The 142,336-nt window shown below is 33.3% G+C and overlaps 15 protein-coding genes, 1 long non-coding RNA gene and 1 other non-coding gene across 27 annotated transcripts; 6 read left to right on the top strand and 11 right to left on the bottom strand.

Annotated features, from left to right (window-relative positions):
• Nucleotides 1-13,854: 13,854 nt before the first annotated feature.
• On the bottom strand, nt 13,855-17,115 carry LOC146941898 (nuclear transcription factor Y subunit C-1-like). 3 transcript variants are annotated; one of them, XM_085755757.1, is made up of 2 exons: nt 16,405-17,115; nt 13,855-14,706 (listed from the first exon to the last, which is right to left on the bottom strand). In XM_085755757.1, exons 1-2 carry the CDS (start codon nt 17,058-17,060, stop codon nt 14,697-14,699), a joined length of 666 nt encoding a protein of 221 aa, XP_085611883.1. In that variant the 5' UTR covers nt 17,061-17,115; the 3' UTR covers nt 13,855-14,696. The 3 variants fall into 3 exon arrangements, with proteins under 3 accessions (XP_085611883.1, XP_085611884.1, XP_085611885.1); XM_085755758.1 differs by having other exon boundaries at nt 13,855-14,136; XM_085755759.1 differs by having other exon boundaries at nt 13,855-14,133.
• Nucleotides 17,116-22,297: 5,182 nt separating this feature from the next.
• On the bottom strand, nt 22,298-26,346 carry LOC146941897 (uncharacterized). Of its 2 annotated transcripts, none has more exons than XM_085755756.1 (2): nt 26,201-26,346; nt 22,298-25,209 (listed from the first exon to the last, which is right to left on the bottom strand). In XM_085755756.1, the coding sequence occupies exon 2, from the start codon at nt 25,070-25,072 to the stop codon at nt 22,577-22,579; it is 2,496 nt and encodes an 831-aa protein (XP_085611882.1). In that variant the 5' UTR covers nt 25,073-25,209; nt 26,201-26,346; the 3' UTR covers nt 22,298-22,576. The 2 variants fall into 2 exon arrangements, with proteins under 2 accessions (XP_085611882.1, XP_085611881.1); XM_085755755.1 differs by having other exon boundaries at nt 22,298-25,189.
• A 7,250-nt stretch (nt 26,347-33,596) lies between these two features.
• Nucleotides 33,597-36,517, bottom strand: LOC146941896 (protein NUCLEAR FUSION DEFECTIVE 4-like). The gene is made up of 3 exons (XM_085755752.1): nt 36,041-36,517; nt 34,672-35,510; nt 33,597-34,341 (listed from the first exon to the last, which is right to left on the bottom strand). Exons 1-3 carry the CDS (start codon nt 36,374-36,376, stop codon nt 33,822-33,824), a joined length of 1,695 nt encoding a protein of 564 aa, XP_085611878.1. The 5' UTR covers nt 36,377-36,517; the 3' UTR covers nt 33,597-33,821.
• Nucleotides 36,518-40,072: 3,555 nt separating this feature from the next.
• LOC146941895 (thylakoid lumenal 17.9 kDa protein, chloroplast) lies at nt 40,073-42,105 on the bottom strand. The gene is made up of 4 exons (XM_085755750.1): nt 41,739-42,105; nt 41,537-41,651; nt 41,382-41,451; nt 40,073-40,469 (listed from the first exon to the last, which is right to left on the bottom strand). Exons 1-4 carry the CDS (start codon nt 41,978-41,980, stop codon nt 40,249-40,251), a joined length of 648 nt encoding a protein of 215 aa, XP_085611876.1. The 5' UTR covers nt 41,981-42,105; the 3' UTR covers nt 40,073-40,248.
• A 1,704-nt stretch (nt 42,106-43,809) lies between these two features.
• On the top strand, nt 43,810-43,891 carry TRNAS-UGA (transfer RNA serine (anticodon UGA)). Its single transcript has one exon. It is a non-coding gene; the product is annotated as a tRNA-Ser (tRNA).
• An 84-nt stretch (nt 43,892-43,975) lies between these two features.
• Nucleotides 43,976-46,366, top strand: LOC146941893 (mediator of RNA polymerase II transcription subunit). The gene is made up of 3 exons (XM_085755754.1): nt 43,976-44,371; nt 45,457-45,546; nt 45,858-46,366. The coding sequence occupies exons 1-3, from the start codon at nt 44,021-44,023 to the stop codon at nt 45,954-45,956; spliced, it is 540 nt and encodes a 179-aa protein (XP_085611880.1). The 5' UTR covers nt 43,976-44,020; the 3' UTR covers nt 45,957-46,366.
• Nucleotides 46,367-47,538: 1,172 nt separating this feature from the next.
• Nucleotides 47,539-50,492, bottom strand: NPC6 (non-specific phospholipase C6). The gene is made up of 4 exons (XM_085755753.1): nt 50,341-50,492; nt 49,052-50,244; nt 48,444-48,620; nt 47,539-48,264 (listed from the first exon to the last, which is right to left on the bottom strand). Exons 2-4 carry the CDS (start codon nt 50,130-50,132, stop codon nt 47,966-47,968), a joined length of 1,557 nt encoding a protein of 518 aa, XP_085611879.1. The 5' UTR covers nt 50,133-50,244; nt 50,341-50,492; the 3' UTR covers nt 47,539-47,965.
• A 7,718-nt stretch (nt 50,493-58,210) lies between these two features.
• On the bottom strand, nt 58,211-62,319 carry LOC146941891 (putative protein disulfide-isomerase A6). 6 transcript variants are annotated; one of them, XM_085755744.1, is made up of 8 exons: nt 61,577-61,884; nt 60,865-60,975; nt 60,609-60,695; nt 60,196-60,287; nt 59,959-60,098; nt 59,491-59,849; nt 59,036-59,349; nt 58,211-58,583 (listed from the first exon to the last, which is right to left on the bottom strand). In XM_085755744.1, exons 1-6 carry the CDS (start codon nt 61,673-61,675, stop codon nt 59,737-59,739), a joined length of 642 nt encoding a protein of 213 aa, XP_085611870.1. In that variant the 5' UTR covers nt 61,676-61,884; the 3' UTR covers nt 58,211-58,583; nt 59,036-59,349; nt 59,491-59,736. The 6 variants fall into 6 exon arrangements, with proteins under 6 accessions (XP_085611870.1, XP_085611869.1, XP_085611871.1 ...); XM_085755743.1 differs by lacking the exon at nt 58,211-58,583 and adding an exon at nt 61,895-62,319 and having other exon boundaries at nt 59,042-59,349; nt 61,577-61,774; XM_085755745.1 differs by lacking the exon at nt 58,211-58,583 and having other exon boundaries at nt 59,042-59,349; nt 59,491-59,535; nt 59,619-59,849.
• Nucleotides 62,320-62,423: 104 nt separating this feature from the next.
• Nucleotides 62,424-64,010, bottom strand: LOC146941890 (glycogen synthase kinase-3 homolog MsK-3-like). The gene is made up of 4 exons (XM_085755749.1): nt 63,746-64,010; nt 63,315-63,421; nt 62,985-63,080; nt 62,424-62,845 (listed from the first exon to the last, which is right to left on the bottom strand). The coding sequence occupies exons 3-4, from the start codon at nt 63,075-63,077 to the stop codon at nt 62,681-62,683; spliced, it is 258 nt and encodes an 85-aa protein (XP_085611875.1). The 5' UTR covers nt 63,078-63,080; nt 63,315-63,421; nt 63,746-64,010; the 3' UTR covers nt 62,424-62,680.
• A 2,204-nt stretch (nt 64,011-66,214) lies between these two features.
• Nucleotides 66,215-74,533, bottom strand: LOC146941889 (CBS / octicosapeptide/Phox/Bemp1 (PB1) domains-containing protein). 2 transcript variants are annotated; one of them, XM_085755741.1, is made up of 14 exons: nt 74,267-74,533; nt 73,213-73,381; nt 72,966-73,098; nt 72,708-72,878; nt 72,497-72,578; nt 72,269-72,382; nt 72,061-72,127; nt 70,801-70,906; nt 70,648-70,715; nt 69,536-69,630; nt 69,327-69,460; nt 67,199-67,284; nt 67,015-67,104; nt 66,215-66,747 (listed from the first exon to the last, which is right to left on the bottom strand). In XM_085755741.1, exons 1-14 carry the CDS (start codon nt 74,362-74,364, stop codon nt 66,574-66,576), a joined length of 1,587 nt encoding a protein of 528 aa, XP_085611867.1. In that variant the 5' UTR covers nt 74,365-74,533; the 3' UTR covers nt 66,215-66,573. The 2 variants fall into 2 exon arrangements, with proteins under 2 accessions (XP_085611867.1, XP_085611868.1); XM_085755742.1 differs by having other exon boundaries at nt 73,213-73,370.
• Nucleotides 74,534-80,340: 5,807 nt separating this feature from the next.
• LOC146941888 (F-box/LRR protein) lies at nt 80,341-89,200 on the bottom strand. The gene is made up of 10 exons (XM_085755737.1): nt 88,862-89,200; nt 88,673-88,780; nt 88,501-88,593; nt 88,283-88,417; nt 87,308-87,409; nt 87,168-87,207; nt 86,633-86,785; nt 85,737-85,912; nt 84,080-84,198; nt 80,341-81,080 (listed from the first exon to the last, which is right to left on the bottom strand). Exons 1-10 carry the CDS (start codon nt 89,099-89,101, stop codon nt 80,639-80,641), a joined length of 1,608 nt encoding a protein of 535 aa, XP_085611863.1. The 5' UTR covers nt 89,102-89,200; the 3' UTR covers nt 80,341-80,638.
• A 1,526-nt stretch (nt 89,201-90,726) lies between these two features.
• Nucleotides 90,727-96,384, bottom strand: LOC146941887 (squamosa promoter-binding-like protein 13A). Of its 2 annotated transcripts, none has more exons than XM_085755739.1 (4): nt 96,018-96,384; nt 95,256-95,765; nt 94,062-94,198; nt 90,727-91,478 (listed from the first exon to the last, which is right to left on the bottom strand). In XM_085755739.1, exons 2-4 carry the CDS (start codon nt 95,681-95,683, stop codon nt 90,913-90,915), a joined length of 1,131 nt encoding a protein of 376 aa, XP_085611865.1. In that variant the 5' UTR covers nt 95,684-95,765; nt 96,018-96,384; the 3' UTR covers nt 90,727-90,912. The 2 variants fall into 2 exon arrangements, with proteins under 2 accessions (XP_085611865.1, XP_085611866.1); XM_085755740.1 differs by having other exon boundaries at nt 96,053-96,384.
• Nucleotides 96,385-108,932: 12,548 nt separating this feature from the next.
• LOC146941886 (uncharacterized) lies at nt 108,933-111,397 on the top strand. Its single transcript, XR_015032501.1, has 4 exons — nt 108,933-109,148; nt 109,951-110,182; nt 110,543-110,613; nt 110,963-111,397. It is a non-coding gene; the product is annotated as an uncharacterized LOC146941886 (long non-coding RNA).
• Nucleotides 111,398-122,879: 11,482 nt separating this feature from the next.
• Nucleotides 122,880-125,022, top strand: LOC146941885 (heavy metal-associated isoprenylated plant protein 7-like). Its single transcript, XM_085755727.1, has 4 exons — nt 122,880-122,976; nt 123,103-123,504; nt 123,613-123,700; nt 124,355-125,022. Exons 1-4 carry the CDS (start codon nt 122,968-122,970, stop codon nt 124,807-124,809), a joined length of 954 nt encoding a protein of 317 aa, XP_085611853.1. The 5' UTR covers nt 122,880-122,967; the 3' UTR covers nt 124,810-125,022.
• A 2,101-nt stretch (nt 125,023-127,123) lies between these two features.
• LOC146941884 (heavy metal-associated isoprenylated plant protein 7-like) lies at nt 127,124-129,192 on the top strand. The gene is made up of 4 exons (XM_085755728.1): nt 127,124-127,261; nt 127,394-127,777; nt 127,900-127,984; nt 128,594-129,192. Exons 1-4 carry the CDS (start codon nt 127,253-127,255, stop codon nt 129,031-129,033), a joined length of 918 nt encoding a protein of 305 aa, XP_085611854.1. The 5' UTR covers nt 127,124-127,252; the 3' UTR covers nt 129,034-129,192.
• A 1,849-nt stretch (nt 129,193-131,041) lies between these two features.
• Nucleotides 131,042-134,062, bottom strand: LOC146941883 (palmitoyl-acyl carrier protein thioesterase, chloroplastic-like). Its single transcript, XM_085755726.1, has 6 exons — nt 133,586-134,062; nt 133,195-133,328; nt 132,990-133,103; nt 132,716-132,893; nt 131,658-131,726; nt 131,042-131,498 (listed from the first exon to the last, which is right to left on the bottom strand). The coding sequence occupies exons 1-6, from the start codon at nt 133,997-133,999 to the stop codon at nt 131,247-131,249; spliced, it is 1,161 nt and encodes a 386-aa protein (XP_085611852.1). The 5' UTR covers nt 134,000-134,062; the 3' UTR covers nt 131,042-131,246.
• Nucleotides 134,063-137,482: 3,420 nt separating this feature from the next.
• LOC146941882 (HVA22-like protein e) lies at nt 137,483-138,636 on the top strand. The gene is made up of 5 exons (XM_085755736.1): nt 137,483-137,720; nt 137,835-137,861; nt 137,981-138,103; nt 138,225-138,471; nt 138,599-138,636. Exons 1-5 carry the CDS (start codon nt 137,674-137,676, stop codon nt 138,617-138,619), a joined length of 465 nt encoding a protein of 154 aa, XP_085611862.1. The 5' UTR covers nt 137,483-137,673; the 3' UTR covers nt 138,620-138,636.
• The last annotated feature ends 3,700 nt before the right edge of the window (nt 138,637-142,336 follow it).

Genomic DNA, 142,336 nt, shown 5'->3' with positions numbered 1-142,336 from the left:
GGCAAAAGTTGCTACTGACAAGCTCAAAATTGGTAGTTCATCAGTACCTTCTATTGAAGAAGCCATTGAATACATGGATTCCAGGATGATCATGGATGTTGGCATTACTCTTGATCAACCTGCAATACCAAAGAAGAAAAGGAAGCAAGCAGTAAGGAGGACCAAGAACTTCCCTCATGTTTCTAAGAAGACTGAAGCTGCTACTATTGTGTCAGAAGCTATTGGAAAAGCTATGGAGATTGCTGCTGAGCTACAAGAGTCTGTAGTTTCAGAAGCCAAGCAACTGTTGCTGATGACCAGTGAGTCTGTTAAAGAGGATTCTGATCCTGAACCAGAGAAGGTAATTAATATATCATCAGATTCCGCATCCACACCATTATCAGATTCTGATGATTCTGATGATGATATACCCTTAGCCCAACTCTTTCAAAAAACAGTACAAAGCAAGTCAACATCAACCAAAACCAACAAAAAGCCCTCTCAGTCAACTACTTATGAGCCAGTTGGTCACATAATTAATGAAAAGTTGGCTGAAATGGCTGTGCAGAGAGAAAAAATCATTGAGACTATCTTTCGCCTTAACCCTCAACCCCTTAACATTCAACCTCTCAACATGATTCCTCCAGAAAATGTTGAATCTACTTCAGAAAAGGCCTCTGAAGCAACTCCAGAAGCAGCTGCTTCTGAAAATGTTGTTTCAGAAAACCCCCATCAACAAACACCTGAACCACATAAACCCACAACACCCCCACAATCACCAACAGCTACCATTGACCCCCAACTCAACACTCAAACATCAACTTCACCACAACAACCACCAACTGAAATTGAACACTCCCCACAACCAACTCCCATGGATGTTGACAACTCTCTAGTCAATGTTCAAGCCTCAACCTCCCCTTAAGCCTCTGACCAGCCTTCGTCTTCAAACACACAAACACACTTTACCATTCCAATTCCTAACCCTTTTCAAGATTTGGAAATCAGTGATTCTGATCTTGAAATCCTTGAACAACCACCCTCAAACATCCTGGAATCTGGATATATTAATTCTGAGCTTCTCTCAATCCTGAGTCAGATGCATAATCTTGTGGATCAACGAAGGACAATTGATCTCACAAGTGCATATGAAGACTCCTGGGCATCTCTTCAGAACCGGGCAACTGAGCTAATTGAAAGCATAAGGGCTAAGTGCATCAGAAGCAAGGAAGCTTCTGTCAGGAAGTTAATGGAGCATCTGAATCAGAGTCTCAGAGTAAGAAGTTCTACACTGCTCCTGGCAAACCAACCTTTCTTCTTAGAAACGGATTACTTGACCAGAGAAGCAAGGTTGTGTAAGCTTCTGAAGAAACAGATGGCACAGCAGCAGCAAGAAGCTAAGGAAAGGGAACAGGCTCTTCTCCAGAGGCAACAACAGCTTGAAGAACTGTTGCAGAAGAAGATTGAAGAAATGGAGGAGATGAAGAAACAACATCAAACCAACCCTTAGTTGCACACCCTTGTGTTTTTCTTTGTGTTTGTTGTTTGTTTTAAATTCCTAGTCCTTGCTTCTGAAACCATTCTGTTTTAATTCTCTTTGCTTCTGAATGCTTACTGCTTCTGACTGCTTACTGCTTCTGATAATTGGATATTCATGCTCATATATTTTGATCTGCTTTGTTTAATTAATTTCTTGTATACTCTCTTTTGTTTGAGTTTTTTTTCTCAAATCTTTTTGTATTTTATGCTTATTTGTTTATTTCATTTTTTTTGATAATGACAAAAGGGGGAGTATATGTGACAAGTATTTAAAGGCTCTGAGCCCCATTAATGGCATTTGAAATTTTTGAAAAACTTCTATCATTTTTTTTACCTTATTGGTATAAGCTATGAACGAACGAAGAAGTATCAAAATTCAAGTAAAATTAATTGAACCATTCTTCTTTTCTATAAGTTAATTCTTTCAATGATTCAATTTTTTTTAAAAAAAAAAAAAAAACTCTGATAATTTTATTGTGCGAAAAATGAATTTAATTAACCTGGATAGAACTTAGGGGGAGCTTACAAACCTCACCTTAAAGACTATCAGACTCAGGGGGAGTTTGAGCTTACAAACCTCAGATTCTGAGCTTACAAACCTCAGAACCCCAAAGTCAACTTGTTAATTAGATTAACAACAATTGATCAATTTTAAATATTTTTGTTTGTCATCATCAAAAAGGGGGAGATTGTTGGAACAAAATGTGTTTAACAATGAACCTTAAAGAGTTTTGATGATAACAAGGTATTAAAAATTGTAAATTGGACTAGCTAATATTTGTTCAAGTGTACAGGACCATAATTATAAAGTTACATCATCATTGGTTCTGAATGAGCAAATAAAGAGCAAAAGAAAATGAAGCTTAGATGATTCTGAAGGCAAAGCGCTCCTGAAGTCAAGCTGCTCCTGAAGAAATAGCGCTCCTGAAGTAAAGCTGCTCCTGAAGAATAGTGCTTCTGAAGACAAGAGGTCCAGAAGCCACATCATCAGAAGCTGCGTCATCAGAAGCTGCAGAAGTCATATCATCAGAAGCTGCATCATCAGAAGCTGCCTCATCAGAAGCTATTTCACCAGAAGCTGAATCTCAACTGGATTTGCAAAAGATTCAAGAATTGAAGAATTATCAATGCAAAAGCTGTCCATTGGATTCGAAAACACAAACAAAGGATTAGTGGAATTTTGCAACGGTCATTTCAAAGGTGTTTGAAGGCTTGTGCTTGCATTTTGGACGAAAGCGTTGACATTGTACTTTGTACGAATTGTACAACCACGTTCTCCACTACTCTGTTTTGTGTCCACGCTTCAAGACAAGAAAACAGCTCCAGAATACGGTCTCGCCTGCATATATGTTCCTTTGGATAAGGAATGGATTTCAAATTGGTTCTTCATAGGACAACAACCAAATCAGGCAAAAGATCATTGGTGAAAGATCAAGCTTCAATAACGACTCTTTGGTGTGCTGGCAATTTCACAACGTCTCTTTCACACCTCTATATAAAGGAGTGAAGACCTAGAGATTTGGTAATGCAAGAACGCTAAACGAAAGACTCACAAGATTTTCACAAGTACCAAACCTCTGCTGAAATTGTTCTGCATTCACTTAGAATTTCTGTGTCTCAAAGTCATATCTTAGAAATTCTTAAGTCCATTGAGTCTGTATCTGATTTGTATTGTGAGCACCTCTGATTGTATATCAAGTGTTCAACCTTAAACAATTTTCTGTGTAATTTTGTTTAGTTAGGAAGTCTCTTGCAGTTGTGCTTGAGCAGGAAGTCTCTTGATTGTGTTCTTGAGCAAAGGAAGTCTCTTGCTTGTGTGCTTGAGCATTGGAAGTCTCTTGCTTGTGTGCTTGAGCATTTGTAATCAGATATTACTCATAGTGAAATCTCCTTGGAAGTGCAAGGGGGACTGGACTACTTCCGGATTGTGGAAGGAACCAGTATAATTGCTTTGTGTCGTTCTTCTTCTCTCTCTCTGTTTTATTCCGCTGCATTTAGATTCTGATTATCACTTCAGAAGCTGTCTCACCTAGCTTCTGATCAGTGTGTTCAGTTTTTAAGAGAAACGAAGAATTTTTCAAAACACAATTCAACCCCCCTTCTTGTGTTTTTCTCACCTTCATGGTTGGTTTAGGATCTTGGAGTGTGCTCCTCTCAAGGTCTCAGGTTCGATTCCCTCTGGTACCAATTTTGGTGGGCAAATCCATACAGAGCTTTGCTCTGGCTTAGAACGGGGCCCTCGCAAGTGGACGGTGGGATTGGTCCCCTCAGATTAGTCGGTCCTTGGATTGGATACCGAGTTTTAAAAAAAAACGAAACACGTTTGTATTTTTTTTAGGCCAAATACCTCCCCGGGTCCTTTAAGTTTCATGTTTCTTTCAGATAGATCCTTTAAGTTTCTAAGGTTTCAGATATGTCCTTTAAGTTTCGAGTTTGTTTCGGATAGATCCTTTAAATTTCTAAGGTTTCAGATAGGTTCTTTAAGTTTCGAGTTTGTTTCAGATAGGTCCTTTCTATCAACCTCTGTTAAGCCAAAGTTGATCTGTCCGTTAAGCCAAACTCGAAACTTAAAGGACTCATCCTGAAACCTTATAAACTTAAAGGACCTATCCGAAACAAACTCGAAACTTAAAGGACCTATCTGAAACCTTAGAAACTTAAAGGACCTATCTGAAACAAACGTGAAACTTAAAGGACCCAGGGAGGTATTTGGCATTTTTTTTATGTATCAATCACAAATATTTGTCACTTGTTTTTTATTATAGATTTACCAATGACAAATATTTCTCCCATATTTTTTTATGTATTAATGACTAATATTTTAACAATGTTTTTTTATTTTATTTTTATCAACGAAAAATATGTGAGCATAATTTTTTATGTATCGATAATAAGTCTTTGTCCTATACTTCATTCCTAAAGTCGTTTTCTCTCTTATCTTTTTCCCAAACCCTAGCCTCACCCCCTTCTTCTTTTTTTCTATCAAAGAGCTAGGGTTGATTTAGGGTCAATTTTGACCCAAAATCACCCATTCGAATTGTTTTGCCTCCTTTTTTAATTGAACAAGTGATTCCACATATTTTCAGTATTCTTTCGTTTATTTTTGTAATTTTGTCGTCTCTGCATGATTTTGTTTGTTTTGATTTCTCGTCTTTGTGCGGGGTGTTTTTGACTTCTCGTCTTAGTGTGGTGTTTATTTGATTCAAGTCGAAAGATTAGCTTTGAGCAAGAGCAGATCAAATCAATGACTTTGGCGTCATCAATGTTGCAGATATGGAGACATGAGTATTCCGGAGACTTTAATATAGTCATATTTGTAGGCATGAGTACTTTGTCGTTATATGCTATTAACATGGATGTTGTGAGTTTGTTTGCAGATGCATCCTTTTTGTTTTTAGCGGCTTTGGATTTGTATTGTATCGATGTACTCTATCAATTTGAATGAATGAATATCGTTTATTTTTGTCAAAAATAAAATAAGTCTTTGTCCTATTTTTTTTAATATTTATAATGATAAAAACTCCACATAAATAAATTGTGCTAAGTACTTGTCTCGTACTTTATTTATGCACCAGTTACAAATATATGTCTCCTTTTTCTTAAAAGTATTATTGACAAATATTTGTTCAGTGTTTTCTTGATATTTATCAATGACAAATATTTTTTCCGTGATTGTTTTTGTAAAAAAACTTATTTGTCCCATGATTTTTTTTTTTGCATGAGTGATTAATAGTTGTCCCATTTTTTTTAAATATATTAATGGCAATATTTGTCTCATGTTTTTTATGTAACAATGACAAATATGTGTCCCTTTTTTTTATGTATCATTGATAAATATGTATCCCGTGATTTTTCTTAATTTATTAGTGACAAATATTTATCGTGTTTTTCTTTTTATAAATCAATGACAAATACTTGTATTGAGTTTTTTATACTCTTCACTGATAAATATTTGTTACGAATTTTATTTAAGTATCCTTGGTTTCTGCATATTTTTTATATTTATTGACGACAAATGTTTGTCGATTGTATATAATTGATTATTAAGCGAATCAACTTATCTTATAGTTAATTATGGATTCTATGGTATCCTAAATTATTTTTATTTTGAATAAGTGGAGTAAGAAATTGATGTTCAACATTTTCTATTATTTATTTTTGAATGAAATCGTTATAATTATTTCGTTAAGGGAGACTGAAGTTAAAGTGAATTGATGAAATAGAAATATTGTAATGCAACATTTAATTATTTGTTAATTTTAATACTATGAAATACCCCCCTCAAAAAAAAAAAAATGAAATGCAATTAATGTTGTATTATTTTTCCTTTTTCACTCAACTCTTTTGAATAACGTGACATTTTTTTCTTAAAAAAAATGATATAATTTTCATTTTATAATACGACCATTTTGTTGTTTCTACTTTTTTAATATTTTGTTTGTAAGACCATTTCAATTTTAGTTTTTTAATTTTCACAAAAAAAGGTTTGTATGCAAGAAGCAATGTAATCAACTGAGATTATGATTCTTCGACCAATGCAAAATATATCCTATAAATAAATAGATGTTAAATAATTTGAAAAAAAAATCTATTTTTGCAAATTTAATAAATTATAATTCTAAGTTTTTTTTAGAAAACATGTCATTTTATATAATTTGACTAACAATCAAAACTATTGAGTTAAATTTTCTTTTTATCATAAATGGTGTCATTAAAAAAAGTTTGTCATAAATGGTGATTTGATTATGATTGTTAGTCAACCTTGCATTGCCATTTACCACATGTAATTTTTTCTTTGTATTTGATTTTGATATGCCATGTGGATTATTTCATTTTGTTTATTCTCAAATGTATGTATAGAGGATGAATTTATAGTATGATAGGTCAGATACGGTCATAAAAAAACTAACAAAAGAGAGGAAAAAAATGAGAGAGAAGAAAGAAATATAAGTACCTACTAAAATAAATTTTGAAGAAATGTGACCTAGTAGAAAGATGAAGGAAGAAGATGAGGAAGATGTAAAAACATATAAGCAATAAACCATGAGAATAAATAGAAATATCATGTTGTAATGAAAGACTTCCTTAAAAAAAGACGTAATGAAAGAATTTTTAATCCTAAAACCTTACTAAAAATTCTCACAAAGTCAACCATTCGTTTCAAAATACATGTCCAAGTCAACCACTTCACGTATGCCAATGCACAATTTTGACCGTTAATATCTTTAATCATCTAAAGTAAAAAATTATAAAAATTTTATATTTTGAAAATATTTGTCGAGATAAATCAAACAACATCTTACATGCTAATATTTGTATTTATACATTAATTAAAAAAGTATGGTCAAAGCAAGTCAAGTGAATAGTAAACATTGCAAAAATTGGACGTGTATTTTGAAACGGAGGGAGTAATAATTTATCGAAATTACTTTTTTTTTTAATGCGATTGATTGAATACCGAAAGAGATATCAATTTTGTTATATAGATTTTTTTTGATGCGATGATTGAATACCGAAAGAGATATCAATTTTGTTATACACTATGATCAAATAACTTTAATGGGGTTTAACTAATGTTTTTTTAATTAATGATTGAGTTAAGTATACTTCTGGTCTCTATAAATATTTCAACCTTTTCGTTTTAGTGTCCCTAAAGTTTTTTATTGACTTTTAATCCCTTAAAAAATTTCATAAAGTCTCTGCTTTTAAGTCAAGTCATGTGTACCTTTCAAAATTTTGATTATTTTTTGCATAAATGTTTAGAATACTATAAGTATCTATAATAAAATATAATTTTTTAACAAAACATGAAATAAATATGATTTTTTTGAAGAAGAATTAAATGCGATTTTTTAAGCGCAAAAAAACATAAAAATTCATATTTAATTAATGTTTTGTTAAAAATTCTATTTTTTTGGAGAAATTTTTGTAATATTCTAAACATGGCTATGAAAAAAAAATCAAAATCTTAAATGATACACATAAATTGATTTAAAAACAATAACAAAAGATTGTGATGAAAAACTTTTGAAAAACTCAAAGTAAAAAAAAGTTTTAGGCGAATAAAAACGAAAAATTAAAATATTTATAGAGAAACCAAAAACATATTTAAAATTTAATGATTTAAATTCTTCTCACAGTGATGCCCATGCTATTATTTTTTGTTAAGTAAAAAAAAAAAACTTTATCGAATACCACGTGAATAATTGTTCATGAAAGCTACTGCCACAGAATGGTACCACTCTTAATTTAAAAGACTTTTCCCTAAAAAAGAAAATAAAAAATTAAAAGACTTTAACCCCGGCTGTTATCATGACAAGTTTATTTTTGACAAAAAAATAACTTGTCAATTAGCCTGGTAGGTAGGGGCATCTGGTTTGGTCAAATAAATTTTTTAAGTTGAATTTTGAGAATAAAATGAACTTCCAAATTAATCTATACTCCATTGCGGTGCAATAAGGTCAACCCAATCATCATGAATTTTATAAAGCTGAAACTTTAGTTCCATTGTTTGTTCTAATTATTTAATGCTCCAACCTGCAAGTTTAGATCTCCGTTCTCTAAATACAAATAAATTAGATCTCTGAATTTTCTAGGTAAATTACTAATACACATGTAAGTCCCATCCCAATGTGATCGGCTACATGTATCTATTATCAAGTGAACAAAATGAATGAAATGAATGAAATGAAGTATGAATTCTCATTGATTATTGAAGTATTACACTAGTATATATACAAGTTCTAATGAGTCCTTTGTAACAAACTTCAACTAACAAATGAAGAAGCAAGTACAAAGACTAAACTGCCCTCTAACAATTACTTAGGCTGCAAGCTATCTACTTTCTCTTGCTTATTTTCCTCTATGTTTAATATCCCCCCACAAGTTGGAGGTTGGTAAATGTCTAGCAACCCCAACTTGGATAAAAGTAGATGAAATGGTTGAGGAAGCAGGGATTTGGTGAAAAAATCTGCAACTTGATCTTTTGAAGAAATAGGCAGCAGTTTGAACAAACCAGCTTGTAACTTTTCTCTGACTATATGACAATCAATCTCAAGATGTTTGGTGCGTTCATGGAAAACAGGATTGGCAGCAATGTAGATAGCACTCTGGTTGTCACAATAGAGCACAGGTGGTTTGATGCATTGGACTTCTAAATCTCTGAGAAGGTAGGTAAGCCACTGCAATTCACATGAAGCAGATGCAAGGGCTCTATATTCAGCCTCTGAAGAGGACCTGGAAACAGTGAGTTGCTTCTTGGTTCTCCATGAAACAAGAGAGTGACCAAGAAAGAAGCATTGGCCAGATATGGATCTCCTAGTGTCCTTGCATCCAGCCCAGTCAGCATCAGTGTACCCTTTGATTTGAAGGGATGAATTTCTGGGAAAGAATAAGCATTTACCAGGACAACCTTTCAAGTATCTCAACACTCTCATAGCAGCATTGTGATGAGTTTGAGTAGGGTTACTAAGAAATTGACTTAGTTGCTGAGTAATGTAAGTGATATCTGGTCTGGTTGTATTAAGATACAACAATCTACCAATCAACCTTCTATAAGCAGGGATGTCTGGAAAAGGAGGTGCAGTGTCATTGTGTAACTTGAGAGAAGGATCAGAAGGAGTAGACAATGGTTTAGCACCAAGGAAGCCTGAATCCTCTAATAGATCAAGACAATACTTTCTCTGACATAAAGAGATGCCAGAAGTAGAATGAGCAACCTCAAGTCCCAAAAAATACTTCAGTTGGCCAATATCTTTGATTTTGAAAGCATCATGAAGAACATTCTTAATCAAAGTAAACTCAGAGAGAGTGTTGCCAGCTAAAATAACATCATCAACATACACCAATAATACAGTGAAGGAGGAATTGGTGCTTTAGATGAACATAGATGCATCGGCAGCTGCTTGCTTATAACCATTGGATAGAAGAATAGTGGTTAACTTCTCATACCACTTTCTACTAGCCTGTTTGAGATCATACAAAGACTTGGTGAGTTTGCAAACTTTATTGGATTTAGAATGAGGAACACCAGGGGGTATTGTCATGCAAACATCTTCATGTAACTCTCCATGCAGGAAAGCATTATTTACATCAAGTTGATGTAAATGCCAATGATTGATGGAGGACAAAGCAATGATGAATCTGACTGTGGTGAGTTTAGCTACAGGTGAGTATGTATCAAAATAATCTAACCCCTCAATCTGATTGTATCCTTTGGCAACCAATCTAGCTTTGTATCTCTCTATGGATCCATCAGCATTGTGCTTGATTTTGAAAATCCGTCTGCACCCTATAGGTTTAACTCCTGGAGGAAGATCAACTATCTGCCAAGTACCAGTCTGTTCAAGAGCAGTAATTTCATTTTGCATGGCTTGCTTCCAACAATCATGTTTGATGGCCTCAGTGTAGGTTTTAGGTTCAGTGTGAGTGGATATAGACAAAGAAAACAAGGAATGAGAGTTAGATAAATTTGCATATGAATGATAATCAGAAATAAGATATTTGCTAGTTAAGTGATGTGACTGATTATGAGATGCAGAATGACAAACAAAATCATGTAAATATGCAGGTCAATGTCTAGTTCTAGTGGAGGTTCTAATAGGTGGAGGGTTAGGAGGAGTGATAATAGGTAAAGAAGAAGAAACAGGTTCATCAGCAGAAGATGTTGGAGTTGGGGAAGATGTGAAATATTGCCAATTAGAAGAAAATTGAGTGGGAGGTGAAATGTAAGGTAAAATGGACTCATGAAATGTAACATTTCTAGAAATGAAGATTTCTTTCGTGTTTAAATCATAAAGAACAAACCCTTTAAAGCCTGACTTGTATCCCAAGAAAACAGATTTTCTAGCTCTAGATTGCAACTTGGTTCTGTGAGCTTGAAGTGTGAAAGCATAACAGAGACAGCCAAAGACTTTGAAGGAATTAACATCAGGTAAGGTGTTGTAAAGGACATGATAAGGGGACTGGTTTTTGAGGACAAGAGTTGGAATTCTATTAATAAGAAACACAACATGTAAAACAGCATAAGACCAAAAGAAATTAGGAAGTTTGGATTGGAAGAGGAGAGCTCTAGCAACATTTAGAATATGTTGATGCTTCCTCTCAACTCTACCATTTTTTTGAGGAGTTTCAACACAAGACCTTTGATGAATGATGCCATGAGATGCATAAAAGGCAGACAAAAGAAATTCAGGTCCATTGTCTGACATGATGATTTTAGGGGTAACATGAAATTGATTTTTAATGAGTTGAACAAAGTTTTGAATATGTGAAGGTACTTCAGACTTGGTTTTGAGTAATATAACCCATAAAAATCTACCATGGTCATCAACAATAGTGATAAAATACCTATGACCATGTATGGAAACTTTAGCAATGGGACCCCAAATGTCTAAGTGAAGTAATTCAAAATTGGATGAAGCAATTGAAGTACTTAAAGTATAGGGTAGTTTCTTTTGTTTAGCAAAGTGACAAATGTCACAAGTCGATTTATTATCAATATGAATATTGGGATACAAATGATGCATCTGAGACATTCTTTGATTGGACAAATGTCCCAATCTAAAGTGTCACAGTGCTGAAGAAGGTACATGAATATTGAAAGTACAAGAAACTGAATTACAAGACTGCAATGAACTTTTATTTGAATGGAACTTAGAGATACTATCAGAAGTAGAATCAGAGAGTGAAGTGGAAGGCATTCTCAGTCTGTAAAGCCCATCACATAGTTCACCCAAACCAATCATCCTCTGTGATTTCACATCCTGTATGGTACATACATCATGCACAAAATGTATAGCATAAGTCATAAGTTGAAGGAGTCTAGAAACAGAAATCAAATTGACCTTGAAATGAGGAGAATATAAGACATTGGTGATATGAAAAGAAGAGGAAAAATAGACAGTACTAGCATAATGCACTAAAACAGATTGACCATTGGGTAAAGTGACATGTAGAGGTTTTATTTTATAAAAAGAATGAAGCAATGAGATAGATGAACAAATATGTTCATTTGCACCTGAATCTATAAGCCAGTAAGGTGAATTGACATGCAAAGAACAAGAGAAGACAATGTTTATACCTGCAGAAGCATTAGCAGAAGATGAAGCAGGTGTAGAAATGACATGGTTGGTGTTAGCTGAAGTGGTATTGGATGGGGGAGGGGTGAGGGATGATTGTTGGAGCAAATTAACAAGATGAAGATATTGATCTTGAGTCAAACCAGTTTGAGAGATAGTTGAAGAACCTACAGTAGCACCTTGTGATTCAGGAACAGCCTCTGAATTCACAGCATGAGTAGAAGGATTTCCCTTGTTAGCATTAGGGAAACCATGCTTTTGATAACAGAAATCAACAGTGTGATTTGTCTTATGGCAAAAGGAGCAATATTTGGAGTTATTCTTTGGAGGATATGAACCAGAAGCAGGTTTGCCACGTCCAAAAGGTTTTCTTGCTTCAGAAGCATTCACCAAAATGCTAGAATCTTCAATAGAAGGAGAAGTAATAATAGTGGAATTATTACTTTCTTCCTGAACAACAAGAGAGTAGACTTTGTTGATAGAAGGAAGAGGCTCCATGAGCAAAACCTGAGTTTTTACAACTCCAAAATTATCATTCAAACCAGTTAAAAACTGAATGACTTGATCCTCCAAACGAAAGTTGCGAGCAGATCTCATAGAATCACAACGACATGGATGAGGACAGGTACACATAGGCATGGGACGATGTGAATTGAGTTCTTCCCAAAGAGACTTTAACTCAGTGAAGTATTCAAGCACATACTTGGTACCTTGTTTCAAGTTGTTGATAGCAGTGCGTAAAGAAGCAATTCTGATTCTATCAACCTTAGAGAAACGTTCTTGAAGCTCAATCCACACATCAATGGCATATTCATGGAATACGATAGTCTGAGCAATTGGTGCAGAAACAGAGTTCAAAATCCAAGAGTGGATCAAGTAGTTACAGCGATCCCAAGCACTACGGTTCAAATCATCAATAGGAGGAATTGGAATAGATCCATCAATGAAGGAAAGCTTGTTCTTCGCGCCTAAAGCACGCTTCATAGAACGATGCCAAACGAGGTAGTTAGAACCATCAAGAAGAGGTGTAACTAACACAGAGCTAGGACTTTCACTAGGATGCACATAGTATGGAGAATTCGTATATGGTTGATGAGCAGCTGGTGCTTGACGAGGAGGCATGATGAAGAAGAAGCAAGAAATGCGAATTAGAGAAAACAGAGTACGATCGTAAGAAAACGAAGAAGAACGATCAAAGAGAAAAACGAAAAACGAAGAATCTCAAAGTGAAATTGAGACAAAATCGAGAAGAAACGAAGAAGAATCAAGAAGATTCTGTAAAGGAATCAACGAAAACGAAGAAGATGAAAAGCTTGAGCTTGAGCATCAATGGCGGAAGCTTGTAACTGAATCGTAACAAACTCCTCTCAAGAAGAGAGAGTAAATCTGATACCATATTATCAAGTGAACAAAATGAATGAAATGAAGTATGAATTCTCATTGATTATTGAAGTATTACACTAGTATATATACAAGTTCTAATGAGTCATTTGTAACTAACTTCAACTAACAAATGAAGAAGCAAGTACAAAGACTAAACTGCCCTCTAACAATTACTTAGGCTGCAAGCTATCTACTTTCTCTTGCTTATTTTCCTCTATGTTTAATAGTATCCATTATCATTTACCGGGTAATTTTTATTTTGAGCGAAAGGAAATTTAGATCAAAGAACAAATGAATATTACACAGTTCATAGTGTCAATTCCTCAGCAAATGGTCTGGACTAGAATGGCATCTTGATAATTTAGACAAAAAAAATAAAAATAAATCACTTGCAGTAACAAAAACCGTTTTAACTTTGTGAGTTGAATCTTTAATAGTCCCAAAGGTCTTTTACAAGATGATTAGTCTCCAACTTCTTCCAATCACAAGATATTAGTAATAAAAGAAAGTAGTTTCTATTTGCAAGAATAGAACCTCTCATGTGATTTTTACATGACAGCATAAAGTGTAATATTTCATCATTTAAACTCACTTCATCTAAATTTCATGAGTGATTATCTTTCTTTTCGAACAAGTAAAGATCATACTTTACCCTCTCATGAAAAAAATACACATGGGGGAATTTATTCCCCTCATTTGCAAGTTGAGATTCTAGTAGTCTGAGGCCGTTTTAAAAATCAAAGTTCATTGTTCTGCAAGCAAATATAATGAGAGGAATGGAGAGGCTAGAACTCGATTTGTCTCCAAATGTCTTTTACAAGATATTCCAAAAATGTAATTTAGAAAATCACCTCCGTTAAGTCTCATTGGAAACTTCTGAAGAAATACAAACTAAAGTCTATTAGCAGATGATGATCAAATATGTTTCACATATTGCACAGAAGGACCATTGTTTGGTTTTAAATTTTGTACATACGTAGTTAAATCATGTTGTTGATCATCAAGTTAAAAGGTTCTTGATGGCAACCCATACAAATTTAGTTAACAAAATCATTTCTAAATTGCAAGCCCTAAAAAAATTCCAAGCAACACTGCAGAAGTCCAGCATCTTTTTAAGTCTTGACAGTCCATCAGCAGCAGCGCGGTCACTCAGCTGCTGAGCAAAAAGGAAACCATATGAGGCATTGAAACCATTTTGAGACATATAAACAGAAAAACAAGACAAACAAGCCAACTGGAAGAAAAAAATCAGAATGGAATAACAACATAAGCAGGCAGTTTCACTTATTAGAAATATAAATTAATCACCTGTGTGCCTTGAAGCACAGATGTACATGAGTTAACTGTTGACTTAAGTTCTAACTCTCATGCAGTGCAACAGATCGTAGTTTGAAAAAGTTACGTTTAAATTTCACAAAGAACATAACACTAGTGTTGCATTAGATGAACGTTATTAAAGGAATGCAACTAAAGACACATTAATATAGAAACTTGACATCAATTGAGCCACATTTACAAGATTATGCAGGTAAAACTGTTAATTGATATGTTTGATATAATGTTCTGGAAACAAATCCATCAATTAAATTAAGCCCTAGGAAATTTGAATAAGATAATTGATTGCTGGAGGAGCTCTAAATCCTAACAGTTTCCCAGGCTAAAGCATATTTAATGGAAGCAGAAAATGCTACTAGGTCAGAATGCAGTCAATAACCACTACCACCACCTACAATAACAATAAAAGAAAGCACATCATAAGCACCATCAACAATAGTTTTGAAAATCTAATAATCAAGTACATATATCTAAAATGTACACAAAAGAATTGAGACCACATTATGCGAGAGTGCAAGTCGAGAGAAGCTAATATTGACCATCTAATCTTACATAAATGGTTAATAAGTAAAATCAATCTTGACCATTTAAACTGTCATTGTTCACCACCCCCTCCCAGATAAAAACACATCACAGTTGCAAGTATGATCTGATCTAATCAATGAATTGGGTCAGGTTGGGGTTAACTATTACAATATATAATTGTCCTAACCTAACAACAACAACCAAGCCTTATTCCCCTAAGTGGGATCGGTTACATGGATCAAACGACACCATAGTCTTTTGAGCGTTTAAAGTTACACCAGTAGTTTGTGCATGAGAAAGACATTTCCAGAACCTTCCCTATATGAACCCCCGACTAAGTCAATAATAATCCATAACAAGGCCATCAAAGTTTTTGTCATAAATCAACAATATGTGATATATTATGACGCTAAATCGCTACTTAAAATATCATCATTTATGTCAAATTGACGTTACAATTTGCAGATTCTTGAAGAAACTTTCCCTTTAAAAGAACATAGCATCTACATGATTCATTTCCAAATCAGCCACACCTATAAATAATTAATAAAAACAAAACAATGTGGCTTTTGAAAACCATAATTTTATTGCAAAGCAAATCTAATAAAACATATTGGTAAATTCCGGCCATTCCTCTCACAGCAAAAGCATAATAACCTCAGTGCAAATATAAATCTCGCGCCTTTAATGTTTTTTATCTTAAATTACCGAAATCTAAGAAAAGCAGAACCAACTAGCACCCAGTGAAATGGAAAATGCAACTACAGCATTTAACATCTACGATCCGTTTTTGACAAGGTAATACTATAGAATCGCAATGAGACAAAGAGATACATTGGACTAAAACAGAAGGAAAATAAAGTCATTAGCAGAGATATACACTAAAATTGAGTGCATGTAACTAAAATCCAATAAATGACATGTAACATAATCAAATCTTAGAATAAGCTCTATACATTTCTGCATACAGTTACAGTATCTTGTATGCTTATGTTCCAACCAACCAATGAAATATCTATCTAGATAAATTGAATATCCCTTTATACTTGCATAATACTTATTCATACCAAAATGCATTTTAACACTCCCTCAAAATCATCTATAAATTAACTCCAACCAGTGAAACCCTGACACTCCCCAAGCCTCACCAACACAAAATAGACCTCCTAAATACATATGCAACACTGTCACTTTGGTTCAATGTATGGAATGACACCAACAAATGTAGCTACATTTAATCACTTTCATTTTCTCATATTATTGCTGGTACCAACATGTCAGTGGTATAGATGTCATGTGGTATCAGTGTCATTTCTAATGTCTGTGTCTATATCAGCGTTTTATAGCAACGGCACTTCAGATTGAAGGCCTACGTCTAACACATGTTGGTATCCAACTGACACAAACACTTTTAATTACATACAATAACTTCTATTTTCTAAAATTATTATCGTGCCTACGTGTCATTGATGTTGTCCGATGTTCGTGATTCATATTCCAAGACAAAAATTCACCCCCAAAGATCTCTTTGTAAGCACATTAAGAAAATCGAACAAAATGATACCTCTGGCCATCGCCATTGTGCTGACCACTGCCAACACCACCACCAGCATAAGAACCATCATCCGCTCCCGTCTGCCAAACAGACTGCCAAGCCTGAGAAGGCGGCTGAACATAAACACCGGTAGCCGGATCAACAGCGGGACGACCAATCATCATTCCAGCAGGTTGTCCCATAGGAGGATAATAATAAGGAACACCACTAGCAGCAGCACCAACAATAGCAGCAGCAGCAGCACCTTCATCTTTAATCTCGTCTCTCGGAACAATATCAACCAAAAAATCAAAAATATCAGTCCTAGTAATAGCAGCAGCAATATCATTTTTCTGAAGAGTTCGTCGTTTATTCTCTTCAGCATGAAGCCAAGAACGAATGGTGAGTTCAAGAATGAAAAGCTCACAAGCTTTGGCAAAGAGAATTGGTGCTTCTGCAGAAATCATTCGAACGTCTTCATCAGCTTTCATGATTTTCTTAATGCGTGCTAATGGAAGTTGATGGTTTTTGAAGTCGTTGACGTGTTCAATTTCTTGACGTTGGTAGGACCAGAACATTTGAAGCTGTTGTTGTTGTTGTTGGAGAAGATGTTGGAATGGTGGTGGTGTAACTGCCGTGGGTGAAGGTGTTGGATATTGTTGTTGCTGGTTGTTGTTGTTCTCCATGAATGATGAATGATGATGATGTTTTGAGGAGTAACAATTGGTGGCTGTTGATTTTGATGGAATTGTGAATTCAATGGAAGGAAATCATTTTTGGATGATTGGATAAGGTAGGGCCTACGGCAGCCTGGGACTTCTTTTCTTTCCCCCTTCTAAATTTTTGTTTGCCCAATTGTAAAGTCTAACTAATTTCTCGAGCTGGATAAAACTAAAACTGTACTCTATGATAAAATTTAGAGTATTACTTTTCCCACCCTATTGCCTTCTCGCGCGCCCTGCAAAAATTCCAAAAATACCCCTGGTCCGGATTACATTTTCCGAACAAGATTGTTAGTTTTTCCGGAACATAAATTCCGGACAAATACGGTATTCATATTTTGTGTCTTTCTTTGATGTCAAGGGTCTCTGTTGACCGTTATATGAACCCCACACAAGCTGCAATGCAATTGCAGGGTTCATAGGAACGGTCAACAATGACCATGACACCACAAACACTCCTAAAAGCTACCTAAAAAACTTAAATTTTTTGAAGAAATGTAAGAAAGGATGTGAAGAAGAATGAAGGAAAATGTTGAAGATCCAAGCCTTTTTATAGCCTAAAACAAGTACTAGGTGATTTGTAAGTAAAAGAAAACGTATTTTTCATTCAAAACCGTCCAAAAAACGCTTTAAAACTCAACTAACCGGCCAAACCTTTTGGTGAAACGTCACTGGCCAAGTTGTTACTGAGTGCTTCCGGATTATATAATCCGAAATGTATGCAGTATTTCCGGATTATATAGTCCGAATGGCACCAGAATAACATAAATAATGAATCTTTTGGAAAGGTGGTTCGAAGAGGAGCTTTTGAACTCGATCTTGCCGGCCTGCCAACTGACATGTTACGATCGGCAGGCCGACATGATCGAGTTCATAAGAACCTCTTCTTATGAACAATGCAATCAAATCATAATTTTCATAACAATAAATACCAAACTTTTTTTTGTAAATCTAGAAGGACTATCTATATATTTTTGACAGCATGCTCAGGATCTTCATAATGCCGTCAAATAGAGAGCTAACTCATCCATTCGCGACAGCATTAGAAAGATCCTGAGCTTGATGACAAAAATTTGCATGGTTTGCTTTGGTGTGTTTGTGTGTTTTGCTGGTATTGAAGATCAAAACCGGAGAGGGTGTATTTATAGAGGTCCTTGGATGTTTTGGACCACATAAAATCTTAGTGCAATGTGGTCTATACAAAAGAATCCTATGCTGAAGAGTTCCGGATTACGTTATCCGAAATGCACTGACGCCCTATGTATTTCCGGATTGTGTAATCCGAAAAGAATATATTGGGTTATTTTATCGATTAAATGAAATTAAAACAATAAAAACATAACTAACACGCAATAAAAGACGCAATTAAAACATAAAGCAACGACTTAATTCAACAACACATAACTAACACGCAATTAAAATAACATAAAACACATGGTTAATTAAAATATAACACATTATCACGGATCATCTAAACTAACTTCTTCCTCCTCTGGTCCCTCCAGCAGAGCCCTGATCTCTTTGTAATTCCTGGGCCGGTGCAAACTTTTCAGGATTTGTTCAGCAGATCTAACCAACGAAGCGTCCAACTCAATTAGGGATGTCAGTGGGGATTTTTGAGAGCGGATCCCCGCGGGGATTCCCCATTCGGTGCCCCATTTTCGGGGAATTTTCCCCCGTGGAGGCGGGGACGGGGAGAAATATTCCCTCGTAGACATTTCGGGGCGGGGATCGGGGAAGCTTCCCCCGCCCCGCGGATTCCCCGACCCCCGTGAAAATACTGTAATGTCCTTGTGTTTTTAAAAAGCTATGATATTTTTCAGTGGGTTTTTGGACTTTTCACACATGTTTTAATAAAATAAAAAATAAAAAAATGTAAAAGAACACTATCAGACCCACTAAAGTAACATTGAGACCCACTAAAGTAAAAAACACACCTCCCAATGACTGACACCATCATATTAGTTATTACTTTTGTTAGCATTTTTGAAAAACACTATGAGATAGTAACATTGAGACCCACAATGCATAACGTGAAAGGCTAAAAAGTTGTAGGATAAGAATAATAAATTAATAAAAACCAATAAATATTAGCATTATTAAAAAAACTAAATATTATTGTACTAGTTTCTTCTCTTCTCATACTCAAAAAGAAATATACTTTCTCCATTTTAGTCACAACAAGTAACGTATCCATCCTCTCAAAAAAATAACGTATCCATGTCTCTTCTCAATCTCATCTCTCATCTCATGGGTTCCAAACCCAGCTGCGCCTCCCAATCTCCAATCTTTTGACCTTTACTGATCCAGATTCAGTTTCCTCTTCTTTGTTTTCCACAAGCGAGATCTAGATCCAGTTTCTTTTCTTCTATGTTTTACGGTTTATAATTCTGGGTTATGCTGCAGATCCAGTTTCGTTTCTTCTTCTATGTTTCTTCATCTATACATACTTTGATTTCTTCTTCTATGCATACTTCATTAGATTCTGAAGTGAAAAAGCAGCTTCTGAAGTGAAAAAGCTGTTGCAGTTTTATTGTGTATAAAACAGATTTAATTCGGGGAAAAAAAATAACGGGGATCCGCGGGGATCCATGGGGACGGGGATAGTTGAAAATATTCCCCCGTAGCGGGGATCGGGGACGGGGACGGGGACGGGGAACAAATACACCGGCGGGGCGGGGATCGGGGAAGTGTCCCCCCGCCCCCGATCCGCCCCATTGACATCCCTAAACTCAATCGGTCCTCTAGCGCTGTGCTGACCAAAGACAGAGAACATGGTTCTCACGTCGTCATCGTTTGTGAGCTTCATCCGACTGAAGCGTAGAGATCCGGCTGAGTCGGACAATGGACATCGATATTCAACACCGACCACCCTCCTCGTGTCTCTACGGTTGAGTTGACAGTTGATTTGATCCAGCTCATCCTTCAGCCCGGATAGGGTGACATCGCCGCGAATCCTAAACAGATGGGGTGGTGTTCCACCGTTGTAGTAGACTGCCGCTAGCTTGGTGTTCGGATCAAAGCCAGGGAATTCCATTTTTTTTTCTGGTGTAGTTTACTTGTAATGAAAACAGGGACCCCTATTTATAGAGGTATTTGGCCGTTGTGGACCACAAAAATTGTAGGTACAATGCAGGCCACACAGAAGAATCCAATGCTGAAGCAATCTGGATTATACAATCCGAACCAACCCTCACCATACACAACGTCCCAAGTTTCACTTTGGGACACCCCATTATCGTCTTTTTCCGGAATACGTTATCCGGAATTCATGTGTTATCCGGATTATATCTTTCGGACTGCACCAGAAGCTTTAGGCCGGTGGTCTGCACCACAAGGAAAACGTTTTTCAAACGTTTTGGGCGGTGGTCAAGTGTAAAAACACGTTTTTTGATCGGCATTGATGGCCTCCCACACGTTTTTTAACCCCCCTCCCCTATAAATATGGTTCATTTTCTCAAAAATTTTCACACCTTCTTCTTTCTTCTCTTCTCCTCTTCTACAACGATGTGTTTCCATCGTTGGCCTTTCATAGAAAGAGGCCTCTTTGGAAAAGCATCAGGGGTCATATGATCGGTCAATAGGGTGGGGGTCAGTTTGAATCTGAGGTTGGTTTGCCTGGGTGTCATGTTGACCATCATGGTCTCTTGTTCCCTAGAGGCCCCTGTGCCCCCTCTGTCTCCCCACCAACAGATTTTCTTCTTCACCGCCATCTTCTTTCCTCCCACCCTCTTTCCTCTTCATCAGTGGCTGGAGTTAGAGCTGGAGCCACTGGTATAGCTTATGTAATAGGATAGGATTAGAAATAGATTTAGGATATTATGTAATAAGCTTAAAAAGCTTGAAAGCTTGAAAATTATTGTAATGTATTGTTCATATATTAATAAAATGATTTTTTTTATGTTTTTGTCTTTTTATTTATGTTTTTTAGTTTATTTGCATTTTCTTTTACGAATTGTAGACCTTACAATTGCAAAAGTTCTAATAAAACACTGTTCCGGAGTATACAATCCGGATATATCTGCAAATAAATCCGGAAAACATAATCCGGACAAGGGGTAAAATTGGAAAAAAAATAGGGCGCGCGAGGATAGGCATAGGGTGGGAAAAGTAATACTCAAAAATTTATCTCAAGAGATTTAACACTATTGCGTTTTGAGAGTGACATATGTCTTGCATGATGCATAATGATGATTTCTACTATTAGATCAATAAATATCACTATTAAATTAAATGAAATATGATGAGATTTAATGATTCAATGATGAAAAATAAGCTCGTGTATGGTGCAATACTAATTTGTTTGTGAGTATTAGACAAAATCTATATATATAAAACTAAAATACACCAATAGCACTTGGATGAGAGGTTAAAGTCTCTTTCAGCTTAATTAGAGGTACCCAGTTTTAATTCAGCCTTAGAAATGAACAATATTGATTCTCTTAAGAAAGTTTTTTCGCATATTCTAACGAGCCTATTATGGTCCGACCCTAATTGGATGGATTAGTATTCACATTTACGTGCAGGGGATACCTGATTTACATGAGAAAAATATAATACTCAAATGAATGGTTTTCTTATGTACTTTTAAGAGAGTTAAGTTTGGCATGTTTGGATTGACACTGAATGAACAAAATTACAGGTTCATATGATTAACCAAAGTCACCATCAAATATACAAACTAGATCCTCTGCAACTAATTTATGGTTACCCTACAGTTTTGCTTGCTTACTTAAATTATCAAAGAACTCCTTCAATAAGAGTTTATCTAAAAGATTTTGAAAATATTAAAAAAAAGATAACTCAATTACAAATTTTTAAGTTATAGAGAGTTGCTTGAAAAAAAAAAATTGAACCAAAGTAACTAAGAATAACTTTAAAATAAATAAATCACAACTTTAAATCATTATCTTATTTCTCAAGGTATGTCCATTTTTATTCTGTACCCCTTTCTTTACTATGATGAAAATAGCCCACGTAAAAACAACTTGATAGTGGACTAGGAGTCCTGAGAGGGTTACCCAAGAACCTTCAGTTTTCATAGAATATACTTTACCTCAAACGAGTTTTTGTTTTGAAAAGAACACAACTGAATTTATTATTAGTAGTATATGTAATATTAAAAGTTAAGTCATGTCCTCCTGAATAATCAGAGAAACAAAAAAATTGAGCTAGAGCAGGCATATAGAAGGATATTCATATGCATAAAATAATGCTGAATTTTATTGACTTGAAGAAGCTAGTAACTAGAGTACATTGGCAATTTCAAAAAGCCCTGCAAATGTAACCACTAAAACCAAAATTGTAGGACCGCCAACATACAGCAAAAACATCAAAAGCTGCTCGAACTTGGTTCGAATTGGTGATTATAAATAAGCTATGATTTTGTAGACTATTTGAATTAACTAGGCTAACTCTACGGCTATATGGAACACAAAATCTCTTCAATCCAATTCAGTTATTCACAATCACCAGCTACTTCACTGCTCCCTTTTTTCCTTCAAGCGTTGCCGCTTATATACGACCAAATTTCCAGGCCATGCCTTCCCTTCCTGTGCTCCAGCCACCTTCTTTCTCTGAACATCTTCAGCAGAATCTTCTTGTGTTGGAGCATCAGTGATCACCTGAAGAAGTTCCATAGGTGTTGAAGCAGGATCCAGCTCCAAGCAACCTTTAGGAGCATTGTCACCTTCTTGTCCAGTAAGCAAGTATGAAGGTACCTGGTGTGAAAAACGAAACATCTCTGCTCTTGGAATGTTCCTGATTTTTCTTGGATCAGCATTCTTGCGGAATACTGTCTTGAAACCTGCAACCTTGACAAGTGGAGCAACATTCACACCATGTTCTTCACTGTAGTCTTCAAGCACTTCCACCATGTCGTATTGATGTATGATATCATCGTTAGTAGTTACATCCCAATCGAGGGACCAGTTCCGAAATAGAGCCCAAACATCCCCTTTCTTTGGATATATATGGATAAGTCCTCTTGAGCCTTTTGTCCACTTGACCCTGTGAGAGAAAGAATTGAGAGTGTTACTTGTATCACGCTTGCCTAATCGGAGATCCCCGGTGGTCTTTAGAAAGCCGTTACTGACCCACTCTATCGGTGCCAATTCATCATTGGTTTTAGAGCTAAGCCAGCTTATCTTCATCTGGAAAGGATCCTTTGAGATCACAGAGTGGATAAAGACATAGTAGCGCGGCATGCCATCGTCATCATCGTAAACTGCCCACACCTGGTTTTCACCAAAAGAATCCTCAATTCGATCCCCATCAAAATCATGGAAATCTGGGTCTGGAACATTCATGGAGACGGAAGCCTCTGAATCAGCAGAGATAGATTTGTTCTTGTTCTCAGACTTGACAATTTCTTTTAAACCAGGCTTCACACCATTAACAGCCTTTTCTTTTTCCTTCACTCTAGCTTCTGCAACAGTGTTCTTTGATATTGAAGATGGATACCGTTCATCAAGCCTTTTACGGATCTCCTTCCACTCATCAAGCTTCCTACGGCTCTCTTTCCACTCATCAAGCTTCTTACGAATCAACTTCTGAGCCTTTTCTGCCAAGATATTCTTCATTTGCTGCTGAGACATATAACTAATACCATTCCGTCTGGAATTTCCGGCAGCACTAACCTTTCCTGCATCAAAACTAATCTTCAGAGACCCAAACCCATTGGTGGAGTTCATTCCTTTTTTTGATGCCATTTCAGTTTCCACGTCTCTTCTAGCACCATCAACTTTATGTTCACCAGTGCACCTTTTTTTCCCAGAAGACTGAAAACCTGAACCAGCAACAGTTCTCTCAACAGCATGAGTTTTCCCAAAATGTATCTCCTCCCTCATGACAGGTGCCGAGTCTTCATGCTTTCTTTTCAAATTCGCAGATGGCCTCATAAAAAGACCAGGAACTCCACCAGCAGTAGAAACCGATGTTGGTTCACTGGAAAGGCCACCAGGCATAGAAAAAGCACCTGACCCGAGGGATGAGTTGACAGCAGACATTGGTGTCCTACTTGGAACATGACAATTTCTATCCAATCCGGTTGAGTTGAAGCTTTGTTGCTTCATTTGAGAAGGTCTTGAAGTGGATGAAGCATTTTTGCGTACAGATGGGGCTGGTATCTCGGAAGCATAAAATGGTTTCTTGCAGCGGCCACAAACAAGATTGCAGTTTCTGTAAGTAGCAAGGTATTCATACTTTGTGCTGCACAAACTGCACACAGTCCAAAAAGTATCTGATTTAGGAGGGGCTCTTGGAGAAGAATTGGTATGAGCAGCACTCATATGATCTCTGTTCTTCTGGATAGCAGCATTAAACAGGCCATTATGACTAGCAGGTGCAGGAGGTCTTGGAGTGGGACTGGTGTGAGCAGCACTCATACGATCTCTGTCGTTCCGGTTAACAGCATTAAACAAACCGTTCTGAGCACCAGGTACAGAAGGTCTCTCACCAAGGTTAACAGTATTAAACAAACTATTCTGACTAGCGGGTATAGGATTAGGAGGTATCCCGACAGGAATCCCTCTAATTGCCAAGCGGTACTTTTGGTCATAGGTGGCTCTCTTATCTTTATCGGATAATATAGTCCAAGCCTCTGCGACAAGACTAAATGCACCATCCGCACCCACTGATTTGTTTTTATCAGGGTGCAGTTTAAAAGCCATCCTCTTATAACATTTCCGAATCGTTTCATCATCGTCCAAAGGTTGTGCACCAAGGATCTTGTACCAATCCACTTCTGCGCCAACTCTTTCTTCAGCAGCGAGATACACATCAATGGTTTCCAGCAACTGGCGGAGGTCATCATTATTGGGATCCAAGTTTCGAGCCCTCCTTGCAAGTAGTCTTGCAACACCAAAGTCCTTCTGTAAAATCATCTTCTCTGCCATCTCTTTAACATTTAAGGCATTATCTTTTTTAAATCCCATGTGTGGATGGTTTGTTTTCTCTGGATCGCTGCTAATTACCATTTCCTTCCTTAGAAGCAATGAAGCATAACACCGAACAATATCAATGAGTGAGGACTTGTGAATACTCACCCCAAGAATCTGACAACTCTGTGTGCGCAATGAAGATGCTTCCCTTAACTACAAAAGCCAAAGAAACCCTATAAACAATAAAAAATGGAAAAACTACGTTGACAACAAAGGAAACAAAAAACAAAATTAAAACCGTATAACAAAGTCTTAACAAAAAAAGAGAAACAATGGTTAACAGCTAACGGAATTATGTGTGGTGCTTATTCCAATCCATTAATTCTCAATGTTTTGCTTAAATAATCAAGTAAATACGAATTCAATGCACACATTCAAACACCGAATTTCCAAAATAAACCATAAGGATATCACGAAGTTAGTTTTCGATTTCAACACAATCTCACATTCTCAATGCCTTACCACCATCCCCACCGCAATCCACGGAACAATCAAACCCTTGCTGATTATAATTGCAAAATAAAACAGGAACCATGACATAATCTCAAAACATACACCATCAAACATCAGTTTCAATCACTTACTTCAAAATTAGCGCAACAAAACAAACATGCTTCAATGATGATTCTCCTTATAAATTACAACTAAATTCTTGCTCGCGCAACTCTTTAATCAAACAAATTTTACAAACATCCATAAGGAACAACACATTAGATACAAAAAATAAACAAAAATTCAATCTGTAAGACTTGAAAAAACACAAATTATCGTTCATGCAGCCCTTGAAATTAATAAACCTTAAACAACAATCACAAAGAACAATAAAAAACACAATAACCAAAAACCAATTTTTTAAAAGATTTTAACCATATTTTTAAGGTTTCGGATTGTACACAGTAATGTGGTTGCAAAACAACGCCGCTTCGTTTAGGTTGACGCAAACCACGTTGGTGTTCGGTTACAACACAAAAAAAAAACAAAAACAAAAATCATCAAAAACAAAATAAAACAAAAACCCCTTCATTTTTTTTTCATATTTTCAAACAGAATCAATCAATAAACTAATACAACTACAGATTATAAGAACTGAAAATAAAAATATAAACGAACATTGATTGAAATAAAAAAGTATAGAAAATGATGAAAATAAGATAAAGGACGCACCTTTAACACAGAGGAATGAAGAAAAATGAGAGAAATTGAAGAGATTGAAGATTTTTGTGTGTTTGTGAATGAAGAATGATTCAGAAACAGGTTTGAGAATTTGGGCTCCGATCAGAGAGTTTCAAAGCTTACTCTGTGCGGTGCATGTTTATGCCAATATGTTGAGAGGTTTTTATACTGTTTTTCATTCACTTTCTTTATGTTTTTTTTTTTTTTTTATAATTAAAATGGCTATATTTTTTCATTTATTTCATTTGACCTAATTATAATATTTAACGTGTTAATGTAAAAATATATATCTACTATTTTACTAGATGTATAAAAAAAATTAGATTCAATGAATTAAATTGGCTTCTAGTAAAAACCTTTAATGTGTTCTTATCAACAAAAAAAATCTTTAAAAAGGTGTGTAATTATTATTAAAATTTAATATTATTTTACAATATTATACAGTTATTACTTGACCACGAATTTGTTTTTTTGTAAGGATTTCTTGACCATATTAAATACGAATTTTATTAAAGTTTTATATACGTTAATGGAATATGTTAAAACCAAAAGATTTTCTATTACTATGTACGCATAACTCACTATATCTATCAATAAGCCTTGTTTTTAAAACGATGGGTTGCATTGCTTCATTGGGTTGCATCACTTCAATGAAGTTAATAAAGCAATTTAGTAAAAGCAATTGTTCTGTGGGATATTTTTGTGTTATATTTTTCTCTTTTTGTGAAAAGGTGCTATAGAGAACGTATCAGAAAAGAGAGATTCAAAGAGAATGGAAAGTAATTAAAAAGAGAAGCAAAAAATTATTGTGAGACAATAGTTTACCGTATAAGAAATATAAAAAATGGAAAAATGAAATCGGGATTTTATCTTTAAATTTAAATAATAACATGATTATTTTCTTTTTAAATAATGGAGTAATTATGGTAAAAATTATATATCCTTTTGACTAAATAGTAAAATTTTATATGGAAGGCAAGTTTCATTAGAATCGACTTTTTTTTTGGTGGCCGAGATTCGAACCCCGGACCTTTCATATATTATGCATTGTCCTTACTAATTGAGTTAAGCTCACGGGAACCATTAGAATCACATTTAAAGATATTCACTCCATTTTAAAATGAATGTTGTTTAAGGTTTTTACACACATATTAAGAAATACAAAGATTAAAAGAAAGAGAAAAAAAATAATACTTTGGAAGTAGTGTGCATAATATTAATTGGATGGTACAATCGAAAAGAAAAAGTTATTCTTGCATTGGAAAATGAAAATGACATTCATTTTAAAACAATTTTTTTTTTGTTAAAGTGACATTTATTTTGAAACAGTGGAGTATGATAATTTGTCCGAGAGGTGAGCTTAGTGATAAGAGTTTGCAACTCAAAGGACATTGTTGGATAGCATTATAAAATGATAACTAGTGTCATCGTTGTTAATAGCTAATGAAAAGACGAGCACATTTGTGTCAGTTTATATGTCATTTTAATTGCAATACGTTGTATTTGTATTATATAGTGTCAGTTTATCCGTCATTTTTTATAGTGTCCAATATATTTTTTTAAAGAAGTCAATCTCACCCACCAAATTTGGCATTGAGAGAGTTGAAAATTGAGACCTTCAGATGAGCACATTTCAAAGTCCAAAACCAACACCATTGGGGCAACCCAAGAGGGTTTATAGTGTCCAATATCGTTCCTATGTTATGAATTATTCATATTTTAATGAAATTTAACTAATTTTTAATTGATATTTTAAATAATTTTATAAAAATGATAAAATAGTTTAAATTAAGGGTAAAAATGAAAGAAAAAAACAAAGCAAAAATGGTGTATCTCCTTTATATATTGTTATTGTGTTATTGAAAGAATAAAATAGAATATATTATGTATGGTGTATCTCCTTTATATATTGTTATTGTGTTATTGAAAGAATAAAATAGAATATATTATGTTCTAGTGATATTAGCTCAGATGGTAAGAACATTGCATAATATATGATATATGCAGGGTTAAGTGTAACACCCATACTGCTTTCAGGATTGCCGACTGACCCTACAAACCAACACGAGTCTTTTCAGCGTGTTTTGTCCTCACTTGCACGCTTACCGGGAAACTTCCCGGTAGGTCACCCATCCGAAAATTGCTCCAAGTCTTGTCCTCACTCGCACGCTTACCGGGAAACTTCCCGATAGGTTACCAATCCCAAAATTGCTCCAAGTTAAGCACGCTTAACTGTGGAGTTCTTATGGAATGAGCTACCGAAAAGAAGATGCATCTTGTTGATATAGGTAGTACCCAACAATTCTTATAAGCCTTCCTTCAACCATGTAGTCCCATACCTGCACGACTTCAGGATCCCTCTCATTTCGATGTGATTCAATTTTGCCTAGAAGCATGCAAGGAGTCGGACCACTCCCCGCCCTCATCAGCCTCGGGCGTTACATGCCCTCCAAGCGGAGGCGTCACATGCCCACTAACTTCTGCTTGGTTCGTCCTCGAACCACATCGTACTGGGAGAGGTCTGCTCTGATACCATTTGTAACATCCTAGACTGCTTTCTGGATTGTCGACTGACCCCACAAACCAACATGAGTCTTTTCAGCGTGCTTTGTCCTCACTCGCATGCTTACTGGGAAGCTTATGACTATATTTTGACATATTCTATATTATTGCTATTCTTTAATACTTATGGAAGCTTATGACTATTTTCTCTTATATCCTCGGTAATAATAAAATATAAGTCTTGTGTAATTCCGCTGCGTGTAATCTAATCTTTTCTCAAATGTGTGTAAGTATAATTGTAGCATTTGAGTTTTAAGTGAGTTACTAAAATTGTGAATATAGTCTCGTATCCTATTTTATAATAATAGAGACTCGTCTCACTCATATGATGATAAACCTTTTATATAATCATCATACTATGTCATATTAGGGTTACTATATTTATTAAATTCTTTGAAATTTTAATTGTGAAAAGGAGATCTTGTGTTATAAAATTCTTAAATAAAAATTTACATTCTATTTAATTCTAAATGCAGAATATGTGGTTAACTACGAAACCCAATTCTTGATAATATCTGCCATTGATAAAATATGTATTTATGGGGTTTCATATTATCCTTGAGTTACCACTTGTGTTAATAATTCTGCTATACTCATGTGCAAAATATGTGGTTGAGTTCATGAAAGTCTATTATTTAAAATTATATAACCACTTAGGTTGATAATCTTGCACTCAAGTATCCCACTGTTGAATTGAATAATACATTATTAAAATATTTTTATATATCAGTGATCACTAATGAGAATCTCACTTACTCTTTTTTTATATATATGTGGGATCAGTGGGAGTGTGTACACAACATTATATACTATGAGCTCAAATAAGATAAATGTGTACACAATATTATACACATACAATTTAAAATTCTCATCATTGCCATATACTCTTGTTCACACTATAAAATATGGCATAGCTTAAGAGACTTTAAACTTTAGTCTCATTCTATTATATTGAGATATATATTAAAATTCTTTTTATCTCAATAAGCATCATAATTGGATGTTTAAGTCAATTTTGTTGGAATATGCACAATAACCTCTTAGCATGCAAATATATATTGTGCTTCTCTTTTACCAACATTCCACATTTTATGAGGTAACAAAATAATAAGTACAATGTATAATATCAATACTCCTATCGAGTATGATATTGTGTTCTTGAAGTACTTATAAACTGAGATAATCATAAATGTTCATTCATTATAGACATTCTAGTGGCCACATTAATCCACATTTTATTTTCTTTAAACTGAGTGTCTATGTTGATCCATTTTGGAGATTCTTGAATTTCCTATTCCTTATGGATTTTCATAGTCACATTTTTTTGCTAAAACTTGGATTAATTGAATGTCGTAGAACATTTATTGCTTTTGATTGAATGTAATTACACTCTCTTAATAGGATATCTCTATAAGTAAATTACTATTCTTCTACCTACGTGGATATATGACTTTTATAATTGAAAACTCATTGGCAGAACCACTAACCGCAGACTTAACTCATGATGATTTGATTAAGTCTATGATATTTTAGGTTAGTGGAAGTTAGTTATAGCATTTTTTTTTTTAAAATGCTTGGGCCATTCTTTAATGACACATTCTTTTAATTCAAAGTGTCACTATAAATACATCATTTGTTAGAAAAGTAAGTCTTTGACCTGTATGATTTGTTTTTCCTATCGGATTCAATTTATGTAGTATTAAAGTTTACTTCTCTTTCGAATTAGTGCTTTGACCATACATATATTTTAAAATTTAAATTTTATATTCTTTTAGTAATTGAGTATTGTCATCCAAGTGGGAGATTGTTGGATTAATTATTTAATTAATCAATTATGGATTGACAATAATCAATTATTATAAGTTAATGTTATAATATAAATTATGGTCTATTGTGTTAAGCACTAATTAGTTGATGAATATATGTGATTGAGCTATTCTTTCTAAATGGATCGTGATGGGTTGGACCATTTAGCTAAGCCCAATGAGAGGTCCCTGCCCTCAGCCGTTTAGCTATTTAAACGTCATCCCATCAGACGGTTAAACATTCTGAACATTCTGGTGCTAAACGGAATGAGGGTAGTCATCCCTCTCATCCTTCTGACAACCATGAATCCTAAATCTTAAAGGTACACAATCTGTTATTCCTTCTTTCTTGTCTTGATATGCTATATTTTGTATCTAATGATGCATGGCTAAATACTAAAACTTTTATCAATAAGATCCAATAAGAAATGGTCATCATTGTAACTAACACAGAAATGATCAATATTGTAATCAATAAAATTAACAAAAGATTTCAAAGGAATATCGTTATCAACCTTCTACGTTATTATTTTCTTTAGTTTATACTTAGGCAAAAAAATAAAGTTTATAATGTTATTTCTAGAGAATGATTATAATGTTCGTTATTAGAACACTGTTATTTTATACGACAAGTATGTGCAAAAAACTTGAAGAAGAGCTCTAACAAAAATAAGAAGAAAAAAAGTTATATTGTGGTTTTATTTGTAAATATATAATCCAATATGCTAATGTGATATAGACTGAATTGGAGGAAAAAGAGAGTACTACTATTGAGGTCATTCTCAAATCAAGAGAGAGTACTACTATTGAGGTCATTCTCAAATCAAGCCCTCTTATACTAAAAAAAAAAAAAATTAATTAAAGAAGCAAAAAATGGTGATCCTAAAAAAATTAAAATTAATTGAAGTAGCAAAAAGGAGATCCTAAAAAAAATTCAATTAACTCAAGAAGCAAATAAAAAAGGAGATCCTAAAAAAAACTCAATTAACTAAAGAAGCAAAAAAACTCAATTAACTAAAGAAGCAAAATAGAGATTTGTTCTGGGTGTTGAACCATTGACCTGAGACATGCCAAAACACACGTGAACCACTACGCTATATCTACAAAGCTTAAAACAACGACGCATTTTTAGAATATATTCGATTTCTTCGTTCAGTATATTTAAAAAAAAAAAAAAAAATTGGGCCCCAAAATTTTGGAGGCCCAGCTCAGTAGAGCTGTTTGCACTCCCTCATGGCCGGCCCTGATGACCAACACCATGAAATATCTCTTGGTCAAATTTCTTGATGAAACGGTTGTTGACACGTAGATGAGGGTGTCTGAAATCAACAAAAATCATTACTTCGTCACATCATCACACACAAAATTTGTTCCAGAAACTCAAACAAACCAAGAGACAACCACGACTAATCCTCCCCACAGATGCCTTATGCTACAGAAGGATCTAGACTTAATTAAACATTTTTTTTCGTTAATGAGAACGAGGATTTAGAGGCTCCTTTTACTCTCTACTTGACGAAAAATCAGAAGAATAAATTGCATCAGAATACTCGAATCATTGATTATAACATTCGCTCTAAAGGTGAACTCAAAGGTGGTTGATCAACATCGTTTTCCCTTTAGAGTTGTTTCTTATTTTTGTTCATGCTTTTGCGCTTGTTTTTTTTTTTGTTGCCTTTTTTGAGGGTTCTCCTTTTTGTACATATTTTATGAGTAGAAATGATATTTATACAATCATTTTATGATAACTTTTGAACAACTTTCTCTCACACTCACAATATGCGAGAAGTTATCATGCACAGGAGTAAAATGATAAATTTATTTGGGTCTCATCAAATTTATACATGACGTACATTATTTGGTGAGATCTGTATGAATTTTAACCAATAAAAAGTATGTTGAGAAGTATGTGTCCGAGAGTGTGTTCATAGCACATCTCACAACACACACACATACACTAAGTTTAATAGCAACTTTGGTCCCTCAATTTTCACCATTATGCGGATTTGATCTCCTATGTTAAAATCTAATTTTTTTGGCCCCTCCATCATATTTTTGAACTAAAAGTTGATGATGTAATATGGTTTAAATGATGTGGTATATGATTCGATGATGAGAAAAGACCAACATCGATGAATTTGTAAGAAAGATCTCTTAAAAACTTTATTTAAAACATGTCATATCACCATATTTTAGACTAAATAGTTAATAATGGGACCAATTATACAAAATGATGAAAATAAGGAAACAAAATCTGCAATCAAGCCTTCCTTAAAAAAAAAAAAAAAAAAACTGCAATCAAACCTATATATACTAATACATTATTTTAGGAATTATATACTAATACATGATAACTATTACTACGAGAGTTTCACAAATATAATTCATGCTTAAATTGGTGGCTTCCTTTTTATATATAGAGGCACCAATACAAAAAATGAAGGAATCTAAATAATGCAAAATCACATAAGATTAAGATCAACCGCACACATGATTTTTTATAAAAAAAAATAAAAACCACAAGTATTTTAGACTTCCCATCTTCACAATTTTTTTTATGACATTAGATATATGTATTGTCCTCTCACTCAGAGGCAGAGTTGGAAGTTCAATTACTAAGCAATGTTTGCATGAAATTAGTTGCTAGGAAATGTATGATACCCGGGTCTGATTTGTGGTAGAACGTGTTGCTACTAGCTTGGCTCATGAAAAAGATGGAAATTGGGGAGAAAAAAAATGATAGATTGAAAATATTGATTCTTTTTGTAGCGAACATAAAAAACAACCTGAAAAAAGGTTTATCTCTACCACTACATTGCCTCTTTCAACCGCCGTTCATTTCGCTTCAACTATTACTTATATGATGTTCAACCTCAACTTTTTTTTATCCAATATGAAACTCCTATTCACATTCAGACAAGTCCTGATCATTATAATAAGTCAAACTAAGTATGAAATGTTTCTATACTTATCTATTAACAAATTATTCAATCCATAAAATAACATGTTAAACACATAAGTCCCAAAAAAATCCATCATGATCTTATATTAACATAATCAGCTGTATATTGAAAGAATATCAACAAGGTTTGATTGTTTTTACAAGGTTGTGTGACTATGTGCTAATTCTTTTTAAAAAATCTTTATAAATTTAAATTTTATAATAAAACACTTGCTAACTTGACATGAAAAATTCAAATAATACTCAAACCTTGCAAATTTAATTTTCCTCTGCTCCCCTAAACTCAAGATAGAGACTTCCCATTACCATAAAGTTGGGAATAAAACCTCTTAGTCCTTTGAACAATGATCAAACTCAAACCAGCTGCAACCAAGCAAACTACTGCTAAAATTCCACAAGTCAAGGAATAACAAATGTTTCCTTCGCAAAGAAGCAACTCGTTATTATTTCCGGTACCATAATAAGGCATTGCCAATTTCGCGGAGGCTCCATAAATTTGTATTCTGTGCATTGCTTGCTGTTCTGCATAATAGTCGTATATCGTGCTCGCCAATCCAGATACAAGCAGAGATCCAACTGGGCTAGCAATTGTAAGAAAATTGTACAAAGTCCCAAAGTTCTTTAACCCAAATACTTCTGAAGTTGCTGCTAATGCAATTGACCAATGGGATCCATATCCAAAACCCATGGTTATTGCTATCACATAAACTTGTCCAACCAAACCTATGGTATAGTAGGAGAGTCCCAAGGACATCACTGCTTGAATCATTGCCAACGCCACAAGTCTCGGGTATCCAAATTTTCTGTTCAAAAAATCCGGCAAAGTTGGAGCGGAACATTTCATAGCATTGTAGAATCAAAAGGGTAAAGCCTCAAACTCAAATTGTTACAAAGAAAAATTAGATAGCCTTATTTTGTACTTGAGAAATGAAAATATTTAGTTATAAAAAAACTTAAATGTCGGTCAAATTAGTCGTTTGCATGAATAATTTGATCAATATTTGAAGATTTTGAAGGTCAAATTGATATTTTCATTTTTCAGCTATTAAATAGATCAGAGTATCAGAGATCTTTTTTTTGGTCTCAAAATAGAATAAAGAAGGGAAGAAAAAGAAAGATTACACAGATCGAACCTCACTATAACTTCAGAGAAGTAGCCGCCACCAACACGGCCTAGGAAATTGGATATGCTGATAACCGATACATAAATGTTAACATTGTTGTCGCCCAAAGATTGACAAATCTGACCCATGTTGTTTATCATTGTCAATCCTGATCCACAACCTAAGACGATAGAAACAAACATGATCCAAAAATCAGCATTTACCATTGCTTGTGTTAAGGTAAAATCCTCTCCTCTATGTGGAGCATTTTTTTGCGGCTTCTCATCTTCAAAAGTAACATGTTTGGAAATGACATTATCACTAATCTCATTGTGCATAGGTGTAGTTGCTGCAACAATGGATGGTTGAAGAAGTTGTTCCTCATCAGCACTTTTTGGTTTAGAGAAGAAAACCAATATAATAGGAACTATAATTGGAAGCAAGATGAAAACAATCAAAATAACTGCAAATAAAGTGATAATGTTTTGATCCAAATCAAACATATTCTCTAGCAACAAAACTCCCATTAAATAGGCAGCTAAGAGAAGACAAATGCTATAGATAAACATGAATCCTGATTCATCAGAGGGTCTAGATTGATTAAAAGTATGAACAGGTCTTATGATGAACATGAAAGTTAAAGAAACCATTGCTGGACCAACTGCTATGATGAAAATCAAAGAGGCTTGATCAGGGAGATTAATCATAGCTATTATTTGAGTCCAAATTGCGCCGCTTAAGCCAACGAATCCTTTCAATATCCCTACCACGGGGCCTCGGTTTTCTGGGAAACTTTGCACACAGGAAACCAATGCTGCTGTGTTGTAGTATGTTGATCCATTTTGTCCCACCAAGATGAAAAAACATAGCTGCAAATTATCAATCTCTGGTTAACAATTTTAGTTCATATGTCTTTATTCTGCCGTGTAATATAAATTGTTATATATGAAATGAAAATAATACATGGTGGATCAAATTGACTTTTTTATGTATGTAGAGATTCTGAATTAAAACATATAAGCACAATTTTTTCTTATATACTAGTAAGTACTGTATTGCATAAAATGTGTTGAGAACTGCATCATAAGTATCAAAACATTCCTTAAAAAAAAGTATAAAACCATAATTTGGTCCCCAAAAAAAAGTATCAAAACATAATTTTGTATTTTTTTTATCAATCAATAGTAAGTAACTAATCTAGTTATGGTGAGGAAAAAGGAGAAAGAAATCTAAAACCACACTTGATTCAATATGAAAGCAATAGTCAATCTAATTCATATGAAAAACTGAATCCAAACAACAACATCTAGTAGAAAAATTGATTCAATTGATGTAGTTAATTAGATTATTAACTAGAGCTATAGAAATAGAAATAAAACACACACAGACACATACATACCGTCCATAAAGGCAAAGAAGGAAGCCTGTGTGTTACAACAAGCCAAACAAGACCATAACCAACAACATTCTGAAGGACACCAACAAGTATAACTGCCCAAACAGGCCAAGCTTTGCTGATAAACCCAGCTAGAAGTCCAACGTTGTCACCCAAATCCTTAGCCACACTTAAGAAAGCTACTTGCTTCTGATTGTAACCCATGCTGCTCTTTATGACTGGTGATATGCTTCCAAACATGTAAGCTGTTCCTGCAAATGACATATCCCACATTGCACACACAAACACCACCCATCTGTGTCCCACAAATTTCTTCAACTTTTCTTGCAATGAAACCATGTTGCTTATCAATAAGCTACCTAGCTAGGCTGCTTATCTTATCAACCTCTCTTCCCACTTCACTGTGATGATATTATAAAAGCAAAGTCAATTATAGCTATTGTATTCATGAGTACATTTACATGTTGGTCATTTAATAAACGACATCTTAGTTTTTTTTGAAGGAAAATGACATCTTAGTTGTGTGTGTAAATATATATATATATATATATATATATATATATATATATATATATATATGAATAATAAATTCACTTGTCTTGATATTTTATTTGACAACTTATCTTGATATTTTATATGACATGTATTCAAAATTATATCTAAAATTATTACATATTTTTGAGAGAGAAAAACTATTATGTTATTATTCATAAACACATCATGACCACTTAAATAACGTTGAGCATTAATATTTTTGTGTTGATGATAATAAAAATGGAAGTGGACATCCTTGTATTGTATTCTCCAAATTTTTATCACAAATTTGCAAAAGGCAAATAAATATCTTCGATTTAAGAGCAATTCCTCAGAATAATACTTTTTTTTTTTTTTTCTGTCTGAAAGGAACAATTCCTCAAAATACTTTAAAACACTGAATATTTGTTGGTTAAATGTCGTGATCAGAGATGCTTCTATTATTTTGGAAAAGATCTTCCGTAATATCATTCCAACTTTCCAGCATGGGATAAATATATAGCCTTTTAGATTGACTTTGATCAATTATGTGTTGGAGAAAAAAAAATGTAGGAAATAATCGAATTAGTAACATGCTTGGACTGAGTTAGGATCTCTCCATTTATCAAAATAAATATAGAAAATCATTTAGGTATATATATATATATATATATATATATGGGGCTGTTGACTTGCACCCACCTAAAAACACTAAGGTGCAAGTTAACAAGCTGCACCTACTAGTTATTTACCAAAACACCCATGTTTTTCTATTATAAACAAATATTATTTATGCTATTTACAAATGTCATTTTAATTAAAATAAAGTTTAATAGAGACAAAATGGTGTTTTAGTAAAGTACAAGTAGGCACAGCTTGTTAACTTGCACTTAGTGTTTTTAGGTGGGTGCAAGTTAACAGCCCCCTTACATACATACATACATACATACATATGTATATATATATGTATACATATATATATATACATATGTATGTATGTATGTATGTATGTAAAATAGAATCTTGGTCTTCAGTTGGCTTATAGTCGAGATTTCAGAGCTGTTGAACTTTGCATAGACTAAATCCATCATATTATGAGTATTCAGAAGAATCAATTGCGTACACAGGTTGAAGATTGGTGTAGAAAATTAATCATATTCTAGAATTTGATTGAAAAATTAAGGTGTGTCATTCACACCACGAAGCCAATATGAGTTCACAAGGTCCCACATAACATGGGGTGCTCCGTGGGCAATGATGTCGTCATTTAGAAAATTGCTTTTTTTTGACAATGAATACTTCCTTTTTGACACAAGTAAATGACGTTTTTACCCCCAACGGTAGTTAACTACCACTGAATTCATCCTCCTAACAATTTTCTCATTTTTTTCATTCCATTTTTTTTTTCTTCATTTTTCTCCAAATCTAAACTCTTTCAATTCAATATCCACAACAAAAACTTTATGCATACAAAATCAAAATACAAAGAAACCACAATTGGATGTGTTTTCAATTGAATCAGAAATAACATAGACCATATTCTTTTCCACAAATTCTTTTCCAATTGGATGTATATTGATTTTTTTTGGGCCAAATCTTGTACTGTTGGAGGAGAGAAGAGAAGGAATTGAATCATATGGGATTTCAATGGGTCCATCTCCTCCTTCTGTTGTGATTGTTGTGGTGATATCAGCAAGCCATGCTAGTGATGATGAAGTTGAAGGAGGAATGGCTGAAATTGAAGAAGAAGAAGAAGAAGAAGAAGAAATGGATTTTAATAATTGTTAAAATAATTGATGAATTGTGTAACTCTATCCTTAAGCATATGAAATCATGGGCTGAGTTTAAAAGCTCAGCTTAGCTTCTCCCTTTAATCAGAGAAGCAATATGTAGCACCATTGGTTGAACTTCAACTTCATTTTCTTTATTCTTGTATGTAAAATACAAGTATTAGAAGCAATATCAGAGTGATGTACAACAATATTGATTTTCTTCCAACTTTGACTAATTATCTAAACAACCTCTAACTTCAACCTGTAATTACAACACGTATTGATTCGGGAAGATCCTGATGGGGTGTGTTTTTGATAAATAACAGTATTATAATGGGTTATCTGAATGTTTTTTTTTTCCCTTCTGGGTAGCAGTTCTTTTGCAGATAAAAGCAGTAGCAAAGTGCTTTAAAAAAATCAATTTTTTCTCCACGGTAGTTTTTTTTTTGAAGAGGCTTTTCTCCACGGGAGTTAACTACCACTGGAGTTTTTTTTTTTTTTTTGCTGTGTTGGTAAACAACGGTAGTTAACTACCGTTGGGGGTAATATGGTCATTTACTTGTATTAATATGAAGTTTTTGATGTCAGAAAAGCAATTTTCGGTCATTTATGATCAGATCAGTCATTTGTTTCTTTCTCATCTTAGGGAGTCATGACTCCTAGTTTAATTTCCTTGTAGTTGTGCTTATTTATTTTTATATTTTTTCAAAACAAAATAAGCTTTGGGAGTGATGTCTTGTTGTTGTGCTTATAGGCTCTCTTGCACCGGGGAGAATCGAACCTGAGACATTGGGACATGCACATTCTAAGGTCCCAAACCAACACCACCAGACCAACCTAAGTGGAAAATGAGAAAAATATTAAACTTTAAATTTTATCAGTTGTGAGAGAGAAGGGAATGAAATTATTTAAATTTTCTTTAGTTGATTTTTGCAAAGGAAGGGGGAGAAGAGCAAACTTTTCTCCATTCATCATTCTAGCTACTTGTACCAACCTTGAATATTGATCATTATCTACCCTCCTGTTATCTTTTTTTGGGGTGAAATGCAGGGGCTAGGACCACAAAAACAGATTTAAAATATGTGAGGGAACAAGTTGAAGTACCATTTTGTGATGATCCCTATACACAACTGTTGCTCCAACACTCCCACTTCAACCTCAAGCCTCTACCAATACAGTATGATGCTGCAGTAGGGACTACTGGATTTGGAGAGAGAACAGCTAAAGGAATGTGGTCAGATCCACACTTTTCATTGTGCAACAAGAAAACTAAAGAATATGAGGCAGTGATGAAAGAGAAGTGGAAGAACAGCTATTCAATCTTTACTTTGTTTTTTGATGCTGTGATCTTGATAATTGTTTTCCAAGATGAACAACGGATAAGGCACATAACTGACAACCTACTGCTAGTCCTTGTAAAGTATGTTTTGGTGAGATGATTTTTGAAGCATGATTCATAATGTTCATGAAATAATACTTGAACAATAATTCTCAATCAACCTTAACATTTTCCTAAATAAACTTGGTGATAAGGTGAATTAAGGTTATAGCATACAAGTCACAACAGACAGATTAATTTTTCATCTTATTCTAAAAAAAGTAGCCTTTATAACTTCAAGTCAAAACAGGAAAGAGCAATGAGAAATGCTAAACAATGAATTAGTAGGTTGAAATAAAAAATAGCTCGGACTAAGACAATCATCGCACGGTTAGGCTAAGTGAAATGCGGCAAAAGCTAACACAAACATCCTTAGAAACTGCTATCAAACAAAATATTTATAAAATTGTTTATAATAACAAGCATTAAGCTTAGCCGCAAAACAACAAAGGCCATGAAATTGTATATAATAAGGAAGAATGTAATAATAAAGGCATTCAGCTATACACAAACCAAAGAATTAAAGCAACATAAAATAGAAACATTAACTACTCCATGGAATCAAAACTGGGAGCATACCAGCCCAATTGGTCATTAATTTGCTTGAGTCTTGCCTCTTGACCCTTTGAATCTCCAAATGCAGTAGTGAAAGGGTATATATAAGTCACTTTTGCTGCCATACACCTAAAGGCAACCACATCACCTTTCACCAGAAACTCAAGTATGTCTCTATCAAATTTTCCATCAACTTCAGCTTGCAGATACTGTCCTGTATATTCATTTTAGCATAAGTCAAGTTATGCCTAGTAGCTTGTAAAACCAATGGGTTAATTTACTGAACCATACATTGAATCGGAAAGACCTCTAGGTCATGGTTCCACAACTTTAAATAGCTCAAATCAAGACGAAACCGCAACGGGACCGTTCAAATAACCTAACAGTAGACAGTGCTGATTCACGATTCAAGCAGTTGAACTGTCTAGTTTGGTTCAGTTTTTAAAACATTGTGTAAAACAATTAACCGTTCCTTATTGTCTCGGGCCTGACCTAGATAAAATCATTTATAATCTAATACATAAAATTTATTACAACTTTCCTTGTTCATCACTACAATCTAAGAATAAACCATCAATTTAGTTCTTAAAGTATCACACTCTCTCTTCAATTTAGTCCCTAAAACGTATAAAAATTATAAGTATTGAAGTTGAATTAGAATTAGAATCCCACATTGACAATGTTCCTAAGCTGTGCAATGTTATATGTGTTTGTGCACCTTCATCTTACGAGCTAACTTTTGAGAGTGAGATTCAAGCACATTTGACATAGCTTCAAATCTAAATTTTGTAGGGCATGTGGAAATCGGACCTAGGCCCGTGTTAGGCGTAAGCATAGGCATTGTATATAAGTGCTTGGACTCCCTCATTTTATGAGCTAGCTTTTGGAGTCCATTTAACAATAGTCCCTAAAATATATAAAATTCGTCGTCTTAGTCTTAGTCCCTCAATTTATGGGTTTATTCTACTATCTAATATAAATGCAGGACTTCTTTTTCATATACTCAATGTTGTTTAATTATCATGTTATACATTTCTATTTTTCATTGCTAATTGGCTACAATTTCTAGCAAATAACAACAACACCAATGGTAAATTGATCAAAAACAGAACTGTGTTAGAATTACCATCTGGGGTATCTTCCACAGGCTGAAACTTCACATTTTTCTGAGTCTCTAGAATTGCTTCACGCAGTCTCTGAAAAAGAAAATTATGAACAATCACAACATGAGATAATAAAAATACAGGATGCTTTTTGAATCCTCATGAATGGTTTAGAAACCTGAATAGCATTATCCACTGAATTTTCAGGAACCGTCCAAGGAAAATCAAAAGATGATGACTTTGGATTTGTTGATATGCAACCAGGATTTATTGATGGGCAAGGTCTAATTTTTCTGCAAGAGAAAGGTTACAAATAATACATTATTATTTAGTTGATAATAAAACCATGGTATTATATAGAATCCATTAAGCATACATACCCATTTTCTAATCCAAGTTGCAAGTTTTTTGACTGAGAAAAAGGAGTGGTACTAAGAGAGGTTGGAGGGGGTTGAGAATTGAGGGAAGGGATTGCATGAGAAGGTAGTGGAGATGTTAATGTTACAGCAATGGCTAGAGAGAAGAGATTAGGTAGGAACTTTGGTTTATCAGAATTGAGTTTGGGAATGGTGTTAGTGTGAGTTTGAGGAAGAGGATGGAGAAGACGAAGTATCAAACTCATGATTTTTATGGAGTCTCCTATCCACTCACTGCATCATGTTTGTTTTTGCTCCATTCTTTTTCAGCCATAGGTGACGGTTGTTCTGTTGAAATGTTGATCCTTTCTGAAAGGCTGTTATTGTCCACCACATAACAAAAGAAAAATATAATTTATAAGGGGGGGCTTAAAAAAAATTCTTTCTATTTTTTCACCACTAGTTAACTTCATAAGGGTTAAACAAGGTCTAGGATTTGTCAAACAAAAACTCTAGATTAAAATGATGTAGCTCTAAAAGAGATCTTATTAAAAATGGTTAACTAAGTTCTTCGACGAAAATTAAAGACGATGGTGCCAATAGTATAATTACAAAAGTAAGAGTTCTGAATTTTATCATTTTTGAGTTTGATTAAAATAAGATGTAGTTGATGGTATTCATAAATTTCAAAACAAACACTTATAAGAGCATTGCTATATACGACGAGTGATATCTTGTGAAGGTATCACAATAATATACAAACCAATCATAATATATTGTTTTGCATAAAACACAATGCTTGGGTGCAATACAAGTGAGTAAATACATGCACTACTCCTCTCATGTAAATTTTGCTTGAATTTTGTCGCGATAAATAGCATTTTTGTGTTTTTAAATATCATTTAAGACTGTATATTTGTCCTTCAATCCAAAGAGAAAGGTAAGCGGAGTATAATTAATTGTGTACCATTCCTACTATTTGAGGAGGTATGTATAATGGAAGGGATGAATCTTTGAGGAGTCGGATCATTCAGTATCAAGGTTGTAACATTAGTTGCAATCCCTTCCATCCTTGCTTCTTGTCTTTGTCTCCGTATTAAAAGTCGTTACTTGTTGGTTGTTGCAGACTTGGTGTAGAGACGATGATCCTCTAACTAGGTCAAACATCTAATGGATTGGACTTAGGCTCGATCCATAACAAATTATGGCAATCATATTACATCCCCGATTGTCATGCTTTGAATCATATTCCACCTTGCATCATCCTATGTTGCCTCGCTTTAAATCATATCCCACCTTGTTTCATCCCCCGTTGCCTCGCTTTGAATCATACTCCACCTCGTACTGTTGAAACTGTTATAAATTTGGACAATCGTATATTTCTTATTATCTTGTCTTATTACTTTAAACCATTATATTTCTTATTATCTTGTCTTATTACTTTAAACCATTTTGCCCTTACAAGTCTTATATTTGGGGGATTGTGGATCGTCATAAAAATATTCCTATTTTGACTCGTGCTTGGTTCATGCTCTTTGTAGTCGACCCGTACTCATATGATAATCCTCATACTTGGCCACACTACTACTATCGTGACAACTCTCTTACTTACTGAGTCAAACCACTTTGATCCTTTGACCTGATATTAAATGCGCATTGGTGTGGGTTTTTAGAAGATCCCTAAACAATAAGAGAGGGGGGTTAGGGTGACAACTCCTATAGATAAAATCCAACTACTCATAATTGGAATCTACATCCTTCACTATCCCTTCAAACTTGGGGCACCACAATTTTACTTCATGAACAAAATGAAACGTCACAACTCTCTTCTCATAAAAAAAGAGTGTGGAATCTCTTTTCTTATACAATATTTTTCTCTGAAAAGATTTAGAAAAGTAGTTCAAGTTGATCTCACCACAAATCATTTGTGTTAATTGAGATTCTACATAATTTTATGAGGATAAATTTATGGTGATATCACAATATATATGTATCATAGCTTATAATTTTATATAATTTTTCGATTGTATTATTCATTTTAATAATAATCATAGTTATAAATATGTATCTATATTTAATCGCAATAGACAAAACGGTCGATATGTCCGAGTGGTTAAGGAGACAGACTTGAAATCTGTTGGGCTTCGCCCGCGCAGGTTCGAACCCTGCTGTCGACGATTTTTTTTTTCATCTTATTTTTAGTTTTTTTCCGCCATGATTTTTTTTTCTATTCATTATAACGATCAAAGTTAGGGTTTGTATTGTAATTCCTCAAATTCATAAGATAAATAAATTTTGGAATTGGAATGGAAGAACAATCCATAAACGGCACAATGACAACTAAAACGACACAAGATTTAGCCATTGAAGGTCACAAATACTTAGAAGAAACCATACAACACGCTTTCAAGATACTCTCTTCCATGAACGACGAGCTCTGCAATCCCGTTTGGTGGTCCACTTCTCCTTCCTCTGCTACTTCTCCCAATGCTCCTTCTTCAAACGGTGACGCCAATTCCGAGAATTCCGGCCAACACGCTGACGGCGCTGCCCCTAGTGGTGGTGCTGGTGGCGCTCTTGATGAAGCTCGTTTGAGGTATAAGAATGCTGTTGCTGGACTTCGCAGTGTTCTTGCTGCTATTCCTAATTCTCAGAAGGTACAATTTCGATTCCCTACTTTTCTAATTCGAGTTTTATTGTGTGTTCTTTTTTTACTAGATCTGGATTTTTTGAATCATTGAACTTTAGGTTAGTGGAAATTCAACGAGGTTAGGGATGGAATGAACTTGCAAAACTAAGGTTACGAACATTTTTTGTAATTATTGATAAAAATTGGAAATTCGTAAATCACACAGGTCCTTTTGACTAGGCCATGCTTTGGCATATTCTTTGCCATTGATGCTGTGAGTCAGTTTCATAAGTTCATAACTCTCCTACTGGTGATATCTGGGATGCAATTATCTGAATTTTGTGATATGTTTTAAGGTCTTTCCCAGGAAGGATTTAGTAATAGTATATCACAGGAAATACTTCAATTTCAGAGTTCATAGATGTAAATTGTAATCATAGAAATGAAGTACCCCTACATGATGGTATTTTTTTCTACATATCCACAAGGGCATTAAATTCAGTAACAGTGTGACATGATGAAAAATTTGAAAACTCCTATTTATAGAACCTTATAATGTTGCAGCACCGATTGGAGCATTGAGTGGCCTAACGAATGAAGTTTTCTTTTTGATATATTACTTGACTATGTTTTATTACTTAAACTGCTTAAATTCATTAAGTAACTAGCTATAGTTTCGTTCTCCGAATTTTTAGCTAATGTAATGTGAATTGTGAATTTCAATTCCTGTAGATATCTTTCTGGCTTGGTAAGAGACAAAAAAAATCTCCTTACACCAAGGTTTGGTTTGTTGTCTTTTCAAAATGGGGTTGAAAATCTTTACAGTGACTAAATGAAAAACTTCACGAGACTGATAATTTACTAAATAAATTCCGAACTCACTATGTTTATATTATTGTAGCTCTATTATACTGCTAGGAAAAAGATGCTGCATTAAAAGAAAAATCTATTCAGAAATCAGTGTCTTCCTTACATAGACTTAAGACTCCATATTCTGTTAAATGATTGGGGTTATTGACTCACAAACATGCATCTTATTGCGAGCTGTGTGACCATCATATTAGCTAGCAAAGCTTTTGTTTTCCTGATAAACTAACTTGGTTTGTATTATAGGCAAACACATTTGACAGCGGTTCAGCTGATAGTCCAATGGATGAAGCTGAAATTGAGAAGTTGGAAGAGCAAGCATCTTCTTTAAGAAAGGTTTGTTATATTAACCTCTGTCTCTATCCTTGATCACACTCTTTACAAACCCGAAACACCGAAGTTATTATTTTAGTCTCAAGTTTTAATTCATCGGAAAATACTTTTTCATCAAACTATGTCAGCTGCAGTTAACAGAATCTAATGACATTCTTATGATGCGTTTTATATTTTTAGTTTATTACTGAAAGCCTGAAACAATTTCAATTGGGAAAAGCTTGTGGATTCTGGACTGAAGTTATTGAGTGCATGTTTCTTTTTTTATTAATTATATTGTTGTTAAGCATTGGAATTTCCATCCATAAATGTAGGAACTTGGCAACAAGAACTTGCACCTGAAGATACTCATAGATCAACTGCGAGAACTTATCACTGATATATCAACATGGCAAAGTCCTTTTTCGACCTGAAGTTGGTAGTGCCTGCATTTGTAGGGTGATATAAAAAACGACAGTGTGATCCAGATTACATTAAATGGTAATGATGCTTCTTTATATTTTACCAATTGAAGTTGAATCAGTTGTCTTGGTACGTTCTCATCCCGAAACTACAATTTCAGAGTCGTGGAATGGTAAGAGATTGTCTGAAGTTTGAACATGTTTGTCATAGGGCTTGTATTTTGTAGAATATTTGACAAATTTTGCAAACTAGCAACTTGCCAATCTTTGCTGATAATTTGATGTATTTGATGTAATATTTTATTTGATAGTTGCCAGAAATTGCACCTAAATAGTTTTCTCTTGAGTTAGAGAAAGGTGTCTGTCTTTTGTACAAGGATGAAACTTTCAATGATTTTATTCACCAGTAGCAATTTGTGCAATTCATAGCTTGTTCCTTAGATGGGTATACCGCCTTTTATATTTCAAGTCTGTTCATTTGGTTATGAGGATTATCTGGAAAAGGAAAGGGAAGGTGGTAAAGTAGTTTTATGTGAAAAACATCTTCGTCTTCTGTGTTTTGGAGTGAAAGATTGAACGGCAAGAAAACAGAGCAGTATCTTGTCTAAGATTTTCTTTTTAAAAGTTTATTACTTTACCAATTGAATGGATAAAAAATATCACACTCTGAATGTGTCATGTGCGAGTGGACCCTCAAGTCTACATCCCCTTTCGATTTACAAAAGAAAAATGGTGTCCAGTAGTGACCAGCTTACCAGCTATATAAAGAAAATTGTATCTCTATTTCAAATCATTTTCTTTACATTTCCATTTTTTATTCCACTAGAAAATGTTGCGACAATGTTCTGTGATGTCTGCCGAATATGTGCGACCTTCACTTTTTTTGTGAAACCACTAGATTTGACTGTGCTGCAAATACTGTGTTCTTACAATATCCCCTCTATTTAGGAAATTTGTATTGTAAACACATTGTTTTGTATGACTTCAGAACTTTTAAGCATTTCCCTCATTTTGTGCAAAGTATATTGACTATCCTTTGAGAAAAGGTTGATTTTGGGCAGGTTAGGTTGTATAACTTGAGATTTTGTATCCGATAAGTATATCATGGTGTCACCTGATTCTGTAATTTTCTTTACGTACTGCAGATACTTACTTAAGATCTTGACAAAACAAGCTAAAATCTTCATATGATAAAATAAAGAAATTTATGAAATATACTCATGTATTTTTTAATCTTGTTTCGTCTTTCACTCCTTTTATTTTGAGTCCATCTCCGGGCTACCATTGTATCTTTGTGTTAACATTGTTTTGTCTGCTCTTTGTACATGTTTTGTGGTTCACGCAGATTTTATTTCACCCAGACTAAGTAAATTTTTTGCATTACATTATTATTATAGTTGAAGATGAATATCATTTGTCTATCCTTCCAGAACTGCTGACTTATTTCATAAAAAAAGGCAATCCGGTGCATTAAAGTTTTTGCATACGCAGGATTCGAGAAGGTGTCCCACCATTTTGGTGTATTTTAAGTAGTCTTACCTTGTTTTTTTTATACAAAATGTTGTTTCCAGGTTCATAGAAAAAAATAAAATGATTTACAAAAAAATGTTGTTTCAATATAATGTCATGCAGCTAGCTCATGGAATTCAAGAAATTCACATGATAATACAAGCAATTCAAAACAAAACTTTGTGCAAAACGGTTGAAGTTTTCCACTTCGAAATAACTCACCAACCAAACCGTAACTCTCTAAGTTGATTTTATTCCATCTTCTCAAGTTTTCTCAAACATAGAGAATTTGAGAGACTTTTTATGCTTGCATTGCATTACTAACTGACAGCATACTAGCAGAACACACAATGACAAACACACACACATACAGAGACTTCGCCTCCTTTTGCATTTCAACTTTTCACAGTCCTAACAAAATCTAACCTAATACTAAGGAAAAGACTCGTAACTATAATAACTAGATACAAGTTTCCCACACAACTCACTTTTTTTTTTTTTGTAGTTTATGTTTAATTGTGAATAGAAGTTCTAGTAGTGAGAGAGGATCTCATGTCTACAATCGCAGACTCATCCGCCCCTAACTTGATAGCTTCTTTGCTAGCTCTTATGAATCTTGAAACAGCTCCCTTCACGTAATCATGGGCTTCCTTCACACTCATCTTCTTGCTCATTTCATCTGGGAAACTGCTCAAGAAGTGATCTCCATTGAGAACAGCTGCCAACTGAACTACCTCACTCTGAAACTCGGAGAGGCCACCATGTTCTTTTGCTTCAGTGGTCCTTAGAGGCGTCACATCCGGCAAAGTCACTGGAATACACACATTAAACTGTCTTAATATTTCTTCACATAATAAGGTCAATACAAAAGAAGTTGCATAGTCAATGATTATAACTGATAAGTCTATTCACCCCACTTGTAATACATCATCATTTCAGTTTATCATGTTTGATTTGTGTTTTAGTATATGATTATCGAGAAATTCATACCTGGACAATCCGTTCTCGGTGAACTTAATTCCCCAACAATATCCTCAAATGTCCCAGCCCATGCATCTCTGTGAGTCAAAAAGTTAGAGGAAAGGTTGAACATCTTCTTTATGGTGGCAGGAATTGAAGAGTGCTCAAACTCGGAATTCGCAGCTGGTCCTTTGGGGCTTCTTACCACTGAAAAAACAGTATCAGGTAAGCAAATAGTGGACATGCTGAACCAATCAATATCATGTTGAAGCTTAAGAAGAATCTAATCTATGCACTAGAAGATTTTAGGTAACATTACTCATATCAACGTCAAGTATCTTTGCTTAATTTGATTCGAAAACAAAAGATCTTAACCCTTACTATACTCAAATCACAAATGAAAAGACAAGATTCCTCAACCACAAAAAATATAATTCACCTAACTAAATGTAACTCATGGTCAAGGTCAAGGCTATATGGCAATGTAAAGGCATTGGAATAGTGAATACCAGTAAGGACAATGGTCCCAAAAAACATAATATAACATCCAATAGAGTATTAAAAAAAATGGAAAATGGCTTTGACCAAAGAGGGGAAGCTGGAAAATGATAAATAAACTAAGATGGTTTTGAGCTTACCAATCCCTTTCTTGATCCAAGGAGAGACCATAATAGTAGGCACCCGAACACCTAACCTATCAAACTTAAAGAAATAAGGAGCAGGTCCTGTGTTCCCATCTGGACTAGGAATGTTAACAAAAGGAGTCTTCACATGATCAAAAAATCCACCATGCTCATCATATGTAATGACCAAAAGAGTTTCATTCCACTGTGGACTTGCTCTTAGACTCTCATAAACCTCCTTAACCAACATTTGTCCATTTGCAACATCATGAGATGGGTGATCATCATTCGCCGGCAAACCCGTCAAGTCAAAGTACCTAGGCTCAATCACTGTCAAAGGTGGAAGCTTCCCGTTTCTAGCATCTTTCTTGAACCTCAAATCATACTGATGAAATTTAGAGATGTACTTCAATTTCCTTAGATTTCTATAGAAAAGTGTTGTCGGTATGTTTTGATAATAAATTCCAAAGTCCAAGCCATTATGATGCATAGATTCAAAGATTGTTTTTTGAGGATACCCTATAGCTAACTGTCTCTTGACATGACTTGTTGAACCATGAGAAGTTGCAGAATACACAAAAAGCCTATTGGGTTGTGTTGGACCAGGAATTGAAGAAAACCACCTATCAAAAACCGCAAATTCCTTAACCAAAGCAGCATAGACAGGAACAGATTGTGGTTTAAACCCTTTCATTACAGTCTCAGAAAGATTCTGAGACACAGACAATGCTTGTTCCACAAATCCATTCATTGAAGGAATGGAACCATTACCAAATACCTGTTGCAAAACATCCTCAAATGAATGACCAGGATCCGGATCCACAAACTCTGCATCATCACTGAAACAAATTGTGTCTTTTCTTGGACTTTCAGTAGAAACAGGGTTGCATTCATCTCCATTGACACCATCTATTAAAGGGTTGATAGCTTTCTTCATCCAACCAAGCATGTGATCAAAGGAACGGTTTTCCATGACCAAAACAACAATGTTCTTAATAGGTTGCTGTTTTTGTGCATAGGTTGTTGGGTGAAGGAACACACTTGAAACAGTGAGAAGAAGCATGAAAATGAAGGATCTGATTTTGATAGCTCCCATTCTTTTCCTCAAAGATGGATTCTTTTTGCAAATGGGTGTCTAATTCTGGTTGCTGATGTGAATTCACAAGGCCTTATCTATTGAATTCACAAGGCATTAACTATATTTAACACTGAAAATAGAAGAAATGAAAGTATGTATGTTATTGTTATAAAGTAGTGAATGTAAATGTGAAATGAAGTTTTTGTGAGCAAGATTTTTCACTTACCTTGTTGGAAGTTAGATATTTTATAGATATAGATAGATAATATAGCAGAAAGAAGAGGGAAAGAGAAGGTTCTGGTTTTTTTGGTGTTTTGTTTTGTGCTTTACCTCATTTACACTCACTCTATTTTCTCCATTAGTTGAGTTTGAGCACATAGAAAAGAGAAAAGGTAACAGCGCAATTAAAGGAATGTGATTAGAGTGTGTCGTTTTGTGAGTGAGTGTGTGAAAGAAGTTCTTACGTGCTTCTTTTTCCTCCACCACTGTTGTAGTAGTGGGATCACTCATTCATTATTCATAACATGTCCACTTCCCACTTTTTGAGCCTCTTTATTATTATTGCATGTTGGAGGCTTTATTATATTTTGTTACCTATAATACTTAAGCATCATCATTAAGCGATTAAGACACCTAAGTCAACTTGTCAAAAGAAAAAAGACACCTAAGTAGTATGTATACCTCCGTCCCAATTTAATTGACACAATTTTGTTTTTCACACATATTAAGAAAAATGTATAAATAAAGGGGAAAGTGGAATATATTGTATTGAGAATGATAAAAGTAGTATTATTTAGTGTTATATTGTATTGGGAATGATGAAAGTTGTATTGAAAATTGAAATGTGTCAGTTATTTTGGGACACTTTTTTTTAGAAAATGGGTCAGTTATTCCGGGACGGAAGGAGTAAAAAATAACAACCATGCACACAGATTATAACCGAAGGTTTGATATCATTCTCTCTCAATCACACCAAAATGATTGTATTAGGTTATTTTACTATAAATGAATGAAAGAAAATAATAATTTTATTAAATTAATAATTTTATTAAATTAACTTGATTAATTACTAGTTGAGTTTCATTATCATATTTTTTGATGAGTATGGTAATATGGCATATTCACATTTGAGAGAGAAATTGCAGCGATTCAATTCAAGTGTGAGTGATTATTATTTTTTTATAAATAAAGAATTTTATAAATAAAAAACATTTGCTGCGTAGTGTGTGTTTGTGTTGATTCAAGTGTGAGTGGTTATTCTTTATATTGACTATGAATGAATTGAATAAATGATATATAAGATATGTGACTCATCTATTTAATGTCTTAAGATTTTATGCGGATGCGTGGTGTTTGAATCTCTTGATAGTCATGATTGTTGGCAATGCTAATATTTTGCTCTTGGTGCTGTCTCGGTCCTCTCATCACATGGTATCAGAGCAACTTGGCGGAGGAAATGAGTAGATTCATCAATGTAAGAAATTAAGTATAGTTGTATTATAGACTCACGCTTGAGAGAAAAATTATCGGGGTTCAACAAGAGTGGTTAGTCAAACATCAGTTATAAATGAGATAATTGAATAATATAAAGAGATTACTCATATTAATAACTTAAGGTATTGAATTAAACTATGGTGTCAATGTCTCTGACCACTTGGTTACTGTTGTACATCCGACTCTTCACTTTTTGTGTCAAATAGTCTATAGCGGCAAAAATCGCACAGATTAAATACCGAAAAGAAATGTTTTTTCAGTTTGAATTTATGCTTCAATACATCAAGGGAAATGCTAACCAGTGCCCCCGGGGCACTGATTAAGGATATGAAAAAGGAAATTATATAGTATTTAATGCATTGAAATTGTGTAATTAATTTATAATAAAATCAAAAACAGTTTCCTTTTATGGTAATAATTCCTTTTATGGTATGCTTAACCAGTGCCCGCGGCACCGGTTAACAGGACCCATATATCAATTATCGCCGCAACTTTTTATAACTGCACTCACATGACCAAAGTCCCCTAATTTAAAATATTGAATTATTTTTTATTTCATGGTCATCCATGTGACGGAGAATAATTTTGTCACATACCAAAACTACCCTACTTTTTCAGAGTTGACTGGTATGTCACAAGTTGGACTTGCGACCTACCTATGTCACAGTTCCAACTTGCGACATACCCCCCATGTCACAAGAGGCAATGTCGACATATGGGTCTCTCAAATTTTGAAATTTTTTGTCCTTATTGTATGTCACAAGTCCCACTTGTGACATATTTATTTATTTACTTTTTCGTTTTTTCTATTAATTTAATAGAATTTGTTTTAAAAAATTTAAAAAAAATAATTGAAATAAATATTTATGATTATTTTTTAAGGAAAATATTTATTATTTATTAATATGACACATTTAAAAGTACAATACATTTTTGACCAAAAAAAAATACAATACATTTAATTATTTCTTCTTCGGGCATTAGGTGGTCGTTGTCCCGTTCCACACCATGGTTGTAACACCCCGTTTTTCCAACATAGAAATTTCATAAATAAATCAGAGTTTTTCAACATAAAACGTAATGTCACATTCTTTTCTTAAAAATCATAAATGGAATAAATAATAATTTATCCTTCAAAAATCATTCAACATAAGTATTTCTAAACTTTGCAGCGGAATTAGTTCAATATCATAAAAATAGTCTTTGGCACCAAGGCCTCATCACTATAGTCTCATAAATAGTCTAAACATCATGATTTGTTCAATCCGACAACTTCATTATAATTCTCATAAAAACAATACGTAAGGAATAGAAAGTAAAGACATAATCCCCATCCCGTTACGTATCAGAGCACCTAAGACGACACGGCGAAGATTACTCACAACAACAGCTAGTCCTGGTTACCTGCGTGTTACCAACGTAAGGGCAACATTCAAACAGGAGGGGGTGAGATTTCTCAAATAATAATATAAATCATATAAAGTACATTCAACAACTTAAACATCCTATAATTCATTAATCATATCTAGCAACTTCAACTTCCTTAACTAGTATCATTATTCTTCCTACATTAGTCATATACTTCATATTATATCATCATATAAATATCATCACATATCTACAAATATTAGTCATAAGCATTATCATATATCCTTTTAATCATAGCATCTTAATCATAGACATAAACATCATCATATAACATCAAGTACTAAACATAACCATCTCATAACATTATATATCAACCATAAACATAATCACAAACAATCCATCTTAAATATAATCACGAGGAATCATCATACATCATCATTAGTAAACGTATAACATCTTATCATAATTCACATATCAGCATATCATAAATCACATAGCATCTTATCATAACAACTTCATATTCAACCATCATAAACAAATCATAATCAACATCATCATTAATCCTAAACAACATCATCGTCAAACATCATCATCATAATCAAACATCATCATCAAACATAAACAACATTCTTAATCAAACTCATCATTCACTTCATATTCAATCTTAAACAACTTCATAGTCGACTCGACACTTGACTTGACAATGCGATTCAACTTGACAATGCAACTCTTAACAACTTAAATCATCGTAAACTTCTTGATATGCAAATGCATGTGGTACCATTCAGGGCATCAAGCCCCCAACATATATGAGCGTAAATAGGCTCTTCAACAAGTGAGCGGGCCTCAAGCCCCCAACGTAGTTTGAGCATTAAGCTGTCTGGCCTCAAGCCCCCAACGTAGTTTGAGCATTAAGCTGCTGGGCCTCAAGCCCCCATCTTTAATGAGTATGCTAGTAAATACCAACATATAATATAACAAAATATCACTCAACAAAATATATTAACTAAATTATAAAAAGACATCTAATCTCAATAAATCATATATCCCTCATATAAATCATATAAATACATAAATATATTCTAAAACTAAGTAAAATAATTAAATAAAAAGGAGGGTGTTACAATGGTGCGCCAGCATTTCTTGCTGCATTATGTCGCGTTGGAGCAGGAGGAATAATTTGATGCCGAGATCTTTGACGATGAATTGGTTGATCGTCAGTTTCGTCGTTGTGCACTTGACTACTTTGACCAAGCGTCAACGAAACATCGTCTTCCCTGCTAGGCCATGTTGTATTGAGAAATTGATTATCTTCAATGTAATTCAATGATAAACGGCCCAATGACGATTGACCAAACTCGGCGTCATTTGCAGGAGAAATTGAAAAATTAAATTCGGCACCCGGTGTGAATTGGGGATATAGGTCAGTTGGTGTTGGTGGGTAGTTGTAGTGTGGGTTGCTGTACATTTGGTTGTTGTAGTTTTGGTTGTTGGCTTGAGGGTTATTTGTGTAGGATGTTCCAGGTTGGTTTAGATCATTGTAAAGATGAAAATTGTGGTTTCAAGCTGAGGGCCTCGTTGAGGAAAAAAATGAAAGATGGGAGATCGGAAAAATGAAGGATCCTCACACATGTGTCTCTACTGATTTGACACAAGATCATCGCAAACTTAGCGCTAACGTCATTTGTGAAAGTGTTAAATCACTTCTACTACCACAATGAAATTGCAAGAGCAGATCGACAGGCATTAGCTTGGGTCGACAACATTCCCGTCGAAAAGTGGACTCAATCACATGATGATGGTCGACGATGGGGCCACATGACGAGCAACCTAGTAGAGTCGCAAAATAATGTGTATAAAGGTATTCGCGGACTCCCGATCACAGCTATTGTGAAAGCCTCCTACTACAGGTTGGGGGCCTTGTTTGCCAAAAGAGGACACGAGGCATCGACAAGGGTAAATTCCGGGGAACCATTCTCAAAAAACATCATGAATTTTCTGAAGGAAGAGGTCATCAAATCCAACAGTCACAGTGTCACTCAGTTCGACCGAGATAGGTATACCTTCTTCGTCCGTGAAACTATCGACAATAGAGAAGGATTGTCGATGGGAGAATACAAGGTCGACCTGCGAAGTAAATGGTGCGACTGTGGAAAATTCAGGGCGTTACACCTACCATGCTCACATGTCATTGCCGCATGTTCTAGTTTTAGCTACGACTATTAAACATTTGTTGATCATAAATTTACGAATGAATGTGTATACTCTGTATACAATATCCATTTCGATGTGGTTCACCACCAACAGTATTGGCCAACTTATGTAGGCTCAAAGGTGGTTCCCGATTCAGCGATGCGTAGAGCTAAGAAAGGTCGTCCCGCAATTACTCACATTAGGACCGAGATGGACGTTGTGGAAAATGAGGGGAGAAAATGCGGCATTTGTAGGATGACCGGTCATTCCCGAAAAAATTACATTAATACTGAACATCAGTAGCAATCTATGCATATTTTTTAATTGCATTTGGTTTGTATTTTATTAAATTAAATATTAAATATTTATTCTTCGTTTAAATGTATTGTACCTTTAAATGTGTCATCTTAAATCATAAATATTTATTTCAATTATTTTTTTTAAAATTTTTAAAACAAATTCTATTAAATTAATAGAAAAAACAAAAAAGTAAATAAATAAATATGTCACAAGTGGGACTTGTGACATACAATAAGGACAAAAAATTTCAAAATTTGAGAGACCCATATGTCGCCATTGCCTCTTGTGACATAGGGGGGTATGTCGCAAGTTGGAACTGTGACATAGGTAGGTCGCAAGTCCAACTTGTGACATACCAGTCAACTCTGAAAAAGTAGGGCAGTTTTGGTATTTTTGTTTCAACTAGGGCATTTTTTGATTTTTTTGGTTTCAACTAGGGCATAAAAAAAAAAAAATTCGGCTGAGCCTTGGTTGAGTTGTGTTCACAAGACCAAATGACAAACTTTGATGGATTAGAATCCTGGATGAATTAGGAGGAATTTAAAAGATCAGTTTGATGTATTTTAACGTTAAAAACTCTAATATTCTATGTCCTACTTGACTTTTGGAGCTTTATAAAACTCAATTTTATATCTAAAATAGTAGAGTGGAATAAATCAAGTATACATATGCTGAAAAAATGGCCAAAAATTGGTTCACTGTAACATAAAATAATAAAAGTTGTGCAAATAAAATACAATATATCTAACTATCTAAGTCTCTCAAAAACAAAATAATCTTCTCGTGAGTAAGGAAGACAAATTCTGCTTACCTGGAAATGCAGAATCAATCTGAAACTTGTTTCCTATCCAATGATGGATATATCACAAGTTTATGAAAAATCATTCTATCTTAATAAAAAAATGTTATCAAATTATAAATGAAATTGAGGTTTTTTTTTATTATAAAATACAATATATCTAACTATCTAAGTCTCTCAAAAACAAAATAATCTTCTCGTGAGTAAGGAAGACAAATTCTGCTTACCTGGAAATGCAGAATCAATCTGAAACTTGTTTCCTATCCAATGATGGATATATCACAAGTTTATGAAAAATCATTCTATCTTAATAAAAAAATGTTATCAAATTATAAATGAAATTGAGGTTTTTTTTTATTATAACTAGTTACAAACCCGTGCTTCGCACGGGGTTCAGTAACGTATTTGACAAAATATTATATTGAAAGGATAGATTGCGAAATGACAGATAATTATAAATCATAATACAATATTTAGAGTACTCTTGTATTACGGATTACAAAATTAAATCTTCAAAATGGTTTGACCACGAGTAACAAATGAAAACATATTTAGTTAGCGGTAGAAACACTTTTCTAGTAATAATTGATATCTATCTATAAACCAATGAAAACCTTATTACCAAAGCTACCTGATTTATATCATTTTGACTTTCAGCTTCAATGTATATAAATCATTTCACATGATCTACAGCAAAGGCAGATATTAACTGCAATTTAGTATCCAATTCTTTCAGGTGAACAAACTTCTGCATCAGACAGATAGCTAAAAGCCTCTCTACCTGATCTATATCATTTTGTGTTTTAGCTTCAACGTATATAAATCTTTTCACATGATCTACAGGAAAGGCTAGGGATGTCAATGGATACCCATAGGTACGGATAATATGATACCCGTCCCCGCCCGGTTGGATAAATATGATACCCGTGCCCACCCCATATCCTCGTGGGTGCCCACTATACGGGTACCCGTGGGCATTGAGGTATCCATGGGTATCCATGGATACCCATGGAGTTTTGAATTTATTTATTTTTTGGTACAAATTATAACTTTTTTTAATTACCAAAAAACTTCAACTTTTAAACATCATACATAATCCATTCAAAATTTCATAAATCATACATAATCCATAGAAAATTCATGATTCTTATATAATCTATATGTTTTATGATGTGATGAAGTGGAAACGGTGAACTTAATAAAATGAATTAAAAAAATTTAAAATAAAAATAGGTTATTATTGAGGATTTTTAGGTGGGCGGTAAAATTTTCTTCAATAAGGTAACAACTTTAAGTAATAAGATATGATATATAAAGATATTTTAGTAATTTACTTAATTTATTGGGTATGGGTACCCGTGGGTATGGATACAATCAAATCTGTGTCTGTGTACATATAATAACGGGTAGTCAAATACCCGTTTATTATACCTGTGGATACCCGTTTAGCTACCCGCTCCATGCCCGTGACGGATTTTACCCACGGGTACCCGTGGGTATGGGTATTTTTGCCACCCAGAGCAAAGGCAGATATTAACTGCAATTTAGTGCCACGTATATAAATCCTTTCACATGATCTAACCTTATTATCCATATGGTCAATCCTAACTTGTTTGACGGATTATTCTTACTTCGAATTTTCAGGCTGGTGATACTTTGATACAGTTATATAACAATTTCATCAGACTTTGAGACCAAAATCAACCTTCCCAAGCTTGCACACTTTGCTGTGATGGTTTCTCGGCTGTATTATGCGAAAGAAGCTGCCATTAGAGATCAGTGCATAGAAGAGCCTATCATATACATTAAGATGCAAATTGTCTTATTCAAGCTTAAGCAAGATGTTCAAATTACGGAACATTGCTATTCTTTGTAAATTTGAGAACAAAAGTCACATAATCCGAATATTTGTGATGCATGGTCTAAGGCATAACATAAAAGATAACATAACAACCATTGCCATTACATACATAGTGTACTGCAGCAGAAATATAGATGCTGCCATGTAGTGTACAACCAATTTAAGGTTGATTACAAAAAAAGGGTTGTATTACTAAATCCAAACCTTATTTAAAACATATTGTCATTGAAATATTATACATAATATACTTGCCAGCATACAACTTCCAAATCGAATAGCAGCTTGTCATCCTCTTGTAGGTGATTGTCCCTAACAAACTGGAACCAACCTCCTCCCAAGGATTTTTCGGCCTTGTTACGCTCAGCGGTAATGAGGCGGCAATCGTATTCTTGACCGGTAAGCACATCAAGCAACCACATTGTCTTTCTTGTAGTTGTATTTTTCAAAGAAGTAGCTGCATTTTTCACATTCTATCAAATTAATGGAAAGAGCATAACATGAGTGAAAATGCAAACTTCATATTCTTAAAAAAAAAAAAAAGGTCAAAAAAATCGAAGGGAAATTTTTTTTTAAACGCATGGTTATTTGATTTTTTTTCTTTCAAAAATGATATAATGATATAAAAGATGGAAAAAAACCAAGAATAAAAGAAAATTGTCAAAGAATGGATGATAATTACTATAGCCACTTTTGAACATCTAAATTTATTTGAATCTTGAAATAAAGGGGAATGGAGAGAAGTTTCTTTGTAACACTATTTATGATTCTCACGCAATTTTTTTTTTTTTTATGGTTCAAGCGAACATTATAGTTCTAGTATCCTCTAATAAATACTGTTACAAACTAAGATATATGATGACCAAGGTTTTTCTATATGTCCCTGCAGTCAACATCATTTTTTTTTACCTTAAATAACGGTCCAAATTGTGTACTTTGCATTTTTAAAACTTCAATAGTCTTGAATTTGTACATAGTATTGTTGCTAAAAAGGTACAAATTCAATGGAACCTAATCTCGTGCTTCCAGTAAGGTATTAGTCATAGTATTGTTGTTAAATGTGTCCTTCTCACTCTATACTCATGAAACTCTCTCTTCTGAAAAGAAACCAGGCTTCTTTGGTTGTGCAAGTGCAATACTTTCATCGTAATTAGTTTAATCTTCATTGGTTCCAATTGAGGATCATTTGTCGATCCCAATTTAAGAAGCTGCAGCCATAAATCCTGTGTGACAAGAAAAACATAATATTAAAAGAGAGGAACAAATAAAATGGAAAAAAAAGAAGATACATTTTTGCAATTGAGCTCGCAAACACAAACACACACAGAGGGAACATATTTAATTTAAAACATCAAAGAAGCTACCTGCAGCTTAACCTTAGTGTCCAGCACCATAAGCTCTCTTTCAGCCTAAAATCACAAAGTTAATAATGTTAGGAGCCATTTGCATCAATTGATGCACAAGTAGCACTATCCCGGGGATGTTAACTTACAGCTCTCTCGAGTGGGCTAAGATTGTCTGCTAAAGGATCCTTGCTGGTCAACACAGGTAAGATAGAGATAGAAAGTACAAATAAATTCCAATGTGATAGGACAGAAAAGATGGGGATATCAGTCAAGCCTTGCAGCAGAACCCTTATGCGTATTAACTTCCTCTTCAAGTCGCGAAAAGACAACCTTCTTCTCATCGTCGTCAACATTCACAAACTCCTTCACCAAGCCATCTAGAGACCTAAAGCATGAATAATTAGTTCACTCAGCTATCAAGTATATTATTCTAGTCTCTTTTGATGCTAAACATATATTTTAAACTAACTTTAGAAGTAAGTTGACCATGTTCATCACAGTTGGTGCCACATCTCGCATTAATTAAAACTACAAAATCGTCCAAATCGCGACCACCAACATAATCTTCACCGGTTTTATTGTTCTTTGGGGAAAACTTAAATGTGGGATAGGAATGAACATCATATCTGTATTAGCAAATAAACCAGATTAGGCACATGCATTTGTTAAATATGATTTCAACCTAGTTTAATAAAACAAATGAAAATATGTTACGGCACTCACTTCTCGGCCAAATCCTTGTACTCGTCAGCATCAACATTAGATATAACTACTTCTTCCTCCAGCCTAAAGGCTGCAGCAACCTTTTCATAAGTCTGAAGAAATTTGTAAAAACAGTATCATGATCAACCTTGATATATTCATAATCAGGGGAAACTCATCAAACTATGATAAAAGTAGTCTTAGACATGAGAACATCCTTACATAAGCAAGGTCCTTGCAATGACCACACCTAAAGATAATAGCAGTGAATTTGTTAAGACAAAAGTGTAAAGAAATCATCCCTTTTTACTCCAAACACAGAGCTATTATTAGAAATTGTTTTAGAGAAAACCAAAGCAAATTTTTTATTAAAAATAAACACCAAACTAAAATTAAAATCAAAGTTACGCAAACAGAACAAAGTATATGCTGACCTTTTTCTGAGGTCTTTTCGATGGTTCATCCTCACACTCCTCACTCTCATCAGAGTCGGAACTATCCTTGTCAACATTCATCTTATCCTGTCAATTACGGAAAGTTTTATATATAAATAGTTTTACACATATAAATATATAAACTGAATATATATATATATATATATATATATATATATATATATATATAATTGAAACCGGAATATAAATAGTTCCCAACATATCAACATATCATTCATCTTGCACCAACACTCACAAATTTTACAGTCTTTGTGATAATATAATTCCCAACATATAAATATATCCACAAGAATCTTCCATCACATTCTCCTGTCTGTTCAGTGCTGAATTTGACCCCAAATGATCTCTAAGAATCATCCACGTAACAAAACACTCAGAAATCTTCAAAAATAAAATCCTACATTAAGAAATAAAGCTAGACTACTTGCATACAAAACAATGATCCAAATTGACATAAAACAATGAAGAAACTCACATTTTCATTTTTGCGGAAAGTAACCTCCTTCGCAAAGGTACTCTAATTATAATCTCACATAATTCCAATTTTAATGCATGTTTGAATTGACATCGAGTTTAGTAAAATCACTGTGACACTATCATTTCACTGAAGCTCCAAATTGTGTCAAAATCAGTGTCACGTATGATTTTATCAAACTCAGCACTAAATCAGATCTGCATGATTTTACAATCTTAACAAAAACTCGTGTTTTAGATACTTATGTTTTAAATAAACTGGTTTGGAAATCTCTTGCCAACTTAGCATCTTCAATTTTCTTATTTGCCTGCTTAAAGAAAGCACAACAAATTCAAGTTTAGCTAGCAATCTTAATTTTCAATATGAAAAGGAAACAATCCAAATATAATGTAAAGATTGCCACCATAAAAAATAAAAGATTGGTTTGCAACAATGGCAAGATCTTAAGCCAAAATGTGTCTATGTTCTTCACCTGGCAGTATAGTGGCTGAACCTGACCAACAACTGTTGATGTCATAAGTCCCATTTGGTTCAAGAGCATTGTTGAGATGAATCCAATTAAGGAGATCATAGGATACAGAATGAACCCATACAATTATATCACCAAATGTTTCTGCAAGTGGATTATGTTGGTAGAAAAGGTGGTATACACCTTTGTAGTACATAGGGGCTGCAAGAGTTCAATTATAAATCAACACCAGTAATTTGAATATGAATAACATAATATATATACAAACAAAGAATGCTTTATTTCTTGAATAAGCCATTTGGTTCCTGCATTTCTACTAACCCCGAAGGATATTGATTCTAACATTGTACTTTTGAGAAAAGAGTATGCTTGGCATATAGGAAGAGCACTTTCCCAGCATGATTTGGAAGATTGGAATCTTTTGTATCATAGTTCTGTTAATGGTCTTAGTTTCAATACATTCTTGGACAACATTTCAAATCATGAAGGCCCAACTGTGCTAGTTATTAAGGATACAAATGGTTATATATGGAGGATATGCTTCTCAACAATGGGAGCGGCATGTTGAATTTTATGGAGACATGAAATGTTACATTTTTCAATTAAAATCAAAGGCATCTATATTTAGGCCAACTGGAGAAAACACTAATCTACAATGGTGTGCAGTAGGGAGATTGAAATTAAAGAGGACAGTAATAAAAGCAAATGCAACCTAGCTGAAAAACCATAGTCCAACACATGGGTGAAGAAATGAGGAGTAGAAAAACTAAAACTTGAAGGAGGAACTCTCAAATATGTGATTGGTGAAATCTTACACACCAAGATTAAGAAGAGGTAAGCCAACCTGCACACACAACAAATGTTCAAATATAATTAAATGTCAATAAATTTTCAAAATAGGTGAAAATGCTGAGAAATTTCATGGCACAAAAGGCAAAATCCAAAGTTTATTCAAAAATGCACATGTAGCAAACAAAATATGATTGAAGCGTTGGTTCATGACACAAAACACAATCACAAAATTCACAATCATTTACTTGAAAGACCAAAATCGAACCGTCACAGTTACATTCTCTTTAGTTTTATGAGAATCCAATGGCACAACCTCTAGATAGAACTGTTATGGCTTCCTACGCATTGACGAAGATGTGTTTTGTTCCAAAGGACTGCACTTCCCTTAGTTTGTTTCCACCCTTCTTCAATAGTTTTGTACCTCTTATCTTGAAGAACCTTCTTTATAGCCACAGTTTCTCCAGTCTCCAAACACTTTGCCTGTCACAGCAAAAGCAGAAAAACAAATCAAAATCAAAGCAGATCAAACCTACTCAAAATCAAAGATGCCAAACATATAAGTTTATAGATTATATAGCTGTCCAATAATTATCAGAAATGATAAATCAAACACACACACCTGCTTTGGCTGGCCATTTTTACCACCAATGGTTGTGACAATTATATGTCCGGTTTCGGTACCATTTCCATCTACAATGCTAGCGGCTTTCATTTCCTACATATAGATTTAGATCAGCAATTTTGACATAAATAGACTGCAAATTTATTCAACCAAAATGCTTATTCAAGATCAAGAACAAAAATTGCAGAAAAAGTATTTTTAAGGAGAAGTTAGGTCAAACACAATATCAATCAATTTCATGATTAAATCCATGATTTACTAAAAAGGAAAGTAATGAGATGCACATTATATAAAGATTAAGTTTCATTGATTAGAAAAGAAACCTACTTTAGATATGGCAGAGTCATGATCTTAAGAAAAGAAGGATTCAAAGGGAGAACAACACCACAGATGTTTACAATGAAAAACTCAGGCCCACCCTGTGCTGCATATTTCTGCAAGTTAACAAAATTCATCAAATTGATTTTTCTTCATTGTAAACCTAACACTAAATGAAGGTTTCTTCATCCACTACCAACTTAATTGACAGCTTATTGCTTCTAAAGACTTCAATTTTAACCCAAACACTAAAACATCAATTCAAACATACCCCACAACAACTTAATTACCAATTGAATGAATAACAAAAAAAAAAAAACTTCACTATTCTTATTACTCAATTTCATAAAACCCTAAAATTCCCTTTCCCCCAAATGAAAACCTAACTCTAAATTCATCAAATTTCTACATGCATGAGGGAAAGGAAAAGGGAGACACACCTTAAAATTGGAAATTGAAGTTGAAGATGATGATAATGATGTGAGGTGAGATTTGTGGTAGTGGATGAATGAACTCTCTCAAGCTTGCCTTCTTCCCCAATTGCCTTCTTCTCCAATTTTCCTTCTTCCTCTTGGTTACCCGTTTCCTCTTCTTCTCCTCTCCCTCGACCTCCCTTCTTTTCCTTCTTCTCCTCTCCCTCTCTGTCCCGTCCGTTCTGTTTTGCTTTTTTTTTTCTTTCTTTTCTTCATCAACAAAAACAACACATATATATAGCCAGGGTAGCTTCAATTAATTAATTTACCATAATACCCTCAATAAGGGTAAAATGGTAAATTCACCGGACATGTATTTTCTTATTTAGTTTAGTAGATAAGAATGTGGGGACAATTGTACCAAAAAAAAAAAAAAAGAATGTGGGGACAATGACACTATGGCTCTGTTTGGTAAACCCAAAAAAAGAGCTTTTAGCTTTTAGCTTATAAGCTCATTTGACAAAAAAAGCTCTGTTTGATAACACTTTAGCTCTATTTGGTACAACGAGCTTATAGCTTATTTCAGGAGCTTATAAGCTATTTTTCGGAAGCTACTTCAAGTAGCTTTTGAGCTTATAGCTTTTAGCTTCTCATTTTTTCTTCCATATTTACCCTTATTATTCAAAGCAAAAGTTATCAGCTAATTTTACCATATACTTCAACTAGCTTATCAGCTAAAAACTATCAGCTAACTTATTAGCTAAAAGCTATCAGCTAGCTTATCAGCTATCAGCTAATTTTACCAAACCTATGTAATTGCAACGTAGAAATTAGAGCAACTTTAATGCTATGTTCTACAATGTTCTTAGAGTGCAAAAACATGTTCTTAGTTTTTACTCCATTGGAGGAGAGTGACATGGCAAGCCAAGTTGGAGAACAGTTCCATAGGAAGAACATGTTCTAGCAGGTTTGCGTCAGGAAAAGTAGAGGGAGAGAGAAAATAAAAGGAAAAATGTGTGATATAAGAAAATAAATAGAAATATGTGGGGTCTATTGTGGGACCCTAAAAAGTAATATAAGAACACAAATATGGTTCTTGCATTGGAGTAAAAATGAGTGATAGTTCTTAAATCTTATGTGTCATCTATGGACCCACAAAAAGTGATTGAAGAACAAAATTTTGGTTCTAGCATTGGAGATGCTCTTAGCATCCTCGTCCACGCCTGCATATGAGGGTAGAATGGTCAGTGGAAGATATTTGTATTATGATTAGATTCCATGGACCCATTTTGATATTGCCACCAGACTAGTCGGTTAGTGATTGAATATACACAAAAACGGTACATGTGAAATGAGACGAGTAATTTCAATCAATGTTTTGCCAATTGAGATTTCGTCATCATTTGGATTTCCTTGTCTACACTTGAGGCATGCACAATACATTATAATTTATAATATACTAATCCATATTGTGATTAGGACGTTAATTTGGAAGTCCGTGACCGTGAGACTAGAAAACAACCAAAGGAAAATGTTATTTTTCACTTAAATACTGAGAATACTTACACTGTGTGATCGAAGATAGTAAGTAAAGTGGTGTGACACGCTTCACCTTTTACCTTTGAATTTTGCCCAAGTGTCCAACCCCTTCCTTGAAAAAAAAATAAAATAAGAGAGATTTTTAATGAGTGAGGAAGGAGGGGCTATGACCTGGCAAAGAGATTCTTAGTGTGTGTTTGGTTCAGCTTTGAATATAATTGATTCTGACAGAATTGATTCTGATAGAATTGATTCTGACAGAATTAATTCTGAGAGAATTGATTTATGTTTGGATACAATTATGTAGAATTGATTAAACAAACTGATTTATGTTTGGATACAATTATGTAGAATTGCTTTTGAATGTATAATTACTAAAATAGACATAGCTAAAGGAGAATTGATAAAGAAGGAGAATTGATAAAGGGCAATAAAGGAAAATAATAGGTTGTAATAATAAAATATAATATTTACCGTTTATAATTGATTCTAGAAAAGCTAGAAGCTAGGATTTGTAGCTTCATGGAGAATTGCTTTTGAAGGATAAAAACAATTCTGAAAAGCCAAACCAAACACGTTGTTTTTGGCTAGAATTGCTTTTGGCAATGTAGAGAATTGCTTTTGGCTGGGCAGAAGCTCAACCAAACAGGCCCTTAATCACATGATCAGATGGGCCATACTTTATTTTACGATGGAGGAACATTTATCACTCAAAATCACTTGTTTTGGGGACAAACAGATAAAAAAAAAAAGAATACACTTACTGTAACTACATGATCCAGTAACTGAACTAACCGATATTAATTTGCGCCTGTTACTACCAAAGGGGGTCCAACTTCTAAGAAAGAAAGCATTTCAAAATTTATGACAACACAAAATCACGTCACTGAATGCTCTACTCAGCATTATTTTGATAATTTACAAACAAAACCAACATATAAAAAATATTAGAATCAGTAAATCCAATCATAATCAATTGGTTTTATAAACTCAATGTCAGAAAAAATGGACATAAACTTCCGTTAATGTCGTTTATTCTTGTACACAACACAGCCTCGGCAAATAAGTGATGAGGCTACAAAACCTAAAATTACAAGTATACAAGCAGCAAGGGAAGACATATCCCAATTTTCATAAAGTACAATGACCAACATGAAGAAAAAAAAATGCTTTAACATTCATCTCCTATAGAAAAGAATGTAGTTGTACAAAATTCCAGAATATGAATATGTCAGGTGCAGTCTGCACCATACAAAGTTCCAGTATGCTTTAGATTGGCCTTTATATATCAACGGAAAGCTAGTTTCTTCCTTCGATCAAACTCGCTTCAAGTATGTTAAAAGGCCTAAGCCAGCAACAAGGGCAGCTCCGGCAGCAACACCACTATATGCTGAGGCCCATGCATCTGAATACGCATGCTCTAAACTTCCCGAACGTGAACCTTTCCTGTGACCACGTGTTCCCTCATAGTCTAAATACAATTTCAATCCCTACAAAATCATCAACCCAAATTCAAAAAAAACACCGTTAGTCCAAATTGCAGAGACCATTTTGAACAAAAAAAAGTTAGAAATAAACAAAAAAACTCAATATATTACAAACACTATAAACATATCTAATCCTGAATAATAATATAAAAACCGTCATCCTTATCTGCACTAAATCAATAATTCACACATAACTACAGATTTTAAACTTTTTCCGGGTGCAAAATATCACATTTAGGACTCAAGAACCAGCAAAAAAATCTATTATACCTTCAAACCAACAGTCCTTGCATGGTCCACAGCTGCGGCAAGATCACTGTCTGAAGCCAATACAACTTTATCATGGTCTTCATCTTCATACTAAACAAAAAACTCGTCAGCTTATGAAAAGTAGGGGATGGGGTTACATATCAATTAAACCTAAAGAACATAAATATTATGCTTTGGAAAGTACCAGAATTTGAGGCAGATTGTTAGGGTCAATATCAGTACCAAGTCTTTGAAGGATAGAACTTATAACCTCCGTCATGCTCCGGGTATCTAAACTCGTATGCAACATCACAAAACATTCAAATTTTAGTTTCCTACAAACAAATTTTACTTGAAATAGGCTGTCCTATCCAATCGTAAATTACTCATAGAGATAATAAAACCCCTTATATTTATACTTATTTTTTATGGGAATAAATAAACAAAAAGGAAAAGAAAAACAAGAAACCCATCTTAATAAGAAAACCAGCAATGAAGAAAACTTGTAGAAACAATTATATGGACCTTGTCTAAGAAAAAACAATACATCCATTACTCATTCAAAACTAAAACCCAAGCAAACACCGGTTCTTTCCCACTTCCCACTAGGTAGTAGGATTTGCCACATAGATAAAATATCCAAATCTTCCCATAATGATGCATTATAAATTGTCTAGTGATGACCAACAAACAACTTAAATCTATAAGACTAAATCCTGCTTTAATGGTATAGCATAATTTTTGTTCCCCAAACTCAACTACTAAACTTACACTACATCTGACATACTTTCTTGACAAGGAATCTGTTTGGATAAACTGCTTAATTAAACACTAATAGTGTAAGCGTTTATCATACAAGTGTTTAAGAATAAACTATTTCTATAAGAAAAGATAAAATGAAGTTAAATTGTTTTCATATAAGCTATAAGTTGTTTTCATAAGTCATACTGGAGAGCTTATGGAAATAAGCTGAAAACAACTTATGAAAATGTCATAACAGCTCTCCTGAAGTCTCATAAACGCTATGTCAGTAGATAAGTTCAAATAAGTCAATCCAAACAGACCCTTGTACATTCATTGATCATATCTACACATGACCAAACCACCTATGGTGGGATTTTGGGTGTGTTTGGTAAAAATAAGTTATAAGCTAGCTGATAACTGAAAAGTTAGCTTATAGTTATAGCTGATAGTTGAAAAGTTAGCTTATCAAAATTAAAGTGTTTGGCAAAATTGATTGTTAAAATAGCTGATAAATATAAAATGACATGTTTGTTTATTTTAAAAAAATAATAATTTATAAACAATTTTTACTTCATATATTTATTTTTAAATAATTTAATTATTACCCCTGAAAAAGATTTCTTTTAATTTATTTCAAATTATTTTCATCTCCAAAATGATAAATGTACTTTATGAATTTAATTCAGATTTTTTTTATTTAACATGAATCATTTAACTTTGTAATTATATAATTTATTTGTCCTCGTGAACTTAGCTCAGTTGGTTGGGACAATGCATAAAATATGCAAGGTCCGGGGTTCAAACCCCGGCCACTACCAAAAAAAAAATTATATAATTTATTTAAAATTAAATATTTAATGAATTGCAACAAGAAGAAAATAGAATAGTTTATATATACAAGTATAGATTGATTGTTTGTAACAAAAAAAAGGTATATACTGATTGTTCGTAGCCTTGGTTTTGAATGCAGTATGAATGAATGTGAAAAGTAAAGCAAATCTTGCTCAAAATATTAATATTAAATGGAGAATAAAACGATGTTTTTTTCTTTTGTGATGCTGGAGAAGTTATATGAAGTTTGTTTTGGGAATGAGTGGGTTTTAATTTGAGTGGGTCGTTACAAGGTTAAAATTAGAACAAAATATAAAAAGTCTTAAGCTATAAGCTCAAAAGCTACTTGAAATAGCATCTCAAGAAAAGCTATAAGCTAATGAAAAAAGCTTGTTACCAAACACTTCTAATTTTTTTAAACAAGCTTATAAGCTAATCCAATAAGCTATAAGCTAGCTTATTTGCGTTACCAAACATAGCCTTTATCACCTTTTCCACCTTAGGTGTAACTACAACTTTCTGTTTAATGCATTCGTTCCTAATCCCATAGTGTCTTGTACTTTTATAATCAGACAAGTTTGCTCGTTACTTGTTAGTATGGCACTACCTATCAATGTAAATGATAACATGCCATAATATTAATTGATACTTGTTAGAAGCATATACTCAAACCCTTATATGCTTTTGCCGTGCACGCAGATAGATTAAAAAAAAAAAAAAACGAAGACCCAACAGATGATATGCAATAGTTTGCTTACCACATGTGAATCTATGCATTCTGCCCTTTTTATCTTGTACTTTGAAGGAAAATGTATTGGGCATGCTTGCAGAAATATAAGGAAGGGATCTCCCTGTTTCTCCTCCATCAGAACCTATTTTGAAGGAGCTCTCACTGGAATATAATAAATAATGTGTAAGTACATTAAAAAGTTGGAAAGGTTATCCAAGCAACTTCAATGTATATAACCTTCGTGTTTCATCGTCATCATCATTTGGAGGCAAGGCCATGGCAGAATCCCAAAACCTTTGCATCAAGGTGGTGGAAGCTTCGTTGTTTCCGACCTAGATAGTGGGAAAAAATGATAACACCATTAAAAATATTAACGAAAAATATTCACATAAATCTTTTACTAAAAAATGAACCATGGAATCGTAGTATTTGCCATTTGACAATTCTCAGCACTATGCTCTAACCTCAGTTAATAAAAGATCAGTTACAGAATGACATACTTTTAGGAAAAATAGTCAAATATTTTTAATGTTGGTCTTTGATTGTGAAGCACAAATGTTTTATCATTCAGACATAATGAAAAGAAGCTTGCGATTTGTGAGTTTGTCCATCAATTTTGATGCTACATTTGACAGGCCTGGCGTAGGTTTATTTTATTGGTTGAGTACAGAATATTTGAACTTTATTTCTGTTTTTTGCTATATTACTATGGTAGAATGTTGAATTTATTTTTTATTTCTCAAGGAGGCATGGTAGCCTAGTACACACAAAGGGGATGGGGAAATGAGTGCACTGCGGTTTGAACCCGTGCACTGCCAATTGCAATGTCCCGCAGCCTCAACCAACCGAGCGCACTCAAAGGAACAGACTGTTGAATATTTACTATGCACGTTGTGATTGGTGTTTTGACCATCATTATTTTATATCCTGTAAAATAGTTTCCAAGTCAATTCTACCAAGATTTCATGAGTTTGTGTAAACTCTGAGTTTGAGAACCTTGACAGGACACCAATACCATTTTCTGAACTGATGAATTTATCTCCCTTACAGAAGTATGTTAATCCCTTGAAAGTCTAACTTTCATGTCATGACATACATATTTGAAAACTTGTGATATATGTGCATTCAATTGTATCTAATATGTGTTCCATAAAATAAAAGAGATTGCGGGGGGTTGTACATTGCTAGCTGTAGAGGGGAAAACAGACCTACATTCCTTAACCTCGGAAGCAACTTAGGCCAAGACAGAACCATAATTGCAGGTATAATTAATAAAAATAAAGCAGCCGCAGTACAGACAATAATTGAACAAGTTTTCTATTCTCTATCTAAGATACATAACAACCCACCTGACTAACAGTAGCCACAGCAGCATGAGTCACATGTATCACGTCGACCACAGCCACTACCATGCCATCTGTTTCCAACCACCAACACCCAAATCAGAAAAGATATTGATGCACAAGCAAACATGTTCCCCATCCTATATATATTTACTTTACCTCTATCAACCACCGGAAGATGTAAAAATTTTCCATCATGCATAGTATGAAGTGCATCGACAATTGGTGTATCAATTATTACACATTCTGGATTTGGAGTCATGACCTGCATATTTTGTTGCATATATATCAAGTTGGGGATTAAAAAAGGAATGAACACCCAAAATGGCCACTTTTCCTTCTAAATTTCTAATACACGGTATTCCTTATATTCCTTTTCAAGCATCGTCTATACTAACGACATATGGACTGCAAATAAAATCAACGCTCTTGCTTATTTATTTTTAATATCCTTTCCTAATATATCCTTTTATCTCTTTAATTTTTTCTCTCTACAAAATTATCACTTTGATAAATTAGGTGAATATATGATTTAACCAACAAAATAGTAATTGACGGTATCTTGGACTTTTACAACTACTGATAAATATGAACAAAGTATTATTCTAAAACATCAACTCAAAGGAACAAAGTGGGTATGGAATCGGTTTCCCATATTTTTGTTACTTGTCCTTTCTTTAGTAGAGTGTGGTATAGTGTGTTTAGATGGGGGGTGTTCTTAACCTTTTTCTAGGTTCAGGGAGAGGTAAGTCTAGGCGCTGTTTTTTGTTGGTTTGGCATGCGGTTGTGTGGACTATCTGGAGATACCGGAGTGATTTCATTTTCTCTGGTAAAGTTATATTAGAGCCCCACCTAGTGGATTTGATTAAATTCACCTCATGCAAGTGTTTTTTTTGGCTGGCGACCTGGACAGCCTTACTCCTTTTATGAGTAGGATATGGCACCTCTTCTTTGCTGGCACCATTAAAGACTTGTGGGCTGGATAATACAGGATATCTGCGCCCGTCTGACTACGGTCAGCCTGCTTTGTTCTTTCCTTTCTCGGCTGGTTTGGTTCTTTTGGGTCGGAGATCCTGTGGGAGTATTTTTCTTTTGGAGATTATGGAGCTATGGGGGGGTTTAGGATGTTTTTCCTCCTTTTCTCTTTATGTTTTATGCTGTTTCTTTTCGTCCTGGATTTGAGTACTCCTTGTACTACTATTCTGTGACTCGTGTATCTTGACTTTGACCTTTTGGTCTGCTTTGCGTTAATAATATAAATTATTTTGCCATTGTAAAACAAAAAGGAACAGAGGGTAAAAAACACATGCTCCTAATTCCTGAACATTACTAGATCTAGATTTTACAAAATTTAAGAATGGAAAAGGTGGACAAGGGTAAATATTTTCTTCTAAATGCAATACAAATGAAATAAAGTACCTTCTCAACAGGAGTTGATGCTGGTGGAAGATTCTGTGCAACTACCCGCATCAAGATATCCCTTGAACTGAAATTTGTATGCAGATTATAATTGATCAAAATTAATGTTTGCATACACACATAATGATAGTTGTGGGGATGGCAAGAAAAACTTTTCAGAAAAAGAGGACTGCTGAGCTGCAGGAAATTTCAGTTGCCACAAACTTACGTAACGATGCCTCGAGGTTTGCCATCAACAGTAACAACGGCACAACCTGCATGAAGTTCAACCATCTTCTTTGTTGTTTTCAAAACTGAGTCTGTTGGTGCAACTGTTACCATCCTAAAAAGTGCCATTTTCTGTTAAAGGAAATTGGTTGACAACCAAACATACAGCGCAGAAATATTACATTTGATGAAAAAATTTCTTGAATTCAAATAAGAAGGTATTACCTACTTTGAATTCTCATGAATGATTGTGGACAGTGATGGTTTGAATATCTTTTCCCGAAGGGCCTCAACAAATGATGAATTAGAGTCTGCACAAAGACCAAATTATCATGAAATAAAACTCGGCTGTTAGAAACTGCGGGATATACAAAAGTGCTATTTTTTAGGGATGCCGACATTACAAATCGAAGAGCTAAGCATGAAAATACTCTGCATACCAGAATTAGAAGATCCCCAGTGTTTTTCAACTCCTTCAACAGCTGCTGCAATTGCTTTTCCTTTCTCTGCGGCCCTTTCCATACGTGCAGTGGCATCGTGCAAACACTTTGCTATGTCGAGTAAAGCCAAAACTTCTCCATTCTCCACGACAGGTAGATGCCTAAATTTTCCTGTCGACGTACATCAGCCATGTATTAAAAGGGCAAGACACAGCATAAATTTGAAAAGCTGAGTACATATCTGTATAAACTACCAACCTTGCACCATCTTTTGGAGGGCTTCCACAGCAAGAGTTTCAGAAAGGACAAATACCGGATTTCTTGTCATAACCTTGGAAACAGGTGTGTCTTCAGGATTTATCTCTTCGGCAACAACTTTTGTTGCTATATCCTGTAAACCAAAAATTAAGATAGGGATAAAAGCATGAGAAAATTCAAGACATGTAGGTGAAGTCTTGTTTTCTTTCTTGTTAATTGGTTAGAAAAAGACATCTTAGTCACACACCTTGTCTGTGAGGATTCCACAAAGCAACCCGTTAGAATCGGTTAGTAATAGAGCATCCACCCTCCGGGCAGCCATCCGACGACAAGCTTCATATACAGTTGTTGTTTCGGGTACTGTCAGAGCCTTTGAAAGACGCAATGACTTCACTGTCCGCTCTCCTGTTAAACCCCTGTCCAATTCCATGTAAATTCAAGATCCTATACCGTAATTTAAATTGATAAAACCCTCACTCGCTTATCTTCTCTTCTTCGATGCTAAAGCAAGAGCTATCATAGCTATGCGTAAAAATTTAATTATTGAACTGAATGCAACTAACAAGTAACAACGCATGAAAAACATTTAAGCTCCTCTAGTCCTTTGTGAATCAAGAATACAGTTTCTTATATAGATGTATGTGGTTTGATCAAATAACTCCACAACTGATAACTGTTTAAAAGAAAAAGAGGAAGAAGAGAAATTATTGCATAGACATAGTCCATATTCACTTTATTCCACATATGCACAAAGTAAATATGGACCAGATTGGTAAAATAATTTCTTGAAGTAAATATCAAGGCAAACCAGCAGAAGAACTGCAGAAACAAAGAAACACTCCTTAAGAGTGCACTTTGTCTACATACTTTCTGATTGGTTAGACTCCTAGAAAATCTTATCATGTCTCAATCTTATTAAGATGATGGAAGAAGAGTCGAAATTGACCCCCAAACCAATACACCATTAAAGTCAGAGTTCTTCATAAATACTACTGTAAGTGTAAACCAACCAATTAAGCTGAAATTTAGAAAGCCACGTTTGTTTGACATTGACACTTTGAAAATACTGAATTCTACAATTATGGCACCAAACAACCGAATGATGTATGTTCCCCCAAACAATCGAAATAATGATTACAAAATAACTTATTTAAACTTAGAGCAGTTAAAACATAGGACAAATAAAATCCACAATAATTAATCATACAAGATATTTCATTGAAAAAGTTAGGAATCAATCAATATAAGCATTTGATTAAACAGGAGAATCCACAAAAAACAAACAACAGAAGCATACATACATAGGGCGTGCTAAGGAAATTGATTTACGAGGTCCTCCTCTTCCGACGGCAGACTCAGAGGCTCTTCTAGGAGACGAAACACTCCTTCGACTCGCCATCTTCAATTCTACTCTACTCGAACAAGCTAGCTACCTACGACTTTTCAAATTCAATTTGATCGGAAAATTGGATTCCGGTCACCGACGACCGGCGAAGGGGAAAGAGGATAAACGGAGAGAGAAGGAAGAAGGGAAGGAACCCTAGACAGAAAGGTAGCGTGGTGTGCGTGGTCAAGAAATGAAGAAGAAGAAGAAGATGAGAATTTCAACGCTATTGGAAATAGTCCAATAGAAGCCGTGCACGTCAGCAATTCCTTTTTTGTTGGAAATGGAATTTTTCGGATGTTACTATCAATTTGTCAAATGGGTGACCTCCATTCCAAGCTTGAAAAATTCGCTTTTTCCTCCTTTACAATTGTATGATTAACTCTAAACTGTAAAATATGCATCGACAGTGTAAATATTTTTTACACTATCAATCAAGCAAAAATAACTGTCGATTTTTAAAGGCTAAAATATGGTATTGGTCCCTGCAAAATAGGTCAGTTTTGGTTTTAGTCCCTGCAATTTTTTTTATAGTTTTTGGTCCCTGCAAAAATAGGTCAGTTTTGGTTTTAGTCCCTGCAAAAAAAAATTTATAGTTTTTGGTCCCTGCAAAAATAGGCCAGTTTTGGTTTTAGTCCCTGCAAAAAAATTTTTTATAGTTTTTGGTCCTTGCAAAATTTTTGTTTTTGGAAATAGTCCCTGACCCCAATTATGTGATGATTTGTACTTTTGTGCATATGTGGCATATGTGCTTACTTAATAAAAAGAATATTATTTTTTATAATTTATATAGCAATAATTATTTTTTAATTAAAAAATAATAATAAAACAGATACAATAATTATTTTTTAATTTATAAAAGTGACAAATCATCACATAACTGGGGTCAGGGGCTATTTCCAAAAACAAAAATTTTTGCAGGGGCAAAAAACTATAAAAAAAATTGCAGGGACTAAAACCAAAACTGACCTATTTTTGCAGGGACCAAAAACTATAAAAAAAAAATTTGCAGGGACTAAAACCAAAACTGGCCTATTTTGCAGGGACCAATACCATGTTTTAGCCATTTTCAAAAATACTTGACAATACTTATTTCTGCTTTAAAAGTCATATAGATGGTGTGTGTTATTTGGTTAACGATCTAACAAGTTCTATATTGGTGATGTATCAGAATTATTCTTTGATGTGAAATCGTTAAAATACTCTTTATTTTGACGGGATATAAATCATTGAAATGATGTTTTTAATTATGAAGGAACACTGAACAAACTTTAATCCTTGCGAAGATTAACATCATCATCTACCTTCTTAAAAAAGACAGTGAGCGTCTAAAATAATTTTTTTTTGAAGGAGTGAGTGTCTAAAATATTAATTTTTAGAGGAATGAACGAGGGCTTGAAGAAACAAATGAGCGACTAAATCTTCATTGAGTATCATATCTTCAAGTACTCTTTTTGGTCTTATTTATAAGAAACATTTAACTTTTTTAAATCATTGCATAAATGATATATTTGGTCTATATTTAGACAAAATACATTAATTACACAATGAATCTAAAAAGTCAAATTTTTCTTATAAACAGAACCGGAGAAAATGTTAAAATAAATGTTTGCTTACTAAAAGGACACACAAAAAAGTCTCGCATCGAAAAACACAAATAGTATGATGGGTTTATAAAGTTGAGGATATGCACTCATGTATGACCTCATGGATGGTTATTTATGACTATTTGCAAAAGTTGTAATTAACAATCTAACGGTTAAAATTGGTGCCTTTAATTAATTTCTCATAAACTCTATGAATGATTCATTAAAATCACATTCTTTTTCTACCCAAATGAATGAATTTTGGCTTGGAAAGTGGTGATTTTTCGTCTACATGTTGAATCTCGAGAGAAAATATCACTTTAAAATAAGTTTTATCAAGAGACAAACAAATAGTGTTGTCCATTTGTAAGTAAGGGCGTCATTATCTTATTCTAATTCTCGCATTCATGATTATATTTTGTCTTATATTGAGTTTGTTATTATTAATTAAACGAGTTAAGTTTGTTTCAGTCAAAACAAAAATTCTATAATGTGAAATCGCTTAAGACACACACTCTCGACACCCTACATGTCAACTCTCCTCGATTCTTAATAATTTACAATATAATTTATTTTTAAGAGAAAACCAGCCCTTTAAATTGTGGTATACCATAGACTATTTATTTTTCGTAATAAAAATTAGAATATTCCCTTCATCTCAAAATAAGTGATCTATTTGATTGTTTTACGGATGTTAATGTGCATATTTGATCTTTAATTAAGTATTAGCAAAAATTATAAAATTTGATTTTTGAAAATATTTATCAAGACAGATCCGACATCTTATGTTATTATTTGTCTTTATATAATAGGGTTAAATATGTTTTTGGTTCCTATAAAATTGGAAAGTTCTAAGTTTAATCTTTATTTAATTTTAGTAGCATTTTTACTCCTTACAAAAAATATTTACATGTATTTTTTTTTGAAGGAATTTACATGTAATTTTAGTTCCTACTAAAACAAAGTTTGTTTAATTAACTCTTAAATTTTTGAATAGTTTTTTTTGGACAAGTTTAGAACATTATTAAAGGTTCATTTACTAGTCCTCGTGAGCTTAGCTCAGTTGGTATGAACAATGCATAAGATATGCAAGGACCGGGGTTCGAACCTCGGCCACCACAAAAAAAAAGGTTCATTTACTAAAATTCAGAATTTTTTAACATGAAATTAATTAAATATGAATTTTTTTAAACAAAAAATGTTTAAGTTATTTTAACATGAAATTAATTAAATATGAATTTTTTTAAACAAAAAATGTTTAAGTTAAAAGTAACAAAAATTTGGATGTAGAAATCAAATTTTGAGATAATTTTTTATGGATGAACTTTTAGTAATGTTCTTAACACATCTGCAACAAAATTGTTCAAAAACTTTAGAGTTTAAGCATACTTAAACAAATTTGAATTTACTAGGAACTAAAACTGAGTGCAGAAGTTTTTTATAGAAACTAAAAAAACTATTAAAATTAAGCAAGGACTAAACTTAAAAAACCCTAATTTTATGGGAATCAACAACATATTTAATCCTATATAATATTACAAAGATGTAGTCAAAGTATATTATCTGAATAGTGCACATACTCAAACTAAATCAATATTCAACCCTAGAAACAATTATTGATCGAAATCTATTTACATTTTAGTCAAACTTTAAATTATCAAATAGTTTAAGACTATTTTACACTAATTTAAAGAGATCATTTTTTTTTATCTCTGCGAGTTTAACTTAGTTGGTAAGGATATTGCATACTATATGCAGGATTTGGGGTTCGAACCCTGGACACTCCACTTTTTCACATTTAATTAAAAATGTGTGAGCTCTAGCCATCAAACTACTTGATAAAAAAAAAGGCTTAATTACTCTTTTGGTCCCTTAACTTATTTTTTGGTTTCGTTTTGGTCCCTTAACTATTAAAAGTTTCATTTTGGTCCCTTAACTTACATTTTGGTTTCGTTTTGGTCCCTTAACTATTAAAAGTTTCATTTTTGTCCCTTAACTTATTTTTGGTTTCGTTTTGGTCCTTTAACTCTTCCTCCTTCAAGCACTTTGGTCCTGTATTTTAGGATGAATGTATTAGAGTCAAGGGACCAAAACGAAACCAAAAAATAAGTTAAAGGACCAAAACTTAACCAAAAAATAAGTTAAGGGACCAAAACGAAACTTTTAATAGTTAAAGGACCAAAAGAAAACCAAACAATAAGTTAAGGGACCGAAACGAAACTTTTAATAGTTAAGAGACCAAAACGAAACCAAAAAATAAATTAAGGGACCAAAAGAGTAATTAAGCCAAAAAAAAATCTTTTTTTTTATTGGACATTGTTGTGAAAATTCAAGACAGTGTTTGGGGTTTATGTAAGTTCGGGATAAGAAATTTATTTAAAAATTGCTTTTCTCACCATCAGTTTTACTACAAAACATCAAAAAAATACGAAAATACCTCCAACGATAGTAACTGGTTAATGTTGTTTCGGAGCAAATCTTATGGTGAGAAGAGCAAATTTCAATTTATTTTTGAAGTAGGTTGTGTTGTATATTTGGATGGTAGTCAGGGGCGGATCTAGTGTTAGGTGCCACACCAGATTGCAGGCCATTTTTTTTTTGGCTTAATTACTCTTTTGGTACCTTAACTTATTTTTTGGTTTCGTTTTGATCCCTTAAGTTATTAACGTTACAATTTGGTCCCTTAACTTACTTTTTGGTTTCGTTTTGGTCCCTTAACTATTAAAAGTTTCGTTTTGGTCCCTTAACTTAGTTTTTTGTTTCGATTTGGTCCCTTAACTTATTTTTTGGTTTCGTTTTGGTCCCTTAACTCTAATACATTCATCCTAACGTAAAGGACCAAAGTGGTTGACGGAGGAAGAGTTAAGGGACCAAAACGAAACCAAAAAATAAGTTAAGGGACCAAAACGAAACCAAAAAATAAGTTAAGGGACCAAAACGAAACTTTTAATAGTTAAGGGACCAAAACGAAACCAAAAAGTAACTTAAGGGACCAAATTGTAACGTTAATAATTTATGGGACCAAAATGTAACCAACAAATAACTTAAGGGACCAAATCATTAATTAAGCCTTTTTTTTTAATATAGTAGATCAAAAAGATAATATATATCACATAATTGGATAATGTTTCACAAATCAATGCGTAGTCCAGTTGTAGATAGTCCTTTATTAGTCCAGTGGTAGACAGTCCTTTATCTATAGTTATGTCCACCGTTCAACTCCCATTGCCATCGTTTTTAACTTTTTTTTAAGAAGAAAATCATCAAAATTGTGGTGGAGGATAAGATTCAAACCAACCGTTAGGGTAAAGATAACGCATATGTGTACAAAACACCCACGAATATAAAGATGCATCACTTTAATCTCACACTACCATTAGGGGGCGGATCTAGACATGATGGTTTGGTGTGGCAAAATTATAAAAGAAATTTTTTAGTGTACATTTGATTTATAATACGATATATATCTTAGTAATGCGAAAATTAAACAGAAAAGCACTACATCGAAGTGGCTAAGACAAGTTTGTTATATCTTAAAGAAATTTTTCCCCCTAGTAGACAATACTAGTTGAACCTTACGGAACAAATATTATTCCTTTCCATTTAATCCTTACAAACAAAACCCTGTAGATCCTGTACGTAGGCCATCTCCTCTATTTTTTTTTTTTGTTTTGAGAAAAATGTAATTAACTACACCCTATATATTAAACAGCAACTATTGAAGACAAAGAAAGGGGGAAAAGGGCAACAAATCGAAATGCTTTTAAGTAACTCATACAAAACGTGATTTTACTTTCCTTTGAGCTAACCATTAAAAACATAGTTCACACTAATTAGAACTTTGTATATAACTTTTAAAAGACAACAACTGCTCCCCTACAGTTTGGTGTTTAAAGTATATCAAAAGCAATTTTTTATCACGCAACCGCAGTTCATCTACCGAGTTAACTGTCGTTGGGTTTATTTAGGTAATTTCCATGTGCGTTTTAGCAATATTTTTGAAATGGGAAAAGCAATGCACCGATAACGGATGCTATAATGTGATATTATTTGGCTACCCAGTTCTTGTTCTGAGTGATGTATTTGGCTTCTCTGTTATAAGCTAGTAATGCATTTAAATGGTTTATCTCTAAGTGATAGCTTTCATTGTGAATTTAGTTGTTTAATTCAAACTGGTGATGAAATCAAATTGAGATTGGTTTTTTGAGCAGTCTACGGTGTAATTTTTTGTAGAGGCATCTTTGAATAAAAGGGTAGTTATTGTGGTCAGTAACCGTGAGAACCGTTTTATCATTCATGTTGGACCGTGTGGAGCAATTATGAATCCCACACTACTTCCAACAATGAAACCCACACGGAAAATTGAGGTACAATACAGTAAGTTAGTTTAGTACTGAAGTCGAAGTTTATCTAAAACACTCATAAGCAAATACAGCAACAAAGTTGCGGAAACAAGTACTTGATTACATCCCCGCTGAGCTTTTCACTTGTAGAACTTATGCTTCAGAAGATGTGAAGTCGGTTACATAATGAAAATGTTATAATTAACATACACAAAACTACTTATAGGACGGTATGAAGTACATGCCCATGTGATACAATCACGACAAGATAGTCTAGTCCATGTGCATGGCAAATGGAAAAAAAGACATCCTCCTCAAACTAGCAGTGTACATTTTGAAGAAAAAAATTATAAGCAGCATCTAATGATCCACAGAGGGAGGATCATATGACATCAGTAAATAGACACTGCTATAAACATGCAAAAAGCAACTAATGGGCTTTGCATCTGGACATAGACCAATCATAGTGGTACAAGGACGCACCATTTCTCCACCACAAAACATTCCAGCCAATGGCACTCCTGGAAAATTCTCCAAGAAAGGGGAGCTATCAGCATTAAGACGCCCAAAAAATGATTCGCCGCGGCCATAACAAGCAAAAACAATACCACCGAAAACATTGATAGCATTGTCTCCATCACTCTCCGAACTCCTGGAATTTCTCCCCAACTTAAAATTTTTAAGGGAACCACGGACCTCAGTTAATGAAGCTGATGCAACATTAGGATCTGAATGGTAGAACTGAAAAATATCTCCTGTTTTGATGCCCATTCCATCAACATATAGATACTCTTCATCACCTCTGTCCAAAACATGAAAACTTATAGTTACAATAGGGATTAATAGACCAAGAAAGGATAGGTAAACAGGGGTCATTTAAGAGAAGTATAAAAAAAATCACACAGCTCTGAGCCTAAAGGCACCAATGGCAACAATTTGAAGAGATGCCCTGGTCAACTTTATATGTGTTTGTAAAGCCCAATGATAGCAAGTAGAGTATTAAAATTATGGAAAGTGGAAGGGAAAAAATGGATTATTAAATGGGACATATCAAAGCAGCAGCGATAAAAAATAAATCTTCAAATGGTTATCACAATTTATCTTTCAAACTAGTACTAAATACATTGCAAATGTCAATTTAATTTTAATGTTTTAGTTAATAAAAGTTTCATTTTGGTCCTTTAATTTCATCTCCGTTTGCCAAATTAGTCCTTTCTGTTAGTTTTTTAATGTCTAATATTCTTGATATGATATTAACCATTTGATTGCAGGTCTATTGTATGATATCGTGAACCACCAACACCTGATTTTTTTCAATTTTTCTTCATCTTCTTCCTTCCTCTTCCTTTTCTTCTTTATCTTCTTCATCAACTTTATAAATATTCATCAATCAAACTCAAAATAAACCCAGAAAAATTTATTAAAAAAAAATCAAAAGGAACTCCTCTCATGGCCCTTCTCTCATCACCCATGGCCTATATCCTATTCATTTCATAATTTTTCCAGATTTGGCTAGTTATTCCTCAAACAACCGTGGTTTTTTTTTTTTTGTTCTGAATCAGCTTATAATAAATGAACTCTTTGCATAAGAAAAGAGAAGAAATCGAGAAAGAATTTACAAGAGTCAATTTGAATCCATTACAAGCCGAAAGGCTAAACCCACCAGTTTTGAACTCAAGGCAAAACCAAAAGACGCAAAAGGCTAACAGCCTAAAACATCAAAGCATAATATGAACACAAAAAACCAGATGCCCATAAACTAAACACAAAAAACCTTGATGGTTCAATTCTATGTTTTGGAAAAAGAAAAAAAAAATACGACATAAGAGGAAGGAAGATGCTGGAATAAAAAATTTGGGAAGGTGCTTGAATAAAAATATTAAAAATGGCTTTGGGAAGATGCTTGAATAATTTAGATGTGAATCAATTTTATGTTTTTTTCTTCTTCTGGGTTTTTGATGAAGGTATTGTGAAGAAGATGATGGAGAAGAATAAGGGGAGAAAGAAGATGAATTATAAAATAAAATTAGGTGTTGATGATCCATTGATAGATCTCATAGACCTTCAAAATCCAACGGTTCTCTATTTCAAAAAAAGATCAAGCGGTTTAAATTGAAAACATTTATAAGGTCTATGGTGGACCACCTCTAATGTTGGTTCATCTTAGACATTTATGGTTAAAACATAACAGAAAGGACCAGTTTGGCAAACGGAGATGAAATTAAAGGACTAAAATGAAACTTTTATTAATTAGGGGACCAAAGTGAAACTTAGAAATTAATTAAGGGACCAAATATGTAATTTAGCCTAAAAGGAAAAGTTGCCCACCTATCATAAGTTGTACAAAAAGAAATAGAAAGTCCATGTATACAAGCATTTTTTACTTTCCAGAATTTGAATAAGTAACAACAACTACAGTTGTACAAACAGCAAACATCAATTACCAAATTAGAAGATCGTTTCTAGCTCCTAACACTCAAAATATCGAAGCACAGTATGATATAATTATGCATGTTGCCCATCATGGCATGGTTTATCAACATAGCACATGATTCACAAGAGTTAAATTTTTGTATGGCTGACATTAAAAAAGTCAATAGGTCACCAAATTTATAATTTTAGATGACTTGAATTTTCACTTGATCGATCAGCTTATAAGCAACTAGAACATCACAAATAACCTAATCTAGCCAAGACAAATTGATATCAGCTAATTGATATCAGCTGTTGAACATGGCAGAGTGGATGAGATAATTGGGTTAAAAGCCTATCCCCACCAGGTGGGGTCAGCCGCATGAAGCGCATAACACACTAATATTCTAATCACGTAGTATAAAGATAGATAATTTTTTTTAAGAAGATAAAGATAGGTCATTTAAATCTCTCTTAATGGTTTGATCTATATTTTTCAATGGCTTCCTACCTCTAGCCATTAGACCACCCTTCACTTTGTATACCTTCTTTACTAAAGCTTTGTTCTATAGTTTTCATTGGCACCCTACCTCTAGTTATTAGACTACCCTCCACCTCATCTATCCTCTTTATCGATTCTTTGGGTCATTTCAATGCGTGTCCAAACCACCTCAAATGAGATTCTATCATCTTTTCTACAATAGGAACTACCCAACTATTTTTCTAATGATTTTGTTTATAATCATATCTCGTTTTGTGTAAGCCTAGATCAATTGCAGTGTTCTCTTCACAATACTAAGTGTATTCAAATATTCAATACCATATGGCATCACAGGTCTTACAGACATGTGAAAAAAACAAAAAAATCCTAGAGCATGGGTTGTTTTATTTTTTTAATCACAAATTACAACTGAAAAATCCCTCTATTTCTTACACCCTGTTTGGATCTGATGGTTGGCACCTCACTCTATCTTCCTGTCATTTCATAAATAGTATAGTAGTCATATACATCAAGTTATATGGTTAACCAGTGTACATGACAGCACATTATGTTATTAGCAGTTAGCTTTTATCATTATCGGTTAGTTTCTGTTATGCTTAGTCGGTGGATTAGTTAGCAGAGTCAAAGACTCTTCATCCCATATGACCATTACACTCAGAGTACTCAGTAATCAATTCAATAAAAATCTGAATTTTTTTAGTTCTCTTTCTCTCCTTCTCTCTCTCCTAGTTTCAGTCACAAGTCTGAACTACCTTGAATTCTATCCCTAATTTTCATTCTATTTGCTATGTCATACTTCAACTTAAACGACAACATCTCCGAAGAATTTCATATTAACAAGGCATTAGAAGATCTACAATCAGAAAAGTTAAAAGTTTATATCATACCCCACAACGCCATGATATGCAATACAAGTTCTTGGCATTGGCTTCTCTGCTCCAATGGAGACTTTCCTATGCTTAGTCACCCCAATGTACAACTCAGGAGGCTCAATGTGATTCTCCAGCTGCCAAATTTTGGAAAGTTGGTGAGAAAAGAAAAACATAAATAGCAATAAAAGGAAAAGAAATAATAACCACAAGCACAAAATTAATATCACATTAGTTTTACAAAACATTGGAATGATATTTACAAAAAAAAAAATTAACAGATAGCATCAGTCTATTATTTTCATCTTTTCCACAATATTTAGAAGTTTGTCGTCACATTTTCTGAGGTCCATCATGATCAGTATCAATAGGGATACATGTTATTATTGCTTCAATAAAATATGCTACTGAAACAAAAGAAAACCAGCCAGATTACAGCCTAGGCATGTTTAGATGCTCAACTAGGCTATTGGCTATTGACATATGAAGTTTTATCTTCATTCTTCAATTACCTTTGACATGAAGTTTTATCTTCATTCTTCAATTGCCTCCAAACAATTTTCAAAATAATATTGAATTATTCCATAATCATCAAACAAGCGGGAGAAAAGAAAATGATTTTATCTTTTAAAATAGCCCACAATACAATGTGCATTTCCACTTGTTTTGAATCAGTAATTGGACTAGTGTTATTAAAACTGACTTGGATCAGTCGGTTCAACCAGTGTTGTGGCGGATAACGGCGGAGGTATTTGCCCAATTTTGGCCGATATGGCAGGAGTTTTTGCCATAATCCGATTCGACAGTGCCACAAAGCAGCCGGTATGGCAGGATTTCGGCTCTCCGCCATGGACAACACTAGGTTCAACTAGTAAACCGGTCTGTAATTAAGTTGTGTAACTGTGACATTTGATTTTTGTAAAGCACGGCCAAGCTCTTGAATACCAATTTGATATCAAGGATTTAACTGATCTCATTCTCCTAAATACAATATTGATGATTGTGATGAGTGGTTAGTAAGGGATATGAATGAAAATGACGAGCACTTTGTTCGGCTATTCGGGATTGACAGCCAAGGATGTTATTCTTACCACTATTTATTATTTGATTAGTAGAATTTAGACTTTGTCTCTAAACAACAAAGCACCTCATTCTCTATTATTTCTTGATGAACCTCACTTTCAAGTTTATCCTCATATTTTTGGTTTTAGTTGTTTTGTTCATGATTATACCTCAGGTCTTGATAAGTTGAAGGGTTGTGTTATATATAAAGTGTGCATTTCTTGTTTATTCTCGAGTTCAAAAAACATACTATGTTATTCCTCTTCAACTCATTGTTTCCAAATATGAGCCGATGTAACTGTCTTTGAAGATACTTCATTCTACATCCCTGTCACAAGAGTCTGTTTCTAATCTATTACCAATTCCACCTCTTATTCCCTCTGATCCTAACTTATCAATCTCCAATACAGCTGTATTATCCCCGCACAAGTATTTTTGTCGATCAGGTGAAATCCAATGAACCTTTCTGTAAATGATAAATTTTGACTAGTCCTTAATAACTTAAACTTTTTATATTCCTCAATAATACATATTCCTTCCTGGTAGTATCGAACATTATTTTGCCTTAATGAAAGGAACTTGTAGGTTCCAAAAATAAGAAATAAATGCGCACCAAAGTGTTAATATCATGAAGAATAGTTTGACCATCAAGAGGTTGCTGATGCCCTTCCCTTTTGGCAGTTAGCCATGTTGAACAATCGGATTTGTTTGTTCTAACTGAAGCTGCCTTGTATCTGCCACCCACAGGTGAAACACCATTTGAGAAGGCAACATGAAATCTAATATTTCCTGCAGCAAAATCAATTGGGAATGAAGATGAGTGACTTACAGAAAAATGACTAAAAAAAGACATAAACAAAGCCATGTAACACAAGAAACAATCATGGCTGTAGAAAAACATATGCAGGACAGGGTATTATTCAACATGCACAAACACATAAAAGCGGGACCGAGAAGAATTGGATGCAATACAAAAAAAAAAAAAATATAGCAATAGGTAGCTTTCTAGACTAGTGGAACTTCCCCTATATTGCATGATGACAAACTTAGTCACATTTGTATCATATCCGTATCCAATACTGTACTTGCACAAAAAAACTTGCATCTGTACTAATTTCCCCCAACATCTCACCTAGATCCCTGTCGCAAGAAAAAGAAGCAATATACCCCTTCCCGGACCCTGCATATGCAGGAGCTTTGTGCACCGGGCTGCCCTTTTATAATGGAAATTTCTAGAAGTGTCCAACAAATTTGAAAGAAATTCCCACTTATTTTTTTCTTAAAACTGCCTTGATTAACTACATAAATTTCTTGAGCAAAAATTTAGATTATTTATAGCCAAGTTATACATGAATTGTCAATCCTGATATCCTTTGACGGTTTGACTCTTAGAGGAATATACAAAATTATATTGTCCATTAACAAGATACAACAACATGCACTGTAGCAGTTGCATGCATTACATTGGAATTATGTGGCAAGAGCGAAGAAAAGGGGATCGAGAGGTACCAGAAGACCTGTTTCTGTCTTGAGCAAATACAAGAGCAACAGCTTCTATGTACCCTTTACTACTACAGGCGTGTCTAGAATCATTTCCACATCTGAATACAGAGCATCCTCTTTCATCGCCCACAACGACTGTGTCCATAGGCATGGCATAATCTGAAATGAAACAAAATACCGTCAAAGAAGACAGAAAGTAAGCATGTATTTGTGGAAGAAATGTGTTAATTGAAGTCATGTTTTTTCCAATTAGAGCACTAACACAAAATAAACAGTCGTCCCATCTAAGTTTAAGTATAAAATTGTCATTATGTATATCCCATACTTATTTTGTAACAAAATATTACAGGCAAAGCAGTCAATAATAATATCTTCAAACTAAATAGAGCATGTGTATATAAACTGTTAGAATAGTTTATTTATTTTATCATTTAACACAATACAATTGTAGAGATAAACCTCAAATATTCTAACAAGCATAACATTTAATTTCCGATTTTTTCCTTTTGAGTAAATAAATATGTATTCAAGAATCACTAACCCAACTTCTCCATGACCAGTTTCATGTCACTGCTTGCTTCCTGTGCCACCAAATCAAAATGTTAGGAACAGAACCAAGATTGATAAATTAACTATAAAAATAAAATCAATATCGGTAAATAAGTGTGATTGTTAACTCACTCCAAATAATATAACCCCAGCAGGGAATTGGTGACCAGAGACAGAGGCTGAGTATTCCTTGATATCCATTACAAAACTATCAACACATGGTTCTTGAGGTGTCTGGTATCAGAAATACTATTAATTAATAACTTCATGAAATTAAAAAAATAAAAAATAAAGCATCGCATTATCTAATTCCGAGGTGAGGGAAGGGTATTCCTCTTGCTAGTGGTGAAGTTTTAAAAACTGAGATCCTTCTTTGAATCAGAAGGGAGAAGAAATCATGAAAATCATGCGATCATAACACCCGGAGATTCTATGAGAAATGTAAATAAATATTTAAAAGATATTTCTATAAAAATCATTAAACTTCATGCATTAGCAAAGTCATAAACTTAAGCCCGGGGTTAGCAGTCAATATCTAATATAATATTTTTTTTTGACAACATACAAAATAATACTAAATTTCAGTTTCATTTTTTGCATTTCCCTAACTTAGAACACACTTTCACATCCTTATGATTTTTTAATCTCCATTCGCACGTAGACTGCCTTTGTAGCATCAATTTTCCTCAAGCTTGAATATTTCCCTCTACTCTTATGCTAAAATCTGTAGTCAGTAGTAAATGAATATGTATTACACTTTAGTCCATTTTAAATGTGATGATAAAGAGGATAAACTAGTCATAATGTGGTGAATATGTATTACATTTTTTGCATTCCCTCTGCTACTTTTCAGATTGAGTGGTTAATTTAAATAGACAGTTAATTTCTTATACTGTTATCTTTGCTTATCTATTAACACCTTAGTTCAGTAAGCCACCTCTTGCCTTAAGGCATTACTAAAGCCAGTTGGTAGCTTAAGGGTGCCTTTTGCACGAGACTACCTTTGGTAGCAAGGTATTAATTAACTAATTAATCTTAAAAATGTCTTACTTTTACATATTAATTTTCATAGCGAGCAAAGTCCAAATTTTTGAATAAATTTACTACCTTTGCTGGTCGTATTAACGGTATAGCTTCAACTTTCAGTCCTGGCAAACAGCCAATTGTCAAAACTATGCCTTCATTTATATGTCTCGCATATTCTAAATCGCCAATGCCACTAAAAAGAGCACCCCATTTCACCTACACAGATCATCCTCACTCAGATTTACACATGGCTTTATAAAATCTCAACAACACAACAGAAAAAATTATCAACATCGAACCTCTTTAAATTCATCAGTAACAGCATCCCTTCCAATAATACCATTATTCACCGTAACAACCACCGGAATATTGAACCCTACTCTCCGCTTAACCTGCACCGTTGGAATTAAATAAGTTGCATAACACAAATAATACTCGCTTAAAAAAAGTTGACATTAATTAAATTCTTACAAGCCTCAGAATCTTGTTCGGATCAAATCCACATCCAATATTGACAATAGCAAAGTACGGTCGAATTGGCTCAGACAAAACCTTATCGACAACTTCATTCACCGCATCCTGGTCAAATAGAAATGAAATTCAGATAAAAAAATATGCAGAAGTATTAAACCTAGTTGTGCGAGTTCTATTAGGACTTACGCGGAGCGAAGGATTGAGAGAAAGTGCAGAGGCGAGTTTAGGACGAGAAATGATGCGATTACAAACGGAATTCCATGAGTTGTTAACGCAAGTTGCAGAAGCGAAGGATATGGCAGGAAGTCTGGAGAAAATGTTGTGGAGAAGATCGTCGCTGAGGACGTTGATGCCGGTGATGGGATCGATTGAGGATTTTCCTTTGGAGCTCGATCGCGATGATGATGAACACGGTGGTTCCTCCATTGTTGTGGTTCGAATTCGAGTCGTCAACGCAAAATGTGGTGTAGTTGTATTTGCAGTGTTTTGATTTTGCTTTCAGACAAAGTGTACCGAGAAAAAGATGATCACGATTGCGGGCTCGGATCACTTTTAGGTTTGACGCAGTAATTAGAAAATTGCTCTTTTTTCCAACAAGAGTTGCTCACTTCCACGTGACTTTAATTAGGGGTGGATATGGTTTGGTTTGGAATGAAAAATGAACCGAATCAAATTGAATTGTTTGCTAAATTATAAAATAATTGAATTGATCTGAATTGAACTGTTTGTATTTTGAATTTAACCAAATTGAATTATTTTGAATTGAACCGAACTGTTATTATTGGTACAGTAGGAGAAAAAAAAAACAAAATCTAATTTTTAGTTACCCAACTGTTTCAAATTGAACTCAATTGTTTCGAATTGAATTGATCTGAACCGAACTGTTTGTATTTTGAATTTAACAGAATTGAACTATTCTGAATTGAACCGAACTGTTATTATTGGTACAGTTGAAGAAAAAAAAAACAAAATCTAATTTTTAGTTACCCAACTGTTTCAAATTGAACTCAATTGTTTCGAATTGAATTGAACTGTTTTAGTTCCGTTTCAAAATTGTTAGTAATAGTTCAATTTTTTTGGTTCAATTCAGTTCGGTTTGTTAGTTTTTTTGCCCACCCTTATAACCTACGTAACTTATGTCACGCTAAATCACATTCTGAATACCAATATGAGTTAACTCACATTTGGTTTATTCACGATATTATATTTTATTTTAGTTTAGAGATATTTGCTTAAAAATGTTTTTTTTAAGAAAAAAAAATGTTTGTTGTTTGTTTTGGCTTTACGGTGTCATTTTAGCGTGTGAATAATGCATGTATTCGAATTGTTGTGATTTTTTTAGTGAATGGATTTAATGCTTTTATATTAATCCTCTTTCACCAAGCTGATATTTGTGTTTACATATTAAGCTCAAGGTTTATCATCATGATTTAGATAAAAGCTTATTAATATTTGAAAATATAGGCTTCTTCAAACAAACAAAAAAAGATAGGGGAGTGGAGCTACATGAGTAATAAGGTTAAGTTGATAATTACATAATTATTCAATGGTAAATGAATAAGAATATCTATTTAACTCTATAGGATAATTGAAAATCATATTTCATTATCCATGCTAAAAATATTTAGAGTTAACCACAATTTGTTTGGGTTTAGGGTGTGTTTGTTTCAGTTAAAAAAAAAATAGATTTTGCGTATAAAAGAATCTAGAGATTTTTTTTAGAGATTTTAAAAAAAATCTGAAGTTATTTTAGTTTGTCTACTACCCATAAAAACCCATTTAAAAAAAAAAGTTTTAACTTGTACACGTGTTGCCTCCTTGTTTTTGAAAAAAAAAATATATATTTTAAGAAAAGTTAATCCTAATAACTTTTCATTTCAGAATCAAAATAGATTTTTCTAAAAATCTTAAACAAACACTTAAAAATGAAAAAAGTGATTTATTTTAAGAAAAAAATAGATTTTTTTTTTTTAAATCTGAAACAAACGGGAGCTTAATTACCTTGCTAAAAATATTCTACAATTTTTTAAGAATCACATTTGCCAAAGGAATTGTATGTGAGAGAGAAAAAAATCCCATTTATGAATTTTGTTGCCTAGTTTTTCTTTTCTCCTCGTGATAGAGATCATAAATTTCATACATTACTTTCTCAATAAGGAATACCATAACTAAGTAGTCCAGGTGTAAAGAATTCATTCAAAATGAACTAACAAAGGGGGAACACTTATGATAATTTTCTATTCCCATTGATAGGGAAATAGTTGAGGTGCATCATTGCCTTGTGATCCATCAGAACCCATGTTATACAACGAGGAACAATGATCACTCTCACTCCCATTTGGGACCAACACTCCTTCCATGGACTCAAAGCTATAGTTACCATGCAGACTCAGTCCCAAGGGCTGCATAAGAGACATTGAATGAGGCTGCTGCACCATTTGATTCAAACCATTATCAGGTGTGTGCGTCTGTGATGATGACAGAAGAGAGAGAGCACAAGGTGACTCGTGTACTGAAGTTGCTAAACTATCACAGAACATTTTGCTACTTGTCCTAAGAAGAGGTGTGGTTTGGCTATGAAGTGAGGGATTGTTGTTGTCATTGTGTAAGAATTGAAGTTGTTTCCCTTCTTCGTAGGTGGTTGCAGTAGAACCAAGAAAATGATCTTGTTTATCAACCACATGAACTTGCTGGTGTTGGTTGTGGATGTGAAGTCTACCACTTTCACAGGAAGTAATGAGTCCGCTACTCCAAGCTGAATTCACCATGGCAGTAGAACTTGAAAAGGGTAGCACCTGGGTGCCTGAAAAAGTATAGCAGTAAAATTTTAGACATTGAATTACTTGTACTTTAAATAAACTAATGGAATGATTAACAAATATATCATTATTTTGTTAATGGCTAATAAGGAACATGCTTAGGCCTAATGCATCATATTATATTACAAAGCCTTGTGAACATGTTTTTTCACGAGTAATAAAATAGATGGTAGCCTAACATATCTTAAATATTCTGTCATAGTTTTAAAATTTGGGTTGAGAGTTGAGACTAACACAATCCTACAAAATTGACTCGGAAGGTGTGCAATGTCTTTCACTTACGTAAACAAAATTCAAGTCATATCATGTCCAATTTGCACTATCAGTTATTTCCTTAAGGATAACATGAATTAGAAATTAGGTAGACACAACACCGCAAAATGACTGAAGTCCACGAGAAAACCTCAATCTAAATGTCTCGTCTATTAGGTAGGAGAGCATCATGGCTTACATAGTACATTTATTCAGAGTAGTTAATAGCGGCGCTATAGCGGCCAATAGCGGCCGCGCGGTGCGGTGCGGTACCGAACCGCTATGCAATAAGCCATGGCGTAGCGTTATGAGATAGCGGCGCAATAGCGGCCGCAACACTGCATAGCGGTTTTGCAGTCTAGCACCGCTATTTCATTTTACGTGAAAATACAAGATTCTCCTTGGTTTAAAAAAAAACAAGGGTATTTTTGTCATTTTCGTCAAACCCTAATAACTTCAGTTTCTCTCTTCCTTCTTTCATTCTTTGCGCCTTTCATCTTCTCACCCCAAAACGCATTTCTCTCAAAAAACGGACGATCTGTACATCTTCTCACCGTAAAACGCCGCCGTCGCACCGTCATCCGCCGTCGTTCCTTACCGCCGCCATTCCTCAGCTTTGTAACTTCTTGACCTCGTGTTTGCTCTCTTCTATAAATCTTCCTCTCTGTTTTGTTCATAAACATATCACAAACATCCTCTGTTTTGTTCATACTCTATTCTGCTTGTTCATAAACATATCACAAACATCCTCTGTTTTGTTCATCCTCTATTCTGCTCTCTGTTTCTTTAGGATTTAATGTTTTGAATTTTGGTTAAGACTTTTGAATTTTGATATTATGTTGGAGACTTGAAAGCTTTCGTAATGTTTTGAATTTTGGTGGTTTGTAACTTTGAATGATTTTGAGTAAAACCTTTCATAAGATTTAGGTGGTTTGTAACTTTGTGTGATTTATGAATGTGTCATGAGATTTGAATGTTATATTTAATTTTCGATAATACTAAACACAGCGAAGGAAACTTCGTGAAGCTGATCACGACTGACTTGGCAATATAATAGCCTTTAGATGTTATATTTATTTGATGGACTTCTTCCAAAAAAAATAAAATAAAATCTTGACTGCCGTGTTTTCCGGGAATAACAGATTTTGATTGGTTGAATTGTGTGTCGGGAGCACTTCGGGAAGCTTTTTCTCTGGATATATAGCACTGCTGTTTAATTTTATATTAGATATATGTTTGTCTATAATTTATAGTATTATTTATATAATTTGTCCTAAAAATTATGAAATAGCGGTCATAGCGCTAGGCGCTATCCCGCTATAGCATTTTTGGGGTCGGCCGCTACGCGCCGCTATCCGCTATTAACTACTATGCATTTATTCTACGTGGGACTCCCAACATTGCCATTTGTCTAAGAGTTGACGTCCACGGCGGCTTTCACTCTATCACCTTGCTCTAATGGTAGCCCTTTCCTCTTGGCGGTTTCACTCATCTTTAAGTAATCGATGGAGTACCTTAATCCAGCCTATAAGTAGTCATTTTCGTGGCCAACTCCCAATGAAAGCATTAAATGTTGGGATTTAAGACTATGAAAGAGTCTAACCCGATTAGTTAATTACTCCCTATTTAACCACATACATCAACTTTTCAAATACCTTTTGCTTATATACGTGACTACGTGAGAGAGTCTCATAACTGTGCAGCAACTTCACCAAAATCTCGATGAAATATCAGGTTGAAACAAAAGCCTGAATTTGAAGCTTCTATAAAGTTACGGTGGAACATGCTTTTGAATGCGAGTTTGAAGATTAATTAATCGCATGAAAGGACAATTTCTCTTAAAAAACATTGGTCGTGAAGCAAACTCTTTTTGTTTGGTATGTGTACCCTACCAATAATATTATTATATTAATGGCCATTAGATTGCCATGAGCGCGACAGAGACATAAATGGACCAAATCAGGCGCACTCATCTATCCAAGGGCATTGCGTAATCACATGAAGCTTCCTACTCATCTGATATAAGTATATATTTCCGTATGTTTGTGGGGATCTTTAGGCAACGCATGCATCAATTCATATCTAGGCATATATAGTTGGTAAAGTCTACTTCAACCGATAATGCTGAAATTATTAGGTTCAACACCTTCATCTAAATTTAAAACCCGAGACCTCACAATTGAGTGTTAGTCTTAATGGAGTTTACCACTTCATCTACAAACCCAAAATATCTAGGCAATATATGCAAATGGGTCCACTCAAGATAAACAATGTGGTTGAAATAACTAAACTAGAAGCTAACCAACCAACCTTACCTTGGTAATTGGACAAAAAACTACCAGCAGGTCGCGTGATAGGTTCAGGCTGTGGTTTTCTTCTTCTTCGGTTGTGTCCATCTAAACGTTTCCTACAGCTTCTTTTTCTTTCATCAAATTGCTCCAGCGAATGAAACCTACATGAAGGAAATTAAGATTCAGGACTTGAGGAACTTCAACTATCATGTTGTCACAGACTAGTAACATGGTGTAAGAATGTGAGATCCATCGAGTTTGAACACAAACGCAAGGATCTATAAGACTATAACTTAAAGAACATTAATTTTAAAAGAAACCATATAATTAAACTATGTTTTCTGCATGAAACTTGCATGCATATGAAAAATTTATAGACACCAGTCACGAATTAACACGTCAACGTCGATGTTAATTTGAGAGAACCTTATAACTAAATGTAATTATGTAAGCATGTGTGTCGGCGTCATGTTGGTGTCCGACACCAACTCGTGTTCAACACCATACACACTTTCAATCTGAAATGTCGGTGTTGTATAGTTTGTATGATAGAATAAAATTATAAAGCGGAACCTCCAGGTTTCTTATGTGTTGAGAGATTCTTTTTGGTTAAAGAATAAAGAAAGGTAATTAAGATGCTAAAGGTATAGCAAACAATAGTACTTATGAAGCCAACATGAACAATGGAATGGAAGCTAACATGAACAGTGGATAAGGATTCAAATCCATAAATGCATATACAAACTAACAGAAGAAATTACAAACAATCTAGAACTATTTTAGAAATGCACATAAATTTTGTTTCTTAACTATCACTCTCTCCAAGTTGGTTCATAACTTATGTTCGATATAGTAACTATTCCCTCTGGTCACATTTATAAACAACTATTCCTCTTTTAGATTTATTAAATAACTGATTTATCGGATAATATTATAGTCTAGATATATCGGTTATTCAATAAATCTGAAAAAACAATATTTACTTATAAATGTGGCCCGAGGAAGTAGTCATTAAACATATATAAGATCTGTCAATTTAGTCATCACTATTAAAATTTTAGAGATTAATTTGACGGGATTTTCGTTTACTTTAGAGAATAAATTGACTGATTTCATATAGCATGTGGGCATCTGTTATATTTTATAGCTTAGGGATTAAATTAATCGTTAATTTCAAATTTAAATATAGGATATGATATACTGATGATGCATATATACCTGCTACACTGTTGGCAGAACCTTTGTTTAAGGCCACAAATTGTAACCTCTGGAGTCTTAGAATGAAGTTCACAAACCTTATGACGCCTATGATAATCTCTACAATTACTAAGATCAGAATTGCACCCATCCACAAGACAAGAAACTGTCAATGTTGCATTATTCATAGCTCTAGCTCTCTTAGAAGATCCTGAAGAAGAAGTAGGTGTTGCAATTTTGGAGACAACAACAGCATCATTAGACAAAGGAAGTGGTGATTGATCAGTGGCAGAGTTCCCAACCTGACCAAGCTTCAAATCAACAGAAAACTCCCCTTTCATTTTATAAACTCCAAATCTGTTTGATTCTTCCATTGTTTCTATGTTGGGTAATGTTGCCTCTTCTATACCCCCCAAATCCCAAGAAGGTGCTTTCAAATTCCACTCCATAATAACAACAAAAACTAAAAATTAAAAATATTAATATCACTTTTCAGCTATGCTTCTTCAAAGTCCTTCTTTGTTTGGTTACCTAAATATCATTCACAATTGTTTGAAAAACAAAAAATAAAAAAAGTTAAGACATAATGAGTAATGACCAGTAGCATAAATATATTGAACTGAAATTAAGAATCCAAGTAACAAAAATGTCAAGTAACAAAGTTCCAAAGACACTGGAACCTGAAATTAAGGTTACCTAACATAATACAATGAAGCAACGACAAAATACAGAAATAGAAAATAAATAAATAAATAAATAAATGGTTATTGAGAGAGAGAGTACTAGCTAGCAGACAATAGCAGCAGAAGGATGCTTACTTCTTCCTTCATCCACCACTCGTTGCCTGACATGGATTCTGTGAGGGAGGGTACACTGTATTGTTAGGTGAGGGTGAAAGAGATTCCTTTAAAAACCATACATGAAATGAAATTGTGGATCACAGGATAATGGATAAGAGATCAGAGGAACAGTGTTAAGGGGACCTGGATGATATACTTATTGTAACAAGTTCAACCAAAAATATAATTTATTAATATTTTGTTTTTGCCAAATATAGGGATTGTTCTTCCTATTCCTTCCCAGTATGTATAGTAGCTTGAGAGAGAAAGGAAAGGAGGATGAGTATAATAGTATTCATATACTACTTACTATCATAGTCATTCATATTTCATCATATAATAAGGACAGGCTGTTGGTTGCTTTCAACTTTTATAAGTCAGGAAAAGGAAGTACATGGGAATGGATGCTCTAGACAAAGGCATGTGGCATTATGTTTCACATTTCATGGCATGTCTTTCCCTTGGGCTTTCCCATTTTTCTTCTTATTTATTTATTTTTTATCAATTATTATATATACTTATTAATAGTGTTAAATGTTAAATCGATTTTTTATTGTCAAGTAGTTTAGTTACCGAAGCTCATATATTTTAAACGTGGAGAAATGAGGTGTCCAGGATTCAAACCCCAACCTCAATATATATTATGCAATGTCCTTATCAATTTAGTTTAAGTTTACTGGGACAAATCATGAGATTTTTATTTTGAAGTGAAAAACTATGAGATTTAAATATTAAAGTACATGTAGATTGTTTTGGTATGGACGAGTTCTTTAAGAAACAAACTTTGTCGTTCAATTAAAAATAATTTCAACTAAATGGATTCATTCTACACTATGAAACCAATTTCAAACAGACGTCAAAATGCAAGTCACGATTAGCAGCTTCCATAAATCAAGGTCACATGGCCATTGGAATTGATTTGAGTATTGGAAAAGCTAAACCAAACATACGGTAAATAACATCAACATATACAATTATATTCAGGATATAAAATAGTAAAAAAATTGTATTAATTAAACAAAGCATTGATAAAAAAGAACTTAAAGCGACAAATAATATATTAATATATCCAGTGGCGGAGGCTTGTATGGGTGGCCCACCTCCAAAAAAAAAAGAAATTTTTTTCCTATAGGAAAATTACAAAAATACCCCCAGTTTAATTTATTTTTCTCAGATGGCCCACCCAGCATTCACAGCCTTTTCCCTTCCTCTGTTACACGTTAGACACAACTTCTTCTCCCTCTTTGAAAACGCGACCTATCTACAAACTCATAACCTTCAATCCAAATCAACGCCGATTCTCATCAATTTCCGACCGCGAGGCCGGCGGCGCCGACCACTCACTCCGACGCTCCTTTCTCTCTCTCATTCAGAGAATATCAAACAAAAACTCTTTTTCTTTTTCACTCTGTTTTTCCAATCCAAATGGACAGGTAATTTCTTGACAATTGTTGATTTTCTTTTTTATTTTAGAATTAATTAAAGGTGTTTGTTTGTTGTTGTTTGCTACAAAGATTGGTTGTTGTTTGATATTGTTGATTGATGATTGCTACTTAGGGGTGTGCATAATAACCAGTTTAAGACCCAAACCCATAACCATATCCAGACCCATTTAAAATATCCGAATTTTTTGTAAATGGTTACCAACCAACCCATTTTAAACGGGTTGGATATCCAAACCGATTAAAATTCGGATCTGGATTTTAACCATTTTCAGATTAGGCCATTTTCTTTCTCTCTTCCTCTTCCAATTCCCAAATCGTCGACGACCACTTCCTTGCCGTCGTTGGATCGGATCTCGCCGGACTCATCATGCTCTCTGATAAACTCTTCCTCAATAATCAATTCTTCTACACATACGAAGAAAACGCCGCTTCCGCCGACAATCACTAATGCGTGTTCTGCCAATCTAACTTCGAAAACGGCGATCATGTTTGTAAGCTTCCTTGTCGCGACGTCTTCCACCGTCACTGCTTCAACGGTTGGTTCCACCGCTTCAACTGTTATGTCGTTCTTCACTGCTCTCCGACGAGCGTGTGGCTCTCACTAAACGCTGTAATCAATGAAAGCTGTTATGCGTCGTCTCATGGTTCCACCACTTCATCTCATGGTTCACCCTTCTGATGCGTCGTCTCTCAAGTCACACTCACATTTTCCTCATATCCCAATTTTACCCTTTACTTTTTTTTGTCTATTTTTCATAGGGTAACAATAGGATAAAAAAATTCATTTCACCTTTTTTTACAGTATTGAGTTTTTTTTAACTAAAATCAGTTTGAATAAAAAAAAACTGGTTTAGTTCAAAAAACTGGTTTTCATGACAAACCGGTTTTAAACCGGTTCTGAACCATATCCGAACTGGTTGTACTTAAAAACCAGTTTTTAGAGAAGTGGTTTCAGGAACCAAACCAAAACCAAATATTTGGTTTTGGTTTTGATTTGGTTTTAACTTTGCACACCCCTATTGCTACTGTTAGTCTGTTACTAAGTTTGAATGTTAATTGATTTTCATGTTTGTTGTTCTTGTTTGTTGATTGATGGTAATTGAATTTTGAAACTGCAATGTTATTTTGGTTATAGAGAAATTAGTATTTTGTACTAGCATTAGCAATGTTTTGAAACTGCAATGTTATTTTGGTTATAGAGAAATTAGTATTTTGTACTAACATTAGCAATGTTATTTTGTTCATATTTTTGTTGTTATGCCATCATGCCATGCGTACAGTAGCAATACTATGAAGGTTACATATGAAAAATCATGATATAGGTGCTTCAATTGTGGTTCATGTGTTTGAGCTATAAATGATGGGTTTTGTTACTTAGATTCTTGGTAAATGTGTTCATTTGCGATGAATGTTCTAATTGTTTTCAATTAAACTTTTGAAGCATCAGCCATCAGTGATTTTGTTTTCTTGCATATTTGAACCGAGTATTGTTTCTGGTGTTTTTCTAAAATCCCTTTGGAATGAGAATGAATGTTACAATTCTATGTAAACTTGTTTCCCAAATATGTATAGCTCTTAATTAAGATTTTGCTTACTTTAGTTATGTTATATTGATAAAGTTTATATATTAGAGTATATTTTCCTGGCCCACCCTCGATATTTTTTCCAGCTCCGCCACTGAATATATCAACACAATATTGCATACTAATTATACAAAAATAAGTATCGAAATTCATTTAGTAAATATCCATATATATATATATATATATATATATATATATATATATAGTTATATATATGGGGTTTGCTAGGATACACCCACTAGTTTTTATTAAGGTGTGTTTTAGCAAAGATATAACTAAAAAGTTGTTAAATACACCTTAAGGTGAATGTTGCTAAAACACACCTTATAGAAAATAAGTGGGTGTATGTTAGCAACTCCTATAGGCATTTGCTAGGATACACCCACTTATTTTTTAGAAGGTGTGTTTTAGCAAGTTATAATTAAAAAGTAGTTAAATACACCTTAAGGTGTAGCTTGCTAAAACACTCCCACATAAAAACTAGTGGGTGTGTTCTAGCAAACCCCATATATATATGTGTGTGTGTGTGTGTGTGTGTGTGGGGCTGCTAACTTACACCCACCTAAAAACACTAAGGTGCAAGTTAGCAAGTTGCACCCACTTATAATTTACTATAACACCCTTTTGTTTATATTCTAATTAATTTTAAATAGAATGACAATTTTGTAACTAGCTTAAAAAAGATCTTAAAAAAAGAAACAAAAAAGACAATGACATGCTTAAGGTACAAAACATGTAATAAAGACAAACTTTTAAGGAAACAATATTTGGAATGATGAAAGTGGGTGTAAATTAGTGAAGGTTGCTAACTTGCACCATAATAATACTTATAAAAATGAGAGTAAATAATCAAGTGAGTGTAGGTTGCTAACTTGCACCTTAATAATTTTAGGTGGGGTGTAGCTTGCTAATTTGCACCTTAATGTTTTTAGGTGAGTGTAAGTTAGCAGCCATATATATATATATATATATATATATATATATATATATATATATATATATATATATATATATATATATATATATATATATTTTGAAATTCATAAAAGTGGTTGCATTAACTTTAGTTCAACTTTACATAATATATACAGGGATTGAAGTAACCCAGACATATCCTACTTATTCATAAATTTCTAACAACTAGTTACTTGACCAAAACAAAATCATTTTGTGTTAACAAAAAAAAAAACAATTTGCAATTCCATCCTATTTTCATAAAAGAAAATACTAAAAGAGAACCAACAATATTCATTTTTGTACAATTTTAAAAAAAAAAAAAAATTGGATCAATTTGCTATTTTTATTCCTGAGACCGGTGTTCAAAAAAAAATCTCAAATTTCAAATTGCAAGTGGACCCCCCACCCTCTGTCTGCACTGAACTTATAGTGGCCAAACAAGAACACTCTAAATTTGAAATCCCATAACCTACCACCTCAATTCATTTCAATAAAATAATATGAATAAAATTATTTGAGAGGTTCTCACTAAAGTCTTTCTTAATCTCATAAATTGTGATAGACGTGTTAGACTATAAGAATGAAAGAAAAGAAAAAGACATGGTTGCATGATAAAGGCAGTGCAAGTAAAAATTTCCAAATATGTTTAGTCGTGTCTAATGGTTGTGGTGGATTGAAGTTTGATGCCGGGACGCTGATGATGACTGTCGTTGGTGGGGACTTGTAAGTAGACGTTGGTTATTAATTCTGAGGGCTCCAAGATTAGATACTTTGCTTATTTCAGCCACAACAAGCATTGAGACCCCAAGAAACTTTCATATGCCCAAACACCTCTACCATGTGCTCATTTTTACTCCTTATGTCTTCCATCTCCCATACTGATGTGAGTTGTAGGGACTACGTAATAATCACTATTTCTTGGATTAGGTTTTCATGCAATCGAAAATCAATGGAGTTGTGTAGATGGTATACTCGAAGTCGTCCGATTAAGATATGACGATTCAGATTTAAATTCAAAATTTTATATTAAATAAAAATTTAAAATCATCTGGATATCTAAACAATTTGATTTTGATCAAACAGTTTCAAGATGTTGCTGCATATAGTCATGCTAAACCTAATTTAATTTCCTATTTGTCACTCTCGTATAACTCATGTCATGAGATTTCTGAATTGTTACTGTACACTTAAATGATAATTTTTTATTTAAAAAATGATTAATGAAATCGTGTTCTATTGTGAAATAAAATAGATTGTGAAATTATTATTTAATTTTATTCGTATTTAGTACTACCTCCGTCCCTAATTATAGGACCCTTTTGAAAAAATAACGGGAATTAAGATAGTGGATATTTGTATTAAATATGTTTGTAATTAATATTGTTTTTACAATTTTATCCTTTAAGAGAGAGGGTTGGTTTATGTTTTCAACATGTTATTTATTGTTGATTGAAGAAAAAGATGTACTCCCTCCGTTCCTTTTTAAGTGTCACTTTTGGAGAATTTTTTTGTTCCTATTTAAGTGTCACTTTATATAGTTCAATGCAACATTAAATGTTATTTTACTAATATTACCCTTATTTATTATTGTGGAGAGAGAAATATATGTAATGAGATATTAAATAAATAAGGTTATTATAGTAAATATAGAAATTATTGTATCAAAAGTAGCAACATTTATTGATTGTCTTGGTTTGTGTAAAATGTCAAAATGTGACAATTAAAAAGGAACGGAGGTAGTATAATAAATAGGGGCATGTATGTAAAGAAATAATTAATGTAGTTGGAAATAGCAAAGGGGTCTTATAAAAAGGGACAAAAAAAATTCTCAAAAGGGTCTTATAATTAGGGACGGAGGTAGTACAAAAATACACTGGAATAATGTTTCTACAAATGTGAACACTGCTTAATGAATGGCAGATATACTGTGTCTGTGTTGCTTCGAAAAAAACAACACGCGTGCAAGTATTTATTTATGGAACATTCATATCAAAATAAAACTTCTAAAATGTATTTGGATACAATTCTAATAAATCCAAAAAATTTAAATTGTTTTATCTTCAGTTATAATTTTTTTCTTTATTTTTTTGAAGGATTTTTTTTTTCTTGATTATAAATTGGTCTCTGCAAATATAGTACTTTGATTATAGTCTTTGGAATATTTTCTTTTTTCGTTCCTACATTTCTGCAATTGTTCTTCCTTTTTAATTAAAAATTTCTCCTACTATAGTTCTCATGTATTTTTTGCTTGACCTACTGTTCTACCATTGCTAATTATATAATTCTTTTTTTGTCGCACGGGTCAGCGAACTAGTTTTCACACCAAAAATCTTACACGCTTAAAGAGATATAAAATATGAACCCAAATAACTATCGAAAACATCAAACATAATAATCTTTGCATGGTTAGTTGAACTATATTATGGATATTTTGGAAGAAAAGAAATAGACCTTTAATTTGGTCACTTTGTGAAATTTTTAGTTTTTTTGCACTACAACTATATTTTTTCACAAAATTTTAATATATTTTGCATCAAACATAATATATTACAGTTTATGTGTAAAATAAATATTAATAAAAAAAAGAATTTTTACATTTCCAATTTAAAAATACTGATGTCGCTAATGTTTAATGACGTGAAATTACAAGTTTTTTTTTTCTGCGACAATTACAAGTGTTGTGCCAAGAATTTGATGATGTGATAATTTAAAAAAAGTAGAACAAATATGATGGGCTAAGCTGGGGCAGTAGGATTTATCAGATTGGAGCGGGCCAGTCTTTATGACCTACTGATAAATTATTGCAAAAATCTTAAAAAGAAAAACTAATACAACAGACGGGAAAAAAAAATTATTTGAACTATTGCAGATGACATTATATATGCTAGCAGATCAATAGACACTCTCTGTAAAACAAATCTCTCATAGACTTGGCAGGTTACCGTCCACTCAATTGGGGGTATGGGTTTGATGTATTGCAAGCAAAGGAAGGATATGAGATTTAGTGTGGCAATCACATGTGTGTTTCTTTGTTTTTTCCTTTTTAATTTCAGCCGTTAGATATTATGTTGTCACATGTCAAACATCTAGGAAGGTAAATGGAGTAAATGGAGCAAGGTAAATGGAGCATACCCGGACTCCACTTACATGTCTTTCTATTTGCATTTATTAATTTGTTGTAATTATATTTTAATTAATTCATATTGCCTATGTTAACCTTGTTAAGTGGAGTCGGTTCCAAGCTCACATAAAAGGAGAGAGTCGTGTTAGACATCATATCTAATATGAAACTTTTTTCGAATCTTTATGACATAGACCAAATACATAACAATGTGAATGCTAGGCCATTGTCTTGAAGCAATGCATTGTATAACTAAAGTATGATGTTGAATGAGCAAGAATCGCTACATCGTCAACTGGATGCAACGAAAAGTAAGCAAGGGTTTCCATATCGCCGTGAACATGTGCGGCTAAAAAAGTTATCTCCTAAGAGTATGATTCTTTTTGGAACTTGGAATATATGCACTCTTACAAGAAAATCTAGGAATTGGTAGACATTGTGACTAGGAGGAGGATTAACTTTATGGTTAAATAAGTAAATGGTACCCCTAAATATACCAACATTTGATTTTAGTCCCCCTAAAATATTCCATAGGCTTTTAGTCCCTTCAAAATTTCCATCCATGAAATTAGTCACTACTTTTTTTTATTCAACTCATATGTTTTGTTAAAAAAATCTAATTTTTTAAGGGAGAGATTGTCAAAATTTTCTACCCATTACTTGAAAATTTCGTTAAAAAATATGAAGGTTAGACATGAGTTGACTAACAAGCAGGGACTAATTTCATAAAATTTTGGAGGGACAAAAAGCCTAAGAAATATTTTAAGGAGACTAAAATCAAATGTTGGTATACTAAGGATGACCATTTACTTATTTAACCCTTAATTTAATTTTATGTTCATATGAGAAACTAAGTGGGCAGGTAAAAAGGCAAAATAATTAGATGATTCACAACTAAATGCTTGATAGACTAGTAAAGTTAAATCGAGAAATGAGGTAGGCATTATTATGGATAAAGAGTGAAAAAAAATATTGTAGATGTTAAAATGATATGAGATCGAATCATAACCATAAAATTTCTGGTGGAGCAAGACACCTTTAATGTTATTAAGCACCTCAGGTAGGGTTAGGAGAACACCTTAAAGAATTTTGGGAGGAGTTAACAAGCTTAGTTCATAATAATATCTAATTGGGCATGTAAGGAGTGTATCAAAAGGTTTTGAGAGCTTGTATGGAGGTATGGTCTGAGTGAGATAAATACAGAGGGTAAATCCATCCTGAATTATTTGTCGGCTTTAGATCTTACTACTGCAATTGGGTCAGAAAACATACCTATTGAAGTGTGGAAAAATCTTGGGGGTGGAGGTATTATGCGGCTTTTCAAGAGACCCGCATGATTTGGTGGAACCCACGTAAATTTTAACCAATCAAATATAGTGTGTTGAAAAATGTGCGTTATTGGCATTCCTCAAGTTTTTTTTTCCTAAAATCAAACGAGTTAATTTTTTATTTTTTTAAAAAATGTGAATTTGATGATTTATTATTTTGACCAGCAAACAATTATTTCAACCGAAACTCTAAATTAATTAATTTTTTTGCTAATAAGTACTACCCTAAACAAAGTAATTATTTTAATTTGTTATTAAAAAAAAGTAATTAGTTTAATTTTGTAAAAAAAAGGTAAGACCATCGTGCTTTGAATCAAGATCCGATTGACACTACTTGGTCAAATCTCTCTCTCTCTCTCTCCCCCGATTAGGTTAAGAAAAATATGGAAGATTCTAATAATCTAAACTAATTATTACGAAAATCTATCAGATTTATTTATAAAAAAAAAAAGTAACTCAATTAGTTGTTTTTGTGCTCACTATAATATCACTTTCCAAACAAATTGAGCCCACTAATTTTGATTTCATATTTGAAAGAATCCAACACCATCATGAGATTTAGATGAGAGAAAGAACCAGAAAGTAGTCATGGAACAAGGTATGTTGTGTTCTTAGGTGGGTTTGTTGCCTTTGCTTTGCTTATGGTTGCAATGTGCATTAGCATGGGAAGAAATTTTTGGAGACATGATTTCGATGTTATTTTGGTTCCAACTTGAATTTCTTAATTGTTTTAGTGCATGTTTGACTTCCATATGTTGGCTTAACAAAATTTTAATTGTTTTAGTGCATGTTTGACTTCTATATGCTGATTACTGTGGCATCATGGTGATTTTGTTGAAACTTTAATGTGTATCTTTCGCATAATTCCGATTGTTCATTCTCATTTTGATAAATCCACCACGAAGTAAAACATGTAATTTCATAGTTTTGATATTGGGTTCGAGCATTTAATTCATGTATTTTTTATAAGCTATAGACACATTACAAATGATGATATTTACTCTTTGCCGTTTAATGAGTTGAATTTTGGTTAAGGAATATGGGTGTACAAAACCTGGTATGTCCTACTAACTTGTTTGTACCCCACAAGCTTTGGGTTGAGGTTTGACCTTAATCCAATTTTTTTTTCCCAAGGTCTTGACCCGATGACGAATGCCCCGATGAAGAATGTTGTTCACACGATGAATGTTGTTCACACATAGTGTTTGGCTGGAAAATACCAGTAATTTACCAATATAACCTTATTGGCAGTTAACTGTCGATGAATTTTAACCGGCGACAGTTAACTGCTGATGAGCATTTACGTCTTTTTCATGTATGTTTCAGCCTTGTTAGAAGTGTATACATCGATTTTCTGGCCCGATTAAGAGAGGGACCGAGTCTGGGTTGAACCTTGGATAACCCATCCGTCCCATTAAATAGAGTGGAAAATTTACTTTTTACTTAAGTACTATACTACAATTTACTTTTTACTTAAGTATTATACTACACTTAGTACTGATTACTCACTTTATCCATTCCTTGGTTAGTTTCATTCCAAGATTTTAATTTCACGAGTTATTGATAAAGTTCCTTCAAAAGACAAGTTTTAAATTTCACAGACAAGTCCCTCTGTTACTCGATACTACACTGCTACTTACTCTCAATGTCAGCTATTCACAATTATGTTGCTATTGTGCAATAACCAAATTTTGCTGACTTGTTGATTAATTTTGTTTAATGGTATGGTCCCGTCTATTGAACCTTTACTTCATCAGATTTTATCAGACTAAGAGTCGGGTTGAAATTATAAAATCGGTCCGGCTAACATTAGGGTCGTTTGATGGAGATCATAACCCGGTCTAAGCCGTCCTCCGTATGCCCCTAGATAGGAACACATTAATTGCTTGGTCAATGTAACAAAGCGACTGATAATTTGTTGTTTCTTTGTTGCGAAGTAAGGTCAATGTCTTTTTTTTACTCGGAGGATGAACATGAACATGAGAGTGAATCGTTGTCTTCTTCTTTGTCTCATTCCATTCGTTATTTTGTGGACAAGATATGGTGGCTAGCATAGCAGATATTAGAGTTGGTAGTTATAAATCTAGGTTCGTTAATGGAACAAGGTACGTTATTTTCTTAGGTTGGTTTGCTGTTGTTTTTGTTACTAGTGTGTAACCCGTGCAATGCACGGGAAACACAGACGTTGATTAACAACACCAAGGCGAAGGCGCAAGACCTAAACAGACATTAAGACATCAAGCGTAAGAATCAATAGAAGCCTCAGTTGGTCAAAGATTCACAACAATGATACTAATGTAGTACAAAAATACAAACGTGTATGTCATGAAGTAAACAACGCACGTAGATGGAAATACAACATACAAACACGCGGACATTTAAAATATAAACACACAAAAAATCCCACAAAAATCATGAACACCAAAAAGGACTTAAACTCATAAACGAACAGTCCTTGACCACGTACGTCAAACCATGAATGCCAAAAATCACTAAGTCTGCAGTAGCAAAGCAGCAGTAATAGTAGTACCAATAATCGACCAAATAAAATCCACAAATCTGGTGGTATCACAAAAGAATAAAAGGAAGATTTTATTTGGTCATCAAATATTAAAGGATAATTGATATTGTCATTAGTGCATTAAGAGCATACTTGATCTAGTCAACAAATATTTGATTAGTCATTATTTGTATTAAGAGCTAGAATGTCTCAGTTTAATATGTTGTGGCTAGCATTGTACGTTACCACTAATAATTGGTAAATTTTGTACTATATATATTTGTACATTGTAACACATATAACATAACAAAATATCAATCTTTAAAGACAATAACTTTGAACCACTCATCAATATCAATAACAGTATCCAAATGAGTATAAGTTTTTTTTTCTTGTACAAAATGAGCATAAGTTTAAATCGTGAAACTGTGTAAAATTCTTCAACTGTTACAATTATCATCCTAGGTTTGGAGCGATAGGTAACTGTGATTGAACTATAATCAATAACTTTCTGCCATTTGTGAATGGGATATACCATCAATATGCTGCATTTTGTTCCAACATTTTCACTCAAGTGAATGCCACCATGATCACAAACACAAAATTAAATGGCCAAAAACATGAATAAAATGTAATCTACCATCCACTGACATCTTTAACCTGTAGAAGACAGGTAGCAGTGGTTTATTGTGTGACTCACGTACATTTTTCTACAGAACTTGCTAATTATAAATAAAGTCCCTATATGCTGCTGGATTTTTGGAATAAACCCCTAAAAAAATGTGCTACTCTATATCATTGTGAACTTTCTTAGAATTGCAACAAAGGTTTTTGGTAGTGATCGTTTCCCTTATTTAAAACTATAGCTTGTAATTATATCAAAATGGTTCTAATTTTAATTTTAACTAATAACAAATCAACTCTAAAATACAATGGATGAATCAAATGTTTTCTCTTTTCACCACTTTCCATTTTTCAAACACAATACAAAACATTTTTTTTTTGGTATTCCCTCCTTATTTAAGTAGGTGTTTCCACCCTTTTCAATTTTTAAAATGATTTTTATCGTTCAGATTTTTCCTCGTCTCTAATATAAGATAATCAAAATTTAATCCAACAGTATAATGAGATAAAAGAAAGGTGGTCATCACTTGACCCATAATGTGTCCCATTTTCTAAATTAAATAAAGATAAATATCTTTTTCGACAAAGATATTGTGTCAATGATTGAATCATCATGTCATTGTTTAAATCACACGACTGAACCAGATTAAATCAGAATATCTAGTCTTTTATAAAATTATACATGCATTAAATCAGATCGAGATATCCAACAAATTTTAAGGGCACCGTTATCAATGTTTTAAAAAACGACTCTGTCATTGATTCGATAAAGTCACTAGATCATGAGGTCACTAATCAAACAACCGATCCAATAGTCGAGCTACATGAATAAGCTGGATAAGTTAGTCATATTACTCTTACTTTGTAAAAAAAAATGTCTTTTGTTAAACTTAATGTTATCCAAATTTATCTTGGTAAAGTAATAAACTTCTCCACTAAATCGGTTTATCAATCTAAGCTACGTGTTTGAAATTGTTTCATTAAATTAAGGGTCATGTTAACTTGTGCCCTTAGGACACATGTTAAGGAATCCAAAAAAAGCAATTTTGCGTTGGAAATCATAATATTTTAACTTTAAGAAGTCAACTGCACGACTTTTGATACGTATATTTCTATAAGGAGTTTCTTAACATGTGCCCTTGAGGGCACAAGTTAACATTTGCCTTAAATTAATAAAAATAAAATTTTGGACATATTACTATTTGCAGGATTGTTTTAGGCATACACTCCCACTGCACTATCTAGAAATGGGCCAAGCCCAATAATTCTTTTTAACCAAACGTGTTAGTTTGTCTTCCCTCATTCCTTTCAATCTGAAACCCTAATCACTTCTTACTTCTCTCCCTTCTCATGAGCACCGCCGCCGCCCGTTTCCACCACATTCATAGTCGATCGCGGCCTCCTTTTACCTCATTTTCATCATATCCTCAACCATATCTGTCTTTCTATACATACAGAATCACGAAAGGAGCTGATCTAAAATATGGGTAGTTTCATTTGGCAGATATTCACCATGTGTAAGTTTTCCTTTCTACTACATATTTTACTAAAACCCTAAATTTCTGATTTTTTTTCGGAAACACTAATCTTTTGTACTTTGAAATTCGAATCTAATCTTATAATTTACCTATGAGATAGTTTGATTTATGACTTGATTTTATTTTTGGAACAAATTATGTATAAATCACAAATCCCCCATTTCTATTTTGAACATGTGTTTCCTCTCATTATTAGCATTCGAAATACCATTTTTGATGTTAATTGGATTGTGTTTTGTTTCAAATTTTATTTTGATATCTATAGGTCTTAACATTAAAAGTGATTGGATTGTTTCTTATATGTTCAACTGTATTTTTGTGGTTAATAATTTCCAGATCAGTCATCGAGTAGGACAATCACTTCTCTATTTTGATATATTAAATAAGATATTTTGTTAACGTGCTAAATAATTTTTGCTTAGATATCCCACTTTCTAATTGTGTAATCCATCTTTTCATATCTGCATATATCTTGGTATAAATTTTTTAATTAAGAATGTTTTTTTGGGTGATATCTGACAACTATGGTCTATTTAGAACTTTTCTCACAGTTTTAAACTCATATAAGTAAATAATATTTTGCAAGAATATCTCATATGAAGCTAACCAACTTGTGAGCATCTTATTGATCTCTTTAAGGTAGCTAAAATATGGACAATAAGGATATTGTTCATAGTTTTTTAGTGTTATAACCACCTTTTACTACGATTTATTACTCATTCATTCTTAATCCTATTTATAACTTATGTATTATAACTTTGTTGCTTGGCTTATAATGCAGAGAGGTGGAAAGTGGCACAAAAGTTCCTCTGAGAATGCAACTCACACCTAAATGCAACACAAACATGGAAGCACTGGATAGGTTGTTGGATATGTCGATAAAATCAAATGCATGAGATATATCGGCAAATGCTTCATGTGCCTTAATCAGTACTGATTGCAAGTACTTTCATTGAGCTTCAATTATAAATGTTTCTGCACCAGATGAAATCATGTTCCGTTCTAATTCTTAGGTGTGCCACATGTGCATAGTGTGAAAATACGTTAATATGAACAGAACTCTGATTTAAAAAAATAGTAACATATTTTTGAAGCATTGTGTTGTATCAAACTTGCAATTTTTGAAGCATAGTGTGAAACTTCAGACTTGCTATTTTTGATATTTTTGAGTCCTTTTCAGCCTTGGCTTGACATTAGTAGAAAGAACCAAACACATGCTTTAAAATTGAAGTCATTGTGATGTTTGATCTCAAAGCAAACCTTAACTGTTGTTTGTTTTACTTAGATCCTGTGCCTCGTAGTTAAAGAAGACCAGTATGCATATTCTATTATATGGAAAAATTGATGATGTTGTTGTCTTGCTTATGATACAGGGAAGTCACCATTGAAGGGAAATAAAAATTATAAGCTTTGCTACCTGGCTCCACGTGGGTGTAAATTTCAGGTATTTTTGTGACCTTCGTTGAGCACAAGTCTCATATGTTACCTGTGAGCATCTACACGGTGAATAGAGATAGTAAACTTTTAATAAAATGATATTATGTTTTTCAAAACAAATACACTTGCCTCTTTGTTAAATTGTTATACCTTAAAACTCTTCATTTAGAAGAAGACCTATCAATTGATTTCATAATGAGGGCTTCCAGCTATAAAAAAAAATGGACAGGATGATAAATTTTTAATGAATAGCATAGAAGGATGTAAACCTGAAATTTGGCAAATACTTTGTGTTTTGCAGAAGTTTATTCTCAATAATACCCTGATTATTTTTGGTTTCAATTTGTGTTTTGCAGAAGTTTTTGAAATTGGCAGAAAAGGAAGATGAAGAAGTACAGAGTAAAGCATATAATCTCGGAAGAAGATGGGTTGCAGTGAAGCTGATCAATTAATTTTTATGTTTACTATTTGTTTGCAAATTTTCGTGTGTATAGAATGTGGGTATTTATAGAGAATGAACAAATGATCTGTGCAATAAAATAAAAGTTTTTGGAAAAATAGGTAGATGGGGCTGTAGGCTTTCTTGAGTGTAAATATTGTCATCTTCAAGTGTCAGCTGTAGTGTTCTTAGGTTCAGATAGGATTTTTATTGTGGGACATCCCCTATACTTTTTTTTAGGATAATATAAAACTCAGTTTTTATTGTTTTGGATGCTCTGCAGGACATTTACTGCATTATAATACTGATATATTGATTCCTTAAGGCTTAAAGTGCCTTGAAAATGTAAAAATGCAACTGTTCCCAGGACAAACGATCATGTCAAATCTAATACTATCTAACAGATAACAAAAAGGAAATATATAACCGCAGGACAAAAGTACTATGCAGGAATGAACAGTATATGCGAGTAGAAAACATCTTGTCGGCAATAAATGCAAGCAATTGAGAAGCCTTGTAGAAAAGTGTGAACAGTTCTCTAAAGTTTAACTCAATATTGATGATATTGATGGTTGCAAGGTGCATGAGCTTGGGAAGAAATTATGGTGGACATGATTTCTCTGTTATTTTAGTTCCAACATGAACCGTTTAATTTGTTTTATTGCATGTTTGATTTCTACATGGGTTTAACAAAATTATCTTTACACTACGATCTTGTTAAAGTTACAAAGTGTATCTTTAGTAAAATCAGAGTTGTTCAGAATGATTTTCATAAATTCATATGCAAAGATAAAAATGTAATTTTATGACTGTGATATAGAGTTTAAGCGTTTTATTCATGTATTCTTATGAGCTGTAACCACATACAAAGCTTATATTTACTTTTTGCAAGTTAATAACTTCGGTATTTTTTTCCTCTAAAAAAACTTGAGTTTTTTTCCCTCCCTGAAATACAAATACAATTGTTTACATCTCTCCATGCGCTTTTCGTGAATCTCATGATTAGCACTTAGAAGTGTGTACAAAACTCAATTTGTTCCGTCAATTTGTCCCGTTCCATAAGCTTTGGGTCGGATCACACCCTAGTCTAAAAAAATTGAGGACAAAAATTTGTCTAAGGCCATGAGAGAGAGACTAAATCCAAGTTTCAATTTTTTTTATTTTTATTACTGTAACATTAAATTACTACTATTACATACTCATTACTCTCTTTATCCCTTCCTTAGTCAGTTTCATTCCAAGATTTTATTTTCGAGTTGTTGACTAGTAAAGATAAGTCTCTTCCAAAGACAAGTTTTAAATTTCAGAAGTCTCTATTGAAATTTTGGTGACTTGTTTATTTATTTTGTTTAATAGTCTAATTTAATAACGTTAATATATGAGTAATTTGCTGATTAATTTTGATTTTTATAAAAAAAAATGTTTGTATTATTATTCGGTAAATCTGGTCTTATCATTGTACACTCCCATCCCATATTTAGTAAACTCATACTTCATTGGATTTTATCGGATTAAGGGTTGGGCTCTAAAAAATTGGCTCAAATTAATATGAATTTTGCTCTCCACCCAGCACATTTTGCTCGCACCCTGCAGCCATGTCCAATATGCCCCTGCGCTAGTTAACTTGCGCAAGTGTAAATTAATGCGCATGTTAAGTCACGTGACATAAGGTTACTTTTTTTAAAATTTATTTATTATTTTCAAATTATGTTATTAACTTTATTCAAAATTATTTTGTTTATATTAATCTAAATTATTAATCTAAATTATTTTCTTAACTTTATTCTAAATTATTTTTTTAACTTTATTAACTTTATTCTAAATTATTTTATTAACTTTATTTTGAAATTATTTTGTTTACATTAATCTAAATTATTTTCTTAACTTTATTCTAAATTATTGATTCGATATTATTCTTTAAATAAATACAAATATAAATAAAGGTAAATACAACATTAGAAACTAAAAGCAAATATAAAATAAAGGAACAAAATTGAGGCATAAATAATATCTCATTTTATTAATAATTCATACATTACAATAATTCATACAATAAGTTTGAACTTATTCACTATATCTACTTATTTTCTCCTTGGGGTAAAAAGTAATAAATCTTCGTGGGGTAAAATAGTGAGCAGCCTTCTTGGGGAAAATACATCATCAACCCTTGGGCTAAATTTAAATCTGGATTTCTTTTTACCACAAGAAGTTCTTTTTACCCACGGTAAAAAATTTCTGCGGTTAAAAAAGCAGATTTAAAATTATCCCACGGGTCGATCACTTCCCAAGTCGGCTACTCACTATTTTACCCCGACGAAAATTGATCACTTTTTACCCCAAAGAGAATATTGAAAAGAAAAAAAAGAAAGAAGAGAAATAGAGGGAGAGAGTGAGGAGGGGGAGAAAGTAATATGGTGTGAGGAATTAGGGAAGTATGGAGGGGTATTTATAGGTAGAAATGGGAGCCTAGGTTGTAACTATCATAAATGTGGTAAAAAAAACGTGTAAAGTTTGTTAAAAACGTGTGGAATGTGGATTGAAGGTTGAAAACCTGACCACCGTCCAAAAAACGTGTGTTCTTGAGGACAGACCACCGGCCAACGTGCGTGAGTTAACTCGCGCATAGGCCAGTGGTGCGTGACTTAAGTCACGCATTGCTTACAACGTGCGTTAGTTAAGTCACGCTGCGTGACTTAACTAACGCAAGGGTATATTTGGGAGCAATGCAGGGCGCGAGCATAATGTGCTGGGTGGAGAGCAAAATTCAATTAATATTAGAGTCCGGTGACGTGCACCCAACCCGACTTAACCCATCATCCGTATACCTCTAATTATGAACACACAAATTGCTTTGCTTAATATAATGAAGTGATTGATAATTTGTTTCTGCCGTGATTTATTGAATTTAAAACACATTTTGTTGAGGAATTTGATTGAAATGAAATGTAAACTACGCAAAATTTTGACAAAAACCATATATCCCTGCTATTTTCTGCTGCATATAGAGGTCATGTTCTTGTTTCACCTTCAACCTTCAACATTAATTATGTACTTTCTCGACATTGTGTTTTTCTTATTAATTTATGGGCTAATCTCTGAATGATTATGCAATAAAATTATTATATATTGATAATATTCAGATATAAGAATAATATTAGAAATACCCTATAAGTAGAATAAACCTAGATACAATCAAATTGATCACAAGTTGGATTACTCAAATCCATATTTTGAGATCGACACTGGTGTTTAAGAAACCATAAACGCACTAATGATACACATAAATTTTTCAGAAGTTAACGAGACGTATGAAAAAGTATTTGCTGAAAGATATCAATCTCTTAAATAGATCTCAATTACTTTAAAAAATTAATCTTTGTACTTCAAAAAAATTATATTTTTTCAATGGTTACATTTATGGCAATGAGTAGTATGCATGAGCATGACCACAGCCTTATGGAATAATTATGGGTCTTCGCTCTATGTTCGAAATTGGGTCGTTGTATTACAACATTGTCTAAACTGACCCATAAGGTCACAACATATTTCATGAGCTCCATAATGCACGCCCATTTTCTTGTTGACATGCTCATTTCAGGGAACAACTTTAATCACAATATATTTCCAATAAATCATACATGATTTTGAAAGTACATATTTAGAAGAAACAAAACATCTGACAAGAAAAGAAGAAACAATTTTTTTTTTCATTTGTTTGGAAGTATACATTTGAACAAAAAAATTGTTTTTTTTTCCTGAATGTGACTTAGATGTGAGAACTACTTCTCCCTTATTTTACACTCCCAAGTTGGTCCATGCACCCGAATTATTGTGAAAATTCAAAAAAATTGTAACCCTAATATGGGTTAGGCACGCCCATGGTTGCTCCTTTGGAACCACATTGACTTTTATGTGGATTGGTCTCTTTACTGCTTCATAGTTTGAGATCTAACATCTATGTGTTTCACTAGTCCTTTTATGTCTTCTCTATATTGCTCCTTGTTTAGTGTTGTTATTTTTAGTTTATAATTTCATGTTAGTATTCATAGTGTTTGTTGAAAAGCCTTGTAAGTGTGAGGGCTCTTGGAAATATATTTTGCATATAATGCAATGCTAATGGATGGTTTGACTTTTTCAACCTCAACATCTTCTTTACACTACAAATGACTCCCAAGGCCAAGTCCCAACTATTTGGTTTGATTGGTTAGATATATGAGATATGAAATAACCTATAGTCAACTTGAGAATACACAAGTCAATTAGAAATGATCCATATGATTGAATGAGATTGAAATTGTTCCTCCCTTTTTTCCTTGACTATTGACTATGTGCGAAAGAAGTTCATATGATTGTTATGATTAAGATGTTGGATAATGTTTTGTTGGATAATGATTAAGAAGCTCTATGTGCTGTTGCCGTGTACTACTTGATGTTAATAGTTATATATGCTGATTTTAAATTGTGAATTAGAAATGCTCAATATAAATATGTACAATTTGATGTCAAAAAAAAAAAACAAATATGTACAATTTAATTGTTTTTTTTGACGGGATGTACAATTTAATTGTACCCACCTAATCCTACCATTAGAATTAATGGAGATAGAGTTTGTGTACATAATTCAAGCTTTTTTTGTTATACAACCCAACACGACCCAACCTAATTTATAATTATCCTCTGTTTCTAGTTTGCAGCATCTAGAAAGTCGAGTTCATTGGCCAAAGTGGAAATTATACTTTCGTGTCATCTCCATTATATAATTAAATATATTGAATAAATATGTGTATTATGGGGAAAAAAAAAGACAATGACGAAATATATATTTAAAATCTTATCCTTGGGAAACTTTTTCGTAAGGATCAACCTTTTTTTTGTCATTTCTCGTTGCATGTATATATATGATCAAATTCTTTTTTTGAAGGAATATATGATCAAATATAAATCATTTTTGATTAGAAATATAATTAAATCATTTTTTATAGGTCAGAAATATAAAGTTTTGATTAATGCTCTAATATAGCTCGGAGGGCTTAACAGCTAACAAGTGAACCAACCATATGTTTACAAGGTGATCATATATACGTAACGCAATACACTTTAGAGCTCTAATCATTAAATCATGCTAGCATGCACATACAAATAAATAAATTATTCTTTAATTTAGCCCATGCTTTATATCCTTATCTATTTCGTGTGATGGTTTATGAATATCTCCAATCTCCATGAAGCCAACATGTAGCCACCATATAACATCCAATTATTCCTTTGCTTAAGCTAAGCATCAATCATTCACGTCATATATATTATTGGCCTTATTCGTCATCGAGTCAACTTTATTTGGCTACCTTTAGACAATTACGTATACATCTTTTGCCATAACTATGAACGTCATGAGTTTTGGCCAATTGTCTAATTCTGTTGCCAATTCATTTGGAATTTTGTTCTTTTTCCGTTTGGACGTCGTGTGGGTAAAGGAATATCAATAAGATGAATTAGTGAAGTGATGCAAATACACGAATTGTGAAGGACATTTTGGTGTAATGTCAAAGAACTAGCTAGAAAATAGTATTGCCCGAAATCTTTTAAAATTCACATTTCATATCAATTTTCATTTCATATGCAAATACACTCTTAAGCTAATGGTTTGGATGATAAATTATTCATCATCCAAACTATATAAAAAAAATTAGGGAAAGGGCTTATAATTCAACAATTAAATCAAGCTAAGTCAAACAAAAAATATGCTAAATGTGGACGACTATCAAAATTGATCCAAAAAAGGCTTATGACAAGTAGAACTGGAGCTTCTTTAAAGAGACTCTGAGGATATCAAGTTACCTAAGAAATTTGTAGTTACTATAACACTGTATCTCTTCGTTTAAGATGAGAATTACTTGGAATGATGAGGCTCTTGAAGAATTCTCTTCCTTTAGAGGTTCGACAAAGAGATCATGTTTCTCCATATCTTTTTGTTTTATGATTGGAGAAATTATTTCACCTTGTTAATTTTCAAAATTTAGAGTTTGACTTTCAAGTTGCAGGATTTCAAGATCAATCTTGTGTCACGTGAAGCCAATAAGGTGGGTAACAGTTTTGCCAAGTTTGATCTCAATTTAGAGTTGGATATAATTTTTTTTGGTTTCTATTCCTAATTTTGCTTATCATTTTGGTACTACTTAGTTTTTTCATTTTGTTTGTTTTCGGCTAGGCCCTTTTTTGTCATAAAAAACAGTTATGAATATGAATATGAAATTATAATCCTAATGTCAAAAAATAAATTAATCCCACTTTAATTTACTTTGTGTTCCATGTTAGAAAATCCATGTGGATTCACCTGTTCTTTTTATTTTGCTTTTACAAAAGGCAAATATATATATATTTTTATTTAAAAAGAAAAGGAAAATTTACAAATATTGGGGGGGACTATGTCAAAGGGCATAAACAATATTTGTGTTGCTCAAAACCTTATTAGAAAAATTCAATGAAATAAAATCTTAATGAAGAAAAAAAGAGTGTTGAGAAAACAAAAGTTCAAACCCTTGAAAATTAAAACATAAAAAAAAAAAAAACAATTATCGCGTAGCACAAACCTATTTCAGTTAAAAAAAATCCGAAGTTAAAGAATGGATAAAATCCCACCAAGCAAAATCATTATTCTGGAGTCCAAAGAAAACAATCTTGTACGTGCAAGTGCAACTATCAGCTTCTATAAAAATAAGAGAAATAATGAAACACATATTCTTAATCAACCTAGCACAATTAAGCTACATATTTCTTAACCTCCAATGAGCAAGATTAACCAATTGAGAATTTGTTTCCAAGCAGAGAGAAATTCAACTCTTTTTACAAACTATCTCAATTGTATGCATATGCATGAAAAACAATAGTATATGTTTTGAGCCCAACAACATTGCTAAAAATACCAACACAAGAGTTGACTCAGGGCAACCTTTTGTTATGCCCCTCCCCTTTGGTCCAGTAATTCATTAATGCCACGTGATCATATCTGATCACAGGATTTTTTCAATCAAGTTAATACATGGCAATTAATTTTGTTAAGTTAAGAAGTTAAAGTTGTCCATTAAAACTAAAGTGGCATAGTGAAATCAATACGGAAAAGAATCAAATCCAAAAAAATAAAAGAAGTGTCCGTCAAGATTTCAAACCAATACTATCAAGTCAACCTAAATCAAATAAGTTAGATAAGAATTAATGAAAACACTAAGTTAGATAAGAGTTGAGTTATTAATTTTGTCAACAAATTAAAATCTCTATCTCTAACTAACATTCATGATTTGGAAGGACTCCGTTTGAGTTAGGTAAATCACCTAAAGCGAGTTATCTGCTTATATTACAAGCAGCAATCATTAACGTGATGAAAAGAATTAAGACATACACCAACCCATCACATCCTTGCAACAAATGCACTATAATAACCTTAAACCCACCTCCCTTTTCTGGATTCTAAAAGTTGCACTAACAACAAAATAAGAATCTTTATCTCTATCAAAAAACTTCAAAAACAAAAGCACCATCATAATAATGTCAGTGTTTTGTATCCCCTTTTTCTTCTTATTACTCTTTATATTGATCCTTTTGAGGTGATAAAATATCTTTTTAATTAAAAATCTATTTTGTCCCAGTGAGATGAACTCAAATGTCAGTTTGTAATTGGGGTCTATGATTTTTTGCTGTTAATATTGTTAATTTAGAATAACGCAAATGCAAACTCCTTTTCATATCGGATTGATTTTTTTATGAGGAAACTTTTTAAAAAGTATCAGTAGATATATACTCCCTCCGGTCTCAAATATAAGAAAAGATTCATTTTTTAGATTCATTGAATAATTAATGTATCTGCTTTACAATGTAGACCAGATACATTAACTACTCAATAAACCTAAAAAAGGAATATTTTCTTATATTTGAGACCGGAGGGAGTATATGATTAAAGGTGTATAAAAGCATTGTAACCAAAAAAAATCTATAAGGCAAATCATCATAGTACTATACTCGTTCTCATCCTTCTCACAATATAAATCACTTTAGCAGCAGTAAAAAAACACCACTTTAACAAATGACAATCAAATTATTAAAAAACACAATCAATTTTATTGATTTACTTTAGAAATTATCTTCCATTAATTGCATAGAAATTGAGAATTAAATTACAAGAGTCAAAAAAGTGTAGAATAATAAATAATTAGAGGTTTCTGAAAATAGTAAACAGTGAGAGGTGCAGTGAAAAAAGCAAATTAAAATTAACTCTTTACATATTGATATTGTAAAATTGCAGTAATGTTTTATTATATTGTAAGACAATATTGTTAGTTGTTTTTTTTTTTGACCAAAGCAAACTTAATTCATATCAAAGTTTTAAAAAAATAGTACTGTGATACAAATGAGTGCACTACGGTCCTTCCTTATGAGAATTTGGTGATACAAGAGTAGCGATGACTGAAGCACATGCAAATCTGCAACTTGGTTTTACCTAAATCTCAAATGCATAGGTCCCTCAACTATGAACTCTGATCCCCACAATCCTACGGCTGCATCCATCTATTCTTATTTAGAAAACCAACACATTGAGTTTGCAATAACGTAATAATAATTAATGATGGAAATTGAAGGGGGTGCAAATGAAGTGTGAGATTTAAATGTCATGTACTAACATAAGTTCAACCATAGTACAAATCACATTCAAGAGTATCATCCCTTTTCTAACTCTTCATGTTTTCTGCTCAATAAGACACCGCAGGTTGTGTATTTTATCTGATAACTAAATACTGACTAGAGATAAGTATAGTCAGGGGAAAATGCCAAACTATAACGTTTTTGGACGGATAAGCTTTGCTAGTACGACATTTCGTTTTTTTTCCTCAATATAAAAAAGGGGTTGAATCTAAATAATATATGGATCCAATTCAATGAATAGATAGTAAAATAAAAAGTACCTATTCATTTTTTTTCATCTTTAAATATGTGAAATACTGTCACAATAGTACTTTAATTTATCAAAATTATAAATAGAAAAATAAAAAATACATAAATTTATGTCTTTTATTAGTTCATTTTAATTCTCATTGTGTCTCTTATTAGTTAATTTGGTCAATGGTCATAGAATGTGTGTGTGTGTGTGTATATATCTTCTATTACTCAATTTGATCAATAAAATTACTAACGAAAGATGTAGTTAGAGATGTTTTTTTTAATTTTGATACAATTATATATAGACTATTTTAACAACATAACACTCTTTTTGAGATTTACTCACTCTAAAATCAAATGTCCCAAAAATACAAGTTAGAAAAATACAATTGCTAAGAAAAAAATACAATTGTATGTTTGTTGAAGCCGAAAGCCGTAAGAGAGAAGTGTGATCAAGGCACGTCATTTGTAGTACTGACTAACACAGATTCCATTTATTTCCGAATATAGCCAAGACTACCTAGGAAATATCAAGCCAGTGTGACAGTAGTAATATCGTAACCTTTATAGCACTAATCATGTGTTGGAAGCATGCCTTGCACGTGCCTCTTATAATATGCCACGACCACGTAATGTGATTTCCAGGATGATGATAGAATTAGCTGCATCACATCTATATATGAGTGATGGTGAATTGGTGGTCCTAATCCAATAGAGTTAGTACAACTCAATGATTTAAACAAGCTGTTATGTACGTAACCGTATCCGTATGTGTTTTTTTTATTTTTTATTTTTTCTTTAAAATGAACTATGATTGTGCATGGATGGGTTCTAGTAGAAAATTTAGTAAGAAACCCTTTTAGTTTTTCATATTGTAGGCATATATAACAATTTGGTATCTCAAAGTAACAAAATTATAAGATGATTAGTCGAATTGAAAACCTCAATCATATATTTGTCATTTTATGTCAATCAATCGTTCTCCAAATTATTCAGAAGAACAATAGATATGAAGTATATTTAATTTCATAAATTATTTTAGAGTTTTATTAATCTTAGATTTTTTTTTGAAGGGTATTAATCTTAGATAAATAAATTGTTTGACCCTACCATTCAAAATATAGATTGGTGATTCACTCAAACTTTCTCCTCAAACAAAATTTAAAAAATTGAAAGAAAACAAAATCATTAAAAAATTTAAATTCGGGTCCCCTAATATGTGCCCTCCTAAATGTGGGAAAATATCATTTCCATTTACTTGAAACAAATGAATAATGTACTCTCTCTGTTTTAAAATGAGTGTTGCTTTAGCCAAAAAAATTTGTTTCAAAATGAATGTCACTTTCAGTTTCCAATGCAATAATAACTTTTTCTTTTCAATTGTACCCTCCAATTAATACTCTGCACACTACTTCCAAAATATTACTTTTAAAACTAACCAATACTCCCTCCGGTCACATTTATAAGCAAAAAACACCTTTTTGGATTCATTGAATAATTAATGTATCCGGTCGTATTTATATGTTAGATACATTAGTTATTCAGTGTACCTAGAAAGTTATTTTTTGCTTATAAATGTGACCGGAGGGAGTAGTTAATAAGGATAATTTGGTAAAATAAACATTCTCTTTCTTTTAATCATTGCATTTCTTAATATGTGTGTAAACACAAAAAAACGACACTCATTTTGAAACGGAGGAGTAGTAAAACTGCAGACCATTGATTTTCTCACGATTGAAAAAATATGGTCAAATGCATCTAAAGGTCCTTTAAGTTTTTCGTTTTTCCTAAAGTGGTCCTTTAAGTTTCAAAAGTCCCAAACAAGTCCTTTTAGATTTTGAATCGTTTCAAACAAGTCCTATTGTAGATAGCATAGTTGGTAATTGCTTCCTTGAACTCATCTTTGGTACCAAATCTGGCTCCTAACACCCACTTAAAATTAGTCATCCTTTTAGGTATGGCAAATGGTGGATAATGTTATTTGTTGCTATCATTCACCATCATCCTCTAAAATGACTTGTTTGAAACGATTCAAAAACTAAAAGGACTTGTTTGGGACTTTTGAAACTTAAAGGATCACTTTGGGAAAAACGAAAAACTTAAAGAACCTTTAGATGCATTTGACCAAAAAATATCATTTCAAACAATAACAAATCTTTTAAAAAATGTGTAAAGTCTAAACTAAATTTTATCCCTAGCTCTTCCTATTATCATTGTTTGATTTGTAGCATAAAAGTGGGAGAGAAAAGGGAGATAAAATGGTATTTTAGTAAAAAAAAAAATCCGTCAAATGCAGAACATATTAAAAATAGTATTTTAGAACAAAATAATATTTATTTTAAATTTTAAGATAGTCCTCTACGATTACAAAGTTTTTTGTTGGTTCATACTTAACTCATGTCACCGTAAATTCGATTGTTATTTCAGTCAATTTTAAGTCAACTTTATGTGAAACGTCAACGTGACACCTTCTAAAGTTATCATTACGTGCTCCTCGATTAATCACATCGACATTTTAAAAGAAAATCTGACAAAAAAAATCTAACTTATTACAACTTTGTGATCTAAGAGATCAATTTAAAAAAAATTAAGCTTAAGAGATCCACTTAGTACCTAAAATAAACATTTGAAACCAAAAACCATCATTTGATTATCTTGTAATCAACTAATCATCATAGCAAAATAAAAATTTATCTTGTAATCATCAATTTTTTTTTCTTTGTATCCGTTATTCGTTCTAGATGTAGAATAAAGACATTAGTTTTTCTGGCACACATTATAATTACATTAAATGAGTTAACTGCCTTATTACTGTTTATTTGACTAGTTGAAACATTTCATAAATAATGATATAATAATATTGAAAATGAGATTATAAATAGGATGTACCGTATCATATCATATGCAATAGAAGTGTATAGTAGTATTGCACAAAAGTGAGATAAAAAACAAAGCAGAGTTCCTGTAATCTCAGCAGCAGAGTAACTAACACCAATGGGCGAGGTATTGAAAGATAACTCTTCTTTTATTGATTTAATCATTGTATTTCTCATTTGTTTTGTTTACTTTAATTTAATTTCATTTATCTATGGCGCTGATTCTAAGCAATTTTTTTTTTTTTTTGTTTAGGAAGAGAAGAAAACAGAGGAAAGTAAGACAGAGGAGGAAAAAACAGAGGAACCGAAAAGGGAAGAAGAAACCAAGCCAGAGGAAACAAAAGATGAAGCTGATGTTCCTCCACCGCCTCCGGCAGAGATTATGCTGAAAGTTTTCATGCATTGTGAAAGCTGTGCTCGGAAAGTTCGTCGGTCCTTGAAAGATTTTCCAGGTGTTGAAGACGTGATAACAGATTGCAAATCTCATATGGTGGTTGTGAAAGGAGAGAAAGCAGAGCCATTGAAGGTTTTGGAGAGAGTTCAGAAGAAGAGTCATAGGAAGGTTGAGCTTCTTTCTCCGATCCCAACTGCTCCTGAGGAGGAAAAAGTTGCTGAGGAAGAGAAGGCTGCACCTGAAGAGGAGAAGAAAGAAGAGGTAAGTTTGTGTTTTTGTTTCTTTCTACTTTTTATCTTTTCATTTGTTTACTTTTCATTGATTTGATCCTTTGAATCCGTGGAGTTATGCTTTTTTTCTCATTTGCAGCCTCAGATTGTGATTGTTGTCCTTAAAGTTCACATGCATTGTGAAGCTTGTGCGGAGGAGATCAAAAAACGGATACTAAAAATGAATGGTACCGTCCAATATTTAACTTCTCTTTTATTTACAAAATCAGATGGAATTGTATTTTTACTATTTGATTGAATGTTTCAAAAATCAGACTTAACTAACAAATTCAATTGGTTAATTTGGCTCTGATTATACTATCGTTTGACTGAACCGGATTAAATTGATTTAACCATGGTTGGTTGAGCCGTTTTTTCTTTGTAAGTCAATTATAGCGCGGAATAACATGTCAGTTTTTTTTTTTACTATGGTAGGTCGTGTGTAAGAAATTGTGCGATCTATTTGATTAAACCAATGTAATTATTACGCACGGAATATCATATCAGTTTTTTTTTGTTGCTATACTTAAGTCATGTGAAAGAAATTATGTGATTTAATTGACCGGACCAATTAAATCATTATGCGCGGAATATCATGTCCGGTTTTTTACTATACTAAGTCATGAGAAAGAAATATTTAAGTGACTGAACCAACTAAATCATTGTGTGCGGAATATCATGTCCGAGTTTGTTAAAACATTAGTTTGAATGTCTCTCACTCCAATTGAATGCTGAATCAAATTTAGTGATTGTATAATCTTATTTAGTAGGAGTAATCTCTTAATTATTATTATTGAAATAAGCAGTGGAATAATGAGCTGGTTGATGTAATTGACTCGCAGGAGTGGAATTGGTGGAAACTGATCTGAAGAACTCTGAGGTAAGTGTGAAGGGGGTGTATGATCCAACAATGCTGGTTGAATATGTGTACAAGAGAATTGGGAAGCATGCAGTGATCATGAAGGAAGAGAAAGTGGAGGAGGAAGCCAAAGCCGAGGAAGAGAAAAAAGAGGAGAAAGTTGAAGAAGTGGCTGAGAAGAAAGAAGAAGGAGAGGGTGAGGCCAAGCGACAAGAAGAGGAGAAAGAAGCAGTTACTGTAGAAGAGACAAATGTGGAAGAGGAGATGAAGAAATATCAATACTACTATAATCCATCCATGGATTTGTATGCATACCCAGAAATTGGATATCCTGCATACCCAGCTGCTTACTATCATGCTCATGCATACCCTCCACCACCGCCACCGGCGCCACAAATGTTCAGTGATGAGAACCCAAATGCGTGCAGTGTCATGTGAAATTGCAAATTTCAGAGAAACATCAAAGATTGTATTGGAAATCTGGAAAATTTAGCTAGTCCTATTTTGTTTTTGCCTTCTTTTTTCAATTCCTTCTAAATATACAAAATTTAAGAGTATACTCTACAGATGGACTTTAGAATTTTCAATTTTGTAAGATTTGTATACTTTCTGTTGAAGTGGGAATTGCTATTTTGTTCTTTTATTTCAAAATAATTGAGTTCTGAACAATTATTTTCAAAACAAAAAATTATTTTATTTGAAATTAAATAACTTCAACAGATGAATTCAAAGTTTGATCTGATCAATTACTTTTTTAATAAGATATATTATTAAAAAGAATGGATAAAATATGTCAAAAAAATAATAAAAATAGTTCTGTTTTTATTCTTTATGAATAAATTTGCATGCTTAACGTTTTTATACTTTCTGGTTGTATATTTTCTTTTTTTTTTAAAGATAAACGTTATTGGTTTATTAAAAATATTTACCACTATTTCTATGCTTTCTTCTATCACTCATATAATCATAATTTTTTGCTAATCTCTCACAAAACTTATGACAATAAATAAGTTCAAATAAATCAATCCAAACAAATCTAAATTTAGCTCACGAAATAGCACAACTATCTCAAAAGGATTGATGTTGATAGTTAGTGAAAAAGTTTGTATCATACATGATCGACTAAAAGGTAAGGTCATTGAAATCGTCGTTTTAGGCCTATCAACAAAAAAAATATTTGTTATTAGATTTTATAAACTAAATACTTCATATGCAGTGGAAAGATATCTCATACTATTAAAATATATTGGACCGACCATGTTATCATATGCAGAAAATTGTTCTATAGGTCCCTTCTTTTTTTTTTTTGGTAAATTGTTCTATAGGTCACTTCAACTGTCCAATGCCCCTTAAAAACCTCATATATTTTTTTGACCAATAAAAAAAAACCTCATGTTTCTCTCGGTTCATAATCCATGAATCTATCTGGTGGTAACTCCTGCTCGCTATTGTTCGGGTGTTAGGGCATGATTCACCTTTATTATATATATCAAAAAACATTACTTGTACTACATTTTTTTCATCAAAAATCGACCTTCCTCTTCCATCCAAAGTTTAATGATTATTTTTTTTGCAAAAAGTGTGTCTCATATCATCATATATAGCACGATTGATAAAGGCTTGATACACTCATTTGACGTTAAAGGACATGTAATGTATATTTGTTAAACCAATCACACTTTTTTGTTGCATTCTTATTAACATGCATTGATGCACTTCAATAGTTGGGATCGAATCTAGGATCGAGTCTTAACCCCCATGCTCTTCAACATTTAATATAGTTGTTTTTTTTGTTGCATTTTGGTTTGTTATAATTTTTTTTGATATGAAATGGTTTGTTATAATTTTATAACTAAGTTTTTCTTGTTTTTTTTTGTGTGTATTTATTTACAGTTATGGCTAAATCTCTCGTTCGTTCAAAATAAAAAATTGTTAAGATTTTCATTGATTTAAAACAAAGTATTTTCGAAAATTTTAGTTAATTTGAAATCAAACATTCATGAGATTTCCATTAATTTTAAAGAAAACATTGTTGAAGAAGCAATCTCACATTTTCACTAGATAGGATATGACATGTATAGAATATAATTTATATAGTATATCTACACTTTTATGGTTAATACTTCAGTGACTGTTATATAAAGATATGTGTTCGTTTCAGATCTAAAAAGATCAAGACTTTCATTTTCTGTGTGGTTATAGTTCTTACATTTTCTATCATCTGTTCTCATTTCAAGCATGTCTATATTTTCATTACATAATTTGACTAGCCCGAACATTTCATAAATTTAAATCTTATATTTTTTAATCGATGGAAAGACAGTAACCATATGAAAACTCGTGCAAAAAAATTACATACATAAGTGAGGGATTTTATGCTCAAACTCGGACCATGATGTTAACCTTGTAATTTTGGCAATTTTGCAAGTTGAGGTAGAATATGTGGAGTGTGGACCATAAGTTTATATTATAATGGTGTATTATCATAAAAACTAAAAATGAAAGTGTTAGAAATATTTTTTTTTAGAGAATAAATATAATTTTGATGTCCACATGTTCTAGATCAACCGGTAAAAATGTTGAAATTGTTTGATCGAACGTCATGATTGGATTTCGACCAGATTCCTCCATTTATACGTGAGATTTTCTATTAAATATTGTTATTTCGTCTAGTCTAAAAGAGAAATGTTTAATAAAAAAATATAATACTAAAAATGAGATTATAAATAGGATTTATCATATATGATATCATATAGTAGTGTACTATGGAGGTGTACTTTAGTAGTGGTTCACAAAAGAGAGAGAAAAGGCAAAGACGGCATAAGTGATAGTTGCACGAAGCTTATCTTAGAGGCAGAGTCCTTTTGTGAAACTTGAAGCCATGGGAGAGGTTTCAAATGATAACTTTTCTTTTAACCTTTGTTTCTCAAATCATTTTATTTTCATTGTTTTTGTTTAGTTTCATTTTTTGTTGGTTCTGATTCTCAGCATCTTTTATTTTGGTTGTTTTTATTCTATTTAGGAAGAACAGAAAACAGAGGAACCGAAAAAGGAAGAAGAAACCAAGCCTGAGAAAAAACCAGAGGAAACAAAAGATGAAGGTGCTGCTACTCCACCTCCTCCAGCAGAGATTTTGCTGAGAGTTTTCATGCATTGTGAAGGCTGTGCTCGGAAAGTTCGTCGGTCATTGAAAGATTTTCCAGGTGTTGAAGATGTGATAACAGATTGCAAATCTCATATGGTGGTTGTGAAAGGAGAGAAAGCAGAGCCATTGAAGGTTTTGGAGAGAGTTCAGAAGAAGAGTCATAGGAAGGTTGAGCTTCTTTCTCCGATCCCAATTCCTCCTGAGGAGGAGAAAATTGCTGAGGAAGAGAAGGTTGCACCTGAAGAGAAGAAGAAAGAAGAGGTAAATTTGTGTTTTTGTTTCTTTCTACTTTTTACTTTTTCATTTGTTTACTTTTCATTGATTTGATCCATTGAATCCGTGGAATTATGCTTTTTTTGTTGTTCTTTTTTTCCCATTTGCAGCCTCGGACTGTGACTGTTCTTAAAATTCACATGCATTGTGAAGCTTGTGCAGAGGAGATCAAAAAACGGATACTGAAAATGAAGGGTACTGTCCAATATTTAACTCTTTTTTTTAGCAACTATTTAACTCTTATTTTGTTTACAAAATGATATGGAATTGTATTTTTACTATTTGATTGCATGATTTAAAAATCAGACCAAACTAACATAGCGTGGAATATCATGTCGGTGCTGGTAACCCTGTCATACGCGGAATATCATGTTGGTTTTTTTACTATATTGCCAGCGGAATTACGTGGTTTAATTGATTGAACCAATTACATTATTGCCAGCGGAATATCATTTTATTTTTTTTGCTCATTTATAAGTGACTCTTTTGTTCATTTCACACATATATCTAGTAAGTCATATGAAAAAAATTGTGTGATTTAACTGATTCAATTAGTTAAATCATTCGCAAGGAATACCATGCCAACTTTTTTTACTATACTTAGCCGTGTGAAAGAAATTGTGCATTTTAATTGATTGAACCAATTAAATCATTACGTGCGTAATATCATGTCCAGTTTTTAGTAAAACATTAGTTTGAATCCAAAGTGACAATGTTATGTTAGATCAAATTCAGTGACTTTATAATCTCATTTAGTACTGATTTAATGTACTCATTTAGTTGATTGATATAATTGATTGGCAGGAGTGCAATGGGTGGAAGCTAATCTGAAGAACTCTGACGTAAGAGTGAAGGGAGTGTATGATCCAGCAATGCTGGTTGAATATGTGTACAAGCGAATTGGGAAGCATGCAGTTATTGTGAAGGAAGAGAAAATTGAGGAGGAAGCCAAAGCTGAGGAAGTGAAGAAAAAGGAGAAAACTGAAGAAGTGGCAGAGAAGAAAGAAGAAGGAGAGGGTGAGGCCAAGCCACAAGAAAAGGAGAAAGAGACAACTATTATAGAAGATACAAAGGTGGAGGAAGAGATGAAAAAAAATGAACACTACTATAATCCACCAATGAATATGTATGCATACCCAACAATAGCATATCATGCATACCCAGCTGCTTACTATCAAACACACTCTCCACCAGCACCTCAGATCTTCAGTGATAAAAACCCAAATGCTTGCAGTGTCATGTGAAGTTACAAATTTGAGAAATATCAAGGGTTGTATTGGAGATCTTGGAAATTAGCTAGTCCTATTTTGTTTTTACCTTCATTTTTCATTTTTCAATTTTGTAAGATTTGTATACTTTTGGTTGAAGTGCGAAGTGTTGTTATTTTGTTTTTTATTTTAAAATAGTTGGTGTTTGATTTTTTTTATTTTATTTTGAGACTAAAATTCATCATATCCGAAACTAAACAACATTAGAACTTTAGTTTGTTATTTAAGGCTAAAATAAGTTAGATTTATGGCTTGTTTACTTTTGCGGTGGGAACTGTCAAAACGCACGTCTTATGTGAAACTCTCTTTTGTAGCTTTTAAAAATCACGGTAGAGATGACCTCGTAACGCGGTATTTTTATAGTGAACGCTTATCCAAACGTAGGCTTAGTCACTCTCGAGTATTTTCGAATGCTAGGTATATATATAACAACTCTCCCAAAAAATGATGTTGATAGTTAGTGAAAAGTTTGTTATCATATGCAAACACGCATCCATCTCCAGGCCCCCATTCCACCTTGTACAATTGTTTCTCACAAATATGCTTTGCAATGCAATTTGCAAATCCCAATATCTACTTGGGAATCATTATATAACGGTCCTGCATTTTACATACTTTAGGAAGAGACATGCATATACATTTGTGGGACCATCTTTCCTACATTATTTAGAGATGTGACCAAGATGTCATAGTTTTGCTCTGCTGGAAACCAAACTCAATCTCAGTGGCTCTATATTACCAGGGAGAATTTTGTATGGTGTTAAATCAGAAAGGGAATATTTGATAACTCATTACTCCCTCCGTCCCAATTTATTTGACCCCTTGGCTCATTTCACACAGATTAAGAAAAATGTATAAATAAAGGGGAAAGTGGAATATATTGTATTGGGAATGATAAAAGTAGTATTATTTAGTGTTATATTGTATTGGGAATGATGAAAGTTGTATTGAAAATTGAAATGGGTCAGTTATTTTGGGACACTTTTTTTTAGAAAATGGGTCAGTTATTCCGGAACGGAGGGAGTATTAATCTTCCTAGCTTAAGATTTACCTTGAGCTCTAACAAACAAAGCTGCTCCTAGTCAAAGTTCAAGTACATAGGTCATGATGCACCGAATATTCAGCACTCTTGTGAGTGTAACTACGATAATTGCTTTGGATAATAGCACGTGCTCTTTGATGCTGGTGCAATGTCATGGCTATTAGTATAGTACTAGTATTAACATAAAAAACTTACTTTTATTTTTAAGAAGAAATAAGTTGATGTGATTAGATTAATCATGTCATGATTGTTAAAGGGGTTTACATCTCATTGTCAAAAGCTAGCTAATAAAATAACGGGGTCCAAGCACAAAATGTCCACATTGTCATCTTTAACTCCACTTTAATGTCATTAATTAGTGGAAAAAAGCAATTGTACTATACAACTTTACTGTGGTTGAATGCAATTACAAATAGAGAAATGTGTTACATGGGTATAGCTTGCTATGTGATCCTTTCTAGACTTGTCGGCTTGTATCAACCCCAATTTGTAGATTACATGAGAGAAATGGAAAATACAGCATTAATGTAGAAAGGAGAAGGGGGCTCACAAGTCCTAAATTAAGCATCTAGATTTTGGAAATGCAAACCACCAATCTTGCAAAGCGTTTTCAAGATCATCCAATTCAGTAACGTCATTTTGAAGATTTTTTTTCTTTTGTTTCTGATCACTACTTGCGAGTGGTGCTACTCTTCTTCAACTTGAAGGTTCTAAAAAGAAATGAAGAGACCTATTATTATAGTTCTTTTCTATTGTTGGAAAAACTGATTTATTATATAGTTTTAATGTGTATAAAGAATTGTTTAGTTAACACCGTTGTACCTTTTATATTTTTGGTTATTTCTTTTTCTCTCTTAAAATCAAACCACTAGTTATAAATGATCTATTTTGATACGGTCAAGTACATTATCAATTTTGAGTTGTTTGAATAACACTGTTCTATGAATCAACATGTTCATGTTCGCAATAGATTTCTCAATTATTCAAAAACCACTGTTCCCGTCAAAGAAAAAAATTACAAAAGATTAATTGACAAAATTAAGAAGAACATAGATTGAAGAATCCTAGTAAGAAAAACAAGAAACATAATAGGGTATAATGTATATAGCTTCCACAGATGCTAGCTTGGTTTTGGCCATAGTATTTATCATTGTTGATTTTGCTTTAAATTCCATTCAGATCTAGCTCGAACAACATCTTTTTTATCATCTTGTAGACGAAGCAGATGTGTATATTGCTGATCGGGTTTTCTATTGATTGAATTATTATCGGATTCACCAATCACTCTTTCTGTTGGACATGTCAAGGATTCCAACGTATTTGATTGTGTACATTCACGCCTAAACTCTAATGTCAAGCTTGTCATGTTATAATCTTCTAGTACTTTTATTGGCACACTCTGCAAAACACAAATTTGCATTAGTACTTTTTATTAGACAAATTAGTCATCGCTGATAACTCGTTATCTTGCACAAAGCACTATTGTTTCTGTCACACAATTAAATTAGCATTGTTATGCCATCATTTTTTTTCATGAAATTTGTTATGCTATACGTACCTCTAAAATCCATCCAATGTATTTCACATTGTTCACATGCTGGTTAACATCCATGTCATTCCACCTTGGCTGTATTACATAGAGAAAAGAGATGTCAGTGCAATCATCAAAACTACAACCTAAGGTGTTTGAACATGTGGAGAATACAAAAGAATGTCTAGTTTTATTTTTATCTCTTTAGTTTTTTTTTCTGGACCGGACCCAAGCTCAATCCTTAATGAAGTCTACTACAGAGGCGCACGCTAGGACACCGCACTGCTAGCATGCCTGAGCGTATCCGTCCAACAATCAATCAGCACATAATCAACATAAGATGTTGATCCGCGAACCACGCAAAGAATCTCTCAACGGCCTCAACAGGTTTAGCCAAATTCTCGTGAAACTCTACCTATGAAAGGACACCGCCACTAGGAGAAACGTACACATTCCATTATGTTAAATGTCTCATCCATCTTACTCAAAATCTGACTTGAACGTTAGAGTGTTTGCATGTACAACACCCCGGCCGAAGAGCTCAGCCATCGTCCTCAGTTGCGTTTCATCAACTCCGATTGTCGATCTCAGTCCACCTCAAATCAGTTTTGCTTTTCATGAAATTAAAATAAATTACTTTTCTTATCTTCTATTGTAACATATTTATCTAATGTGTTATTTAAGGGTCTATTTACTTTGTAAAAACATTTTCTATTTCATTTATTAAAAATTGTGTTAGTTTTCCTTAATAACGTAGAGAAAATAAACTTTTAAAGTAAGCCATTTCGACGTAGAAAAGATTTAATGCTAACTAGAGATGATACATTTCAAGAAATAATGAGAAATCTTTTGACATTTTCATTGTTTCCGAAAGTACAACACAATTGTTCACTTCAAAGTCTTTTCTCATACTAGTTAACAACTAAAATCAACACAAAGTTTAGAAAATAAAAAATAAGCCGTGATTATGTGTAACAATCAAGTTTCATAGAAGTGAAGAAAGCAAATTTAGGAAGCGACTAATCGGTAAATAATGAAAAATGAGTTTGAAAAATAAACTTGAACCAGGTATGAAATAAACTTACAGCCAAACCAGATTGTATTCTCTCAGCAGTGTCATCAGTGAGCTTGTCTATCTTTTCACAATCTCTTTCTTCACTAGCTACAGCAATCTTGTGAAGGTAAAAAGGAGTAAGCTCTTTTCTAACTTCTTCAGGTATCTTTGATAGTCTTCTCGTTTCTCTATTCATTATCACCCATGTGCTGAATCAAAGACAAAGTTTTCTATTAACATATTATTTGGTATTATAAATCATAACATATTTTTTATGCATAAAAAAAGTATATGAAATAATGCACCTTGTTGCCTTAGTTATGATCTCCTTGGTACAACGATCTCTGATTATCCAATCTCTTCGCATTCCATTCTTTCCTGCTGCATCCACCCAAGTATCAATTTCAATTTCTTCTCCCCTGTCAAACTTATCATTTTCAGTTTACAACTCAAACAATTATGTATAATTATGCAAGGTAGGGAATAGAAGCATCTCATGAATATATTTACCATTTGTTGTATCTCTGTACTTGAACTTGAATACGAGTAACAACCCAAATGAGTTTCCTTAGGCTCATCTCGCGAGTTGCTCCAAATCCATCTCCTCCTATCCCAGAGCTTGTAACATGATTTAGAGCAGTTTCCTAAAAAATATTTTCCATTTCCTTAGTTCATCCATGCTTTATGTTAGTTAAAACAGCAAATCCGGCTCAAAAAAATAAAATAAAATTCAAACTCAAACGCGCGCAAGAACACAACGATTGATCATGTGGGTGATCTTAATAGTAGTTAAGAAAAAAACCAAATGTGAATCAAGTTTCATGTTATACGTGTGGCAAAGAAAGCAATGTTCGAATATTGTTGTAGACATTCATGTTGATACTAAAACTGCGAAGCTAACCTGAAGAAAATTCATGAGTGTCTCCATGGTAGCAGTTCTATCTGGACCAATTTCATAGGACCTAATAACAAAAATCTGCCTAAACACAAACCTTCCTTCAACAAATCTCCCATTTGTAACAAGAGCAACATCTGTTGTATTTTCATTTAGCAATTTTCTAGGAGCCTCTGCCACTAGTAAACCATTCACCTTTGTTCCATTAACTGTGTCCACTTTATGAAAAGTACTACCATGATTACAATTTGTAATCACCAATGAAAATCTTCGTTTGTTGTGGTTGTTCAATGTGTCATTGTTTTGATGAGAAGAATTAAAATTCACCTCCAAAGCCTTCTTTGTGTTGATCATATTTTCCTTCTTTGCATTGCTCACATTCCAATTCCCTTGTAAGCTAATGTTGCTGATTGTTGCCATTGAAATTATAAAACAATGCAAATCACAAGGAAACTTTATAAACCTAGTTAGAATTCAAAAATTACGAAATGTGGAAAAAGTAATGTTACATATAAATCTAGCTCATGTTTCTTGTGGAAGAGGGATTGATTATTTTTTTTCCTTGAATAAAGTGTTATGTATAATTTGCAGTTGTAACAACTATTGAATTATTTAGGTAAGAGTAGATTAATTAAGATAGGAAAAAAAGAGGAAATTTTGTGTTCACAACATAGTAGTAGTAACGAGATATAGATCCTTAACTTGCACGCGAAAATAGAACAATGTGAGACGTGTTGATTGTGTGTGATTCTAGATATGTTTTTAGTTTAGAAATTCTTGCCAAAAATAATGGTGTCTACTGCTAATGTTGATGTCCTTGAGAATAGTATTAGTAGTTTGGAAATGGGAGACATAATCAAAGGTCAGATTTACACGTCAAGCTATTTCTCGTGAAAGAAATAATTAATTTATGAGTAAATTACACTTCCCTCCCCTCAAAGATGCTTAAATTACACTCCCTCCCTTCTTATGTTTAAATATACACTCCTCTCCCTTAAAAAGTAAAATTTATATTCCCCTCCCTTATAAGATGCTTGATTTACAACCTCCTCCCTTAATAATTAAATATGCACTACACTTTAATCTATTTTAACATAAATAAATATTTTTATGATATATATTAATTTTGAACCACCATTTAAGAATATTAATTCATTTCTTTATAATTTAAATGTCAATGATAATTAAATTTAAATATTTTTCTATTGATTTTATAATTTAGAGTATAAAATTAACTTTTAAATAATCATGCTTTATTGTCTTTAGTAATTTTTTACATATTTTAATTTTATTTTTGGTTGTTTCATATTTTATAATAGGGTTTAAAACTATATGTTAATGAAATTGTGAATAAAAAATAGTGAAAAATATGTATTCAGATTTTTATTATATTAAAATAGACCCGCAATACTATTTTTTTTCAAAGTATGTTAAATTATTATTTTTTGCTAGATTATTAGAAATAAAAAAAAATATTGAGGGAGTAAAATGTAGATTTTAACATAAGAGGGGAGGGGAGTGTAATTCAAGCTTCTCTTAAGGGAGGGGAGTGAAAAGTTTTCTAATATGTTTTGAATAAGAGGGGAGGGGAGTGTAATTCAAACATCTTTGAGGGGAGGAAAATGTAATTTACTCTTAATTTAATAATAGAATTACATTTTCGCACGATTAGGAGATTGTATATACCCCAAGGAAAACACTAAATATGAAGAGAAAAGATAGATAGGTGATGTTTATGAGAAGGAAAAAAAAAAGGATAATTTTTTTCCATGTTATAGGCACGATCGCATTGACGGTGACTAATTTTTATCAGACGATATGTTGACATAAATATGTGTTCTTACCTTTAGTTGAATTTTCTTCGTACGCAATCAAGCATTCAACCATTTGCTTAAAAAGTTCAAGTTCTTTACTACTTTGGACCAATTCATTGTTGGTAAGCTTAATTTATTATTTATGATGAAAAAAATAATAATTGTAACTTGAATCTAAAAATGAAAATATAGAATGGCAACATTGTTAATTTAATGAGCAGGTAAAAGGAAAGGTATGGCTTTGTGTTTTTAAATGGCCAAGTGATAAATGTCAATTAACTAGAGGAAAGTAAATAAGTTGTTGTACCTCATATCATATGGGTGAACTACCATAATGGGTTGTCATATTTGGACATATTTTGTTTCAGAAGTTTATTTAGTTCTATGGTTTTGAAAGAAGAGACTGCCGAGGCCGAAACAAATTTTTTTGTTTTTTTTTTTTATTTTAGTTTAGAAATTTTTTCCCTCATCTCTACAGATTTGTATAGAAAACATTGAAAATATTATTGTGTTTGTTTTACTGTTTATATATACTGTACAATCTTCAAATACAAATTAAAAAGTACAAATAACGTGAGAATTTCTAAAACAGAGAGATAAAAAAAATAAAAAAGTTTGCTGGACTTGAGCACATTCAAAGCCTAGAACTACTTAGTGGGTCAGAGGATACACCTGCTCAAAGCTAAATGAAAATTGTTTTTCACCTTTTTGTCTTTGTTCATACTGATTTTAAAAGTGTCGGCGTGAGTGAATTCACGCCAAAAAATATCCAACATGTTCACGCTGAGTATTTTTTAGGGAATGAACAATTTTAAAAGGAAGAAGATCAATTTTCAAGCTAAATTGGAAAAACATACGGCCCATTAGCCCAAAATCCTTAGAAGACAATAATTTGAAAACTCAATCACCAGCAGGGGAGCTTGGGACTGTAAACACAGGCAACACCTTTTTTCTTTTGTTTTTTTATCAGTTCACCTGAAAGTGGTATTTTTTGAGACGTGACAGATACTAAATGTTAACACTTCTCTCAGTGGAATTCGATATTTAATTCGCCAAGGTGTTAGTTTATAATATTTAGCCAAGTTGTTAACACTTCTCTGGTGATTTCCCGTCACCCTTTGTAAAAATAATGTATAATGCAAGCCAAAAGGATGCCAAACGAACAAGGAAAAAGAAATACAGGGTTCTGGCCAGACCTAGCAACACAAATCACCAGAGACATCTCTCATTGGGCAGTAATATTCTAGCAGTGTCCATGTAATTAAAAGCCAAGTGTAACCAATATCCATATTTCATGTGGATATAAAATTGATCAACACTTTGCAAGTAAAATTTCCCCTTGGCCAACCAGACAAAAAACATACTGGACACGGTTGGATTTTGCCAGAAACCACTCCAAAACAAGACTACCTTAAAATTTGACCGAGCCCTGTCACAGAGTCGATATGTATCAAGTACTAGTATTAACTGCAATAAAATAAAATACTCCCTCCGTTTCAAAATGAGTGTCACTTTAGCCAAAAAAATTTGTTTCAAAATGAATGTCGCTTTACATTTCCAATACAACTTTAATTTTGTCTTTTTCTTATAAAGTAAGGGTAGTTTAGTAAAAGTGTTATATTCAATGATTATTTCATTCCATTTCTTAATCTGTGTGCCAAAGCCTAAAGCGACACTCATTTTAAAACGGAGGGAGTACTAAAATAAAAGTACTGAATTTTTCATACTAAATTCCAAACTGATGTAGTATGAACCTATGTACTTTCATGATCATCAGATAGGGATTGATGAAGCAGATTAATCGCCACATGTCGACAACTTGCTTGTGTTGTAAAATTGTGTGCACTCGTGGCTTGTGCTTTAGGCAAGGAAGCAAATAACCTTTCATAAAAATTGACCTAATCATTAAACAAACTTAACTAAATGAGATAAGATGACATATTATTATCTGGACGGTGCTAAACTAAATATGACACGTCCAAGGCAGAATCCAATACCAACTCTTCTCTTTCCACGTGTCCCTCGATTCATTCATCACAATTTCACAAACATTATTATTATATGAGAGAGGGACCATTCCTATTGTTGTAGTTTGAACCTTTTAGAAAGAATTCCACTTGCATACGCCAAATACCTAGGTAGTTTGAGGCCAACCGCCCTAACCTGAACAAACTTTACTCATTTAACCGTTTTCTCTGTTATCTTCATCTTAAATCAAATCGCCTCTGCTTCTTGCTATAATCAAATCAAATTATTTGGGATACATAGTCACACACACATATGACTAAGTTGTGGACTTTGATCACCCAGCTTCATTCCCTTGCTGGGTATATGCACTTTGGAACAACCTGTTTTATGTTCAATATTCACTTACTATGTACTAATTCAATTTTCAGTATGTATTATTAATTGTTTCTGTGTAATTTTTTTTTTTTTTGCAGGCCGGTTGTAACATTATTGTACCCTTTGTAAGTGTCTTCATAAACTCCAACTCCTAATTTAACTAATATTTTTCCCGGTTCTAACTATGATATATAGAAGTAATTATATTGTGTTATTTTAATGTTATGATGGTTAAAAATTATAGGTATGCATCGGTGGTCGCAATAGAGAGTCCATCAAAGCTGGATGATGAACAGTGGCTAGCTTATTGGATAATCTATTCCTTCCTCACTCTTGGGGAGATGCTTCTTCAACCTGTTTTAGAGTGGTGAGATTTTTAACTAACTAACCATTTTTAATTGTCTTTAATTAGAATGAATGAAACTGATTATTATACACATAATAAGTACTAGGAATATGTAATGAAAAAATGAATTGGAAATTTGTAGGATACCAATTTGGTACGATGTGAAGCTATTGGTGGCAGCATGGTTGGTGTTACCTCAGTTCATGGGAGCTGCTTACTTGTATGAGAGGTTTGTGAGAGACCATATACGTAAATATGTGACAGAGAAGGAACACCAGCGGGTCCACCACCATCCTCCAGAGAACCACCAGCAACAAAAACAAAGCAAAAAGTCACCCACTGGAGTCAAGACCAAAAAGAAGTTTGTTGATTTTATTATTCCCAAGAAAGTGAGTTCATCAATTGATTTAACTTTTTTTTCTTCTTTTTTATCAAAGTGAGATTAATCGATTAATTAGATCATGTTGTTATCCTTCTAATACAAATTTCATTCAATTGTGATTCTGTGACTAACAGGGAGATCAGGAGGCGTATTGAATTGAGAAGGACGATGCTGAGCAGTGGATATGGAATAGAGTTATAAACGGTTTTACATGTTTTATATGTGTATGTGACTTTTGAAGCTTGGAGTAATGTTATTTAACCACCAAAGGCAACTTATATGAAGAAAAAAAAAACACTATCTTTCCACACTGTATAAATACTTACCACTTGTAACAAGAGTGATCAGAACCTATTAATATATACTACATGGTATTGTTGTTTAGTATCCTCTCCTCTCTCGTTGTATTATATCACATCATCTTGTGTTTGTTTCACTTGCATGTGCTGTAATTAGTTCAGTTTGGCCTAACACGGAAGTTATACCAAATTCCATACTTCACACCCTATATCACCTCATCTTGGGTCACGCAGGAAGATTGGAATACCGAACTTTACTTTTTGCAGATCATGACAAGAGAGAACGAGAGAATTTCTCTTTTGACTATCCACTCCTCTCAATACCGTAAATAATAATAATAATAATAATAATAATAATAATAATAATAATAATAATAATAATAATAATAATAATGTGTTTAAAAGATTTTTCGTGAACCAAACTTTTTTGGTGATTAGAATTGAGAAAAGGGTAAAGGATGATCTGATTTATCGTTTGAATATCATTGGGAGCTTCAATCAACGAGATTTTTTTTTTACTGCCCCTATGACGAAAAAAATTGATATATCTGCCCCTAGTTGAAAATTATTGTTGTAAATGCCCTTGTTCTTCTTTTCATTTGGCGAACATGTCATTTTTTTAACCATCTTCTGCAAGCTTGCAGGTTTTGCAGCATGGTCTAGTGAGCTCTACATTTAATTTGGCGAGCAATATTTTTTTAAGTTTTTTTTTTCATGTTTGTAATATAAATTGGCGAGCATTGACCTTTCTTTTGCTTTATTTACTTCACCAAATGGCATGTTTGTAATATAAATTTTGCTTTCTTTTGTAATATAAAATGACATGCTCGCCATTTGAATTTACAAACATGAAAAAAAACTTAAAAAAATGTTGCTCGCCAAATTAAATGTAGAGCTCACTAGACCATGCTGCAAAACCTGCAAGCTTGCAGAAGATGGTTGAAAAAAATGTCATGTTAGCCAAATGAAAAGAAGAACAAGGGCATTTACAACAATAATTTTCAACTAGGGGCAGATATATTATTACACAGTGATGTAGCTGATAACAAATCACTTAGATAGTAGTTACTTGCGCAGCAAGTAACTGTGCCCTAGAGTTTATTTCCTCTATAGCTTGTGCATGGTAGCTTAGCATACGTACAAACATTACTATAAATACATGTTGTAAGCTCTCATTTGATCAATAAGAATCATTTCCTTGTTTTCCTAATATGGTATCACGAGCTCTTTCACAAGAGAAAGAGTTTGTTACGATCCATAACGGTTTTGTAACCGTTTTTCCGCTGTGCTCTGTTCTTCATTGATCTTCATTCTTAGATCAATTTCTTGTTGTTTGTGTGCAAATCTTCTTGATTTCACACCTTGATTCTTCTTTCTTGATCCTGTTCTTCTCGGTTTGATTGATTTTCTTCAATCACATTTGATTTTTGTTGAATTTCTTCAACATCAATTTCTGATTTCGCTATACTCTGTTTTTCTGAGCTTTGAACTACATCAATGGCGCCAAGGAACAATTCACCTGATACTGAATCAGTGTACTTTGTTCATCCTAGTGAAGGTCCTAATTCTCTTACAATTACTCCAAAACTCAACGGTTCTAACTATATTGCTTGGAGTCGCACTGTTGAACGTGCTTTGGGAACGAAGAACAAGCTTGGATTCATCAATGGATCTATTCCTATGCCTGATGAAGACGATTTGAATCGCGCAGCATGGGAAAGGTGCAATCATTTGGTGCAATCATGGCTTATCAATTCAGTTTCTGAGTCAATTGCACAAACTATTGTTTTTTGTGATTCTGCTATTGAGGTTTGGCTTGATCTGAAGGAACGTTTCTCTAAGATTGATCGTATTCGCATCGCAAATTTGCGTTCTAGTATCAATAACTTGAAGCAAGGATCAAAATCTGTTTTGGATTATTTTACTGAAATGAAGGCTTTGTGGGAAGAATTGTCTTCGTAAAGACCTATTCCTAATTGCTCATGCATTCATCCTTGTCGTTGTGCTGCATCTAGAGTTGCAAAAGTTCACAGAAATGAAGATCAAATCATGCAATTTCTTACAGGATTGAATGATCAATTCTCAGTTGTAAGAACTCAAGTTCTTCTTCTTGATCCTCTTCCTTCTTTGAACAAAGTTTATTCTCTTGTTGTTCAAGAAGAAAGTAACAATGCTTCTATCACTCAATTGAGTGTTTCTGATGATACTTAAGTTCAAGTTAATGCTGCTGATAATAGAAAATCTCAAGGACGTGGTAAAGGTTTCTCTTCATCTAAACCTTCAAGGTTCTGCACCTTTTGTAACCGTACAAACCACACTGTTGATTTCTGTTACATGAAGCATGGATATCCCAATGTTAATAAACCTTCTTCAAGGGTTAATGCTGCTTCTCAAGAAGATTCTGAAAGTGGTGCAACATCTTCTTCTGGTTTGAGTGCTTCTACAAGTTCTTCTTCAACTGGTTTTTCTCAAGAACAACTAGCTCAACTTGTATCCATGCTTCAGCAATCAAATTTAGTTGTTTCAGCTCCCTCTCCTTCTCAAGCTACCTCAAATCACATTGCCTCCACTAGTATTTCCACCTCTGAACCTTCTGCAGGTATATCTGCTTCTGTTTCTTTTTCCACAAGCAAACCCTCTTTTTGGCTCATAGACTCTGGTGCTAATGAACATATTTGCTGTGATATTGCTTCATTCAGTTCATTTTATAGAATTAAACCTGTTTCAGTTTCTTTACCAAATGGTAATTTAGTTCTTGCTCATTTTGCTGGTAATGTCTCTCTTAATTCCAAGTTTCACCTGAGTCATGTCTTATATTCACCTCATTTCACTCTTAATCTTGTTTCTGTTGCCAAATGTTGTGAATCATTAACTTGTTTCTTTCATTTTTCTCTTGAAAAATGCCTCATACAGGACCAACAATCTTTGAAGATGATTGGTTTGGCTAAGCAGCTAGATGGCCTTTACAAGTTCTTTCCACCTTCCAAATCATCTAGTTCTGAGTCCTTAGCTTTACCAAATAGTTTTTGTAATGCTATTTTACCTTCTCATTGTAATAAAACTGATCAATATGTTCCTGATCATGCCTTATGGCACTTTAGACTTGGTCATTTGTCTCATCAGAGACTGCATAAAATGTCTTTGTTGTATCCTGCTATTTCTGTTATCAATAATAATGATTCTTGTGATCTTTGTCATTTTGCCAAACATAAACATTTGCCTTTTGATTCAAGTACTTCATATGCTTCTGCTAATTTTGAACTCATACATATGGATATTTGGGGTCCTCTTTCTATTGCTTCTGTCCATGGCCACAGATATTTTCTAACTATTTTAGATGATCATAGTAGGTTCCTATGGATCATTCTTCTTAAAACCAAAGCAGAAGTTCCTCATCATGTTAAAAACTTTATCACCATGGTTCAAACTCATTTTCAAACCACTCCCAAATTTGTTAGAACAGATAATGGCCCTGAATTCATGATGTCTTCCTTTTATGAATCTCATGGTATTATTCACCAAAAGTCTTGTGTTGAGACTCCTCAACAAAATGGTAGAGTTGAGAGGAAACAT

The sequence above is a fragment of the Medicago sativa genome, chromosome 3, assembly GCF_051527215.1.
Source record: "Medicago sativa cultivar Bolivia chromosome 3, Bolivia_mono, whole genome shotgun sequence".
Lineage (NCBI taxonomy): Eukaryota > Viridiplantae > Streptophyta > Magnoliopsida > Fabales > Fabaceae > Medicago > Medicago sativa.
This window is presented reverse-complemented; position numbering and strand designations above follow the sequence as displayed.

Coding starts and splice junctions, on each gene's coding strand:
- LOC146941883 (XM_085755726.1), bottom strand. CDS start 133,999: ATGGCAACAATCAGCAACATTAGCTTACAAGGGAATTGGAATGTGAGC. Junction 133,104..133,194: donor GTACAGAGATACAACAAATG/GTAAATATATTC, acceptor TAAGTTTGACAG/GGGAGAAGAAATTGAAATTG. Junction 131,499..131,657: donor ACATTGGATGGATTTTAGAG/GTACGTATAGCA, acceptor TGTGTTTTGCAG/AGTGTGCCAATAAAAGTACT.
- NPC6 (XM_085755753.1), bottom strand. CDS start 50,132: ATGGGAGCTATCAAAATCAGATCCTTCATTTTCATGCTTCTTCTCACT. Junction 48,621..49,051: donor TTGGATCAAGAAAGGGATTG/GTAAGCTCAAAA, acceptor CTGTTTTTTCAG/TGGTAAGAAGCCCCAAAGGA. Junction 48,265..48,443: donor ACCGAGAACGGATTGTCCAG/GTATGAATTTCT, acceptor TGTGTATTCCAG/TGACTTTGCCGGATGTGACG.
- LOC146941895 (XM_085755750.1), bottom strand. CDS start 41,980: ATGAGTTTGATACTTCGTCTTCTCCATCCTCTTCCTCAAACTCACACT. Junction 41,652..41,738: donor CAACTTGGATTAGAAAATGG/GTATGTATGCTT, acceptor TTTCTCTTGCAG/AAAAATTAGACCTTGCCCAT. Junction 41,452..41,536: donor CAGTGGATAATGCTATTCAG/GTTTCTAAACCA, acceptor TTTCTTTTTCAG/AGACTGCGTGAAGCAATTCT.
- LOC146941893 (XM_085755754.1), top strand. CDS start 44,021: ATGGAAGAACAATCCATAAACGGCACAATGACAACTAAAACGACACAA. Junction 44,372..45,456: donor CTATTCCTAATTCTCAGAAG/GTACAATTTCGA, acceptor TTTGTATTATAG/GCAAACACATTTGACAGCGG. Junction 45,547..45,857: donor AAGCATCTTCTTTAAGAAAG/GTTTGTTATATT, acceptor CCATAAATGTAG/GAACTTGGCAACAAGAACTT.
- LOC146941896 (XM_085755752.1), bottom strand. CDS start 36,376: ATGGTTTCATTGCAAGAAAAGTTGAAGAAATTTGTGGGACACAGATGG. Junction 35,511..36,040: donor CTTCTTTGCCTTTATGGACG/GTATGTATGTGT, acceptor GATAATTTGCAG/CTATGTTTTTTCATCTTGGT. Junction 34,342..34,671: donor TTCTCTGAAGTTATAGTGAG/GTTCGATCTGTG, acceptor TTTTTTGAACAG/AAAATTTGGATACCCGAGAC.
- LOC146941897 (XM_085755756.1), bottom strand. CDS start 25,072: ATGGTAATTAGCAGCGATCCAGAGAAAACAAACCATCCACACATGGGA.
- LOC146941888 (XM_085755737.1), bottom strand. CDS start 89,101: ATGGAGGAACCACCGTGTTCATCATCATCGCGATCGAGCTCCAAAGGA. Junction 88,418..88,500: donor TTACTGATGAATTTAAAGAG/GTTCGATGTTGA, acceptor TGATCTGTGTAG/GTGAAATGGGGTGCTCTTTT. Junction 87,410..88,282: donor CGTTAATACGACCAGCAAAG/GTAGTAAATTTA, acceptor TTCTGATACCAG/ACACCTCAAGAACCATGTGT.
- LOC146941887 (XM_085755739.1), bottom strand. CDS start 95,683: ATGGAGTGGAATTTGAAAGCACCTTCTTGGGATTTGGGGGGTATAGAA. Junction 94,199..95,255: donor TTCTGCCAACAGTGTAGCAG/GTATATATGCAT, acceptor TCCTTCATGTAG/GTTTCATTCGCTGGAGCAAT. Junction 91,479..94,061: donor TTTTTTGTCCAATTACCAAG/GTAAGGTTGGTT, acceptor ATACTTTTTCAG/GCACCCAGGTGCTACCCTTT.
- LOC146941889 (XM_085755741.1), bottom strand. CDS start 74,364: ATGGCGAGTCGAAGGAGTGTTTCGTCTCCTAGAAGAGCCTCTGAGTCT. Junction 73,099..73,212: donor GTGGAATCCTCACAGACAAG/GTGTGTGACTAA, acceptor TTTGGTTTACAG/GATATAGCAACAAAAGTTGT. Junction 66,748..67,014: donor CAAGGACTGTTGGTTTGAAG/GTATAATAGATT, acceptor ATGATTTTGTAG/GGATTGAAATTGTATTTAGA.
- LOC146941898 (XM_085755757.1), bottom strand. CDS start 17,060: ATGGAGAACAACAACAACCAGCAACAACAATATCCAACACCTTCACCC.
- LOC146941882 (XM_085755736.1), top strand. CDS start 137,674: ATGACTAAGTTGTGGACTTTGATCACCCAGCTTCATTCCCTTGCTGG. Junction 137,721..137,834: donor CAGCTTCATTCCCTTGCTGG/GTATATGCACTT, acceptor TTTTTTTTGCAG/GCCGGTTGTAACATTATTGT. Junction 138,104..138,224: donor CTTCAACCTGTTTTAGAGTG/GTGAGATTTTTA, acceptor GGAAATTTGTAG/GATACCAATTTGGTACGATG.
- LOC146941885 (XM_085755727.1), top strand. Junction 123,505..123,612: donor AAGAGGAGAAGAAAGAAGAG/GTAAGTTTGTGT, acceptor TCTCATTTGCAG/CCTCAGATTGTGATTGTTGT. Junction 123,701..124,354: donor ACGGATACTAAAAATGAATG/GTACCGTCCAAT, acceptor ATTGACTCGCAG/GAGTGGAATTGGTGGAAACT.
- LOC146941884 (XM_085755728.1), top strand. Junction 127,778..127,899: donor AAGAGAAGAAGAAAGAAGAG/GTAAATTTGTGT, acceptor TCCCATTTGCAG/CCTCGGACTGTGACTGTTCT. Junction 127,985..128,593: donor ACGGATACTGAAAATGAAGG/GTACTGTCCAAT, acceptor ATTGATTGGCAG/GAGTGCAATGGGTGGAAGCT.
- LOC146941890 (XM_085755749.1), bottom strand. CDS start 63,077: ATGAAAGCCGCTAGCATTGTAGATGGAAATGGTACCGAAACCGGACAT. Junction 62,846..62,984: donor AAAATGGCCAGCCAAAGCAG/GTGTGTGTGTTT, acceptor TTGCTGTGACAG/GCAAAGTGTTTGGAGACTGG.
- LOC146941891 (XM_085755743.1), bottom strand. CDS start 61,675: ATGATCTCCTTAATTGGATTCATCTCAACAATGCTCTTGAACCAAATG. Junction 60,696..60,864: donor TCACAAAGACTGTAAAATTT/GTGAGTGTTGGT, acceptor CGTAATTGACAG/GATAAGATGAATGTTGACAA. Junction 59,850..59,958: donor CACCAACTGTGATGAACATG/GTCAACTTACTT, acceptor TTAGGTCTCTAG/ATGGCTTGGTGAAGGAGTTT.